Genomic DNA, 107,692 nt, shown 5'->3' with positions numbered 1-107,692 from the left:
ATTACATTTGGAAGGAGACCCAAGAAAGTGTTAACAGTGGTTACTTCTAGAGAGGACTGCGGGACTGGGGGTTAGGGATAAGTTCACTTTTCTCTGTAGCTTTACGAATTTTTAAAACACGCATGCTCAACCTTTAAAAAAGATTAGAGTCTAGGAGAATCCCTTCTCCCCATCCTCCAGGTGTTGCTTCCTACCTCCCAACACACTTCACAGTCAACACCTGTATTACTCCCAATCGACGCCCCCGAGGGAACAGGTCCCCACTCCCCATGATCGGGACCACCCGTCCACAACACGGACCCTGGAAAGGTGGTCAGGCGCTTAGAGTCAGCTGGAAGGAGGGAGGGGGCTCGAACGCTGCCCCGCAGGCCACCGTGACGCCAAAAATCTCTAGTTAGCGGCCTCAGGTGTGAGGCTGTCCAGCATCGGAGACACGGGAATCTTCCTATTATTATTATCGTAGTCCTCTTTCCTTAGCGCAGAAAGCATCCAAGGAAAGCAGGGTCGCCCCCGCAGGGCACTTTAGGACCTGCAACTTCTGCGACGCGGCAGCCTGCGCCCACATCCTCGGAACTGCGGCATCGAGGCCCGACTCGCATTCTTGGTTGGCGGATTCGCCACGTTTTGGTGTCAGAATTTAAAATGAAAATTCGAATTCCCCTGCTTCGGAAGCCCTTTCCGTCCAAGAAAACAGAAGCAGGAGAGATGCGAGGCCGTTGAATATTTTTTCTCTTCTGGCTTCCACAGTATCTACCCGCAGCGCGCCGGTGACCTGTGTCGAAAGCGACGACGCGGACGCTCAGGCCGCCGTTGCCGGCGCGCAGTCGCGGCAGCCCCTCGGTCCCGCCCCCGCCGGGAGTCCGACGTGGAAGTTGCTGGCGGACCAGGCTTCCAAGGTAACCGCCTCAGAGCTGGAGCCGCGGCGAGCTGAGGTGGCGGCGCCGAGACTCGAACAGGAGTCGCTCCCGAGGCCGGGGCCTGTCTTTGACGATCGACGAAGGCAGACAGGCGTTTCATCATGGGTGAGGGCTCTGAGAGGGGCGCCCGGGCGCGCGCGGGGGCTGCGGCCGAGGGCTGGGGTCGGGAGGGGTAGAGGGGCGCGCCTGGGGAGCCAGAGTGGCCAGCTTCTCAGGTGGCGGGTCGCTGAGGACTTCACTCACCTGGGCTCTTCACCTGTGGGGCGGACCCCGCCTCGAGCGTCCGCCCCCGCGCGTTTGCCCTTCATCCCGGCGGGGTCAAGGGGTCGGAGCGGCGGCCTGGGAGTCCTTTCCGCTGACCGTGAACTTTCCCCTCAGCCCCCCAGACGCAGCTCGACTGGTTGGATAGAGTTGGTCTTGCAAAGCCTGGCAAAGTGTCAGTCGCAGGTTCGCCGAGGTTTCTTGGGTGAAAAATAAGAGCTGACCCCATAATGGAAGCTTGATTCTTTCTCCCTGGTCGCTGGGACTGCGTCAGTTTCAAAAAAAAAAAAAAAATCCAAAGAGAGGTGCTGCTCATGGTGGTGTTTTATAGCCAACTTGGCATTTGTGTGCTTCTCTGTAGCTTTTCACGTAGGTAATAGAGTAAGATGGAGAAGGAAATGGGGAGACTATTACGGTCAGTGCATAAAATTTTAATCTCAGGTTTTGGTGTGCTAATTGAGGACTACCTTGTCATCACAAGCATCAGGTAAAGCCTCCCTCCCGACTGGAGCCCAAATGAAGGTGCAGATTCTTTCATCTGTTTACAACCCTCCAAATGAAGGTGCAGCGTCTTTAATCTGTTTACAGCCCTCCGAATGAAGGTGCAAATTCTTTGGCTTACTTAAATACTTCCACGGTTTTCTGGAGAGTTTACTTCCTGCTCTGGAACATCATGAGAGCTTTCCTGTCTTTTTTATAACCCCCTTCAGTTTTGTTGTTCCTCCTGTTTTCTACCTGTGAACGGTAGGCAGGCTGTCAAGTCAGCCTTTTCTAGTATACTTTTCCCGAGGTTCTCTAGCCCATGTTTGTTGTGTTCATTTATCCAGACTTGCCGCTCTTAATTAGGTCATTTCGTTGTCAGATAACCATGTATTGCGAGCGGCATCACTTCTGCTGTCAAATGCTTTGTACACTGTTAATGTAACTTTCTATTTTAATCTTTTCTAATGGCTTTTGGTGGGAAAGGGCGAAAATGCTTTTTTCCCCATAATTGTAAAAGATAAAACTTATTTTAAAAAAGCTGCTTTCTTCTGTTGTAAAAAGAATAATAAAGATTCTAAATTTCCACCTCTCTTACTCTTAGGAGTTATTTCACTTAAACACAATCCAAATGAATCAACACCTTAACCTGTTACCAGGAGGCTCTCCTGAGATACGGGATAATTTCTTAATTTTAACTTTAGTTTTTTTCCAGCTTTATTGAGATAATGTTTGACAGATAAAAATTGTATATATGTAAGGTGTGCCCTGTGATGTTTTGATATCTGTATACATTGTGAAATGATTACCACAATCAAGCTAATTAACACACCCATCCCCTCACAGTTATCTTTTTTGTGTGTACTGTGAGAACACTTCATGATCTCTCAGCAAATTTTGTATGTGCAATACATTATTATTAACTAAGTCACCATGCTGTTCTTTAGGTTTCCAGAATTAATTCCTTTTATAAGGAAGTTTCTACCCTTTAAGTAGCATCTTTCGCATTCCCCTCACTACCCCGGCATCTGGTAACCACCATTTTACCCTCTGTTTGCAAGTGCTTTTATATTACATAATACCTTGCATATTAGGAAGCTTTCTAGAAATATTTCATATGCTTTGAATGTAGCTTATTTTTTAAAGTGAGTTTTCTATCAAGAATAGTTTTTGTTATTTTTGGCTTCTGTGTCTCAATTCCTTAGGCTAGTTGTATTGCTTAATAGAGAAATCTCAGTGATTGAAGGTAGTTATGATGGTACTGCTGCTATAGAGTGATGATAACTGCTTTTCAGCAGCGAGGACCTCATGGTCTCACTGTCATTCTGATTCACCCTTTGGTTTTTAGGGGTGGTGAAGAGATGATGCTGAGGTATGCCTATGCTCTTAATTAGAAAGTGAGCTGCCTGAGGGCAGGGGTCATATTTCTCTTCTTCTTTAGTGTATCTTCTGTGCCTGCCTGACACAGTATCTAGGACATGGTAACAATCAGTAACTACTTGTTTGATGTTAAGTAATATATTTCATTGGGAGCAAAAATGTGCACCTATGAATCAAGGAAAATATTGTAATGTTATTTAATGTGATATAGTTTTCAAAGGGCAAGATTAAATGTTTTGTGGACCTAGTTCACAAAATGATTATTGAATACGTTTTTGCTTTTATTATTTTTTTAGGTGGCTTTTTCTCAAGTATTTTTTCCAGTCTGTTTGGAACCCGGGAAATGAGGATTTTAATTTTGGGATTAGATGGAGCAGGAAAAACTACAATTTTATACAGATTACAGGTTGGAGAAGTCGTTACTACTATTCCTAGTAAGTGTTGGTATGATAAACTGAGTACAGGAGCTTTCTGGTTTTTTCCATCTAACATAACTTTATTTCTGAATAAATCATTCATGAAGTAATTGATAAGGTTTTTAAACTTCTAGTATGAGCATAATATTAATACCACTTTTTTTCATAAGCTGACAGGCAGTTTGGTGTAATTTAAGGACCCCTGTACACAGCTGGTTTTTGCTGTTTAGAGTTGTTTTAAAAGTTGGCTTGAGTTAAGCCACTTAATCTCATTGAGAGCTAGTATCTTTTATTGATAAAATGAAGGTAATAAATACCACTGGCTTTGAGGGGAAAATAGAGGAAGTATATAAAATACTTTGTAAATCTCTGTAAAGAATTATGTAGATGTTAAGTAATATTACATGTGAAGTGTTTTTTCCCCTGTGTTTGCTACTGTTGTAATTGATTAGTTTCTCTTAAGTAATTCTGTTGATTACTTGTAAAGATCTGAGTTGAAGAGACTGAGGGTAGTTAGTTTTTACCTAAAAGTATCAAGAGAAGAGACACTTCGCCTTTAAACCAGTTGTTAATATCTTAGAGAAATAGTCTCGAACAGTCCTGTTTGACTGCGTAAGAATACTTTTCAGTTATGTCTACTTTTTTTCATTTGTTGACCTGAATTTACTAAGATCAGAATGCTATCTTTAAACTAAGTTTGAGTTCATAGAATTAAGAGTATTTGAATTATGCTTCTAAAGTTACTCTGTCACTCAAGGTATTTCTATGTTTAGTAGTATTTAAATTTCCAGATTAAAAAAAAGTCTAGCTTTTATGAAAGAACTTTTTAAACCCTATGGCATCTGTTATTTCTTTTTGCCACCTTCAATAAATTTCAGTTCCCTTGGTTTTTGCTTCTCAGAATCGCCTATCTCTGCTACAGTTAAGTCTTGGGGGCCCCTGCAGTGCACAGAGCCCAGTGGATTGCATTTCAGTGAATTCCACTTTACACCACACTCTTGTCCTTTGCATATAAACAATGTTCCTAATCGTGGTGAAGATGGTGATCACGCTCCTACCTAATATTCTAAGGGAGACATCATGAACTTGCTTTATAGTTTTTCACTCAGGTTTGTGATAGTATAGTTATGTTTTAGTTGTAATAGGCACGCTTAGCATATATTCATAAGCATCATTTACCAATATAAACAAGTCTATAACAAAAATTAATTGTCCAGTTTCAGCTATAAATCATATTTTACTTTGGTTTTTTTAAGCTTGTAAAATCTCAGTAATCTCTGCGTATATAACACCTAAGCTTTTTTTTTTTAGCATCCTCTTCACTCTCCCTTAGATTCCTTTCAATGCCTCAGCTGTGTGGTGCCAGAGCTCCACCCAAGAAGAATGGCAGGGAAAAGGGATGGGACACCTCGTCTTTGGCCGTCCAGCTGTGACCTTATTACAAATGAGCTCTAGAGGAAGTCTGCAGAGACACCATGAGATTGGCTAGAGAGAACCCAGGCTTAGAGAACCCAGCTTTCATAAAGCAGTATACAGCCATTGCTGTTTTCTGACCCACTGAAATTTGGAATCTAGGCTTTTTTGTTTTTATTCCATGTTTATTTCCTACCCACCAAAATTACATTGTTTTGTAATACATCTACAACTGTCCTTTCTAAATATAACTTTATGAACACTTTAGTATGCCAGTACTGTATTATGAGGGGAGTTTAACAGGATTTCCAGTGAGCTGAGAATTATATATTTGCAGAGATGATTGGGGATTCTTAGATAACCTGAAGAGGGTGCTGATCTTGCTAATTGATGTTTTTTGTGTGGTTGTGTATATAGCAGAGCATATTGTCCTAAATGGAGTAATTTCTCAACCAATAGTGTGATTCAACAATTACCATTAATTGCTTAAATTCGATTAGATTGGATACTTTGAAGGTAGAATGCATTAGTCTACATACACTACTGATTTGATTTCTCTTCCAGCCATTGGATTTAATGTTGAGACAGTGACATACAAGAACCTTAAATTCCAAGTCTGGGATTTAGGAGGACAGACAAGTATCAGGTATGGTACAGAGACCAGATTACTTTGTGGTATTTAACACTTGTTAGTTCTTTTAGGGATAACAGCAGTAAATCAAAATATATCTTCTTCTGTAATTTAAATGGGAGCCACCTAGTTTAAAATGAGGTAAAAACTGCCTATTCTCTCAAATGAATTAAAATCTCAGGAAGCCAGTTTTTCAGATCTCACTTAAATGAAAAATCTTTTCATGAAAATCTCAAGACCTAATTACTTTCAGTAGTTTTTAACTAAAAAGCGTCCTCCATTTAGTCTTGTCAGCCCCTTGCTTTGTGAGACAGACTCTTTTGGTTGCCATAAAACTACCTTTCAGGGACACTGTTTAGGGCTAATGTGAACATAGATGCCCTCTGGAACTCAGGTCTCCTGCCTGGCTTTCTGTGCTTGAATGGTACCTGTGAATGTTTGGTGACTGTCAGTGGTTGCTCAGGATGGTGTCATCTTAAAAGATTAGTAGTGCATTGCCCAAACATCTTGCCGCCTTTTAACACCTTTCTTGAACCACTTTTGAGTCTATTTCTTATTTTAGCCATTGCTACTTCTTGGTGGCTTCAGTGATCAATTTAATGCTTATTATATAAAATCATATTAAAAACTTTTTTAAGAACCCATTCCTCTTAAGGAGTTCCCAGTTAAAGATTTATAAGATGTAACAATCAGGTCTGTGTACAATTTTTTTCAGTATATTTGGTGATTTTATAGATTACAAATATATTCTCTCAGTCTAAAGTCAGAACTCATTCTGAAACTCCTTGGTCCTGTAATTTAATGTTTATCAACATTCTTTCCATCTCATCACATCTGAGGGATATATATATTCATCAGAAACAATGCATCATTATGGCGTTGATTGTAACATGAGTTGGGCTGGATTGGCATGTAAATCCACACTACCCCGCATCATTGCCAAATCCTAGCATATAAATTAACATATCACTTTCTTCTTTCAAATAATAACATGTTCTCCATTTCTGAATTTTTTTTTTAGGCCATACTGGAGATGTTATTATTCAAACACAGATGCAGTCATTTATGTCGTAGACAGTTGTGACCGAGACCGAATTGGCATTTCCAAATCAGAGTTAGTTGCCATGTTGGAGGTAAGAAAACTTTATTAAAATGTGAGGAGATCATTTACATTTGCTTGCTGTTTCCATTGTTTATCATCATGTGCAGGAATAATTAAAAGGAAAGTAGGGATTTCTTTTCCCCATGCCTTTAGGATGATTTTCTTTTATGTAAATTACTTCCTATTCCAGAAATACTGTTGGAGACCAAAAAAAGAAAAAAACAATCCAGACTTGTAACTTCCTTTAAACTAGATTCCTTGATTTCCAGGAAGTTCAGAGCTGAAGTCTTTCCAAACTGAAGTAACTTTTCTGTCACTTCTATGAAGTGATTTTTTTAAAAATGTCTTTATTTCTAGATGTATAAATTTGCTTGTGAAAGCAGATAAGGGTATAAATAAGAAGAAAGCATATTTGTTTGTTTTAGAAGCATTAATGTTCAGAGAAATGTATATTTTTGGGTCTTTGGCCTAATTCTGGCCCCTACTTCCTCTCCCTGCTTTTTCATCCTTTACACTTCCCTGTGTTTACAGTGCCTCAGCCACACTGACCTTTCTGTTCCTTGAACACACCAAGCATGCACACCTGACACCTGGCTTAGGGCGTTTGGCACTTGCTCTTCCTTCTGCTTGGAATGCTCTTCCCCACATCTTTGCAGGGCTCCCTTGACATCTTTCATCTCACATGTTTCTTTCCCAGAGAGGAGTCTCAGTTATTTCCTAACCCTTTTTCCTACTTTATTCTTTGTACCACTTATTGTTTCTTTCCATTATTTTAAAATATATTGGTTTACTTATGTCTCTTACCCTAGAATGTAAGTTCTTCAAGTTTACCCTAAAATCCCTGATGTGTGGAACAGTGTATAGCATTTAATTAAGAACTCAATATATTGTATTCGCTGAAGTTCGTAAGATTATATATTGGCTAACTGACTGAATTTAGAGGATGCATTAAATAATCAAAGTTTTTAAAATCTCCATTTGTTAAATAAGCTTTTCGAATGTATAAATGATTAATAATTAAATTGCCTTTCCTTGAGAAAATTAGATGAGTAAGTTTCCTTTTCCCACCAAAATATGATTCTGAATTATCCAATCATTGAATGTTTAAATAGAAGTTCTAGGCCACTAGATTACTTAGGTAGAGGCATTCTTAGAATACTTTGGACTTCTGATTTCTTGGGCTACTGACTACTTAATGGCTTCCAAGTTATAAATTGCAGACCTAATAGTTTTAAACTTTTGCTTAGTTTTTTTTTTTAAATTTTTTTGAGTTCATAATAGTTTACATCATTGTGAAATTTCAATTGTACATTATTTCTTGTCTGTCACCACATAGGTGCTCCCCTTCACCCCCTGTGCTTACCCCCCAACCCCCTTCCCCTGGTAACCACTGAACTATTTTCTTTGTCCATGTGTTTTTTTCACAACGTAGCATCATATTTATCATTAGAGTTTCTTAGACCAAAATCAAGTATGAGAAATTTCAAGGGACTGTTTAATTGTCAGAGGTGTAATAGATTTTTAAAATGAAAACTTTATTTAGATGTAATTTACATGGTCTAATAGATTTTTATCATATAAAGTACTGCATAAAAGAAATGGATTATTTTCAGTTTACAATTCTCGAGTTGTGCTGGATTGTTGTTAGGTTATTTGTGGTATTATGATTTGACTTGTATAATCTTCTGTAGAAAGAACTGATATTTCATTCTTTAGGAAGTGTTTTTTAATTGATTCAATAAATATTTATCATGTGATATAAAGTACAGGTAGGGTATGGGTAAGGACTATTATATTAAAACTTAGAGACACAAAATCAGTTTAAGTTTTATCATCTTTGTACATAAAAATAAATTCTAAATGGAGTAAAGAATTAAATGTAAAAAAAAGGAAATCAGTAACTATAAGAATATGTAAGTGAATATGTTTAAAATTTCTGGATAGGGAAGGTCTTTCTAAATCAGAGGATTGGAAGGAATTACAAAAGACAAGATAGATTTAATTATATTAATACAGACAAAAAAATTGCAAAAGCTCAGATGCCAAATAATACATATTAGGGTGAAACAGGGAACCAGGACACAGTTTTACAACCAGTAAAAACCAGGTCTTTACTGGTTGTAAAGACCTTTTGCACATCTGCAGAAAAATGAGCAAGAGGCATGAACTTAAAATTCTCAGGAGAAAAATATATTGCTAATAATATTTGGTATTTCCTAGTAACCTCATAATAAATAAGCATATAGTGAGATGCTATTTTGGAAGAATATATAATTTTCAATTCTGCCAAGGCTGCATTGAAGATGGGCACTGTCATACGCTGTTAGTGGGTTGAAATTGTTACAGTCTCTCTGGAAAGCAGTATATTGATATATGTAACAAGAGCCTGAAAAAAAGTTCACTTTGATTCCATTTTTAGAGAATTGTATTAAGGAAATAGAGATTCACGCAAAGATTCTGTATAATGACTCTGTCACTTGGGTGTCTCTAATAGTCAAGTGAAAAGAATCTATTAAGAGTCTAATACTGGAAAAGTTATATCCTTTATGGCACATGTATTCATAGTATAGAGTATATTTAACCTTTAATTAAAAAAAACTTTTTCGATGGTTTGGAGAAACAACTATGATTAATAGTTTATTTTTTAAAGCAGGGTATGGAACTGTATGTAAATGTGATCTTAAAGATATAAATGTATTTACTACATAAACTATAAGTATCTGAACTACAAAGCAGTAGAAAATATACCCAGAATGTTGACAGTGATCATGTTTGGGAGGTAGGATTGTAGTGAAGCTTCTTTATACTTCTCTGTAATTTCAAATAATTTATAATGAACATTATATAGTAATTAATTATACAATTAATTAATTAGGAAATATGCTTTTAAAATAATGTATTTTTTGGCTTTCTTCCTAAACTCAAGGGAACAAATTGATTAGAGGAAATTAAATATCTTCTACTTTATTTAGGAAGAAGAGCTGAGAAAAGCCATTTTAGTGGTATTTGCAAATAAGCAAGACATGGAACAGGCCATGACTCCTTCCGAGATGGCAAATTCACTTGGGTTACCTGCCTTGAAGGACCGAAAATGGCAAATATTCAAAACTTCAGCAACCAAAGGCACTGGTCTCGATGAGGCAATGGAGTGGTAAGTATCGTGTTTCCAGAAGCCATCTGTGCGTTTGTATGTGCATGCAACTGTTTACACACCTGTGTGATTTCCCTTTAGTTTTAAGGATGAAACTCAGGTTACTTTGCAGCTTATCATATTAAGATCCTCCAGCCTTTTCTCCCACTGGTCATCATGTGCATCTGCTTTTATTTCAACCACACCTACCCAGTTATAGATAGATATACCAGCTGTCTGACATTTTTCTAGCTTTTTCCCTGTCTCACCTCACCCTCCAATCCCATATTCTTCAGGACTTAGGTTAAGGCTCTCTTCTTCCCTGACATATCTCCATGCTTACTGCCTACCATACACACTTAGTCCTTGTCACAGAGTAGTGATATAGTACTTGTTACACTCTCTTATCATTGATTTGTGCATCTACTCATAGATTATCAGCTCCTTGAGGACTGAGACTAGTTTTCACCTCTGAATTATCCACATCTGGCCTGGCTGTGGTAGTAGCAGCCTGGAAAGTAGAGAGTTGGTCTTTTTTTCATTATTCATTTAAAGTATAGACAAAGTGAAAGCTAGAAGACCCTCATGGAAATTGAGTCCATAACCTTATTCTTATTCTTCTAATGTAACTGTCTTAGCTTGTGTCATTTAAAGTGCTTTGGAATCTACCTTCAGTATAAAATTGATATTATAAATGATCATGCTCTATACCTGAAAGGTTGAAATTAATTTTATGAAACTTAATTTTCTCTTCACAGGTTAGTTGAAACATTAAAGAGCAGACAGTAATTCAATCACTTCTCTGAAATGAAGACCACATCACATAGTCCTTTGGAAACAGTTAAGTGTGCTTCACACTACTAAATGTTAAAACTGTGTGATTATTGGCATATACTGAACTGACTGCAATGTTTGTAATAAATATAGAAAATAAGTATTTGGTTGGAAGGGTAACTCATCGTGATTGAACCAGCTGAATGTCCTGTGTAATGTAAAATATTCCTTCCTTGCTTTCTTGTGTTAAGGTACATATTCTCTTTGTATGGAATTCTTTTTCAAATATAGTCCTATTAAAGAATGTACTCTTATTGAGGAAAAAACCCTCCTATTTTTGAATTAGTGGTTGCACCTTGTTTGTATAAACATTAATAAATATCTTAACTCAGACTTTTCCCCCCTTAAATGAAAATAAAGTTTTTCCAAAGATTAGACTCAGTAGAGTTGGCTAGGACATAGTGTGGGTAATACAGTTTTCATTTGCTTAATGACCACTTTATTTAAGCTGTTTAGTTTAAAAGCTTTTGGTTATAGGCATGAAGTAGAAATAATTATTTTGGTGGTTAACTTCACTGACTTATCTGTAATTGTTATTTTACAGTACTTTATAGTTGTGAAAACAGTTTTATGTATATTGACCTAGTTGATTTATATAGGAACCCTGTGATGTAGGTAGGACAGGTTGTAATGTGTTCATTTTATGGATGTGGACCCAAGGTTCTGATAGGTTGGCTTGCCCAAGGTCACTTGCTAGTGAGGTAGGAACAGGGCTCACCTGCTAGTGAGGTGGGAACAGAGCTCAAAGTAAGACTTCAAGGTCAGAAGCTTGTCCCATCATAAGCTACACCATAAATACCTGAAAATGCCAACATTGGCAACACTGACAACCCAACTCCTTAAATAAAATTATGCTTAATCGAAGTAGACAGTATTCAAAATAATGTTTATAAATTTATTTGTCCATACTAGTAGAGGTAGTATAAACAATCCTACATGATCCTATTTGATGGAATTCACAATACATTGAAGAAAAAATTCACATTAAAGGAAATAAAAAAATCTATTTTAAGAAGCATTGAAAAAGATGTCTTTATTGTCTTTCATTCCTTTTTTATCTACCTGTAATTAGACATGTAAATTTGATTGTGAGAAGTCCAAATCTTACTGGTTCTACAGAGAGAAATTAAGCACTCTTGGTTTTAAAAATTAGGCCACTGCTAGGCTGTTAAAATCAATTATGTTCAAAGGAACTTTTCAAACTACCTAGTGCACCACAGGATGGGCTACAGTGTGAGAGAAGTAAATACAGTCCATAGTAATTACTAAAATTGGAGGGAATTTTTTCCATTTTTTAAGTTGGACAACCAGCATTTAAAAACTTAGATGCTGGTAAAGAAAGCTTAATACCATTGTGCCCCTCAGGTCTCAGGAACACTAGTGTTCACTTCCTGTCCCCACCACTATCCTTCCAGATGTTGGCCTCTGGCCTTTCTCTCATACTTTTGGTCATCCTCTCAGCTCAAGTGAATGTGGCTTTCTCTTTGCACCTCTGGGAATTTTACTCTTCTTACTCATGCCCCAGCACCCATTCCTAATTTGGTCTCTGTGTCAAGTGGCTAAGTACCCCCAGCAATTCAGGAACACTGCGTGCGAAGTATGGGGAAGTGAGGTCCTGGAGGGTAGATGATGCCTGGCGTGTAGCTCTTGCCATCTTGAATATTGAAGGCACATGAAGCTGTAGCAAACGTCAGCACTTGGATTATCCTCATGCCTCTGGCTTATAAAGAATAGGATGGGATAAATTGAGCACACACTTATTTTAATATGGTGTAAATCATAAGGTCCTTGTCTAGCAGGAAACAACTGTACAGGTATGTTACAGGAGTTTGAATGTTGATATTTGTAAAAATCTACTGAATATTGTTTTATGAGAAGCCTGAAAATGGGAAAAGCACCAAACTTGAAATCAGAACACGAGTTCCAGGCACAAATGGCCACTCCTTCAGTTTTTTTTCTATAACAAGAGACTTGGACAAATAGTATCAAAGGTTTCTTTTTAGGTCTAACACTTCTGTTTTATCTGGTTGGTAGTTGTGATGTGTCATGTGGTCACAGTGGAAAAAATAAGAAATAGAGTGGTAGAATTCTGTTATCACAATACCTGAGATGCACTTTAAATTGTGGAAATGTAAGCTCCTTGAGGGCAGGGACCAGTTTATTTACTGTTAGTATCTCTTGCATCTAGTGTGGTGCACCTGGCACTTAGTAGGCACTCAATAAATATTTACTGATTAAAACAAAGCTGTGTTCAATATCCCTGAGATATTTTTACTATCTGATATTTGCCTTAGTATTAACTTTCTCTCTCTCTCTTTTTTAAAGATTTTATTTTTCCTTTTTTTCCCCAAGACCCCGGGTACATAGTTGTGTACTTTTAGTTGTGAGTCCTTCTAGTTGTGGCATGTGGGACGCCACCTCAGCATGGCCTGATGTCCGTGCCCAGGATTCAAACTGACAAAACCCTGGGACGCCGAAGCAGAGTGCGTGAACTTAACCACTCAGCCACAGGGCTGGCCCCGTAACTTTTGTTTTTTGATCTTTAAAATTTTTATTAAAGCAATACATGTACTTTAAATCACTTAGAATTAAAATAGGCCTTCTAAGATGCCCCAAGTTTATTCTTTTGGTACATTACAAACCCCCTGGAAGTGTGAGAACTCCTGTTTGAGACATAAACTACATCAAAACACAGATGCTGAAGTTTGTGAATGTTTGAACATTTGATTCCTATGCCGTTCTCCTTTTTTAAAAGCATCATAGTTATTCTTGGCTTGTTATCTTCCATATAAATTTTAGAATCAGCCTGTTAGGATAATGTGAACAGCTCTTTTGGGATTTTGCTTAGATACACATTTAACCAATGGCCCAACCTGGGAAGACTCTTACCCTATCCATGAACATAGTTATGTTTCTCCATTTGTGCAGATCTTTCTTAATGCATTTTGATAAAGTTTCATAATTCCATAAAAGTATTGCAAATCATGTGTTCCTAACTTCTTCTACATTGTCTTGCTATTTTAAAGTGTACCTTTTTTTAAAAAAAATTACATTTTAAACTCTTTATCACTAATGTCACATGCTTTTAAGACAGTGAAGATACAGTAATATTATGAAATGTTTTAATTCAAAAAATATGAGCATGATTATATTAAACTGTATAATATACAATCTATGCCAAAGTTTAATAATAAAATCTGCTGTGATTTCAGACTAGCAGAGACACTGGGAAGTTCACGCTTTGTAAGCTGAGATACTGAATGAACACAGGGAGCACTTTACTCCACCATTGCTAAATCTTTCAGGCTGTGGCTCTTTTGTCTCTTGGCCTTATAGCCAGGACGCAGGAACTCTATCTTTCTCTTCTTTGCTTCACTTTTATTTTTGTGTTTCTTCAGCTTTTTCTTGGCAGCAATATCAGGATTAGTTACAAACTTGAAAAAAGAACAGAAATTTAAAGTAAATGTTAAACCAATAGAAATCAATTGCAGAAATGGACCGTTTTGTTCACATTTAAACATCATGAATGCAACACATGCCCATTAAAGAAAGTCTGGAGCCCCAGCTATAAAGTTCCTCTCAAACACAGCCAGTTCCTCTTTCCTCCCTGGGTAAGTGCGACACACACAGGTACACACCCCTGGGTAAGAAGAGTTATTAAGCCTAATGAACACGCCATATTGTCAAACAGCAAGCTTACCTCCAAAGCCTTTCTCTTTTTCCGGAGTGCCCTTTTCTCATTAGCCTGTTTCTGTACAGTGGCAAAGGCCAGTGAGAAGCTTTCAAGCCCAACCAGTTTTTTGAGTAATTCTATGATTTCCTGGGACAGATTCTTCAGCAAAGGATCTAATCACATACAGAGTGTAACAATCAGAGACAGTCACATAGGGAAAGGACACGTTTGAACATCTACCATATCAACAACATGCAAAATTTAAACTTCTACAGCATTATCACTTTTATTACTTCAACATTAAACACTGATCTAAAACTAGCCTCTGCATTTCTGAGATGGGAGAACAAGCAGAAAGAAGTGTTGGACACAGCACTCCCAGCCACCACCTTATCCAGGATGCAATAAGAGATCAGAGACCAGGAAGCCCACTTTCCAGGGGAATCCTGGCTCAGGAGACATTAATTTGAGAACCTGATGGAAACGTTCTGGGCTAGCTTTATTAACCTGCTTAGCTCTCTGCAGATGGGGGAAAGGTAAGTGTGTTTCTCTGGGCCCTCTCTAATTCATGGGTCACAGAGAATCACTTTTGGCCATAACCTTTCTTTTTTTTGGGGGGGGGAGGGTTAGGGTTAGACTCACACTCCCTTGAGAAGCTAAAGAAAAGCTATGCTCTCCCACCATTCCCTGCCTTCTCTCTCCGAAATGCAAATAACCCACAGATTTTTGCAGTCACTTTCAGGAGAGCTCAGGACACCTCCTCTAGATTGCAAGCTTCTTGAAGATAGGGACTAGGCCCTTTCTCCTGTTGAACCCTCAGTGCCTGGCAAATATTGTGTTCAATAAATGCTGGCTGAGGAGAACCAAAGCAGACCCGACCTTCCCCATTGCTTTTCCTCTCTAAGAACAAGGAAACTCTCTCAAGGTTGCAGGACTACCGTAGCTCCTGCTTTCACATTGACTTCATTAGTTTTATTTTAGAACTCTTAACATCCACTTTACCTCCTCTCTTCCCAACCCCCAATTCTCTTTTCCTATTAAAAGAGACAATTTAGGATCAGTGAGGGAAATGTACCTAAAAAGAAAAAAGAATGTACCAGGCAAGAAAAATTTAAATTTAAAACAATTTCATATAAAATAATACATACACTCTTACCTTATAATTCTTGAGAATGTAATGACATTTTATTGTTCATTATTGTTCATAACACTATAAGGTTTAGAACCACCCCAAATTATAGTTTTCTTTGAATATTTAATCTACGCTTGGGAGTAAAACATCTTTTAGGAGAGAAACATTCACTCTTAAGAGAAAGCATATAGAAGAAGGCAATCAAATATAACACAAATATGCCTTCTTGCTTGCTATTAATTGCCTTGATGCCTAGTAAATTTTCTTCCTTAAACTCTGTCAGGGAGGGAGGACAGAAAGGAAGAAGGAAGCTTCAGAAGAGAAGTGAGAAGTCCTAATGTGCAAGTATTCAGAAGAATTACCTTGGTCCGAATAGGTGCTGTTCAGTTCTCGGAACAAAGGAGCTATGATTACTGAGAGATATGGCTTCACCTTGTCTTTTCCAAGATCCATTGCTACAGCTCCAAGAAACTTAAAGATGCACGTTCTCTGAAAGTACAGATCATTTTTCATTTGAAGTGTTTTCTCTTACATTTGCGGTCATACATAGTTAATCTAGAAAACAAGGTCTACTGTGGGGCAGGTATTGCTGCAGTTTTGGGTTTAAAAGTTCCTAGGAACTTAGGAGGATCACTAATACCACTAAAATACTTTTAAAAAAAATGACTACTTTCAGTCATTCTGCACATTTGTCACACCTTTAAGAGGTTTCTAGGTGAATAGGCAGCTTCCAGTTTTGCGATCCGGGACAACTTCTGGATCAACCACAGCAGCGTGGCTGGCTTGCTGTTCTCTTCCTTTGCCTCTTCATTCTCTTCTCGGTCAGATTCTGCCTTCTCATGTGCGTGGGCCTGGTGTCCGACTTCCTCTCTGGCCACACCATCTCCTAAGGCTTCTTGTTCTTCCATGTCCTCTTTTATCTCACCTTGCTTATCCTCAGAATCAGGTTCCAGTAAATATAAGACTTTGGCTACGAATAACAAATTCTTAACAACCTTAAAAAAAAAATGGGAAAGGGGCGGAATTGGACTTTGATTTTGAAATAAATATGGCTTAATAAAGCAGAAGCTAAAATAGGTATTCTACAATTAGAAAATAAAAACAAGTGGGTATTGCACTATTAAATTTATTGCTCCAATTTTTGATAACTCTTCAGTTTTTCCTTATCGTGTGTCCAAACCCATTTCCATGTAACTTTCATTCATTTGGCCTAGTTCTACCCTTTAAGGCCACACAGCATAAACGATTTTATTCTGGGCCATCCATTTACATGTTTAAGAGAGCTTTCATCCTCCCTCATTAAATTCCTTCACAGACATAACTGTTTCCATCTTTGAGCACTTACTTTATATATGGCATTCTAATTCAACTTTAAAATACCCTCAGGTACTATTATCAGAAGAGAAAACCAAGGCTCAGAGTCACTAAATGACTCTCTCAAAACTAAATGACTCTCTCAAAGACAAAGTGAGTGGTCAGCCAGGAATCAAAGGTCTTTAGAATTCCAGCCCAAGTTCTTAAACCCTGAGCTCCTCCCTCCTCAAATCCCATCTGATTCAGTTAAATAGCCCAGGGACCAATTTTAGTCTTACAATAATGGATGCATTTATTGGGTCCCTAACTCTGACATCCACGAAACCTCTGATGTAGGTATTTCACACCCATTACATGAAGGAGAAAACCAAGTCGGTTTTGAGTTCTTTCACCATCCTGGCTGCTCTGCTAGAGGTGCTGTGTGCCAAAAGTTCCCCCAGATGTAGTACTCAGAACCCCAGACACTGACCAAGGCTGGCCTGGCCATCAGCAGTTCATGCCAAGATTATAATTTCCTCCTCCTGGAAGCTTGGCCTCCATGAAGACAGTCCCAGTTTTGGAGGCCTTTTTCCCCTGTGGCAGCCACTTCACATTGTTAACGCACCCTAAGATTACAGTGAACTCAATTCCATAATTTCTTTCATTCTGGGTCAGTACTAGTAAATCTCTTCCTCCCTGACCCAAGTTTGGTCTGTCAAGCCTCTATTTAAAATCATATTTGTGTGAGACTGCAGCCACTGTTTACCCTGGCAGGATTTCTTTGGCCTCTCTTTGCTATCCATTGAATAGCTATCCATTCCTTCCCCGACCCTGCCATATAATGAAGCATGTTATATATTCATTTAAAAAAGTGATGCAGGTATTAGTATTCATGGCATGCCACTTGAGATCACTCTTCGGATGTAGCATTCACCTAGTTTCTAGTGCCCCATCACTCGATCTCCATCACTTCATCTTGTCCATAATGACAAGAGTTGTGGTCAAGTGCCTTGCTCATATCCAGACACCACATCTGTGTCACCTCATCATCTACCAGCCCTACTGCTCTATCAAAAGAGGGAAAAATAAAAGGGAGCAGTAGACCAACTATGCAGAAGTAATTTACATTTACTGCACGTTTATAAATGCTTCTCCATATTTACATTTTACTTATAGTTACATTTTTATAATCTGAAAATATATAAAATTTCTTAGTGATTTATCTGCCTTCTGTTAAGGACAGACAATTCTCGGACCACTGTAGCATGAACATTATTACTTTCTCTTCAACTTCCAGGGATAAACGAAGGAAATTCAGTACTACAGATTAATATAAGAACAATCATAATCAATCAGTCAGTGCCCTTCAAAGCTTCAGTCACAATGTGGAGTAGATGTTAAAACTGAACATGAAAAGATGAATAGCCAGCCTCCTGCTGCATCATCTTTACCAGGAATTTTAAATGGAGCCAAGAGTAATCCCAGCATGGACCCAAGAGTTGATTAGATATATGTCTATAACTGAACATGTATTTGAGTGTATATTTCATTTAATTCCCCAAACATTAAAATAGGAAAACAAACAAAAAATACAAATACCAAAGGTGAACCTGTTTCTAGACTGTTGGTAGAATAACTCCCTTGTGTTAAACTGGGAGGATTACAATACTTACCTGCTCTCCTAGAGACTGATCCAAGAATTTGGAATGCAACTGATGGCAAGAGGCTAGGGAGATACTTTTCATCTGTGAAAAGAAAATGGACATTGGCAGACACAATGCCGGATATTTCTAACTGTTTTTAACAATTCCAAATAACCATGCTAATACACCTCAGGGACTAGACTTTGCTCTGAATGATCACTTGTATAGTCTGGAGAGGGAAGGTTCATGACCACAAACTGTAATTGCTCCCTTCTACCTGCCCCAAGCACTTCAGCCCAAAGACCTGGGATACTTCTAAGCTCTGGGCAGACAGAGATAATAATCCCTTAGGTTATTAGTAGAGAACTTTGCAACATCTCAGTATATTTTTTTCTTTTTTTCCCTTCCATCCTCCACTCATTCAATATTTATGAAGTTCTCACTACATGCCAGCTGTTGTTCTGGGTCCTAGGAAATCAGAGATGGATATAACATGGTCCCTGCCAAACATTATCATGAATGTGATAACATTTAGTCATCAACAAGGTTATGAAGGAGGCAGGACAGACTGAATTAATCTTATTTTAAAAAAAATAAATCTTATTTTCCAATGTTGATAGGGAACTTAAACATATAATGGAAGATGAACATCTTGAATAAGCAAAAGTCTGACTAGACTGATGGTCTAAAAATTATCTGAAAAACCTTGGCCTTGATGGTGACCCTTCTCTGGTTCCTGACACTCCTGTGGATTCACATGTGCAATAAGTTGTCGGCTAGAAGGGCTTCTCCTAAGGGCCATCCCCAAGACAGTTACACGAACATCTCACAAAGATCACGAGGGAAGGAAAAAGTTTAAGAGAAACCTTACCTTTTGCTCAAGGTTACTTGTTAGGAACCTGACTGCTACAGGTTCTGAGAGTTTCTTTTTAGTCTTTCTGGCATTCCATTTTCTAATAAGTTCCTCTGGTTGGCAAGAGGCAAAGAGCAATCCAAATATTTGGGCTGCAGTGAGCCACACCCAGTTGTGCGGATGTCTCAGGTGAGAGTGCACGTGACCTAAGGGAACCAAAATGCATTCTCAGATGTCTCACAGCTTTTCTGACTCTTTGGTGGTAAACATGACTAATTTAGGCATTTACTGAGTATCTATTATGTGCCTGGATTTGGGAACCAAAGATGAACAAAATAGTCTTTCAAGAAGCTTTTAAGGAACTAGGGAGGAGTGAGGTGGTGAGACACTGGAAACAACTAGAAAACCACCTCCTAACATAGTAAATGACAGACGTAGGAGTAAGCCTCAAACCAGACCTGTTCCATAAGAATTAGTTTCAAATTCAAGGGAGATCAGGTGGCAATAACAATTTCTAAATTAAGTAATGTAAGTTTATATATAGGTACATGTTTACTTCTACTAACTATTGAAATTGGGGGCTCCAAGTACCTGACTGGAATTCATTTATTGAGGATTTCTAAATGTGCCAGGCACAGGGCTAACTGTGTTCCATACATTATCTTATTTAGACCTCACAACAGTTTTGTGAGATTAGAATTCTCATTTCCATTTTACAGATGAGGAAACAGATGTTCCAGAGGGGCTAAGTGAGACGCCAGGTTGTAACAGGCAGAACCAGGCCTGGGCCCCAGCTTGATCTGGCCCCAAAGCTCACTTGTATGCTACATGGCCACTCTCCATAAACCACACTTGGAAAGTACAGTGGAAAAGCCTGGTGGGTGCTGGGGAACAGGATTAAAATTCTAGATGAACTGTGTCATATCTGAGTTTTAGTCTCTGCTCTTCTATTTCATGAACATGGTTTTACTTCTGTTCTATATGAACCTTTGTAATAAGCTGGCCACGTCTCAGTGGAGCCATACCAGAGTAGGCCAAATAGCAATGTAGTAATTATATTATTTTTCATATGATCACCAGTTTTCTTAAAACAGGTGGGTACTCGAGGCATTTATTCTAATGTTTGTTTTCTACTGACTAATCAAAATTGAATGTTAAATTAAAAATTCTAGGATTTTATCCTTTATTTAAAGAGTAATATACAATAACTTAAATGTCCCATGGAAGTGAAATGGTTTAGTAAATTATGGCACATTTGCATGATGAACTATTTATAGCTATTTAAAAGAATATCTACTGTGTTACAGTATAGTAATATGCTCATTTAGGTACAAACAAGATATAAAAGTTTATATGGAATTATGCAACTTCTCTAAAAAAACCTATGGCTATTTCACAAAAAGAAAGACTGGATGGAAAAATATACCAAATTATCATCAAGCAGCAAGGAGGACTTTGGGAAGATTTTTTCCTTTCTTTTACTCCCCCATAATTAATATTCTTTCTTTTATAAATGAAATTTATGAAGTCATAAATATATATTATTTTTCTCAGACAGAAAAAGTTTCACTGTAATCAATTTGAAAGGGCCTTTTAAATCTTTTTCTCCTAGACTTTTTTCCTGACCTTATATACTTTCTAAAGTATTCATATTCTAATTTCCCAAATGTGTTTTTAGTAATTCTATCACAACTAATGTTTATTTTTAGATTTAAATAAAAAGGAAATACTTACTCCAGATTTTACTCAGAGTCTCAGAGGGCTTGGTAAACTGAACAATATTACATTCCTTGATGAGTTTACTTATCAGTGTAAGAAAACTAAACAAAAGGCGATCTGCAGCTTTTTCTTCAGTCTCTTCCATGATCTAAAAACCAGATGGATGGAATTCAATGAGGACAACATGAAATTTCAGAGTATTTTAAGGACATTTTTACTCTAGCATGTAAATCTACACCAGGGTTTCTCACCTCAACACTACTGACATTTTGGGTTAGATAATTCTTGCTATGGGGGCTACCTTGTGCACTACAGGATGATTAGGAGCAGCCCTGGCCTCTGCTCACTAGATGCCAGTAGCGCCCCCACATCTTCCAGCTGTGACAACCAAAAAACGTCTCCAGATGTTGCTAGGTGTCCCCTGGTGGGGGTGGGAATTGCCCTACTTAAGAACCTTTGAAGTTCATACATTATAGAAGATCATTTACTTTAACACCATTTTGAAAAGATCCAATTGCACAGAATTCTTGCTTTCACTAATAAAAAACCATTTTTTTAAACATGAATAATATGTAATGTATTACCTATATCCCAAGTAAAATTACAAAAATTAGCAAAAGTTTTACTCTCTAGCAAATAACTTACATCTTTAAAGTTTTCAGGATCAATTTCCTTTTCAATCACAGGAAGAACAGTTCCAAGTCTTCTCTCAAAAGTGACTCCTTCACTTTCCACAAACAAGCCACAGATCAGGGCAGCTAGTTGTCTATTTAAGCTCTACCAAAATAAACCACCACAAGACAATGTCAACACAACTTGGGACGCTCTTTCCAAAATTGTAAAATGAAGGTGGGCATGACTCTGTTCTCAATATTTCTTTACAATGCCAGCAACCAACAGAATGTGGATCTTTGGTGGCTAACAAGAAAAACACAGAGAAATCTTCATACCCAAGAATAACATGTAAAACAGAAAGTGGCACTCATCGTCTTCTACTGAATACTTTAATACATTTTTTTTCCCATTTTAAATTAAAAAAAAAAAAAGAATGGAAACAAGTTTCATACAGCACCCCGTGCCCCCAATTCTGACTTTAATACCTGAAGCCAGTACTAAGATATGACATGTGTTGTTTATGATCCACAAAAATGGGCCACTCATGATGGTGGGAGAACTGGCAAGTGGATGCAATCATTGACAAAAATTACATTCCATTAACTGAATAAGCAAAACTGGAAACAAAGGTATTCGTCAATGGGGACTGGTTAAGAAAATTACAATGCATTCATGTAGTGGAGTAATTGGCTGACATTAATCATGTTGTGGGAATACAGGTGATTTTCATGTTACTCTCCATAACTTATTATATTTCCTGAAATTTCCCTATAAGAATATATTATTAACATAATCAAATAAAAATAATAAAACTATTTGAGAAAAATTAATTCACCAATGTAGCATATGTAATCTTATTTAAAGTCTGAACACCAAAAGGTAAGACTTTTCACTGAAATATGACAAAAAGCAACCCTAACCTTTTTTGCTCCAAACCAGGTGGTCACGAGATCAAAGAGCCAATCTTTTTTCTCAAGGTTGATTTTACTGAGTAAGGATTTGATTGTTACAGACGCCATCTTTTTACACATGGCAGAGTCATCATTCACCATCATTAGACAAAGAGGAATAAAGAACATCCCGCAGTTCTCATGGAGCAGTCCCTAAAAGAAAACAGGCATTTATGAGCACACTCGGACTGGAATTCTCAGATGCTCTAACCAGGAGGACTGTGGTCTCCCAGGGCTCAAGGGAAGCACAGCCAACAGTGTGTCTTTGTGACTCTCAGTACCTGAGGGAATGTGTCAAAGAGATAGGCGATCATCTCCAAGGTGGACTCTCTCCCAGTCTCATGTTCATAACTAGGGCAAGAACATCAGATGGACTTGTTAGTATCTTTTAAGTTTACCAATAAATATTTTTAAAAATTTAAAATATTGTATCAAGGTGTCTGTTAGTCTATTTCTTAAAAAGCGGAAAAAACTCCATTTTTCCAATTTTAATGCCTGTATATATCCATCATGCTACTGTGTAGTTTTAAATGTAATTTTCTTAGATTTTTACCATTCTCTTAAGTGGACTCTAATGACAATTAATGGTCAGACTGAATTGAAAAGCAACTTACAGAACTGCCATATGAAGCCACACACAATGATAATCAGGTCAATGATCCAGATGATAACCTCAGAGAATGTGCCATTATGTTTAGGCTTTGTCATTTTCAAGACAGCTACCACATTAAAAGGAGAGAAGAAACTACCCCTCTGCCCCTGCGTAATTTATGACTTAAACTTACTTCAGTTGAGCGAGCATAAATTCCAAGTTTGGTCTCAATTTTTCGCCCAGGGGATAGTCAAGAATATATTTCAGAAAAACCTAGGAACAAAAGTTACACAGATGATTTTTTGGATCCTGTCTCTCCAGGATTCCTGTTTCCTAAACTGCTTTCTGGGACACACTGGTAGGTTACAAAGACCTTCCAGAAGGGTGATCAGTCATGCAAAGTCTGCCTCCTGAGTCAACAACTGTAGCCCTTCCTTCCTGCTTCCACTTCACTTACCCAGGTTCCGCACTAGGCGCCTAAGAGTCAAGTCCTGGCATGCTTGTTTAGGGCGACAAATCTCAACTCACATGGAGGAAGCTCCCTCCTTGCTAGTGGGGTGATGGACTGAGTATGGACTGTGGTTCAACCCCATATTTCCCCTTGAATAAGAATAATAGTGGCGATAATATTAATACTGATAATAACTATTACCTTTACTAAATACTTTCCGTGTGTCATGCACTGTGTTAAGTGTTTCTTGGTTAATACTCATTGCTCCCTTAGGAAGTAGGTGATATTACCCCACTTTACAGATGGATAGAATGAAGTTGGCACAGAGACGTAAGTGACTTGCTCAGGTGACGATGCCAGAATTCCACGTCTAGTCTATCTGCATCCAAAGGCCCTGCTTTCAAACGACTATACCATTCAGCCTCCTTTATTAATGAACTGTGAGAACCAAGCGACATCATTAAACTTTCTAAGGCCTGTTTTTTTCCCTTGGCCATAAAATGGGAGTGCTGTTTCTTCTGAAGGGTAGTTACAAACAGAAGTCAGGTACGAAAGTACTGGGCCTCTGGCTAGTGCTCAGTTACTAGCAGCTGGCCCTCCTTTATAACAGTAGTCGGGGAAACTTTTTCTAAAGACATGCTTCCTCGCTTTCCACCCTGGCCTCTTCCTCCTTCCTCCCCGAGTTCATGTTTCCAGTTCAGACCCTTCTGCCTCCTGGGTGTTGATATGTGCTCATATGATCAGGGATGGACAAATGAATAAATACAAATCTGCTCATGTCATTCCCCTGCCTCATGATTTCAACAGCTTTTTGCTCTTCTTAGAACAAAGCCCTAAATCTTTAACAAGACCACAAGGCCTGACCTGGCTCCCTTCCCCCGCTCACTCACCTTCATTTAGCTCCTCCAACAAGCTAAGCTCTCACCCACCTCAAGGCTTACCTTCTTCAGGCACTGGCTGTTCCCTTCACCTGGAACGCAAAGCCTTATTCTCCCTTCACATTTTGGCTAACATGCCAATCTTCAGGAAGGACTTCCCTGACTCTCACACTAGGGTGGCCTGCCACCTGACCATGTGCTCTATCATATGCCCTTCCATATTTCATCCAATTCATAGAAGCAGTTTTTCACATTTAACATATCTGAAATTGGGATGTGTCTTGTAATTGATGGCATCTTACCCTTGCATCAAGAAATTTTTTTCTTTCTATGAGGTATACAAATAATGGTGTGTCTTACAAGTGATGAAATATGACAGCACTTTTTCCCTCCTGGCACTTAGGACGTCTGTAATTAAGTAACCATTTGTGGAATTTTTGCTTTGTGCCTGTCTCCTGCAGGATAGGGACTATAAAAATTTTATTGCCTGCTCCTCCAGCAGCACCTGTTAGACACTGATATGCACAGGTAGTCGATGACTGGACAACGGGATGGAAACTTTTGCTGCAGGCCGTCATGCTGGAGAAGGAAAAGGTACTTCTTCATACATCTGAAATATGCCACAGGTGCTGGGCTACACTCAAAATGCTCCTTGTTAACTGAAAAATACCCTTAAAACAAAGCAGAGACTCTTCTCACATTTGATGTGTCAATGGATTCCTGAGTCTCAGAATAAAGCAAGAATATGACAGAAAGGTGTCTTCAGAATTCAGTCTGTGCTGACATATCGTTCTATCTTAAAACCAAACAGAGAAGGCAGGGCCCTACCCTTGCAACGAGAGGAAGCTCCCTCTACAAACCTGTCTGCACTGGACTCTGACTGGTTCGCTTTGCGCAGAAATTGCCAACTTGGATACTTTCCTCATGACATCATCAATTTCTGGAACCAATAACTTCCTTGATAAAATGGCCTAAAACACAAAAGGAAAAGACAGACTCATTTCATGTTTTACTGCAGATGGGTGTAAGCTGACCTGACGTTAAAGCAGTCACAGGCAGTTTTCAAACATAATTAAAGTATCTCCAAAAGAAAAAGGACACACTTTAAAATGTTGAAATGTCAATTTTATGTTATGTATATTTTATCACAATTAAAAAAAGGAAAAAACAATGTCCAATATGATAAATACAAGAAGAGGACTTGTATTTGTACAGAATTCCCTGGAAGTGTTAATATAGAGCTCACATTCAAACTTTTTAATAAGTAGATATTAGCTTATAATTAATCCACCAAAATCACCATAATCTTTATACAGCACTTAATTTTGGACGTCTACAACTAGTCAAAACTCTATGTTCCAGGTTATTTTAACTATCTGACATGCGGCTCATAAACTGCACAATCCGACCTGCTGGTGACACCATACCTTCAGAAGACCAAATGCGGTGGCTTGTCTTGAAGTATCATAAATGTCCTCCTCAGCATATGCTAGGAGAACTTGAAGCTGCTTTTCAGTTATCTGGTAAGACTTCACTTTCTTCACGAGTATGGTCACACACTGCAAGTTACAACAGCAAGGTTAATAGCCAGGACGTCCCACAAACCAGGATCTAGTGAAATAACAGACTTAATGTCACATCAGTAGTTTTGCACACAGGATACCAGCCCTCTGACCTCAGCAAATTAATCTGGAAAAATTTCTGACCAAGACCACAAAAGACAAGGGGCAAAACTAACTTTGATGTTAACGCTGGTCGTGGCCTTTTCTAAGAGCAAGTGAAAACGCCTCACCTTGAAACAATTTACTACCAGGTGAAAGTTCTGGCCCCTGGCAGCCCCGAGTTTTGCATAGTCCTTCAGCAAAAGGAAAAGGTGTTTTGTCAGCTGTTCCGCTTTTGTGTCTATGGAAGGGAGAGGGAACCTCAAGACCCAGATCAGGCACTGTAAAGCACTCGTGATCACCTGAAAAGCAAAAACAAAAGCAATCAACTTACCAAGTGACCAAACCCAATCACCCAGCACCTGAGGCTGTGTAGACTCTCTAAGCAATCGAGTTGAAGGAATGAAAGGCTCTACCAGCCCACTCTGGAAGAACTGTGCCAAAGGCTAAGAAGATGAGGAAGTTTCCCACTCCCCATTGTAGAAGAACCTACTGCTTCTCCAAGGCAAGTAAGACTAGATCACAAGCAAATAAGAAAAGGTGCTGACTTACTGTATTCCCAACCTACAAGGGTAAATGATCAGACGGGTTGGCCAATTTTAGCAATTTGTTATTTTAGGGGAGGAATACCTCATAAACGACTTTTCTATTTTCTAGAATGGTACTTCGATTTAATCCATTCTTACTAAGCTTGTATTATGTATACAAGGCATTCTACTGAGTATTAGAAATATAAAGATAAGAAGGATGCCATCCCTCATTTAAGGAGCAGATAGCTCAGAAATTAAGCATGAGAACAATGAACTATAATTTAATATATTTAAATGCTGTGCAAAAGGTATGAAAAAAGTGTGTTGAGACCAAGTGATTACACAGGGATCCCTGAATCCTCCTCCAGGCCAACCTTTAGAGGTCATCTGGATCAGCTAGTTCAGTTCCACCTACCAGACCCCTCTGCTCTGGATGCTGTGACGGCCTTACTGGGTGGATTAGGTGAAGGCAGAGAGGAAGGAGCTTGGGAATCAGAAAGACCAGGGTTAAAGCCCAGCTCTGCTGCTTTTACCTGTTCAACTAAGGAGATGTTACCTGACCTGACAGCACCTTCACTGTGAAACAGGCAATCTGAGGCGGCGGGAGAGGCGTAGGCTTTGGAGTCTGACAGATTGAGGCTCATAGCCTAGCTCTGTGATCTGGGGCAAGTCCCTTAGCCTAAGGCCTAGCTTTCTCATCTAGGAAACAGAACCGTTAATGATATATGCCTCATGGGTTGTTATGAGGATCCAGAGCAGTGAGTAGCAGTAGTGATGATGATGACCACTGACAATGAGGACACCACCACCCACTCTCATGAAGTTGCTGTGAGGATCTAAAGAAATAATTAATGTACCTACAAGGGCTTTTAAAACTGTTAAGGGCTATCCAAACATATGGGATTATTAAATTAGGGAGCAATTTAGTGCAGGGAATAGGGATGGTTCATGATGTCATAAATCCCTTTAAAAACTTAACCATTTTGTGAAGCAAGCCTAGTTCTAGATATTTTGCACAACACACCTCTTGTGAAGGAACAGATGCTCACCTTCACATCCATGGAACCCAGGCAGTCTATGAGGAGAGACACAAAAGGATCCAACATTTCCAGAACATGTTCACTTGAAGACTTGATCTTAGAAGCCTTCAGACTTAGATGCAGAAGCTAAAAGATTTAAAAAGATATTTCACATCAGTTGTTCATAAGACCAAATACGTTAGGTAAAGGTGAAATGATTTTAAGAGAGAAACATGAAATGTTAAGATGCTTCTATTTGAAGTGACAAAAATTTTGAAGAAATGAGAAACTGCCTGGGAGAGTCTCAGAAAGTAAAGAAGGTGCGAGCTGACTGTGCGGCTGAGATGCTACGTTCATTTCCCAAATGGTTACTCAGGATCTACCTTGATTCTAAGCACTGGCTCAACATGCAGGACACAGCAGGGATCAAGACTGACACGGTCCCTGCCCTGAGGGATCTTGGCCAGGAAGACAGACTCGAGGAAACAGTTAACTATAAATGCAGGGTGTTTTGAGAGTTCTGTAGGGATCCGAGCAGATGGAGGAGTAGGTGGTGAGGTTCTGGGGCAGGAAGAGTGTGCTGACTTTACAGAAGAATGAAGCCAGTGTGGCTGGAACGTGTGCTGGAGCAGTACAATATGGGGCTGGGCCCTTGCAGCCCAAATGAAGGACTGGGCTCTCTCCTAGGAAAAACGGGAGCCAATGAAGGGTTTTAAAATGAAATCAAACGATCAGATTTGTGTTTTTAAAAGCTTACCATCTTTAAAAAAAATCCAAAGTAATTCAAAGGTGCTCAAGGGCAAAGCAGCAGTGAAGCCACAATAAATATTAGGTCAGAATCATGAATTCTGAGACAGTTATATCATCAAATAAGTACTAGAAGAGATGAATAGTCACTGGAATAATGCACTTTGAAAAAAAAATCCATCAATTTATTTACAGTAAGGCACTTACAGTGGAAATGAGCAATAGTGGAAATTCAGCTGAAGATTAAAAGACACAGACTCAATGTGGGCAGCAAGTGTCACTTTAAGGCTAATTCTTACCCGAAGCCCAGACTCAATAAATATGTGCATATTGGTTTTCCTGCTCACAACAGCTTTTTGCCCGCCTCGAACTGGAGTTGGGGGCAGCAGAAGACAGCTCTGTGGTGGCAGACGGGGATCCGGTGCAGGGGCTACTGGATTCCTGTCAATCACAACAGAATGAAAAATGGGCAGAACAATGTATGCTGCATTTCCAGAAATTACTGTGGCCCTCTCTGGGGATGGGAGTCCAGCACTAAATAACGTGCTGTGTGCTGTGGGTGACTTCCTGCCTGAATCACAAGACACAGAGAGATTATCAGGTTGTTGATCAAGGATACTAGGACAACCCTAGAAACAGAAGCAGGCTTGACAAACACACACACATTTAAATGAAGATGAACAGCAAGCGGATATGCTCCCTTTCTTGGATTTCTGAAAATAAATGCCCAGGAGTCTCTTTTAGAACACAGAAGCAAAATCTAAAGGAAGTTTACTAGTAAGGTATTTTAAAATCTTTTAAGGTCTAAATCTCTGTTTGATCAGAACAAGTGACATATATTTAAAATCTATCCTAACTTTGATTCAGTAAATATCTAAAACAAAAACAGTGTCAGAGAAACGTCAAGATAATTGGCTGCTGTCATAGCTACCTCACTCTTAGGAAAATACTCTCATGTTGAGACATATCACTTGGAAGGACTTCAGCCCAAATGCCACAAAGTAGTACCCTCTTATAATTCAGATAAATATAAGTTTTTTTTTACTAAAGCAAATTATTAAATGATTAATACTTAAGAGTAATTGAGAAATGAACGGCTTATTAGAAGCAAGCACATAAAGGATAATGTTTTTTCGAACTTACTTTTCTTTCTCTGTTAACAGGGGGAGATTCTCACTGACCAAACCATAACTGAGCAATAGAATGGACTCTGCTGTCATTTCCTGGTTTACAATTAATCCTGCTATGATTCGGCGTAAGGTTTCATGAACTTTCCGGGCCAGTTTTAAACTCGTGGTATTTTGTAAGATCTAAAGGCAAACATAAATGCATGCTGGGGTAACACAGAACTGCATTTTGAGTTGTTGTAATCGTAGTTTTCTTTTATATAGTTGTTTTTCAATATGCTTTTTTTCCTAATTAAAAAACAGACACACTCTTAATAAAATTTCAAACATAACATATGAAGTAAAATTTACCTATAACCTCAACCCCAGAGATAACCACTGTCAGCAATGTGTGTGCCTCTGGATCTCTTGCACTCCCCCCATGCGCTCTTTGTTGGTGAGGCCTCAGGGCACGTCGCTGGAGATAGGATGTGACACTTGGAAGATGTCAACTCTCCAAGTGCATTAAAGGGGGTGGTTTTTAGGCAATCATACACACACACACACACACACACACACACACATAATATCAACAAAATGCAGTGTCACTACTCAGAGGAAACCATGCTAATGAAGTGGTGTGATGATTAAGCCTCAGGGTTTGGTATTAGTTACTGCATCAAATCAGAGGAACTTAATGGGAACCCAAGGACCATCAAGTCCAGCAAAACCTTCAGCACTTCATAGCTCTTCCCTTCCATAGGACATGGTATTAATAACTTTCATTAACTTAGAGGGACTTATTGACATACATGAAAAATACATGTGCTCTGTTGACTCTCTCTCCTCAGAGCATATCTACCATTCTTCCATCAGGCTCGGAGAAGACTAAATGCATTCTAGGAACAATTATTGAGTTAATCTAGCACCAAAACATTTGGGATTATAGTTATTTCATGTCTTAGATAGTGTTTTTCACTCTAGTTTTAGTACATAAAACTGTAATAAAATGAATTGATATTGTTCATGGAATGTTCACCCCTGCAACAGGCACAGAGAACATTTGGAAGGTAGTAAATTACAGTCCCTGCCCAATAGAAGGCAGAATGAAACAGTGGAAAATGTGAGCCTTGGATCAGAAAGATCTGGAACTAAATCCAGACTTTCCTCCTAAACCATGTTCCTTTCTACCTTTCTGAGCCTGAATTTTCTTCTCCGTTTAAGATGGAAGTACCATCAACCTCAAGGGTGGTTGCATAGATGAGAAGAGAGAATTTAGTACAATGCTTAGAACGTGCAGCAGTCTGACTCTAAAGGCTGTGTTCTTAGCAGCTGTAACTGGACCCAGCTGTTAAATTCCCCTGCACTTAATTCTTATTGCCTTTCCTTCTACAACTCATGGTTTACATCAGGGACCCTGATTCTAGGATTAGAATGCCCAACTCAGGGCTGCCAGCTAGTGGCCATATGGTACTGGCGTCCTTAGCACCAAAGGAAATTGTGACGATCAACTGCCGTGTTATGGTTTGCCCTGCAAGGTTCTTTTCAAGAACTTACAATGTTGTAACCTGGGGATCTGCTTATGGCATTCAAGTCCTTACCTCTTTTAACGGAAGGATAAGTTTTGTAACCTGATTTTTTCCTACAAACTTGCCCAGGATTTCATAAGAATCATAACTCTTGCTTCTTCGTGCCTCCATGACTTTGGAGAGGATCTGCTTTACTTCCTTCTCTTCGGCAATGGCACCAAACAACTCATGGTTAAAAATCTTTGAAAGAAAAAGGCCAAATGGCAATTATGTGCACTCAGCAAGCTATAAGCAGTCTTTGAAAAGAGCACTGGTATGTCCAAATGAAGGAAAGCAAGTTGGATTGGACTGAAATTAGATGGTTGGACTTTCTAATAGATTTCACTTCTTTCAATGTAGTTACGGTACTAATTACCAAAAAACAAACAAATACAGAAACTTTATAATAATGGCAAATAAAAGAATACTGTATAAATTTACACATACAATTGTATAATATACAGATAGGTACTTCTTCTTTGATATTACTAAAGAGTAGCTTAGTTTCTCTCTAAGAAATTCTCATATTTGCAACTTAATTGTTAAAATTAATGTATTTGGGGCTGGCCCTGTGGCTCAGTGGTTAGGTTCACGCACTCTGCTTTGGCGGCCCGGGGTTTCGCCAGTTTGGATCCTGGGCGTGGACATGGCACCGCTCACTGTGCCATGCTGAGGTGGCGTCCCACATGCCACAACCAGAAGGACCCACAACTAAAAATACACAACTATGTACTGGGGGAATTTGGGGAGAAAAAGCAAACAAAAAATTAATGTATTTAATTCACAATGTTAGTGTCTGCATTTTTCAGGAATGAACAAAAGGGTGTATGGCAAAATTAGACTCTTCCTAATTTTACCCACCCAAATTATCACATTATCCAATTTTAACAGATGATTGCTATTAATTTTTCATCATTATTAAATAAATCTCTTACATATTTTTATATACCTCTTATATACTTTTATATAAACTCTAGACATAATCTCTGATTATTCCTTTAAAATAATTCCTAATTCCTTGGAAGTGGTTGAAAGTTGTGCTCATTTCAAAAGCCCCTGATTCCAGAAAGGTATACCAACTTATTACATACTAGCAACGGCAGAGCACCCATCTCACTTCACTGAGTCAGCTTTTTAAACCTCTGCTAATCTAAGAGATGAGACTTTGCTTCATTGTTTTCACTTTTATAAGCTATCATTATTTCTTATTTTGTGAAATGATTTTTTGTGTCCTTTGCCCATTTAAAAAAAATCAGAATTCTTTTCTCTAAATCTTACCTCGATCATTATATCTAAACAGGAGTCCAAATCCCCGACTTTTAGCTTGTTGGTGAGGCCTTGCAGCAACATGTAAACAGTGAAAGTCAGCACATGGACCTAAAATGAAATGCATAATAAAAATATGAGTGGTTAAGAATACCACACTAGAAAAAAACAGATCTTATAAGTACTGCAAAGAGAGCACTCAGAGTGTGTATCTGTCATTACTGAAGGGGGAACCTTTGACAAATGACACATACTTATATCACTATCCAAAATCCTCTAACCAAAGGGTCACTCAGAGCAAAAGATGCTCAGAAACACACGACCGGGATTAGGATCTATTATTGTGACTAAACCAGGCCGGTCATTTGTAAAGAAAGGACAAGAGTCTTGAACTTTAAAGACCTAGCTGTGAATTAAGGAGCTTGACAATACTGAATATAATCAAAGTTTACAACGGAAACAAATAAGTTTTTGCCCTCAATAATGATGACACCTACCACTCCTAAGAACTTAACATGGGCTGGGTCCTATGTTAACACCTCACATGTATTGAATCATTTAATCCTCACCTACTCTATGGTGTAGGTACTACATTATCAGTGTTTTTCAGATGAGGAAGCTGAGGCACAGAGAGGTCAAGTAACTTGCTCAAGGCTACATGGGTAAGATGTGGTGGAGGCAAGATTGGAAACCAGACGGGCTGGTGCCAGAGCCCCAGCTCTGTGTCACTACGCTACGCAGCCTCTGAAGCTTTGTGCATTCTATATACTGGTTCCAGTGCTGCCAAATTATCAAGGCAAACACCAAATGATGATCAGAGGCTAAGGAAACACCTTTGGTTGTCACTGCATAGACTGATTTTGAAGGCAGAGTGTCATCCATATCTACCTGTGATCTTTCAGTACTTTGGAGAGGATCTGCTTTTATATATTTAAAATGTTTGCTGAGGGCTTTATCTAATTTAAAGAAATTCTTTTGGGGGATGAAGAATGACAGTTGAAGAGTACAATTTTGGTTGTATTTACATAATTAAAACTAAAACCCAAACCAGTTGTTCCCTTATCCCTATTTTAATAAATAATGGGACAGACTTAAAGAACAGCTGATTAGAGAAAAAAGGGCTACTTATTTTAATACCTCAAGTGCTCCATTAAAATGTGAATAAATCCTCAAAGACAGAGTGGTATTGTATCCATCCTGGTATGCTCAGTGCCCAACACAGCACCTCATACAAAGTGGTCACGAGATAAATGCTGGTTGAAAGAACAGAATACAAATGGACACCAGCAAGGGTTCTGCTTCCAGGTAAGGTGGATAAAGCACACTCTATCCTTCTCTCCCACGGAATGCAGCTATAAAACTGGACAGGATGCCTGGAGCAGCTTTTGGGGAAGGATACCAGAATGCACATACCACCAAACTTCTAGTGAGGTCAGCACTATTTTCTGTTTGGCATCCCCCAGTGAACACGCGAGTGGGTGTCAGGATGCACAGAGCTCTGGCGAAGCCCCGGGCTTGAAGAGTAGAAGAGGGAACTCATAATGCTCCAAGAGAGGGAGGAAATTCCTTGTTTTTTTTCCTCTTTCTTTTTTCCATTCTCCCACACCCCATCCCTCCAATGACCCTGTGGTGGTGGTGGTGGCAGTGGCCTAGAAATGGGGACTGCAGGAGCCACAACTCCATGGGAGGGGAACCTTCCTCTCCTTCAGTGGAACTGCAGCTCTGAGAGGGTGGCCAACCCTAGTTGCTCTTCTTCTTTCTCTGTCTTGCCACCTCTTGGCCTCTGACATGGGCATAGCTGCAGGAAGTGCATGGGAAAGTGGGAGAAATAAAGCACCAGCTATCTAGCTGGAGGACTGAAACAAACGGAAAAATAAAGTGTTAAGGAAGGAACAGAAGACGCAAAGAAGAACTAACTGGAAATTTTGAACTGAAAAGCCCAATAACTGAAATAAGAAACTCAGTGGATGGGCCCAATAGCAGGATGGAGATGAAAGAGGAAGAAGTAGGTGAGCTTGAAGATAGATCAACAGATATTATTCAATCTAAACAACAGAGAGGAAGAAGATTGAAAAAAATATGAACAGACAGAGCCTCAGGGACTGGTGGGACAAAAATGAAAAAGTCTAACACTTGCTCCACAAGATTACTCAAGGAAGTTCTTTAGACCAAACGGAAATGATACCAGACAGAAATGTAGAAATTCAGAAATGAAGGAAGGACAGAAGAAATGATAAATATCCGGGCAAAATAATAGACTACTCTTCTGCTCTTGAATTCTTTAAAATACTTCTGATGATTAAAAGCAAAAACTCTTAACACTGCCTGATGAAGTCTTCAACATACGGAGATGGAATACACAAAGAACTATAAAAAAAAGGAGAAAAGCAAAGGGACCAACGTGACTATAAGGTATCTATGTTCCACTTGAGGTGGTAAAATATTCTTCTCAGCAGATTATTAGAAGCAAGTATGTACACAGGAATCCCTAGAGCAACTACTGAAAACTACACACAGGGAGGGAGTCAAAATAAATACTGGTATTTTTAGTGTGTCAGACTTACAGCCTACAGAATAGGGAAAAATTAGGACACAGAAGGTAAAGCTAACTTCCAGGAGTCTAGGCCGGGGACTTGAAAGGGACAAACTGTTTCTCAAACTTCAGATCACCAGGGATCTTATTAAAATACAGGTTCTGTAGGTCAGGTGGAGGGTCCTAAATTCCGCATCTCTAATAAGCTCCTGGGTGCTGCGGATGCCCCTTCTCCAGGCCCCACACTGGGAGGAGCGAGGAGTTACACAGCTGTGTAACTCAAGAGCCTTGTATTCCATCTGGTGATCTTACTATTTTTATGACTTATGTCATATGTTCCAACTTTTAAACATATGTGTATATTCCTTATTGTTCACATTTGTGGCAATACATTCAATATACATTCAACAAGAATTTTATTAAGAATTCAGAGGATACAAAACTTGCTATCAAGTGATTTGAGAGAAAAAGACAGGTTATGAAACCCAGGCCTGTAAGGATCTTTAAAAAAAAAAATCAAATACAGGGGCTTTCTGAAAAACAGATTTTTAAAATACTGATTAGAAACTTTTGAATATTCTTGCTTGCTATCTCAGCGGATCAACATTACTGAAGACAGACCCAACGTACCATGAATTGTTCAAATTACAAATATTTGAATTCCAACCCAACCTGAATATAAAGCAAAAGATGCAATTTACCTGATATCCACGGACAAGAGTAGTCTGTAATTCTTTTAAAATATATTGTAAGTAGTGCACACCCAAATCTTCTATTATTTTTGCGAGAGTGCTACGTGCAATGTCTCTGACTTCCTGTGCTCTGTTCTTGAGGAGGGCACATACTTTCAGCAAAATACTAGAAAATGAGAAATTGAAAAATGACTAACCAAATAAACCAAAGCAAATAAAAATATAAATATCCTTTTGTCTCTTAATTGCTTGTAACCCAAATTTCCCAATTAGGATTCTAAACCACAGCAAATTTTTTTTTACTTTTTATTAAGATTATGATAGTTTACAACCTTGTGAAATTTCAGTTGTACATTATTGTCAGTCATGTTGTAGGTGCACCACTTCACCCTTTGTGCCCAACTCCCCCACCCCCCCTTTCCCCTGGTAACCACCAATCTGTTCTCTTTGTCTACATGTTTAACTTCCACCTATAAGTGGAGTCATACAGAGTTTGTCTTTCTCTATGTGGCTTATTTCACTTAACATAATACCCTCAAGGTCCATCCATGTTGTTGTGAATGGGACTATTTTATCCTTTTTTATGGTTGAGTAGTATTCCATTGTGTGTGTGTGTGTGTGTGTGTGTGTGTGTGTGTGTGTGCACACTATATATATATATATATATATATATACACCATATCTTCTTTATCCAATCATCGGTTGATGGGCACTTAGGTTGCTTCCACGTCTTAGCTATTGTAAATAATGCTGCAATGAACACAGGGGTGCATGGGACTTTTGGAATTGCTGATTTCAAGTTCTTTGGATAGATACCCAGCAGTGGGATGGCTGGGTCATATGGTATTTCTATTTTTAATTTTTTGAGAAATCTCCATACTGTTTTCCATAGTGGCTGCACCAGTTTGCATTCCCACCAACAGTGTACAAGGGTTCCTTTTTCTCCACAACCTCTCCAACATTTGCCACTTTTTGTTTTGGTTATTTTTGCCATTCTAACAGGTGTAAGGTGATATCTTAGTGTAGTTTTGATTTGCATTTCCCTGATGATTAGTGATGATGAGCATCTTTTCATGTGTCTATTGGCCATCTGTTCATCTTCTTTGAAGAAATGGCTATTCATGTCCCCTGCCCATTTTTTGATTGGGTTGTTTGATTTTTTGTTGTTGAGTTGTGTGAGTTCTTTATATATTATGGAGATTAACCCTTTGTCAGATAAATAACTTTTAGGTATTTTTTCCCAATTAGTGGGTTGTTTTTTTGTTTCAATCCTGTTTTCCCTTGCCTTGAAGAAGCTCTTTAGGCTGATGACGTCCTATTTGTCGATTCTTTCTACTGTTTCCCTTATCTGAGAAGACATGGTGTCTGAAAAGATCCTTTTAATACTGATATCAAAGAGTGTATTGCCTATGTTTTCTTCTAGAAGCTTTATGGTTTCAGGTCTAATCCTTAGGTCTTTGATCCATTTTGAGTTTATTTTTGTGAATGGTGAAAAAGAATGGTCAATTTTCATTCTTTTACACGTGGCTGTCCAGTTTTCCAAGCACCACTTGTTGAAGAGACTTTCTTTTCTCCATTGTAGGCCCTCAGCTCCTTTGTCGAAGATTAGCTGTCCAAAGATGTGTGGTTTTATTTCTGGGCTTTCAATTCTGTTCCGTTGATCTGTGCACCTGTTTTTGTACCAGTACCATGCTGTTTTGATTACTGTAGCTTTGTAGTATGTTTTGAAGTCAGGGATTGTGATGCTTCCAGCTGTGTTATTTTTTCTCAGGATTATTTTAGCAATTCAGGGTCTTTTGTTGCCCCATACGAATTTTAGGATTCTTTGTTCTATTTCTGTAAAGAATGTCATTGTGATTCTGAACCACAGCAAATTTTGACAGTACTTCTACTCTTTCTGACAAGAGATTCAAAAGTCAGGAAGAAAGAACCAATTTGAGATTCACTGAACTTTCTAATTTGTCACACAACATACCTTGGCAGATTAGCTTCCAGAACTTCTTGTGGAAGGGACTGCATTAGTTTAACCATCGCGAAAGCTAAAGGAACTCGAACCACCTCCTCATCATTCACAACTTTGGATTTTATGAGCTTGTGCTCTTCTTCCCTCTTAGTCTGTAAGAAAAATTTAGGTTATACTAAAACAAAAATAAATGGATCAGGGACCTACCAACACTGCAACCTTACATTTGAAAGATAAACTATTTTAACATATCTTATGTCCATTTCTAAGTTTAGTCTTCAAAAACAAACTAAATTATGCAATTTGAGAACAACCCTCTAAAATTATAAAAATAACATGACTAAGAATGTTTTCAAAGGAGCAACCAGAGAAAAAATAAAGCCAGGTTTTCACTGATGTGGGTTATGACTGCTTGAGATATAGAAAAATCACATAAAATTTGTGTCAAAAGGGACTTCCAAGTGTTTGAGTGACATTGTTGGTACATAAGAAACACAGTGCCTCAAAAAGGTTTATTTACAAATATACAAAATGACCAAGTCAATATTTACATCAGGGCTTGGCAAACTTTTTCCATAAAGGGCCAGATAGTAAGTAAGTATTTTTGGCTCCATGGCCTCTGTTGAAGCTACTCAACTTTGCTGTTATAACGTAAAAGCACAATTTGATAATGTGAATGAATCAGCGTAACTGCTCCAATAAAACTTTATTTACAAAAATAGGCTGCAGGCTAAATTTAGCCCATGGGACCCAGTTTGCTGACTTACGTTTTATGCTAAATATTAGGGAAGGCTCTGGCTTCATGAGAATGAACTCCTAAACGTTACCCCTATTAACAAAGGGAAAGATGTATTTTTGACTAGTAGAGAAGTTGCCAAGAAGTAGAAAAGGGAAACATACTCTATTTTTTAATAACCTTTTTTGGGAAATGAGAGTCATCTTAATGTCTACTTTGGAGATAGAAAAGTATACTATATCTACCATATCAAAATCACAATGAAGAAGGAATATTATTGCCCAAGCTGTAGCAGGACAGGAACTTGAAGACAAGATAAGAGAAGGGAGGTGAACTGTGAAATGCTGAGATAAAAGGAAACCCAGAAGCTGAAGTTAACTGATAACAGTTAGGAGCCTCAGTCTGACTTGGCCCCACAAACACACGCATTCACAAAGTCCTGCTGGGCCCCAGATACAATGATTACCGTAGATGCCAGGCATTTATGTAGCCTGGGTAGGATGTCCCCAGTTATGGTGCCTTGGATATTTTTAATTGTTTTCTCCAATTCTTCCTTATTCCGAGGAAGGAAGGAGATGGACTTCGCGATACACTCGGCTTCCTTAACTGATGTCCCTTCACAATCCGCTGGATCAGGGTTTCCCAGTTCTTCATCATTGTCTGACAAACTCTTACATCTATTTTCCTTCTCTTCCTCATCCGCATGCTCTACTTCCATGGCTTCCTGCTTTGGAAACTCAATCACTTCTATTGTGTCTGTGTTTAGCAAACAACAAAAGTCACCTTAAATCAAATAAGCAAACAACACAGTTGTGTTAAGTACTCTTTTCTACCAACATCCAATAAAAAAATATCTAATCACCAACTATGGGCAGGCAAGATAAGTGCTAAAGAAACAGCAGTAAAGAAAGGGTAATGATCTTTTGCTTTCTCACGATTTAGAGTCTAATGAGGGATAGAGATAGGTAAACTGGCAATTTTAAGAGTGCAGAATAGCAAGGACAGGGTACTTTGGGAGCATTGGGAGGCAGGAGGGTCTTAATCAAAAAGAAAGCTTCCAAAGTACTGTGGTTAGAGGTTTCCAAAAGCAAAAACCTATATTCATGAGCATGAAAACCATAATGGCAGCCAACAGTTCTCATGCAGAAATGTCCATTATTATAGAATTCAGCTTATTAAAGAAAATTAGGCAGTACAGTATTAGGCAAGTCTAGACTCAGCTCTGCTAACAAGCCATGTGACCACAGTCAATTAACTTAAGCCTAGTGGGCTTTGGCTTCTTCACCAGCAAAATGGAGAAGGCACCTACTTTGCAAGGCTATTGTGAGGATTAAAAGAGACAGTCTATAATGCACATAAAATATGTGTTTGACACTTTGTTGACTTTCAAAAAATGGTAGCTATTAGGGTTTATTTCGTTTATGGGCTGTGTAGCTTTGGGAAAGTTACTTTATTCACATCTCTGAATCTCAATTTCTCATAAAAATATGGAGTAACTAATAAGTAAGGTTCTTATGAGGACAAATGAGATACTGTCTACAAAAGCCCAGCTCACAGTAGGCGATCAATAAATGTTTCAAACTTCATTCATATCTAAGAAGAAAAGAGACAGTTAAGCAAATTAGGCATTTTAATTTTTTAATGTTTCTGTTTATGCAAAATTGCAAAATGTAGATTCAACTGACTGAAGATAAACTGTTAAGGGGCTTTAGTACATTAATTGTTTAAAATACAAATGGTTCCTACAAATTCTAACAAGTCTTTTCTATTCATTAAGTGTGGCTGGAGAGTGATTTTACCATGAATTGAGGAATTAGAAAATTTCAAGTAGGAAGGAACATTGGAATAGTGCAAACTGAGGGCCAGAATATTTCAATGTCTTTAGTCAAAACAATCAGGATAAATACTTTGACCCATTTAAGTGTTCATTCTTTTCCTTATTTTTCTGTGCTGGCCAGAACCTCTAGTTTGACGTTTAATATAAGTAGTAGCAGACTGATTCTGGTTTTAAAGCAAAGGCTTTTAATTCTTTACCATTTGAGTATGATGTTGTTTTAGGTTTTTCTTTTCTTTTTTTTTTTAATGAGGTAACACTGGTTTATAACATATAAATTTCAGATGTACATCATTATATTTTGACTTCTGTATAGACTACATCATGTTCATATCTTTTAACAGGTTAAAGAAATTTCTCTCTATTCCTTGTTTTATAATTGTTTTTATCATGAATGGATATTGAATTTAATCAACTGTTTACCGTGTGTCTATCTGCATGTTTTTCATATGCTAATGTTAAATTCCATTAACCATTTATTCCAACTTCATGAGTTACTGGGGGCTTCCTCTTTTTCTATCATCTGACATAGCTGGTATAAGGTTGAAATTATCCATTCCTTGAATGTTTATAGAACTTGCCTATAAAACAGTCTGCACCTGGCATTGTCATCAGGGGAAAATTTTAAACTTCATTTTCTTTAATGGTTAGAGATCCATTTAGATTTTCTATCTTTCAAAATCAGTTTTGGTATTTTATTTTTCCAAGAATTTGTACATTTCACCCCAGTATTCAAATTTACAAGTACAAAGGTCATATTATTTTATCTTTTTCACTTAATTGTGACCTTTCAATATTTGTAATTTTGTTTATTATGCTTTCTGTTTTCATTGATCAATCTTGTCAGAGGTTTGCCAATTTCTAATAATTTCAAATATCTACTTTTAGCTTTGATGATTCTTTCTATTGTGTATACTTTAAATTTCATTAATTGTTGCTCTAATTTGTAATTCATTTCTCATACTTTCCTTACGTAATGCTCTTTCCACACATGAAGGTGATAAAATTGGATTTCTATGTGAATAATTTTCATCTATACAATTTAGACTGGTCTTTTCTATTGCTAAATAAGTTTCTATAGGAACACTGAAACCATTCATTTTAACTGCCTCTTGACTCATCCATTGGTCACTACTCTAAGAGCAGAAAGAGGGAATAAGTTGAATTTTTCCTTCTTTAATTCATGATTATAAATTATCCAAGAATGAGATGGAAATTTAGCTTAAGAAAGTTTTAAAAACTTACTTTCTTCATTCTGAATTTTTCTCATTTGTTCTTCAAGAGTTTTGTGGTCAAAGTGGAATGCTTCTAACACTATGACGAGCAAACTATTAAAAAAAAAGTACACAGAAATGTTCATTTGATTAATAATATCATTTGACTATTAAAATAGGAGAGCAAATTTAAAGACTTATAAACATTAAAATTATTTTTACCAGTTTTAAGTATTTTTGACTTTAACAAATATTAGCATAATCTCATTAACACAAGGTAAAAGTAAATTGAGATTACAGAAAGACTATTTCAGGAAATAATCCAAAATTTACATTTAAAAAAAAACAAAAAATAAGAAGCTTGACCATACCTGACACCTAGCTTTTGATTGATCTGTCCTGTCTGTAAGACATGAATGAAATGTTTCAAGTAATATATATATGCTGACCAAGAGAGATGTTTACAAATAGCTCCAATAACCTCTGTGGCAGCAACAGTTATATTTTCATGCTGTAAAACAAATCAAGAGCATTAATATAAAACAAATATTTGCTAATAAAATATAGAGCTAACTCAGTACATTAAAAAACTTGGATAGTAGATGATCAGCAATTATTGAAAGGAAAGAAGGCCCAAACTATACTTTATTTTTTCCCCTGGCTCTAGGCAAACTTGTTGGCAATTAAAGGAAAGACATCTTCCTTTAATTAAAGGATATTAACACATTTTGGACTGTTTTCTACTCAAACATCCCTGAGGGGTTTAAACCTATAGACTGTGAATGAAATAAATTCAATGTGTAAAAGCTGATAAACACCAAAGTTAGCTACAGATTGCACTGCTCAGCATTCAGAGTACACTGTCATGGAGACTTCTCTTTCAGACCATGATGGAGAATTGGGAGGGATTGGATTTACCCTCTAACCTTAAACTAGAAACATAGACAAAAATATATGAAACAACAGTTTTTGATTTTGGACATCAAATAGTACAGGACAGTGCTCCGCGAGAGAGGAAACAAATGACATGTGCCTTATAACTACCCCAGTTCACTATGTGGAGAGAAATGTCAGGTCATCGCACAGGAGCGGAATCCCAAAAAGGGCCCTGTGGTGTCCCTGAGTTAAGGAGGCAGAGCTGTAGCTATGGTGGAGAGAGTCCACAGGGCAGAGTACCAGAGAAAAGAGAGCACCTCAGAGAGGAAAGCTGCCTGAGAAAGAACCCCTTGAGTCTTCAGCTGCATCCTGATCAGTATACGTGAGTAAGAAAAAGATGGGAAAAGAACCACCAAAAAGCAACAGGTGAAACAATCATCAAAGATGACACAGGGATAAGAAGAGTTCATGTTCCTATCAGCCAGAGTGAAAAACCTCATATCACATGAGGCATTTGGTGTTCAGGTACTCAGAAAGATACAGGCTCAGTTGTAGGGCCAAATTAGCTCTAGACTAAAGGCTGTTCCTGCCTAACAAAGCTTAAAAGCAAGCCTCAAAAGGACCAGACTACTCACAAGTAAACTAACCGCACTCCAGAACAATTCTCAGGAATACTTAAATACAAATATACTTAGCACCCAACAAGGTAAAAAATCACAATGTCTGGCATCTAGTAAATAATTACCAGGCATACAAAGAAGCAGAAAAATATCTCTAAGGAGAAGAAAAATCAACCAGCAGAAACAGATCCAAAAATGACATGGACGATAGATTTAGTAGACAAAGACACCGAGACAATTGATATAACTATATTCTATATGATCAAGAAGGGAGAGGAAAGAATGTGCATGTTAAGGAGACATGTAAGACACAAAAAAGGCCCAAACTGAACTTCCAGAGATAGAAAAGACAATTCTGAGAGGGAACATACACTTGATGAGATTAACAGCAGATCAGAAATTGCAGAAGAAAAGATTAAGTGAACTTGAAGACATAACAGAAAAATAAAACAAAATGAAACTCAGAAAAAAATAACTCATAAAAAAAAAAAGAGAAAAGAAAAAGGGCTTCAGTGAGTTATGGGACAACTTTGAGAGGCCTAATATACACTTGAGTCTCCAAAGGCAAGAAGGGGACCCAAAAATATCTTTGAAGAAATAATGGCCAAAAGTCTCCACATTTGACGAAAATTACAAATCTACAGATCCAAGAACCAGAATGAACTCCACGCACAAGAAACACGAAGGAAACTACATTAAGGCACTTCATAATCAAATGGCTTAAAACCAGTGATATAAAAGGACGTGGTTTTCTTTCCATCTGGAAAATTTTTAAGGTAGGCAGAAAAACAAAGAAAGACATATTACACTCAGAGGAACAAATGTAAATAAGAATGATAATGATTTCTTATTGGAAATTATATAAGCCAAAAGACAGTAGAGCAATATTTTAAAGTACTAAAAGAAAAAAGCCTGTTAAACTAGAATTCTATACTCAAAGACAGTATCTTTCAAAAACAAAGATGAGAAAAGACAAACAGAAGCTGAAAGAATTCATCACCAGTAGACCTGCACTATAAAAAATTTAAAGGAAGTCTTCCTGTCAGGAGGAAAATGACATAGGATGAATATCTGGATCTACACAAAGAATGAAGACCCCTGGAAATTATAATATGTAAGCAAATATAAAAGATCTTTTCCTTATTTTTAAAGATCTCTTTAAAAGACAATTGATAGTTTAGAGCAAAAATAACAACAATGTATTGTGTGGTTTAAAACTAATGTAGAGGCAAAACCTTTGGAAAAGAATAGCACAATGATAACTAACAAGCCAACAGACATAAAATAAAATCATTAAAAAATATCCAATTAATCCAATAGAAGAAAGAGAAAAAAATGAGACAAACAGAAAATAAATAACAAGACTGCTTTAGACCCAACTATATTAATAATCATATTGAATGTAAATGGTCTAAAACCAATGAAAAGGCAAAGACTGTCAGACTGGATAAAAAAGCAAGACCCAGCTATATGCTACCCACAAAAAAACAATTTAAAGTCACAAATATGTTAAAAAAATAAAAGACTATCAAAAGATATACCATACAAACACCAACCAAAGTTAAGTATAATTTATTTTTTCCACCCATACCTCTTCCCCATTTTACTGCCATTAAATTCTGAGTTGGTAGTGCTTACAGGCTCTTTAAACTGGAATTCAGGGAGTATTCTTTTACTTATTTAGGTAATTATTTAAAAATTTTTGAATATCCTGAAACAACAGAGGAAACCTATCCTTGCACAAGACCATATAATCAACACAGTATAAATTCAACTCACAAATCTTGACATTACCTCAATTAGACTTGAATTTCTGGGTACCATCTTTCATTAGTCTATTTAATCAGTAAATATTTACCAAGTCCTTACCATGTGCCAGGCACTGTTCTAGGCACTGTATAGTATAATGGTGAAGACAGCCCCAAGTTCAAATACCAGTTCAGACTGCGTGTTTTTGAGAACGTTACATAACCTCACTTATTCTCAGTTTATTCTCCTGTAAAATAGTGATAACAGTCCCTGTCCCACAGGGTTGAGCTGTGGTGAGGATGAAGTAAGATTACTCAAAGTACTTAGAATAGTGCCTGTAACTGGTATGGTGCTAAAGAAAAGGCAGCTATGTATTTCATTTCTTATGAGGCATTTGGGAAAATGATGACTCTGCTGATTAGCAGAGTTTACCAGAATTAAGTCCTATGATACAAAAATAAAAGTATGCCATCTTGGTAATGTGATCATTTCTAAAAGGCGAAAATATTTGTGGTTGGCCTTTGTGAACTAATAATAGTGAAAATATGAATAACAGCCACCATTTATAGAGCATTTACTATGTGACAGGCACAATTCTAAGGGCTTTAGAAGTTTTCTAACCCTCTAATTATGGTGACATCATCAACATGGATGCTATCAACCCCAGCTGCATTTTGCAAAAGTGTGTCATGGTATGGGCAGAGGTTTACTGGTTTTTAGATCTAATGCCCTACCTTGAGCATTTTCTCATCAAAAATTGGAGTCATGGCATAAGGCATGATGTAGTTCTGAAGAGATTTAGAAGATAGCATGATTTTGCCTTCCATTAGTTGTTTTGCCAGTTTCTTCAAGGCTCTTGCTCTCCTGTGGATCTATGAGTTATATAAAATATGAATTAGTTACAGAAGAATCTCTCCTACAACTAGCTCCACTTTAGTATCAAGTTCCTTTTCTATGAAAGGATTAAAGGAGTGAAATACAGTCCATGTGTTACATGAGCAAACACCTGTGCCTTGCTTTGCTTCCAGAGACATAATCCATAGCATTTGTTTAACAATAGATCCGAAAGCATTTAAACTTCCTAGCAAATGGCAGAGAAAAGTGACAGTATTATTGTGCTTTGGGATGACACAAAGGAAATCAGACTCCAGGAAATGATCATCTCTTATGCAAATTCGACTCCTACATCACGAAGATCAAGAAATGAGAAACTCAAAACTTCTTGGAAAATTAAAATATATCTTTTTAAATAAGACAGAACTGTTTGAAATGTTTGTTTATAGGTAAGAAAAAAATAGCAGAATTGTCTTCTACCTGAATGTGCTTCATATTCTCAAAGAAGTCCATTTCTGGATCGTGGCAATCAGTAAGCTGTACCAAGTCTTTAAATTCTGGTTGATCTGGGAAGGTCTGAATTAAACAGGAAAGCAGTGTGGTATAATCCTGTTGAATACTCTGCAAACACCAAGTTGAGAAAAAATTTTGTTTTTATTTTAAAAAGAATGTGCTTCCTAGGTAATATGAAGAAACACAAAAAAAGACACTGAAATTTGTTTAAAAGCAAAACATTCCCCTGGGGACAGCCTTGGCCTGATGGTTAAGTTAGGTACGCTCTGCTTTTGTGGCCTGGGTTCACTTCACAGGTGCAGACCCACACCACTTGGCAGCAGCCATACTATGGCAGTGACCTACATACAAAATAGAGAAAGACTGGCACAGATGTTAGCTCAGGCGAATCCTTCTCAAGCGAAAAGAGGAAGATTGGCAACAGACACCAGCTCAGGGAGAATCTTCCTCAGAGAAAAAAAAAAGCAAAGCAGAACATTCCCACTGTAAAAACAAATAAGCTAAATAAAATCAGAAGTGACTGCTCTTCTTTCCACTCTGACTTGCCTGTTAAAAGTTTGGTGAATATTTACACAATCAAGCATTTTAATTAAATGTACTAAACCTTACTGTTTTTCTACACAACAGAAGCAGATGTTAAGGAAAAACAAAAACAAAACCCAAAACCACAGATAGCAGTACTTAAAAGAAAAAGTTACAACTGCAAATCCTCATACCTCTGTCTGGCTCTTCAATCCTTTCCTCAGTTTCTCCAGGAGTGAACGATGAATGACTTCTCTGTAGTCTTTCTCTGTGACATTCAAGGCAGCCAGCTTTTTGATGATACTCATCAAGCACATGCTGGCGTTATCACTCAAAGACATGTCTCCTAACTGCGAACAGGGAAAAAACCCAAATTATTCTGTGTAATAACTATAATATGGAATATTATTTCCCAATGAAAGAGTTTACAAAATGTACCACCGCTCTGTCTAAAAACGTCTAAGAAATGTCCCACGAGAACTTCCTAAGGAAGAACCAAATGTAGGCTTGTGAGGAACGTAGCAAATGACTTGGAAAAATCACGCTTACTGAGAAGAGCCACTCAACTTCAGTAAATACTGTGAAATAGACTTTTCATTAGTTTTGCTTCTCAAAGCAAAGAGAATAAAAGGTTCCCCAAAGCCAGTTTTCAGTATTCAATACCAGGTGATCACTGAAAATGACAGAGTCGGCTGGTATAATTCTGGTCACTTGCACTATAGCTCCTGGTTTGAGGAATGTAGGTATTGAGTGTAGAGAAAGTATTCCCAACTCAGCCAACCAGGCAGAGACTCAGTTCCCTGCGTTACAATTTGACGTGGTATATGAAGAAAGAGCCCCCAACAGGGAGATTACTTTTCCATATGTTACATAATCCTTAATGTCAGATGACTAACCATAAAATGCCACAGAGATTATTGATGCCACTACACGGTTAACTGTTAATCAAGGGTTTCATTTTCCTCATTTTTGGGTTTTAATTCAGTTCAGTAACATATTACTTAATACAGTCCAAACCCCTTTTATTTCCACTCTATCAATAAAAGAGAGCAAACTGTCAAATAATATAGTTACATAACTGAAAAACTGAGATATAATTGATGTACCATAAAATTCACCCTTTGAAAGTGTACAATTCAATGGTTTTGGTATATTCATAAGGGTGTGCGATCACCATGCTAAATTCAGAAGATTTTCATCACCCCCAAAAGAAAGCCTATGCCAATGAGAAGTCACTCCTCATTTGTCCCTCCCTCCGTAGCCCTTGGTAACCACTAATTTACTTTCTATCTCTATGGATTTCCCTTTCTAATACACAGCTTTTTGACTATTCAGAGTACTTCCACATATATTATTTTATTCAAGATATTTGTCTTTCAAATCATGAGACTAAAATATGGTCTTTGCCAAACAAAATACTGTGCAACTAAAAGAAATTTTATACTAAAAACCCTTGTTCTCCTCAAAACACAAATTAAGAAATCAGGTCATAGAGCTGTATTATCAAAACAACAACAAAAAAATTCCTAAATTTTTGCTTATAAAAACCTACCTCCAGATTATAGAAACAATTATGCATAACTGGAATTAGGTAGTTAACATCCACGGTTTGCATCTCTTTAACGTAAGAGGTGATGGTCTGGAACATCGAGAAGCGAACGTCAAAGTTGATATCATCAAGATGTCTTTGATCAAAGGCGTTAAGCTACAAGAAACGCCAATGAAACCACGTAAATGAGGGTATGCAAATCTTAAATAAACAAAAACGATAATATTTTTGAAGCAAAAGAGAAATAAGATTTTCCTTCTTACCTTGACAACATCAGTAATATACTTTAGTCCACTCTCAAAATCGGAAAGAGTCTAAAAGGAATGAAAACAGTATATTATTAGTGAATAAAGCCTTAACTTTCCTGCCCTCCTCCCTTCAACTCCCTGCCCGTAATCAAATTTATATAGAAACACCACACTGACACCAAGAAAGCTGCTAATATGCTTTACATATCATAGTTGTCTTTTTACAAAAGGGGTGATTTGGGGTAAAAATGAGCATTACAGACCTGGAACACTGTACAAAGCAATTGTCTTGACAACTTGTTCTTAACAACAGAGAAGAGTTTTGCTAGAGGTCTGAGGAAGTTTGTAGGCTCTAGACAGTGTTTTAACAGGTTTTGTACTGTCACCAGAATATCAACCTCTGTATCCTTAAGAAAAATTAAGAGAAATCACATTTCAGTAATTTATAAAACTGATCAACTTGGCTTTAATATATTACAGTACATTAGACAAATAGTTATGATCAAGAAGTAGTGATTGGAAAAGTTATTTCCATAGTCTTTTAAAAGTTCTTAGCATTTTAACTTAACATAAAACCCACAATAACGTCCATTAACAGTTTTTTCTTTTAATTCTAATAGAAAATACGCATAGCTTTGAAACATAATTTTTTCTATTTTCTAGCCAAAAAACAGCCAAGAAAAATAAGCTTGCTGAAGAAAAATACACACTTCTGGTTGTCTGCAGATCTGTGGTCTTCTAAACTGAATTACAATGTGGTAAGAGATGTTCAGTACACCTCCTAAGGCCTTATCAATAAGTGTGAGCCATGGGAAGACACTTTTAATCAAGACTGAGCTATGGTTTGGAAATCATATCAGAAGCTCTTAGCTGTGTCTGAATATTTAAATAGTCTGACTTTTCATTCAGTTTTGCCACTATGATCCATATTTAAGATTATACAATGCACTTCTTGGGTTCCAGATTTGTTATTGATTAAAGTCAATCAGGAAAAAAAAAATCCTGAAATGGATTAGAAGCCAAACAAACAAAAACAAAGGGGCTACTATTTTTATTGTTAGAGGATAGATTTTTACTGTTTTGGTAGATGATGACGTCTCCCCCTTCTTGCCTGCCCCCATCCCTATTTCTGTCCCAATTCGTCTCCTTCATTTTCAGTTTTATATTTCTACATAAAATCTTTACTCAAATACTTTGGGACAAATACCTCACAGAATCTAACCAAGAAAATTATTGTTCACAAATAAACCTACTAATAAAGTGCCACTTCAAAGACAAAGTAAATGTCCTTTGAATTTATACCTGAGCAATATTGCCACGGTGCAGGAAAGGAAGGAGAAGTGTAATGAGTAGAGAACTTTGATCTTTGTCTTTCATAAACTTGCTGATCCTAGAGGAGGAAAAAAACTGATATGTAAGGAAGATATACAAGTTAAGAGTATTCCTCTAAGAAGTTAAACTTTTGTAGAAAAACATCAGTGACAAAGGACAAAGGTGGCTTTTAAGTATGTGTGCGTGTATAAAAAGTTTAACTCAGTTATTTAGCAGTGCTCACTCTTATTTCTCTCCAGCTTTAGGCTCATGGCTACTATTCTATTTCTTTTGTAACATCTGATGTGTAGCTGGGTTATAGTCAACTCCAATGCTATAATCTAGCAATTAGTAATTTATTATTTTGCAGAAATAACATTTTTAAGGGTAAAGACTTTATGTACACTATTTCAATTTAACTCCCACAATAGCCCTACAATGGAGGAATAAATAGCCCCATTTTGCTCAGAGAAAATTGAGACTCAGAGAAGTTGATGTCACACAGCTAGGAAGTGGTAGGTCTTTCAAACCCTGGTCTTTCTGGTGCCTAATCTCTCATCATCTTTTCATTACCACACAGCCTGTGATAAAATTTAACGAGTGTATTTAGTGTGGTTTCTCATTCTGCACAACTTAGAAATACAATAGTATATATAAAATATTTTTTAAAAGTTCCTGGAAGATTCTAATATGTCACTTTTTGTTGTTGTTTCTGAAAGTAACAGAAAAAATAAGCTTTCAACAACTAAGTCCTGTAACAATTTAGAGTTTCACATAGAATGTTTTTTTTGGTGAGGAAGAGTGGCCCCGAGCTAACAGCCATTGCCAATCTTCCTCTTCTTGCTTGAGGAAGATTGTCCCTGAGCTAACACCTCTGCCAATCTTCCTCTATTTTGTATGTGGGATGCCTCCACACCATGGCTTGATGAGTGGTGTATAGGTCCATGCCCAGGATCCAAACCTGCAAACCCTGGCCCACCGAAGCAGAGAGTATGAACTTATCCACTATGCCACCAGGCCAGCCCCAGACAATCATTTTTTTGCTAAGGTTTACCAACCTTGCACATTATAGAAATCACAATTACATACTGCTAGGTCTACTGCCAAAGAGAATCTTTAAAAACCCTTGCAAGATTTTCTTGACTCTTAAAAACAAACAAAAACAACCTGTTCTTTTAAGTTAATTATTTTTATCACTTAAACTAAAAAAAATCTGCACTATGTAATCTCACGTAATTCAAAGTTTTAACTGAACAAAATATGCAAAGGCTCATAAACAAGCAAATCTATCAGTTTACTTTAGAAGTTTGCAAAGTCCATTCTCTTTAATAATTAAATGAAGGCAGAGGCCATAGGTTTCTAACGAATACTCCAGCAGAGAAACAATTCTACACTAACTTAAAAAGGGAGGGCGTTTCAAATACTGAAAACCCGCTACCATTTTAAAACAACAGAAAACCTAACGTAGTTTAAAAAAGGACATCAAAACCACGATGGCATTGTTAGCTTTGAAGGACCAATATATCACTTACTTTGAAAGAATGCCAAGTTCCTTACTGACTTGTGCCCTATTCTTTTGCTTTTTCACCTTTTCTGCACTTATTGTGGTTTTGCTCAGATACTGGAGAATTGCAGGTACATGAGGTAGAATTAATCGTCCTCCTGTCGTGATAGACTCTGAAATAAATAGGGATAAATGTTTTGATTTTAATTAACTACTCTCTTAAAGTATAATTGTACAATATCTTTATAATGACAGACAAGGAAAGCACTCAATTACCATGAAAATTAAATTTCAACTCTAAAGATTAAATAACTTTCTTCTTAGTCAAAACAGCTACATCATTAGCTAAATTAAAAATTTATATACCAGAGCCCTGAGGTTTTATTTAAACCATTTTTGTTAACAGTAAAAGAACTGTTAGGATAATATGGTAGGAAGAATTCAGAAGACACGACAGTGGGAACCATTTGATAATTTCCCGGAGGACGGCTGAACTTTCTGGAGAGTAAATAATCTGAATTTCTACCACTGCAGAGAAAATTCAGTTTATATAAATTGGTATTAATTCCTAGAGAAAAGAAATTCTTTTAATTGCATAAGTTACTATGAGTCAAATTCTACTTTCTTTTTCCTTTCTGAGGGAACAAATGCCACCTCAGAAGTCTAAGCATCATTTGCTTTGTATAGCATACATACCATCTGTACTTTCTGTGTACACACATCCAGTTACTGGCAAGCTCAAAACTGTTTCTGTGGGCTCAAAATCTGGAAGGTTAAGAAGGTCATCGGCTATATCCATCACAACACTGGCTGTGGCTTCAGAGAGATTCTTTGCTGAGAGAATTGCAAAAACATTGGTCAGGATATCACATTCTGGGTGCCCAGGTTTCTGTTTAGCCAGGAAAGGGAAATATCTGCAAGAAAAAAACATTGAAATAGTCATCACATTTCTCAATATGTTTATTTCTAAAAACATGTTCCAGATGAATTTTTATACTGAGTTTAACAAATATATATGTATATGTGTATGAACGTTAATAAGATTACTCAGAAGGGAAATTACTTTAAAATCTAAAATTTGATGGATAATAATTCTAGGCACCTTACAAACAGCTATTGAGCTAATAAGTGATAGAGCTGAGATTTGAAACAGTCTAACTCCAAAGACTAAGCCCTTTCTAAAAGAAATGTATTGAAGACAGGCTGTTTTTCATGTATAAGCCTTCTAGAATGTGAATGTTTACACACTCACATAAAAACCAATGTACTACAACATGGGAATTAAGAGTACAGACCAAAGAAACATTTGCTGTATCAGGATATGCAACGTTCAGAGATTGGGATCATCTCTCAGGGGAGGTAAATGAACCCATCCCCAGTAAGAAAGCCTCACACAAATGATATGAGCACGCCCCTGAGGGCCCCTGAGCACCCCCCCAGGGGAAACACACGGACAAGGGTAGAGAGCACAAAGGTTTTCCAGCCAAGGGCAAACCAGCAGGTATTTTACAGTCAGAGATGCAATCCTAACAGTTAGTAGGAAGGTCAAACTGAAAAAATTCAGATAGTTTGGCTTTACCAATTCATCATCACTGGAAAAAGGGTTCAAGCACTTTAACATACTCAGTACTGACAAACTGATAGGAAAGTTGTAAGAGCTTATGTTCATACATCTTTGTCCAACAGATATTGGGCACAGTATGCACAGGCAGCAAGCAGGATACTTGATATATTATCATCTCTATTATCAACGAGGTTGGTACTCTTACTCTTTATTTTACAGGTGGCAAAACTGAGGCTCAAAGAGGCCAACTTTGCCAAAGGACACACTGTGGTGCTAGGATTTGAAGTCAGGTTTGTGTGCCTTCAGAGACTGTACTCTTAACCAGTATGCTGTATGTTGTAAAATTTTTCAAGCAGAAAAAGTGAGGGCACTGCTTTCAACTGCTGGCAAGGTCCTGGTAAGAGCCCATTCAAATCCAATGCAACTTCTAAGTGACCAAACTGTGTTTCTTGAACAGCAATATAACTTGATGCCACACTGGGCATGCTCCATGCTTAAGTATATGGCTCAATCAAACATTTCAATGACTTGTTCAACATGCAATGAATAACAACTAACCATGGATAAAGAGGGGTAACCCTCTGTGGAGGAAGATACAATAAATGCAAAATGGTCTTTGCCCTCAAGGAGCTTTAGGCAGGTAAGCTATGAAGAGGGATGAGTGCAATAAAGGCAGGATGTGATCACAGGGCCTTCCAGGAGTGGAGAGAACACAGAGGAGGAAGATACTGAGCCACACAGAGGTTATGGTGGTCAGAACCAGAGCCGATATTAAGCAAGTGGCCAGGGACAGTCCCAGTTTATGGTGGTTGTTTTGGCTTACTTATTTATAGTATCTCTTTCAACCCTCAGGAAAGTTTCAGCTTGGACAATAGACTATATGGTCACTCTAGTTAGTAAGCAAGTTTTTGTTGTCTTGAGTTCACCTAATTTCTGAGCAATTTAACCTTAGTTATAATCTTAAAGATATTGGCTATAGTTCAGATCTACCTGCATTTATCCAAATCCGAAGTAAAACGCTAGATTTCTCTGTAGATGAAAACCTGTTTAAATGTCTGATTGACATTACGTAAACCGTAAACATACTTCAAAATAAAAATTTATTTTTTTATTGGAGAGTAACATTCCCATCAAGTGGTTCCAAAATTTTCATTCATTAATTCTTTCACACACAACTACAAAATGCACAGCTGTTGCTATGGAGATTTCAAGGGAAGTTAACCCTTCTGAAGATTTCCTTCAGGTTAAGTGTTAAATAGAAAAGAAAATAAAGCTCTGCTGCCTACCTCTTCTATTGCTATGTGACTTCTATTTTTCTCCAACCAAAAATGAAAGAGGAACTGCAGAAGAGAACGAAGTGGCATCCAATGATGTGGATCTATACCTAGAGTAAGGACCCAACTAACACAAAACTGAGCCACTACTGTAAAGTCTTCTTGGATGAAAGTCCTTCATGGCTTATTTGCATAAAAATTACACAACTATAAAACATTTCTCAAATACGCCTAAAGTGCTGCTTATAAATGTCCAGTGATAAAACGAGATATGTAACTGCTTTCTCAAATTGGGAAATAAATGAAAAGAACCCTTCCTCCCAGTAAAAATAAAACAAGCTTTGCTGTGGAAGAATGTCAAGGTCTTTGGTTTGTTTTTGAAGACTATTTAAGGACATGGGAAAATGTTCATGACATAATGGTACGTGAAAAAAACAAAACCAAAAGCTGTTTATACAGCATGCTCCCAATTTTGTAAAAACCAATGCCAAGATTTTAATATTACTGAATCAACAGTAAAATGTTTTCTTTTAGTGTCTCTCTCATTCTTCAAAACAGATCAGGGCAAACTTAAGTTTGTTTCCATCACTGAGATAAACAACATAGGTAAAGTTTCCACACTCCTCAGTAAATATGCATTTGGTCTGTAACACAGTATCTCTGAACCATCGGTAGATGAAGGTCCTATTAACAGTTCATAACGTCCTCAAAAGGATATTGATTTATGACTATGAGAGCTGTATGCATATTTAGATGGAGTTTTACAAAGAATATAAGATGTCTAAAAAATCTAAAAAGTCTATGAAATTTTTCTGATTTTAAGTGGGAACTGGGAAAAAGACAGCATGCCACTTGCAATTAGTTTTTATTTTCAAGCAAGCATGCAAAAAATCATATTTATGTCCTGATATTACTATCTGGTGTGTTTCACAGTCTGTTTTCCCCTTTGCCAGGCCAAATCAAACTGCTGACAGAATTATTACACATTCGAAGAACATCCCTGTCAATTCCAAAACTTCTAATTTTTAAGTTTTAATGAAGGAGTAAAACACAAAAATGTGTACGTTTTGATATAACATACACGCTACAATTCTTACTTACATTAAACTGCAAAATGTTATTTTATCTACTTTTTCTTTTTTCTAATTATAAATAATTCAAACACTTCAAAGATGTATCGCAAAGAGTCTCCCTTCCCGCCCTGGCCCACCCAAACCTCCACATGCTATGGTAACATTAACAGTTTCTCAGGTATCTTTCTAGATATTTTCTATTTACACACACGCACAGCATTTCTCCTGCATCACACTATACATATTTTAGTTTAGCAACCTGTATTTTTCTTTAAATTGTCTATTTTTAAGTTCAGCTGCCTTACTCTCTTTATTTGGACCTATAGTAGTTCACTATAGGGAAACATCATAAATGATATTATTAGTTGTCTTGACTAGTTTTGACTAGATTTGTCTAAAACACTTTTTAAAAAAAGGGAAACAGAAAGGTTATACCTTGCATTTCTGCTCCAGATGCTAATTAGTTTCAGCAGAGGAGTAGGAGAATACTGGCTCTCAGACCCAAGCCTGCTGATCTGGGACACAAAACAAAAACAGAATACAGCATAAAATCCTATACAGACTTGTAGGAAAAAAACAACTAAAAGCAGAATAAGCATAGAAACCACACAAGAGGGTAAAAGAGCCAAAGGACAGAGATGAACATTTTAAAGGACAGCTGAGGAAAAAATAAGGGAATCCAAAATAACATCTACTGAGGAAAAACTGCAAAGATGGCGCATGGAAGTGCTAGACACTTGAAAGGAACAAGGCACTTTAGGTTGCAGTTCGCCAGAAGTGACAGAGCTCAAGCAGTAAGAAATTTTTCCTAAAATGAAGTCTCTCCTACAGTCTTCCTAGCTATAACTATACCAGTTATCATCAAGTGATTACAACCAGAGAAATCAAACAAGGAAATATGTAACAAAAATACCTGTGTATTTCCCTCATGCTTGTCAAAATCCAGAGGCACATCATGTGAGGTGCTACAAAAGTTATGTTACATTTGCTTAAGAGACACAATCACAGTCAAATTAGCCTTAGGTATAAATGCCATGGCACTGCAGAAACTAGCTCTTGAGCTTTAGGTGGTAGTGGAGGCAAAGAGAAGTGTTCTAAAACTGCTAGAAATAAAGGCTTGATGTAGAAGAAAAGACTAAGATGGATATTCAACAAAGGAAGCAGCAGCAGGTATCTGGGCCAAATAAAGAAATCCAGGTTTACCTGGGGCCAAACTGCACCATGAAACACAGCGTCAATTTCTTCTGTTCTGAACTGATAGGACTCCCAATCCAAAAAGACATCAGTGACCATTTTGATTCCAAGACGTCTTAAATTTTTCAGTGGGTTAATAAACCTCAGCTGTATCTGTAAAACAAAGATCTCCTATTGAAAAAAATATATCATTTTTACCCTTGACTCCTCAGGGAGGCACTCTGGCTCAGATGGCTAAGAATCAAACTGGAAATCCTGTTATTAAGTCTGTTGGCTTTGGCCCTGATTCACGTGGAAATGTCCAACTGAGGAAGTCATAATGCTTTTCTCATTGAACAAGATGGGGAAAGCAGAGAGACAAAAAATCAGATGGTGAGATGTGTTCCATTATCACTGCCCAGTAAAACCACACTAGAATGTCCTTATGGGGAAAAAAATCACAACCAGGACAGCTGTTTTGTGTTCTACATTGTGTTACTTTTTTATTCAAGTCATTGTCTCGAATAAAAGCCTGATTTCTTCCTATGAACAGAACACATTCTAAACAAAACTTCTTTTTTTGCCATCAGGATACCTTAGATTAGAAAAAAAATATAGAAAACCTTCATTTCAAACGAAAGTCACTTTCCTTTTTTGTTGTCATACTTGTATCATTTTTTGCCTTTTCTAAAACTAGTTTTCAATTATTCTTGTTATAATTAGTCTAGGGGATTAGTTAAAGAACTTACAGTCTCTCCCTACAGTGGAATACTTCATGCAGTAAAAGAGAATGAAGCAACTGAATTAAGGCATTAGAAGATGTCAAAATACACAGTTCAAAGAAAAATACAATTTGGAAACAAACAAGATTTGTCTATTGAGAGGCACAGAGGCTGGAGTGGGTGGATGTCTGAATTAACAGCAAACTTCTTTTATAAGAGATACTGCTACTTCTACTGGCATCTCCTTCTCTACGAGTTATAAAATCACAAACACGCAGCCACTTTGTTCAGATTCAGAGTAGAACAATTTAGTGACCTCCCACCAACGGGTCCAATGGCATGACAGCCATAGTCCTGACCTCAACTTAAAATTTTTGTTGCTGTTATTACTGTTGAGTCAATCTGAATCTTAGCAACGCTGTATACAGCAGAGGGGAACCCTGTTCAGTCTTTTTGCGCCATCATCTCACCTTCTGATGCCACATCAGACAATGCTCTGCTGAAACCTGTCCACCGTTGGTGACCCTGCTGGTATTTGAAATACTAGTGGCATAGCTTTCAGCAACACACAGCAGCCACAGTATGACAACCAACAGACAGGTGGTGTGGCTCCCTTACTAGGAAACCAACCCGGGCCATGGTGGTGAGAGTGCTGGATCTTAACCACTAGACCACCAACCTAAAATCTTACTGAACAGAATTTATTAAATTATGTGGGAGACTGAAAATGCAGAAGATACCTGGTAAGGGGGGATTATAAATTTGAGAAGAGATTTCTCCCAAGCACAGAATGTTATAAAAACCAAACAAATGGGGGAAGACTCAAACCCTAAATGCTTTTCCACTTGATTAATATATTGTGAGCTCTTGAGACATAAGTGGCAACTTTTTTTACATATGACCTTAATTACCTACATCAAAATCTAAAAACTACTCTGAAATTTATAAAGACAACACAAATGCTCTAATACAATGAATATCAAGTCACATGGCCAAGATATTGTGAAGAAAACTAATAGGGAAGTTATTTGTCACAAAAACCTGATACTCTGATCAACAGAAGTATTTGAATCTGAAACAGCACATTTTAAATTCAAGTGAATAGGAACAAGGATACTGTTAATTTGCTGTGCAAGTCTGAGGAATCATATTTCACATACCCATCAAGTTTCTAGCATCTACTTTTCGTAGGATCTACATGTTCTATTCACCTCCCTAACTACAGGGCCAGCTGCCCAGTTTACTCAGTAACTTTGGGAATAACCTGGAGAAAAACTCTGAAAGTAGGCATTTGTAGAGTTTAGTTGCTACAGGAATAGTCAATATGACTGAGTTTATATACATTCACAAGTTACTATGCTGTTGATATGTACGAAAAAAGTAAAATCAACCAAAACAACCCTCACTATATACTTTTCAGTGTCAGTCAATGTCTTGGAGGATCTGAAAGATACAAAAAAGTAAATGTATAATTTAGCTCAAACACACAAATGTAGAACTTTAACTCACTTAAGCAATATTACTGTGCAATAATTCAGTACAGCATTTCAAAGAATTCTTTGGACTCATTCAAGAATCAAAAAAAAAAAAAAAAAAAAAAGGAAAGCCCCTATCTGTCAGGAACCTTGGGTACTTCACTAACTAATGAACTGTGAAATTGCATAAATGGTCCTTTGAGTTACTGATTGTTGATTCGGGAGTAAGGATGCGTTACTGAATAACTTCTAAGTTAACCAAAGTCAGAGGACTTACACAGGGTTTATAAAACCTCTAACTTTTCATGATTTAATATATCCATGTATAGATAAAGTTACTATCACTTGCCATGAAGCAAAAGTGAAAATTCTCACATAATTCTCCCTATGGGCCTGAAACTCACGTACCACAGACAAAAAATTGTTCAAGACTTCTTTTCAGCTTCCACTTTTGGCCCCCCACAGCCTCTTTTCCACAAAGCAAAGTGACGTTTTTAAAACATCAAACAGACCTTATCACTCCCCTGCTTCAAACCTCTCAGAGGTTTCCCAGAACCCTTAGAAGTAAACCCAGCTCCTCCTCATAGCCCACGAGGCCCTACCTACCTCTTCACCTCATCTTATATGATTCCTCGCACTCCTTGTGTGCTAGCCATCTCAGCCTTCTGCCTGTTCTTAGAACACGCCAAGACTGTTCCACCTCAGGAACTTTGCGCTACTAGGCATTTTCTCCGCCTGAAATATTCTTCCCATGAGTGGGCAGGTATAAGCTCAAATATCACCTCCTTAGAGAGGACCCTGACCACCCTAGGAAAAGCAGCACCCATCCACCCCAAGTTTGGTCACCTCTTATCACATTCCCTCATTTTAAGTTCTTCACATCTATCTGTCTCTCCTCAACATGCTCATGCTTTCTTTTACTTTCGTGAATATATGGAGTGTATTTCCAAGAGCTGTTTTAAGTCATTGACTAATTCTATCATCTCTGTCATTTCTGGATCTGCTTTTATTGATTGTTTTTTCTCCGCATTATCAGCAACATTTTCTTCCTTCTTGGCATGCCTGGTAAAACTTGACTGGATGTCAGACACCGTGAATTTTATTTTCATTTAAATTTTTCAAGTTTTTGAGTTTTGTTCTGGGACGCAGTTAATTTACTCGGAAAAAGTGTGATCTTTTTAAGCTTTGTTAGGTGATGCCAAAGCAGCCTTTATTACAGGACTAATCTGCTCCACCACTGAGGCAGGCTCCTGCCAAGGACTCTTCCTGACACCCTGGGTATTACAAAGTTTCTGCTCTGGCTGTTTGGGAACATGAGCTGTTCCCAGCCCTGTGTTAGCTGGAGGATTATTCTGGCTGTTCCTTTCTGGAGCAACAGGGACCAGATTTAGCCTCCCTGCCAAGCAACTAAAAGACTGAACAGAATATATGCCACACTGATTTTCAGACACTGGACAGCAGGCAGCAGAGGACAGTTAAGTGCCAAGAGAGGGAAACAGATGAGGTGAGTCCCAGACATCCCCAGCTTCCCGCCTGGAGGGTTTCAGGCATTAGTGTGGGAAGGAAGAGCCCAGGCAGAATCCAGCCATCTTCCTAAGATGAGAAGACAGAGTTGTGTGGCTTGGGGAGGCCAAAGTGGCTAGAATTCACAGGGCAGAGTACTGGAGAGGGAAGAGCTACACAGAGAATGATTTTCAGAGATCTGTAGTTGGGTGTCATTTTATTTTCCTCTCAGAACATCTGACATAATTCTAAGTATTTGTGTATTTATTTATTATTTTTCTCCTCATGATCCTGAGTCCTCACCTCATTCCCCACCCGGACAGTGTCTGGTAGGTAATAGGCATGCAGTGAGTATTTACTGAATAAATAAATGGACAGGAATTTCCGTTTCCTTTATTTCCTGCCACATCCCCAGTGCCTAGAACAGTGCCTGACATTGGTAGGGGCTCAATTAATATTTGTTGAAGGCACAAAAGAAAGAATGAGGAAAATAAAATGGTGCCTACCAAAATGGAAGGTGTGTTCTAAATCTCCAGATCTTGGTAATCAGAGAATATTATTTCATTACTAAAGCAGATTTATATCCATGCACAGCCCCAAAAAGCAGCATAAAATTTTGGCTGTGAATTTTCCATTATCATGGCCATATTTGAGGCAATTTACCAGGCATATCCATAAATCAAATGAAATGAATTTTAGCCAAATTAAAACTGTGCCTATTTATCATTAACTGAGGATCAACAGCAGAAGTCTGAGTCTGGATCTTCACTTCAAGTTCCATTTTCTCCAAGAAGCCTTCAGTCCATAAGACATTAAGTTTCCCTAAACTCCACAGAGTACACCTATGTCCACATACCTGCTTCAACAGAACACAAATATACTGTCTTGAATACAATTCAGAAGAGAACTTGCTGAGCACCATCTTGTGAAGCCTCCTGGCAGTTAGCAGGCTGGCTTGTCTTGTCTGATCGTGCTGCTTACCTTCATTCAAACACTATACCTATAGTAAGCAAGCATTTACTTTTAAAAGAGCTTTGAGGAACTCTGTCTCAAAATAACAAGGACGATGCTAACAGTATTCTATTCATTCTCCAACCATCCAGAATAAATGAGACTTGGAAGATGTCTACAACTCTAGACTCCTGAAATTAAAATCTAAGAAACATCAACCATCGCTGACTTTGGTTTCTGAGACATATACAGAACTAACTCACTCCCTACTATTTCACCCCTTTTTAAAATATACACTTGATATCATTTGCATTTTCTAGCAATACATAAATATTTATAACAACGAAGATTCCCAATATATGGAAGAAGATTGTTTTAAAGAGATACTTTCAAAGAGTTACATAAGAAAGATTTAGGATGGATGTTAGGAAGGATGTTGGATACTCGGGCCCCCACCCACTTCTGAAGTAAGACACAGACTCATATCAGCCCAAGAAGACAGTCTCTACAGTGAGTCTCTCTCACCTTTTCTCGTTGGTCGAGGATGTGTGATACAGTTGCTGTCATACAGAGCAGTATCTGCAAAATCTTTGGTAAGTACCCACTGATCAGATGACTAATGTTCTTCAATACTATTTCAAGGCTATTTAAGATACCATGCTGACGACCCAAAGGAAGAACTTTAGACAAATCCAAATCTTCTACTGCTTGAATGACTGCAGAATGGCATTCTCCTAGTGAAAACAGAGGAACAGAGATATCATGCAAAGGGAAATATTCATTTGTTATTACTTATAATTATAGCTTCTTTTCAATTTTCCTCAATAGTACAGTATTTTCTGTTGTTATAATGATTTATAAATGATAACGTACTTTCCTCATGTACTATCCCCTTTTGATTCTTACTAAATATTCAGAGCTAGGTATGATAGGTTTTACTATTATTACTTTAGAGATGAAGAAACTGAGGAATAAAGCAGAATAAGAAACATGTGACACAACTAAGTCTCTAAACCCAACTGTCACCCTATTTATCCTATTCCTCAAAACCTGAGTTACTAACAGTCTTTTATTCTAACTAGCAACGTTCCATACAGCTTTCACTAACTACGCTGACTTCAGCAGTTTCGTAGAGAATGCCTTGTTACATTACAAACTCCCTGAAGGCTGAGAACCAAACGTTTTATTTGTCTTGTAGCCCCTGGTGAATAAATAAAACAAGAGCCCTTTCTAACAGCCGTCATACTGATTTCACACTTTAAAGACTTGAATTGTACGTTTGAGCTTGACTTCAAACCAACCGGTATGAGATCATGAGCTTACTGATTCATACACCTAAGTAGTCCATCCACAAGAGCATCATTTATAGCTGCCCTCCTACAATGAAGGCCATTACACTGAACAAAAACTTTTGTATTCATTAGAGCCAATTTCCTTCACAGGGCAATACTATAATAAATGAAAACCTTTTAAACAGCTGGATCCATTATCATAAAAAAAAATACGAAACATATGCAACACACCACCTTACAAATAAATATCTATGTTTGCCTAAAGCAAAGCAATTATGAGACTGGAGCAGAAGTTTTGTAGTCAGAAAGATCTGGGTTCAAATCCCAACTCCATCATTTTCTAGCTGAGTGGCCATAAGCAAAATACCTACTTCTCTTAGCCTCACTTTCCTCATTTGTAAAATGGGGACAATCAAGTAATGATACCTCAATATGGTGGTTTTAAGGAACAACTGAGTCGTATGTAAAGGGGTCCATTATAATGTCTGGCATGAAGTAAGCACTCAATAAATTTTAGCGACTATTATTATTAATTACTAACATTGCATACCAGAGAACATACCACAGAGTCTTACAGCTCATTGTATACACTTATTACATCCACTTTGTTTAGACTGTGAGGTTGAGGGCACAGATTATAAATAGTCACTTTTCTATTTTCAACAGAGTGTCCAGGGCACAAAAGGTATTCAACAAATCATTACTCAATTATGAATGACCCAATCAATGAGTCAACACCAAGACAATGGAGATTAATTTAGCAGCATGCTTTATATTTCTTAGAGGAAACCTACTCCTTGTATAGGGATAAGTATTTACCATTTTTCAAATAGCCTAAATGCACAACAAAAAAGATATACATTTTCTAATCAGGGGCTTACAAACACATGGATGCTGATAATCCCCAGGATCAATCGTGAGCTCCACGTAATTCAAAGTTAAAATGAATTGCATTTCAGCAAAAAGACCAGCATTGAGACTGGGAGGAGCAACTCCATTAGAAAGATGCTAAGCATGGGAAACCTAGTCATTAGAAGTCCACAGCGGACAACATGCATTCAGAGTGAGAAGCAGTTGAGAGCTACCATTCTTGAAGTGCTTCACAGGTTCAAACAGCAGGTCTAAGAAGATCTGGATCTCCTCAGGTTGGGTCCCAGCGAGGAACCTCAGAACAATGGACATCCGGGTGCCTGAAGCCGATTTCCCCTGGGTTTTACTCCCAGTCTTATTCTTCATTCGGCCATACAAAATTCTAACAAGTTAAAAGAACATGATTTGTTTGCATGTTAATCCTAAAACATAATACTAGCTGTTTTGTTTTTCTAAAAGACTAGAATAGCAACGCAACAGACTTAAATGGATATATTATGAAACAAGGAAGAATGAAAATAGAAATTAGATACTTAGCATACAAATTTAGAAAAACCATAAAAAAACAAGGCTAAGGTTAACAGGAAGAAGGAAATAGTAAAGACAAAGGCCAGAAGGTAGTTCTTTGTGGGAGAAAAAAGCAGGGGGCCAGCCCGGTGGCACAGTGGTTAAGTTCGCATGTTCCACTTCTTGGTAGCCCGGGGTTCGCCGGTTTGGATCCCGGGTGTGGACATGGCACTGCTTGGCAAAAGCCATGCTGTGGTAGGCGTCCCACGTATAAAATGGAGGATGATGGACATGGATCTTAGCTCAGGGCCAGTCTTCCTCAGCAAAAAGAGGAAGATTGGCAGTAGTTAGCTCAGGGCTAATCTTCCTCAAAAAAAAAAAAAGCAATAAAATAGGTAAGCCACAGGTAAGTCTAATCAAGGCAAAGCAAAAACAAGACTATACAACTAAAAGGAAACAAAATTAGAGAATATAACTGTAAGTAAAATAAGGAAACTGAAAAGATTTCAATTTAATGAAAATATAGAGCTCATACAGTTTTACAGGTGAATTTTTTAAACTTTCAAGGAAAAATAATTTCTATATTATATAGTTTCATAGCAGAGAGAAAGAAAACAGCCCTTTTTCATTTATGATAGTGGTATAACTGTGATATTGAGACTGGTTAAGGAACAAAAATAAAACTATATACCAATCTTGCTTATAAACAGAAAAAACAGCATTTTTAAATATAGTATCCAGTGCTGCAGTAAAACTATACCAAAGCCAAATGAGGATTATCCCAGGAATGGAAGGAAGAGTCATTAGTAAAATCTATTAGATTGATACAGAACGATAGCTCACAGGAAAAAGTTAATATGACCATTTTAATACATGCTCAGTAGGCGTTCTAATAAAATTCAACATCCACTCCTGATAAAATTCTAAATAACCCAGTAACAAAAGCTACTTTCTTTCCTTTTTTTTTTTTTTTTTTAAAGATTGGCACCTGAGCTAATATACATTGCCAATCTTCTCCTCCCCAAAGCCCCCCAGTACATAGTTATATATTCTAGTTGTAGGTCCTTCTGGTTGTGCTGTACGGGATGCTGCCTCAGCATGGCTTGATGAGCAGTGCCATGTCCGTGCCCAGGATCCAAACTGGTGAAACCCCAGGCCGCTGAAGCAGAGTGTGCGAACTTAACCACTAAGCCACAGGGTGGGCCTCCTACTTTCTTAACATGATAAAACTTATTGACCTAACATTCAAAATTCAAAGACAGTGGTTTAGACCTTTTTGATATTAGGACCCCTTTACACTCTTAAAAATTATTGACGTCCCCAAAGACTTTTTAAGTACGTAAGTTTTATCTATTGATATTTATGATATAGAAATTAAAACAAGTTAACATAAATAACATTTCTAATAAAAAATTATATTTTCCAAACCACTCCCTTCCAAAAATTAGTGAGACTAGAGGCATTGTTTTACTTTTGTTTTTTTCAAATTTCTTTATTATCTGGTTTATTAGAAGATAACTGAATCCTCATCATCTACTTCTGCATTCAATCTGTTGCAAGATATTGCAGTTGAAGAAAATCTAGACTTCTACAGATATATAGTTGGAGAAGGAAAAAATATTTTTTTAACTTTCAGATAATTCTTTTCCGATAATTGTGGATATTCTACTTTGACACTACTTTGAACTTCCACAAGTGGTAGTTTCTTAAGGCTAGTTTCAATGTAGAATCTGAAACTATATCAACATACTTTGTGAACTCTGTTACATTAAAATCTATCTTGCACTTTGAAGGGATCTTTTATCCACGCATGGTTCTATAACATGCATCAGTTATTTGGAAAACATGCGATTCTGGAGACAACAAGTGTGCAGAATAAGTATTTTATGCATATTTTCCACTTCGCCATACAGAATGGTAACAGATACGTACTCTAGGGTTGAGACTCATGAGGGACATTAAGTGAAACTAGATCTTTTTATAAACTCCAGGTGTGTGGCAATGAAGAATGAGTAGCACAGTTTGGAGCCCCTGTCCTGATTCATGCTAAGGCACCAGGAGTTTTACCCTACACTCTTTTTGCCTGCAGCACAAGCGTTAGCACAATGAAAAAAGATAATGTCTTAGTAGTATTATGAAAAAAGTTATAACCTTGGTGACCTGCTGAAAGTGCCTTAGGGACAGCCCCCTGACACGAACGAGCAGACTACACTTTAAGAACGGCTGCTCTGGAGGAAAATAACCCAACCACTACCATCACAGTTAATTCTTCTTGGCTATGGAGGTAATACATAGATTAAAATATGGAAACAAAGACAATAAAAAATTAATTTGACCAATATTTACTAGGGGCCATGGAGTTTCCCTTCTGCAGGGGAGATAAACAATAAGAAAGAGGCTATGCTGGATGATTAAGTACAGTCACGTGCCGCATAGTGACCTTTCAGCCAACGACTGACCACATATACAACACTGGTTACAGAGGTTAGTACTATATGGCTTAGGCGTGTAGTAGGCTATACCATCGAGGTTTGTGTAACTACACTCTATGATGTTTGCACAATTATAAAATAGCCTAATGACACATTTCTCAGAACGTATCACCATTGTTAAGTGACACCTGACTATATTGTGAGGACAAATAAAGGGAGGTAAGGGACTAGAGAGTGATTAGGGGAACGAGTGATTTTATATAAAGAGGTCAAGGAAGGCATCTCTGATAATAGGATGTTTGAAATGAGACTGAGTAAAGAAGAGGAGTTAGCTGTCATGTGTTCCAAACAGAAGGATGAACAAGTCCAAAAGACTCTGAACTGGGCTCTGAGGCGGGTGGGAAATGAAATGAACGTGGTTAGAGAGGCAGTCTGGGGCTAGGTTATACCAGGCCCTCTAGAGACTAGTAAGGACTTTCTATTTTATTCTTGTAGAATAGGACCTCAAAGGGTTTTTAAACAGGGGACTAACAATCTGACAACGGTTATTTACTATTATTTTTCAACCAAGAAAATCCAAGGAAAACTATTAAAAATAATAACAAAGTTTTGTAATGTGGATAGTTAAATAATTAACACAAAAAATCAACAGCTTTTATATCTCATAGTTAGTTACCTACTAAATGAATGAACTATTTTTAGTATTTCTCAAAAATGAAACAGAGAAATATTGGAATTAATTTCAAGACTATTATTATTTTTTATTTTTTTCCTCCCCAAAGCCACAGTACATGGTTGTACATCCTACTTGTAAGTTGTTCTAGTTCTTCTATGTGAGCTGCTGCCACAGCATGGCAACTGACAGACGGGTGGTGTGGTTCCGTGACAGGGAAGCAAACCCAGGCCACTGAAGTGGTGAGTGCTGAACTTTAACCACTAGCCCACCAGGGCTGGCTCTTAACATTATTACTAAAATAATGCCACAGTAAGATCTTTCCTCATGTTAGGGACAAAATATTCTAAAGTAAGTCTCTCTAACGATTTGACTATCCCAAAAGGTCCAATTAAAAAAAAAAAATCAAAAGACAATACAAAATGAAATATTCCATTACAACTGGAGAAAAAAATTATAATACTAATATTCACAATTGTTTCTGTGATCAACTTTTTAAAAAATCAGTTTTCAGACAGTGTAAATACCTCATCAGAATAGGAAACAGATCTGCTCGGTGGGTTGTTTTCACTACTGTATTATCTTCAGAAATGCTAAAATGCACTATCTCTTCCTTAAAGCTTCTGTCTTCAAGCAATCTTTGTAAGTTTTCCCTTTAAAAATAGAATACAACACAAATCGTCACTTAACGGTACTTTTAAAAAATGCAATACGTAGAATAATACGTATAATTGAAATAGGTATTAAAGAATAGTCTCTATTGTGGTTGACATCCATAAAGGAAAATCTTTACAAAAATACTTTCCAAAATGGCAGTTTTTCAAATTTTAAAAGGTAAAAGGAATGGTAAGGAGTTAGACTTAGTCAATAATTCAGCAGTCTAAAAGAGCATAATACAAAAGCTTTCTTCAGTTCTTAGAAAGTGATTATTGTGATTCCCAAAGTAATCACTAAGATTTTACGACATTATATAAGCAAGGAGAAATATCACCTTCTTCAACACATACTTTTCAATTAATATTCTCTTTCCTATCTGATTATTATCCATGGAGAAGCACTCTTAACAAACAAATATACCTCCAATTTTCATTTCTTACCTGAAAATAGCACTATGATTGCCTTAGAAAAGAAGGAAATTTCCCAGGCCTTCATGAAATTATTTTAGAAGAGGCTGTCAGGTAGAAAGACAAATATCAGCCAAAGAATAGCATTTCTTTAGCTTCAAATAACTTACCTGTAAGGAAGGATATGTGGATGTTTATACGTCATTATGCAATCCAGCGTTATTTTTTGCACCGTTTGATCTTGGTGTAGCAACAACTAAGAATGATATTTTGTAGAATAAATTAATGAAGTCACATACACATGTACCACACGATAGCAATTTACTTGCGTTAATTTGCTAAATTAGATCTCTTAGAATCTAAATCTTTAGAGGTAGGTTAAAGCTGATGCCTGACAACAGCCTTACATTTTCCTGGAGGTAAAGGAGGATGAATAGAATATATGCACAGAACAAAACAGAAACAAAACTCTTGAGGTCTGCATCCCACATGCCAGACACTCGGCTCTATCAGTTTCTGCCAAGACCAATTCTCTACGTGAATCTGGATTTACATCAGGTGGGCTGGTCCTGTGACAAGGAAAAGCTCATATAATACCAGGAAGGTATTGGCAGGCAGTACGATGCCAGGAAAGAAGACCCAGCTCTGAGGCCTTTCTGATGTCAGCTCAGAATTCTGCTTCCTGTGGATAACTGAGACTATTGAGCTCTAGCTTTATAAACAAGTTATATCCAAATTATGCGCAGAACATGGATAAATTCTGCTGAAATTATGTAAGTTTCATCTAAAAAACATCCAAATGAAAAAGAAAATTTAGTTTCCCCAGATGGCTCAGAATGGCATCCAATGCTTTTTCTGCTTCTGACATTAAATTTTTTCTGCAACCTTCTCTGGAATTCAGGGTCATATATTGTGACTGCAACAGACTATTTCAACTATCAGCTTGAACTCAATCTGACAGATCCTGAAATCCTAGAGCTCCATAAGGTTAACCTACCTGGATGTGAAAAGTAGCCAACTGCTCTCGGCACGTCCCCTCCTCCCTTCCAAAAGCTAATTCTCATCATGTAATTCATGTTTTGCTACACTCACTGTTAATACAGCCAATGTTTAGTCACCAAAGATGCCTTTAAAATCAACTGAATTAGCGCTGTCTAAAATTATTTCTCAAAGTACAAAAAAAAGTCTATTAATTTAAAAACAAATTATACTTAAAATGTAGACATGGGCCCTATTCAACAATTATTGAAAACCTAAAAGTTACTTTGGCAAAGGAAATGGTAGAGAAAAGTTCAAAGAATTGTAGTGGCAGGAATTTAATTTACTTACCTGAAGATACAGTTCATATAATTTGGATTCCAGATATAAGGCCCGTGGATTCGAAAACTTAGAGAAAACTTGCAAATGGGCGATTAACTGCCTAAGAAAAGGAAAAATAAAAGGAGAAAGTGGGTACTACAGATAAAAAACAGAGATTATTTTCTTAAGATGATAGTATTCACTAGGTTTAGTCTCTCTGACAAGTGTTCAAAAACACCTTGACTAGAGTTTCATTGTTAATTGCACAAACAAGTTTTAATTATTGAGAAAATTATTCTCCAGAAATTCCAAATCTCAGGCAGGCCATCCCCTGAAATCCAGGTTCCCTACCCCAGAAAATCATTCAGAATGTGCTTAGAATAGCTTAAATTAAACCAAACATAGAAAGAAATCAAAACAATAATACATTCCAAAATAGAACACAGATGATTTTTGGAATGATTCGATTCCTTGTCTAGTTTCTATGCAGTAAACAGGGAAGTGTTAAAATATATTCTTCCTTATTTTCATTTAAGATAAATACGGCTGTCAGGCAACAGAGGGCCGAGTTTAGGTGACCATGCCTCTTGCTTACCCAGAAGGAGGAAGAGCGAGCAATGTTCTGTGGTCAAAAGTTACACTTGAAGATGGGACTGCCTCAGAGCAAATTATATCATCTACTAAAACAGACTGAGAGGAGAGCTTCTACTTCATTTCTTCAACTTCCTAATCCATAGGCTCTAGGAGGCTTTAAAAATACTTGAGAAAACTGTTTTCTCTCTGTGTACAATCCATACGATATATTAGAACTTTAAAAAAACTCTGAACGAATAAATTGTCAAGGTTCGAAGAGATTTTATTTGCTTATTTCAAGAACAAAAGCAGGGAGAAGCAAAGAAGGTGGAAAGCACACTGCGTGTGTGATTCTGCCATCCTGAGCTATGTGACTTTGGCAGAAGTTATTTAATTCATGTCTCTGAGTCTCAGTTCCTCATCTTGATGAAGGCAAGACCTCCCCGGTTTTCCACAAGGATTAAATGAAAGAATACTAGTTGTGGGGCCTCTGCTCCTAAGAATTTAGCAAACAATGCATTCCTCTGCTCCTGGGCAAAAGAAAGCCAAACTGTGGAAGTCCTACTACTTAATATAGAGAAAATAAGCTGGAAATTATGACCTCTTTAGATATTACAGAGAAATAAGAGTAAGGGTAGCACTATTGTTTATACTTAGTTTCAATCTCTGTGATGATTAGCCTTATGTGACACTGGGCTAGGTTACAGTACTGAGTTATGTAATGAAACACTAATCTAGGTGTTACGATGAAAGTTTATTTCGTAGATGTTGTTAACATCTAGAGTTGGTGGACTTTAAATAAAGATTACCCTCAACCATGTGGATGGGCCTCATCCAATCAGTTGAAGGCCTTAAGAGCAAAAACTGACGCTTCCCAAATAAGGAATTCTGCCACAAGACTATAACATAGACATCGTACCTATGAATTTCAGACTCAAGCCTACAGCATCAAATCCTGTCTGAGTTTCCAGCCTGCTGTCAAGCCCTACAAATTCTGGACTTGTTGGCTCCCATAATCACGGGAGCTAATTTCTTAAAGTAAGTCTCTTCATATATACATACATCTCCATTTCTTTGGTTCTGTTTCTCTGGAGAGCCCTGACTGATGTAATGTCCCTGTAATAACTTAGCGCTGAGCTCTTGCAGTTTTACAAATAAACTTTTAAAATTTTCTATTGAAACATCAACTCCTATCCCCAACATTTATTAAGTACCTTTTTCATGTGCCATGTAGCCTCAAAGAGCCAAAGAGAACAGGAGCTAATTTACACGTTCTCAATAAATACTTGCCAATGAGGAGATGTTCCATGAAAGATTATGAACTTGGACTATGAATACACTGAGATGGCACCAAGAATGTGATAATCACTATGCTCACATTTTCTATGATGGTTTATGCTATCAATAGTCTAGGTTTGGCTACAGGGGGTAGAAAAATTAGTTAAGACACAGACCTTAAAGACTTTCTCATTTACATGGCAGATCTATAAAAAATTAATATCCAAGGCAAGGAGTAACACTATAATAGAGGTATGAATGCTGTTTTAACAGTTTAGAGTCAGGTAAGACAACTTTCAGTTTAAAAACAGGAAAAGCTTCAGTGAAGCAGGAGCATGGGAACTGTGCCTTGAAGCCTGAACAGAATTTCAACTGGTAGAAACGAGGCAAGGACACAGCAAAGGTCAAAGGTCAAGGAGTGAGAAAGGAAGAGGTGTGAATGGATAAATAGCTTATTCAATTATTCAACAAACAAATATGAGAACTAATCTTTTGCTAGCTCTTATGCTGAAGGATATAAAGAAGAAAACAGCAATCTTTGTCTTAGAGGAAGTAAGTAGTAGGGGATAGGATGCTGAGAGTTGTGAGAAGGCAGAAGCAGAGAAGGAACTGCAGTTCCATAGAGCTTGGCCACAATCTTTCCTGCCCCTGAGCTTTACACACTACTTCCATTAGCTGGCAAGTGCTGCGCTGCCCTAGCTGCCTGGCCTACTTCCATCTTTCAGCTTCAAAGGTGCCCTCTCCTTTGTGAGTCTTCCCTGTGTGGCACAATTGAGTCATTCCTTACTGTGCTCCTGTAACTCCTTTAAAAACATTTCTCCTTTGAGAATATTTCACCAGGCATTAGAGTGTGCTCCCTGCATTGCAGAGGCAGTGTAGCATTCATCTTTGTAGCCCAGCACTTAGTAAAAGGCACTCAACACAGTGGCCGCATGGATGAACTACGAAATGGCTCATGGGAAAGACTCAACGGGCATACCAGATTGAGATCTAAAGTCTTAAAATAACACAGAGGCACCAATCCAGTTTTTGACGCCCCAATTCAGACAATCATCAAGTAAGCTGGAGTAACTTCTGAAAGCGTGATCACTTCTTTTCCTAAGGTTTCCAACAATTTAGGTTAAATGAATAATCCAGAGAATAAGGAGGAGAATGTAACAGCATGAAAAAAAAAAAGTAACCAGAAGGAGGTAAGTCAAAAAGCAAAGTAAAAGTGCTGACATGCTTATTTACAAGAGAAAAGATGTTCCATTACGTGTTCCCTTCGCACACAAACACAATGACCTGGTGCTGGGAAAGCAAATGACAAAGGTCAAGGAGCATTTAACAGCTCCAGGCCCCAACACTCTTATCTACAAAAAGGAGCTATGATAAGATGACCTCAAAAGTCACCCCAACACTAACATCCTGTGGCTGAACAAGAAAAAATAAATAATAATAAGCAAGCAAATAAAAAACTCAGAATACTGGTGGTTTTCTTTGGGCTATAAAAGAAAATCCCAGGAAGATGCAGCACTTATATAAATAATTATCTGAGTAGTTCATTTTGTCCAGGGCTATTTCACATTAGAGATCTCTTCCCGTTCCTCCTAGAACCAGGCACCCGTGATCTATCAGCAATGTTGAACTTACTTTGCCGCAGCTCTTCTTGTCTTTTTTTTCTGTGAGGGTTCATCTTGGGGCACCACCTCCTCCTCCAACTCTTCATCATCTCCAGCAGCAGCTTCTTCTTCTATTTCCTCTGCTGCCACTCCTTTGCTTTTTCTTCGCAGATCCTGGGTTGGAGCAACCTGCAGATCTGCTGGGTAATACTCATTGCTGCAGTGGAAAGAGAGTGACATAAGACAGATGAAGCTGAAATGTTCTAATTGTTTACGAAAGAGGTATGTCCACAGTTCACAGAATCACACACTGAAGAGACCTCTGAGACACCTCATGCCTCTTCTACAACATTATTCTTTTTTATTCAGCCCTTCTTAAGCACCCTATTTGACAAGTCAATCATGAACTGAAGAAGACAGCCCGTTCCATTGTTACACTGTTGAAAATACTTGGAATGTCTATTTTGGACAGAGCTGAAATCAGTCTCCCTGTCTCTGGAACCACAACTAGGGGAGGCAGGTGTAGGGGTGGATTCTATTAAAGTATAGCATGAAGACCATGCTGGCCACTTTCTACCAGATATACTCTACTTTGCCAATGTCCATTAAAAAATGTCCAGGTATGGTCTGATAAGACAAATGGAACTATCAACTCTGCTGCTTTTGGGGGTAGTCACAACACGACACAGACTCAAACTGAATGTCGTGGCAATGAAAATTAGAAGGTCTTTAAGTTTTGTCTCTTCTAAACTAAGTTGGTGCATTTGGTATTCACATTGGTTTTTACTGAATTCCATCCCTTCAATTTTGGTCCACTGTTGTAGGTAGCTAATATTCTCAAGAAGACCGTCATTGAGTGCATTAGTTTTGTGTCACTTTAATTCATTCATCCGGCAATAATTTGTTTGTTGTCTGTTTTGTGCATGGCACTGGGCTATATATAAGGAAAGTGATCAGACCGACTTTAAAGTCCGCACTCAAAAATACACTATAAATAACATGAGAATGTTGAGGATAACATCCTACCAACACACCTGGAAGAAACTCCAGGTTAATATACAACTGGAAGGCTGGAACACTACCATATTCAATTTTGTATTCTCACTAAGCAGGATCTAGCACTGAATAAAAAATGGATGAATGAATGAAACGAGCAAAGTTGCTCTGTCAATTACAAATTGTACCATCATCCACTTAATAACATTCCTATTACACTCTTAACATTTGATTAACCACACAGTATATTTTTAAATTTTATCTCCATGCACAGCATGTTCACTCCTTCATTTATTAATTAAGATAATTCACACAAGGCACTTATGAGAGCGTCTAGCACACAGCAAGTGTTCATTAAATGTCACCTATTATTGGGATATTTTCACCATTGTTAGTCATTCATTCCTGCTTCTGGTTTGGTTCTTCTCAAAGAATGTTTAGATTCACAAATTAGTTCTAATATCAAAATGTTTGAAACATATTTAGAAATATAAATTTCTAGCTAACAAAATAAAAATAAAAAGCCCATAATATATTTCAAAGTCAGAATTAAAGGTGACCTTCGGGTTTTCCATTAGTTTGAATCATCTACAAAAGTACGTATATAGGTAATCATTACCAACTAATCTTAAATATTTTAAAAAACTGTGTATTTTTAGTCTCTAAATCTTAAACTCAGAGACCCACTTTCTGTTACAGCCTCTTCTCTCTTCTAGGATACTGAGTGGTCTTGGTTCTTCTTCGATCACTCTTGCTTGGTTTCCTTTGCTGGTTCCTTGTCTCCCAACCTCTAAACATTGGTATCAGTCTCTCCCTACATTCACACTCTAGGTGTGGCTTCATTCATTGTCTTATAAGTTTAAGAGCCATCCATATACTGACAATTCTCAAATTTATTATCTTAAGACCAAACCTTTCCCTTGAACTTTAAATTCCAAATTCAACTGTGTACTCAACACATCTACTTAGATGTCTATCTAGTATCCCAAGCTTAAGATGTCTAAAAATGAACTCTTAATCTCCCCACAAACCTGAAAACTTCTGCATTCCTCTCAACCTCAGTAAATGGTAACTCTGCTGCCAGCTGTTCAGGTCAAAACCTTAGAGACATCCTCAATTCGTCCCCCCGCTGCCCTTCCTGCACTCCCCTCCACCAACACATCCATACCACATCTGATCTGTTGGCTGATCAAATCCCGCAGGCTGATCTAGCTGCAATCCTTCAAAAATATATCTTATTGAATTTAAATCCTTCCCAGAATACCGAGAATTCAACCACCTCTCATCATTTGCATTACTACCACCTTGATCTAGTCACCATCATTTCTTACCTGGACTTTTACAATATGTTTAACTGGTCTCTGTGCTCTGACCACTGCCCCCTACAGTCTATTCTCAACACAGCAGCCATAAAAATCCTTAAGAAAATTTAAGTCATGTCATCTGTTAAACCTTCTACTGGCTTTCCATTTCATTGACAGAGAAAAACAAAGTCCTTTTTACCACTTAAAGGCCCTACACAATTTGGTCTCCTGTTAACTTTTTGCCCTCATCTTCAGCTACTTTCTTTCTGGATCACTCTGCTGTATCCACTCAGACTTCTTTGCTGTTCCTTAAACAAGCCAGGTGTGCTATGGTTTGCACTGGTTAAGGTAAACAACCCTAACCTACGGTATTTTCCCATGTAATGAAATACTACTGGAAAACATACTTTCTATTGATTGATTAGTACTGTTTTGTGTACCACATCCCTTATCTTTAGAGTTTTAAAGCAATCTGATTCTCACATAGCATATCTAGTCAAAACAAAACAATGCTCCAGAAAGTTCTTGTGATACTTTGAGAGTACATTCCTCAGCATCATGGGAAACAATCAAGAGGTTCAAAACAGAGTGGCTGGGGTTGGGTTACTGCAAAATACTTTTAAGCCCTAGGCAGGCAAGAAAACAATGAACAAGAGAGTAAGAAATAACAAGGCCTTTGTACACTGATCTAAGTCAATATGGCCTTCCTTATTTTGTAAACTGGAAGTTTTTATTAATACCATTTGTGGGCAGGCTAAATTTTGATTCATGTAAAATTCAGTGGTGAACAAAACTAGTTTAGTTGTTATCTGATAGAACCAGTGCTTCAGAGATGCGCCAATGATACAAAAACACGACAAATGTAGAAAGAACTCAGCCAATCTGGGAGCCTAATATTTTGTACCATCTCTTCCTCATACCCTACCAAGGACATATTCCTAGAAGGGAACACTTACTTGATAAATCTCAAGAAAAGTGGGGAAAGCTCCCTGGACCGTGGCTCTACCCTCTCTGGGAATTTTGCTAGAGCTCGCCAGAGCAAAAATCGAAAATTGGTATGGTCCAGTCTGTCCTGACAGTTGGTTTTCAATGCCAATTGCTCAAGATAAAGAGTTCCAACATCTCCTTCCTGAGTCTGCTCCCAACTTTCATTTCCAGTGGGCTTCTCCTCATCTCTTATATAACTTTGCAGTTCTTGCTCTGAAAGAAAAAAAGTCATCATAACCACTAGATAAATGTTAACATTTGTCCTATTAGTTTCCTCACATAAGGGAATTTCTTTCTCTAGCAATATAAGGAAACAATCAACCATATCCAAAGGTTATCAAAGATAATACATTTCTCATTTATATTCCCCAATTTCATGTGTAATCAAGCAGCCAAAATTAAACAGTTAAACTGACACTTTTGCTCTCAGCCCTGATTCACATCCCCTTACATACCAGCATGTGTAGCTGCTTTTTCTAGATGTTCATAGTAGACTTTCCAAAATTGCTTATTTTCCATTTCATGTGCATGAGAACTAAGAGAAAAGATCATAAAACAAAAAATGTGGAATGGTCCTTATAGGGAAAAAAAAAGAGTGAAAAGATATAACTAAAATGTTAATTTAAATTATCCTGAATGTGGGGTTGTAAACAACTTTTGTACTTTCTACATTTTTCAAAATGCCTGCACTGAGCACAAAGAATTCTTACAGTCATAAAGTACTACAGGGTATTTTTAAAAACCTAAGCAGATCTATATAAGAAGACTATTTTTAAGGCATGGTAACAGGAACAGAGTATGGGGTATGAGGTATGGCCCATCAAGGGAAAGAGAGGCCTCTGTTTAGACAGAAAACTCAATTTGTTCAAAGTTAATTTTAAAATGTTGGTTTTTCCTCCACCAAATTCAAATATACTTATCATTAACACAAAGGCAAAATAAATATTCACTAATTACATGAAACATTAACTTTCAGAACTTAAGAAGGAGAAATTAGATGAATCATATGTGTTTACATAATTTGATATCCTCGCAAGAATATTCTCAAAATGTTTATATTCTTTCTGTCATTAATTTTCTGAGAATATGCATAAACTTTACATGAGAAATGAATTATATATGTTGTTGACTACTGTAAAAAATTAACCGATTTTTAGACAGAAAGATGTACCCAACAGGAAGACAGCCCAGCCAGCTATGAAGAACCATTAAAGGCATTCAGTAACTGAAGAGCTAACATTTTTGATAGTGCCTATTGGTAGCACACGTCAGATTCCTCCTTAAGTGCAATAAACAAAATCCGGAAGTTGATGTTAGAAGGCCTTGCTTTCAGCATAATGGTTTGACAGCTTTAAGGGCAGTAAAAGGCAGACAAATTGGTTCCAAATTGGAAAGGGATTTGTTTCCTCTGCTTCTGTCAAATAAGAACTAATACTTAGGTTTTGAGAGGCCACATATGACATATTTCCAATTTGACAAAAAGCCAGAGTAGACCATCTGAAGAGAATGTTTCCAAATGGACAGGTTTCTACATATGAGGCAGAACATATGTATTTTCTATGTGATTATTAAGATCCTTTTTAGAGCTAACGGGATTTTGGAAACTTGACAGCAAGAGTTTTAAAAAGTTCTTATTTTTAAAGTTTGGCTCAATGACTCAATACATATAAATAAAATTATGTAATTATTATACAATACTTTGTTATTGCAAAAAAAATTAAACAATACAGACATAGCATATAAAGTAAAAAAAAAAAAAGTCCTCCACAGTTACTTCAATGTACAAAGAAACTAGACATAACATTTAAACTGTTGAAAAACTTGGCCTCAGAGACAGTAATTAATGTTTATTTTTTCTTCACTTTGTCCCACAAAGGATTTAAGGTAGCTATAAATACTATACACACCTATTCATTTAAATCACACCTAGGAGGATAATACTGGCCTTATTACTCTGTAGTAGTTAAAGCATAACAGCTTCATTCATTTAATCCATGCTTACCTTATGAGCTCAATAACAGGATCCCAGAGAGCACTGAAGTTAACATATAACATGCCTAATAAATAACGAAGTGGCACCTGCAATTGTAAGAGACTAGTTTAGTAAATGGGTAATAAACTATAACAGAATGGCCCCCAAAATGCAAATATCCTGACTCAGACAACCTGAGGTCTGGAAGGAAGTTTGTGTTTTAAGAAAAAAGTTGTAGGTACCAATCCAAAATTCAGTGTATAATTTTCCTCCTCTCCCCAAAATGCCACTTGCTATTTAACACAGAGGAATCACTAAAGACAGTATTCAAACTCACCCCAATGTCCACGCTTAAAGAACAGATATGAGTAAACAGATTTGACTCATGATTAAATTCCCTTCTAACAAATACTGCTGTTACAGTACTCAATAAAGCACAGAGGGCAAAGAACCCAAGAACGTATGCTGTGAATGGCAGCAGAGACTTCACAAGCAGATGTCTGAGTTCTCAAAACTAAGCATTAAATAAAGAATTCAGTTCAGAGGGTCTAAAGTTTTCTCAGTTGCCTTTTGAAACGACAGTCACGGTTACTGACGTCCCCATGTGCTAGGGAGGCACCACGTAGAATGGTAGTTCTATTATTATTTGGGAGGGGGGTGTTTGTATGTACTTTAGCAGCAGAACCATTTTTCCAAATGAAATGTAACAAAGGACACTAACATATAACACAGGTTAAGAACAGAACTGCTCTCATTGAGGGGGAATGCCTCCACTTGGCCTTATTCCCAAGGAGTCTGTGATGTATCTTCAAGAGTCATGGACAGAAAATCCCTGCACAAAAGGTATAGGGCTGATGTCCCACAGCAGTGAACAAATCTGGAGAAGAAAGTCAGGCTTCAAACTTGATGTTGAATCCTCCTGTTGCCACTTCCTACCTACCTTCACATACTACACAAATACTCAGGGAAAGGGAGGACAGTAAATTATTTCTACTGTTGAAAAGGCTGGCAGAGCCATTTAACTCAAAGCATGTAAGAAAACTGGGGATTTATCAGTTTTAAAAATTTCTTTTTTTTTGTGACTACTTGGTATGCTCCTCTTTTCAAAAGCCAGCTAAACATATACTAAAGCATAAATTAAGTGAAAAAGAAAAAAAGAACACTGTTTTTTTTGTTTGTTTTTGAGGAAGATTTGCCCTGAGCTAACATCTTTGCCAATCTTCCTCTACTTTGTATGTGGGTCGTCACCACAGCATGGCTGATGAGTGGTGTAGGTCTATGCTTGGAATCTGAACCCGCAAACCTGGGCTGCCGAAGTGCAGCATGCTGAACTCAACCACTACATTAAGGGGCTGGCCCTGAATTTTTGTTGTTGTAGTTGTTAAGGAAGATTTGCCCTGGGCTAACATCTGTTGCCAATCTTCCTTTTTTTTTGGCTTGAAGAAGATTCATCCTGAGCTAATATCTGTGCCAATCTTCCTTCATTTTGTATGTGGGTCACCGCCACAGCACAGCTGATAAGTGGTGTAGGTCTGTCCCCAGGATCCAAAGCCATGAATCCAGGCCGTGGAAGCAGAGCACATTGAACTTAACCACCAGGCCATGGGGCTGGCCCCTGACCACTGTTTTATACCTCCTGTAACGGCCCATCAGGGACTGCAGTCTGCACCACATCATGTCTTAGTTTTCTTAAATGAAGAAGCTTCTCTCTGTAATCGTTCACAGTTGCTGGAACAAGTTCTGCCTGGCGTAATATAGCAAAGGCAGACTGACGCTCTGAGAGCCCATCATCCTGAACAACCAGAGAAAACCAAGGAGGCAGATCAGTATTCTGATTTTCCAGAAAGAACAACGATGTGACCAAAGGTCTAAAAAAGAAAAACTGGCATATGTTAGTGTTTTAAATTAAATAAGCAAAATCTTTTCTTTCTTTTTTTTTTGGTCAGGAAGATTGGCCCTGAGCTAACATCTTCCTCTTTTTGCTTGAGGACTGTTGGGGGGCTAACATCTGTGCCAATCTTCCTCTATTTTGTATGTGGGATGCCGCCACAGCATGGCTTGACAAGCAGTATCTAGGTCTGCACCCAGGATCTGAACCAGTGAACCCTAGGCCACCGAAGTGGAGCACGCAAATTTAACCACTAAGCCACTGGGTCAGCCCCAACAATTTTTGGGTAAATGATTCATTTTTCCTCATACCATTTACTTTTTGGTAGATAGTTTAGGTTTAGTGTCTAGCATAGTAATGACAAGTAAAAAACAGGAAAGTAAATCTCAAAATGACTCAAATTGATTGGTAACATTTGTTGAAATAAAGAAAACATATATATACTTTCACCATACAACTCTATTTCTAGTAGAAGTAATTTCTACTTGAAGTAGTAATTTGCATTTCTAAATATTTCCCCCCACAAATATACCTGTGTAAGGATGTTGTTCACTGCAGCATTATTGGAAATGATGGAAAACTACAAACAACCCATCTAAGCATCCATCAACAGGGAACTAGTTAAATAAGATATTTCAAACTGTGGAGTACTACTCAAACTTCAAAAGAAATGAGGTAGGACTAGAGGTACTGATACGGAAAAACCTCCATGATATCATTTTTTTAAAGTGTGTGTGTATACAAAACGTCTGCAAGAATATTCACCAATTAACTGGATTTGCAGTGGTGTCCTTGTTGGGGCCTGGGGAGGGGGGGACAGGAGTAAGAATTACAAAAAAAATTTCACTTTTTATGATAGATATTTAAATAATGTTTGAATTTTCTACAAAATTATCATTTTGGAAACAAAAATATATCTGAAACTACATTTTTAAAAAGTTATCCAAATTGAACTGTTAAAATACCTCTATCAATTCTGGAAGTCGAACCTCAAAGTGGTTTAGGATCCTTATTGTCAAAAGTCGAACCTAGAGAAAGTCAAAGGCATGTTTCAAATTCCGAAGTTTAAACATAAGAAGAAATTGATTATCAGTCAGTGAGATCTAAGTCTTATAGAATTATGAAAAATATACCACTTGTCAGAGTAATACATATTTATTCTATCCCTTATTTCATGTTCAATACTAAGCAATATCTTATTCAAATGGCACATGGAACAATTAATGACCAGACTAGATGAAGACAAGGTTGCCCATAAAAGCATATTGTTTCTCTGAACTGTGACACTATGAGCATCTTTGTAAATAAGTACAAAGAATCTGATTAAGCTTCCAATTCCACTGAAATTCATGATTTTCATTTGTAAATAACATATTCAGGGTATTTCTATACTCCTGCGCGAGCAGCAGAATCACCTCGAGGGCTTTCAAAAAACATGCAGATTTTTCAGTTCTACCTCAACCCTACTGAATCAGAATTATTGGGTGTGGGAACCCAAATTTTTATTTTCATTAAGCTCCCCAATTAATCCTGTTGCAATCCGTTTAGGTCAGTGTTTAGGAATCACTGCTTTAAACAGAAATCACCCCACAGCAGCATTTTCTGATTAAGGAGCTCTGACACCCACTGTCAATACATATAGAAATAAAAGATGAGAGATGAAGCACACAGCACAGAACAGTATTACCTTGGATATACCAGTTGAAATGTTTGCTTGTAACTTGGGAAATAATTCCATTAAAGCTTCCTCAGAAAGTGGCCCCCTGCAGCCACATAAGGACAATCTCTGATAATAGAGATCAGCCAACAGCAACACAGATGGCTCCAAAGGAAACATTCTGCAATGAGATATTTATTGGATCCAAATCGTACCAGACACCCGAATATTTAGGCTACACTAGAAACTGCAGAACGTTATCCCTGATGAAGGAAACGTAAAAGGGAACAGCTAAGAGTTTGATGTAGACATTTAGCATCACTTTAGAGACAAAGAATCTGAGGACTAGCAACAGTGAGTGATGTGCTCAAGGACACAAAGCCAGCTGGAGGAAGAGGCAGGAGGAGGAGATGGTATTCTGACTAAAATCCAATGCTGTCTTTTCCATTCACATGCTTGTAAATGAAAATGACATAAAGGGGGATATATACTATGTACTAAGTGTTTTCCATGTGTTGGGCACTGAGCTAAGGAGGGAAGCAGTACAGAGGAGGGGTCCAGCACAGGGGCTCTGGCCTTGGGCAGCCGAGGCTTGAAGCCAGCCTCATCATCTAACAGCAGTGTAACCCTGGGCAAGCCGCTTACCCTCTGTGTGCCATCTTACTTCAGCAAATGTTTATTGTGTGTCTACTATGTGCCACTGACTTTTCTAGACACTGGATGTAGCAGTAAACAGAAGACAAAGTCCCTATCCTCCTGGAGCTTATATTCTAATAGAGGAAGGTAGCCAATAAATAAATAAATTAATAAATAGTCAGTATGACAGTGATGAGTTTGGTGGAGAAAAGTAAACTGAGGAAGGGAGGCTAGATGGAGAGACTGGGGTGGGGGGTAGCAGGGTGAAGAGGAGTGCTATTTGATATGGGGGTGGTCGTGGAGGCAGAGAGCAAAGGAAGTGCAGAAGTGATCCACCAGATACCTGGAAGAAAAGCCTTCCAGGCAGGTGGAACAGTGATGCCAAGTCCCAGACAGGTGTGCCCGTCTATTTGAGGACAGTCAAGGAGACCAGTCTAGCAGGAACCGAGTTAACGAGGAAGAGGCTGGAGATGAGGTCAGAAGTACCAGGGGTTGATTACACAGAGCCCTGAGGAACATAAGGACTTTGGATTTCATACTGAGTCAGAGGGGATACCACCAGAGCCAGGTTTCTCAACAGCGGTGCTACTGACATTTTAGGCCACGTAACGCTTTGTTGTGGGGAGCTACCCTGTGCAGGTTGCTTAGCAGCATCCTGAGCCTCTACCCATTAGATGCCAGTAGCAGCCCCCATTTGTGATAACCAAAAACATCTCCAGAATTGCCCCTGCTTAAGAATCAGTCTTGGAGCTATTGGCGCAAGAGGGACAAGATCTGTCTTTCATTTAAAAGAATCATCCCAACAAGGTTGTTGGGTATAAAACAGAGAGCAGCAGGGCAAAGACGGAAGCAAGGGAACTGGTTAGGAGGCTGATGCCATCACCCAGATAAGAGACAGTGGTAGACTAGGTGGCAGCCGGTACTGAGTAGTTGGATTCCGGATTTATTTTAGAAATGTAGTCCCCCCCATCTACAATGATAATAGCGCCTACACCTCACGGAGTCGTCGTGAGGATTAAATTAAATATGTAGGTAAAGTACTCAGAACACAATAAATGCAGTTTGTATATTGCTATTACTGCATGCACTGTCTAACTTAATCTCCATGAGAGAAGTATTGCTACTTCCTTTCAAGAGATACTGAAGTTGAGGTTAACCTACCCAAACCTACAGAGCTAGTAAGTGGTGGAGATTCAAATCCAGGTTGAATCTTCTGGATTCAATCCAGGTTGTCTTGGCTGTGAAGCCTATGAACTTAGCCAGTAACTAGCACAGCACCGAGCACAGAAGCCCACATCTACAACTTTCACAACTGGAAGCTTACGCCTCCGTCCTCAGAGCCAGATTCACTCCGGTTAGAGGATTCCGGGCCTCCGAGGCTAAGAGCCAACTGGATGGGAGGCCAGTTGGCCTTCCACAGGGGACATACTAATCTCACTCTGTGAGATGTGTGCCTTTCTGTTTCAAAACCTCCACAGATGCCTTAAATTGTTTATACCAAAGAATATAGTATAAGTTGAAACAGAACGATCAAGAAAAAAAGGGAATACATAATACGATATGTAGGGAGATATCAAAGGAAAACCCTCCTTAAAGGAATTTAAAGCAATTCAACAAACCATGGAGAAATGCCAGCTTTGCCCAGATTTGGAAATGTAAAGAGATTCTGGATTATTGCAGCAAGTCTCCTAACTGGAGATGTCTCCTTTTTTCCCCTTGAGTCTTTTCTCAACACAGCAGCCAGAGTGATCCTGTTTAGGCCTAAGTCACTCCCCTGCCAAATACCCTACCGCGGCTTCTTCCCCTTTCACTCAGAGTAAAAGCTAAGGTCCCACAGTGGCCAAACGTCACACACTGTCTGCTACCACCAACTCTATGTCCTCTTCGCCTACTACCCACCCCTCGCTCTGCTCAGTCACAGTAGTTCCTTGCTGCTCAAGCCAGGCACCCCCCTGCTATTGTCCCCAACCTCCAGACTCTCCCTATCCCCTGACTCTGCCTCAATTTTCTTACCACCATCTAACATGCCATATATTTCACTTGTTTGTTTAGTGTCTCTTCTTGCTAGGATGTCAGCTCCAAGAAGGCAAGGGATTTTGTCTGTTTCACTCACTGACTATGTCTCCCAGTGCCTAGAATAGGGCCGGGTGCACGAGAAAAGCAAATAAATATTTACTGAAAGAAGTAAGCGAGTAAATCTGTTTTAAAAAGCTTGGGAACAAAATGGACTAGACTCCCAAAAAAGAAGTCAAGTAATTTACCAGGTCTTCAAAAGCCCTGACCTTTAGAAAGGGTGCTCAGTAGTGAATGGCTTCCGGTAAGCCCTGTGCTACTACCCAAGTCAGGAGCTAGCTAACATAAACTTAAAAAACAAAAAAACTGGACTGTTTTAGCATTTAGTATAAGGACCACAGAAAGTCTTCTAAAATGCTGATTATGTTAAGCTGAGATAGAATACGAAAGCAGTGGGGATGTATACGCTGGAACCACTCACAAAGTTACCAAAGGTCAACGTTGCAATGTTATGGTTGGGAGGAATCAGCGTTACGCTCTTTACACCCTACAACATGAGTAAAATACCCCTTTACAAAAATGAATCGGCATTTAAAGACTGGGTCAAAAAATGCACTTATATTAACTGGAGGATTTAAATCAAAACTGAATTTCCTATGTGAATATTGCTCAGGTACAAAACAAGGACTTTTACTATGTCCAGGATAAAAAGAAGCTTTTGCATTTTATTCATTATTAAGCTGAATGGAGGAAGATATGTTTACTCACAACACTAAATTCTTCACGCGTTCCACAGGAACCAAATGAAGAAGTTCAGAAGATTCTTCCAAACTTAGCAGAGTATTTACAGCTTGACAAAGAACAAATAAATTTCCTAAGGGCAGAAAAACAGAAGACACCACATTACTTATTTCTTTGACACAATAACTATGAGACATCTCATTATCTAACACTTGCTATTTATACAAAGTTTTTAAAGTGAATTTGTGCCTTCTAAAGAATTATCTGTCAAGTGTCAGAAAATAACAGAAAGGAACTGGAAAGAGAAGGTTCCAAATCTTATATTTTAACTTTTTTAGGAGAAAAATACACTCAAACATAGAGAATAAAAACCTATGTTCCATTAACTGAGATGAAGAGTGAGTTCAGGGATTCCACTGACTGCCATTATCAAAATTAGAACTTTTGAGAAGAGTAGACTTGGACTTTTCATAAACTAAGAAATTATCTTTGCGTAAAACTCATGTTGATCTTATGTCTCCAATTTTTAACGAGTCACAAACCCGATGGCTCCTGCCCACAATCCACTCAATAAACATTAGTTAGACATTCATTTAACCTTAGACCAGAATTGGCAAACTATGGCCCATAAGTCACAATATTATAGGTCATCTGTTTTTATAGGGCTGGCAAGCTAAGAATGCTTTTTAATTTTTAAAGGGTTATTTAAAACAAACAAACAAAAAGAATATGCCACAAAGACTGAATGTGGCCCACTAAACCTAAAATATTTACAGTCTGGTCCTGTATATAAAAATTTTGCAGACCCCTGCTCCAGATTTTAGAAGAGTGCTATCCAAGAGAACTTTCTGCAATGGTGGAAATGTTCTATACTTGTGACAATACGTAGCCACAATCCAATATGGTAGCCACTAGCCACATGTGGCTACTGAGCACTAGAAATGTGGCAAATCTACTTTATTCTCTAATATGTCTACTTAGCATCTAACACAGAATCTAGCACATTAATATTTAGATGAATAAACAATTACTACACACGTTAGGAAAAATAATACCAAGCCAGAATAAAACAAAATACCTACTTTTAAATTGCTCTTCTCAGGCTAGCAGGAAGAGATGTACAAGTATGCAATAGGAAATAGTGTTCTGGGTAGGGCGGCCTAATTCTGCCTGGAAGAATCACGAAGCCCTTTCTAGAGGTATTGTGTTTGAGCTGAATTTTGAAAGAAAAGTACGAGTTCAGCAAATGACAAAGACCTAGAAAGGACTCTAGGCAGAAGGAATGCATCTGAAGGGCAGCCAGAGGGTTGTCAAATAAAGTGTGTTGCTCAGGGTAAGCAAATGCCTCCAGCGTAAGTTGTATGCAGGTGTAGAGTGGGTGTGGGAGATGGGAACAAGACACAAACTGGGGCCCGAAATGAGGGGTCTTATATGCCATGGCATCCTTCTGATACTTCACCTTTTAGATTCAGCTTATGTTCAAGCCGTCCTGACTCAGTCATCACGTTATGAGGTACAAGTGCAACATGTCCACCTTATCCTCTTTTCTCTGCATTTATCATATGGGGGTTATGCCAGAACACAATGCTAGTGTTATTCTCTGGTATTCCATGTGTATACAGTTACTTTTGGTGTGCCAGAAAAGAGACGAGAACAAATGGTGATTGTTAACTGACCTTTTCCAGAGCTCCCTCTGTCAACAGTCATGAAGAGTGACTCTATGAAACATGTGACTAGGGGTATCACCTTCTCTTTCTCAAGAGGTCTGTCCAAGAAGTGGGGAGAAAAAGAAAAAAGTTCAAACCAGCATTTAATGGCTTTTTCATGGACTAGCAAGAAATGGCTACAAAACTTTAATCAGCATGTCATGTATCTCCTTCAAAATCAGACATAGTTTATTTTCTCACCTAATATGAGGTAACACGACAAGGGCTGCCCAAGAATGTGAAAGGTAAGTAGCATCTTTACTTGGGGGTAACTGAATTATAGATAAAAGATGGTCCAATACTGGAATCTGTTCCTTTCCTCCCTTGGATCTAGTCTTCTTTTGCCTTACATAAGATCTGAAGGAAGAAAAGATAAACAAATGTTTAGGATAGGAGAGAATATATTGCCCTCTGAAGTTTGAAATAAAACTGGTTCCTTTCCATGTGTGGAGCACTGCAGGGGAGGAGGGGACTAGTGGGGTTGAAGATAAATAACTAATCAAATGTGAGTTATTTACTGATTTTCAGTGAGAGGCTTTTTCAATCCCCATTAGTTCTATTTTCTATTTTAATTTGCTTCATAACTTAACCAAGTCTCTTCTCTTCTAATTTTAGCTATTATTTCTGAATTTCGTGCTGATGGACATGTTTTTAAGAACTGGAGAGGTAATTTATTGCAATGAACTGACTTCTTCCATCTCCCTTTCCTTTTTGACATGAATTTTACTACTTCACAAATAGAGAATGATGCTGCAAAGTTATCATGGTAAATTTGACAAACGTCACTAAACTGATTATGATTTAGAAGTAACTTTCTCTGCTGCTTTAATCTGATAAATGGTTACTCAATGATGTTTTCTGCATGACACTCAGCTTTAGGTATGTTACTTTGGCACTATTTTTGTTTGCCTCTTAATTTTTGCCAATGAACCATACCTCAGTCTTATTTGAAAGAGATCTAATTGAAAAAAAGGTTACAGAAACAATAAGTAAAATGATTTCTTTTATAATTTACCTTCCATGTCCAGTTTGGTTAGTTTGTTATGCAACAGAAGTAGAATATCAGGTTTTTATTCCTGTGCGCTTTTTGTCATTAAAATTAACCAAAAAGTTGCATTCTCTTTTGTTTCATACTTACCAGGATATTGAATTCTTGGAAATTACAATAATTAATTTAGTCAACAATTTCTACAAGTTGCTACATCTTGATATGCAGTCTTTCTAGTAGTAATCATGTAGCAGTAACCAACAAATGGCAAAAAACTTACAAATATTGAGATACTTTTAAAAAAGTGAGTTATTAGTTATAATGTCATTCACTGCTTCATCACATCTGCAAATGAGCTCCTCCAATAAAATCTACACTCTTTTCCTCCTCCTGAAGGCCCATGGTGATCTGAGCCTCACCTACTTTCATTTCTCACTTCCTCTCATTCCACTCTCCTTGTTCAATGCTCTTTACTCACAGAGTTTCTTTTTGTTCCTCAAACATACTGGGCTTATTCCTGTCCCAGAGCCTTTGAGTAACTCTTCCCTCTGCTTGGAAAGCCTTTCACTTTGGTCTTTGCAAGGCTGGACCCTTTCATCATTACAATTGGTCCAAAGGTCTCCTCTCCAGAGAGGGATAGTGCTGTCTCTGAATTTACTCTACCCTCTCAACAACCTGTTTTATTTTTCTTTTTATCACTATCTAAAATTATCTTGTTTGTTTATCTGCCTCATATCTGTCTCCTCCAAGAACGTAGCTCCCCAAAAGAAGGAACCTTTTTCTTATTCATTATTATATCCTAGAACCTAGAACAGTGCCTATACAATAAATATTGGTCAAATGACAGAATAAATTTATCTTCTAAAGAGTGTTTTCACAGCTATTATATTTTTTTATTCTCATGACAAATCTGTGAGATGAATCGGTGGAGTGTTACTAAGAATATGCAGACAAAGGTGACCATTCACTACAGCCTATCTCTGTGGGGGTGGCAGAGGGATGTTTTCTCAGAGAAAGACACAGAAGCTGTGGCACTTGCCTTAAGTTAATATGACTACATGTATTTATTTATTCTTATCGTGCCACATTCCAAGGAGGATTTGAGACGGCTGAGATGGCAGTGTAAGGTCTGACCCGCAGCCTCAGCCAGGACCTTGGCTTCACCTCATGGAAGCCAACAAAGCAGCTTCACTCTCACAGCCCAGAACCCAGAGTTCTGGCCATTCACAAGGAATCTGCCTGTTGGAGATTGGCTTGGTGTTGTAAAATCAAGAGAAAAGTTCCAAGGGAGTAAGTCTACAGGAGTTACTCATTACCCATTCCTCAGGAATCAGGGCTCAGCGAAGTAAGAAACCAACAAGACTATGCTGGCATGTTTTGATAGAGAAGCTACTTTTAAGATCAGCAGAAGAGCAAAGTTTGAAGAAGATGGGTTCCTCCAGAATCTCATGCTGATCAGATTCACAAACTAACTTTGCTGTGTGACTGTGGGGACAATGACGCCCACCTCAAAGGATGTAGCAACAGGTCTAACTAATCCAATAGAAATAAGAAATTTATTTATTCCTATATATTCTTATGTATAAATAATAGGAATGAGAAGGGAACTAACTGGTTTCCTAATCTACAATTTCTAGAATCATATCCACTCAACTATTTGAAAAATGACCTGAATCCTCTCACACACTTACGTAAACTTTGTTTTCAACTTCCAAAGGGTATGCGATGTTTTTAATGAAATTAAGAAAGTAATCCACAGTGCTTTTAACAATTCAAAGGTATATAATCTAAAAGTTAATAGTGACTTCTTTCTTCCCCTTACCATCCTCCTGACATAAACAAAGTTAACGGTTTTGTGTATCCTTAGGGAGATGTTAATTCTCCCCAAATTCATCTATAGATTTAATACAATCCCAAACAAAATCTCAGTAAGGTTTTTTTGTAGACATAGCTAAGTTTCTTCCAAAATTTAAACAGAAAGGCAAAGGACCAAGAATAGCTGAAACAATTTTGAAAAAGAAGAATAAAGTGAGAGGATTTCTTTTTTTCAAAATTTCAAGACTCATTTTATAGCTATAGTAATAAGACAGTGTGGTCTTAGAGAAGGAGAGATACACAGATCAATGGAACAGAATAGAGAACCCAGAATTAGACCCACACACATATGCCCAACTGATTTTTGACACAGGTGCAAAAGTAATGAGGAAGAGTTGGCTTTTCAACAAATGTTGCCAAAGAAGTGGCCATCCATAGGCAAAAAAATAAACTTGACCTAAACCTCACACCTCACATAAAAATTAACTCAAAATAGATCACAGATAAGTTTAAATAACTATGAAACTTTTAGAAAAATAGGAGAAAATATTTGGGAGCTCCAGCTAGGCAAACAGTTCTTAGACTTGACTTGATCAAAAACATTATCCATAAAAGAAAAGTTGATAAATTGGATCTCATCAAAATCTAAAACTTTGCCCTGTGAAAAATCTTTTTAAGCAAATAAAGACAAGCTATCCACTGGGAGAAAATATTTGCAAAGCACATATCTGACAAAAGGACTAGTACCTAGAATATATAAAGCATTCTTTTAAAACTCAACAGTAAAGACACAGGTCATCAGTTAGAAAATGGGCCATGGAAATGAACAGATATTTCACTAAAGAAGATATACGGAAAGCAAATAAGCACATTAAAAGATGTTCAACATCATTAGCCACTGGGGAAATGCAAATTGAAATCACAACCCTATCAGATTGGCAAAAATAAAAAACAGTGATAATACCAAATGCTGGTGAAGATGCAGAGAAATTGGATCACTCATACGGCTAGCTGAAATGTAAAATGGCAAAACCATTCTGGAAAACCGTTTGGTAGTTTTTCATAAAACTAAACATTCACTTATGATATAACTCAACAATTCCACTTCTGGGCATTTATCTCAAAGAAACAAAGTGATGTACATGAATGCTCATAACAGCTTTATTCAAAATAGTCAAAAACTAGAAATGACCTAAATGTCTTTCAACAAGGGAATGATTAAACAAACTGCTACATCCATACCATGGAATACTACTCAGCAACAAGCACATGAAAAGATGTTAAACAGAAAAAGGAAGGGACTCCTGATACAACTTGGATGGGTCTCAAGGGAATTAACGTTGAGTGAGAAAAAGCCAACCTCAAAAGTTGGACTGTATAATTCCATTTAGATAATATTCTTGAAATGACAAAATCATAAAAATGGAGAAGAGATCAGTGGTAGCCACGGGTTAGGGATGGAGTGGGAAGCATCAGGGTGAATGAGCCTATTAAAAGGTGGACTGAGGGGCTGGCCTGGTGGTGCAGTGGTTAAGTTCACACATTCCACTTCAGCGGCCCGAGGTTCACCGGTTTGGATCCTGGGTGTGGACCTATGGACCTCTTGTCAGGCCATGCTGTGGCAGGCATCCCACATAAAACAGAGAAAGATGGGCACAGATGTTAGCTCAGGGCCAGTCTTCCTCAGCAAAAAGAGGTGGATTGGCGGCAGACGTTAGCTCAGGGGTAATCTTCCTCAAAAAAATAAAAGGTAGCAGGAGCCAAACGGGCAAAACCGTGGGCCGCTCACTGAAGCGGAGGGCACAAGCGTAACCACTCAGCCATGGGGCCGGCACCAGTTCTGTATCTTTACTCTGGTGGTGGTTACAAATCTACACATGTGATATAACTGCACAGAACTTTATATCCATGTACATACACACACAGAGATAAGTGCACGTAAAACTGGTGAAATCTGAATAAGGACAGCAGATTGTACATTGTACCAATGTCAATTTTCTGTTGTGATATTGCAGTAAACTTATGCAAGACGTTACCATCGGAGGAAACTGAGTGAAGGCTCACAGAACTTCTCTGTACTATTCCTTGCAACTGCACATGAAGGTACAATTATTTTAGAATAAAAAGTTAAAGAAAATTAATAGTTACCTCTTTCTTTCACTTGCCATCCTCCTGACGTTAACCAAGTTAACCTGTTTGTGTATCCTTTCATATGTTTTCCTATGATTATGTATACTTTTTATTTTAACTTTGCAAAAATCATACTACATGTACTATTCTACAATTTGCTTTTCACATAATAATATATCATGCACATCTTTCCAGTTAATACACACAGATCTTCATTTTGGGGAGTATTCTTGATGCATTATTTTTAAACAGGTAATCCTACCAACATTATAGGGAATAAAGACTTAGAACTTACCCCACCGTCTGTTGTGAGAAAGCCAGAGGGTACTTCTCAATGGCCATCAAGCCAGCATTGGGAGGTGCTGCTTTGTTCAGAATGAGCTTGGCCAAAACAGCCAGAGCTTCATCTTTGGCCACAGCATCATCAATCAAGAAGCAATTCTCAATATATAAGAGAAAGCTTGGTAGAAAAAGCTAAAAATAAGAAAGGAAATCACATTGGTTAACAGATACACATTTCAGAACACCTAATGAAGAGAAGACTGTAACACTTCCACAGAGAAAAAATAAATCATAAACAAAGGATCAGGAATCATAACGGCATTAGAGCTCTCCACAGGAACAATGGAAGCTAGAAGACAGTGGAGCAATGCCCGGAAAACTCCGAGGGAAGATGACAGAATCTAGAATTATATACCCAACCTATTAGCAATATTAGCGTGAGAGAAGAATAAAGACATTTTCAGATGTACTGAATCTCAAAAGTTTACTCCCATTCAGCCTTTCTCAGGAAAATCTGGGGAATGTGTTCCATCAAAATGAGAGAGTAAACTATGACAAGAGGAAGACATGGGACCCAAGAAACAGGAGGAAAACAAAAGGAAGTCCTAGTACGACATCTGTGCAGTGGGCTGAGAAAGCAATCCATTCAGACTTGAATTGCTCCAGGAGGAATGTCTCCAAAATACGGAGAAAAAAAAAAAATTGAGCTGCTAAATTATCTGATAGTTTGCCATGTGAAAGACATTCTACTATGCTGTTGGAAGACAGACTCACAGACCAGCTATTTAAAGAAAACAATTTCTAGTTTTCAAAGAATGAGGCAATTATTAACTTCAGGAAGAATTAAAAGGTATAAAAAAAGGGAAATATAACTATAAAATACTCCTTGTTTATAAGGATTAAGTATACGGTGAATATGAATTCAACCAAAATTTGTGATGTAACTCTCTTGAGAAGATGAGAGGTAAAAGAACCAGAATCCATCTATCATAGGCGGAAGTCTACAGATGAGAACTAAAACTAATGATCAGGGAAAATCAGTTATTCAGAGGATTCAAATATACAAAGTAAATACTAAAAAATAAAAAAAAAAAATGCTAAAACTCATTAGATGTGCTTGCTTCTGGTGAGTTAAGATGGAAGTAGAAATCAAGTGACTGTCTTCTAGCCCTGTTTGACTTTTAAACTATAGACATAGAGTACTCTGATAAAAATAAGATTTTTTAAAAGACCAAAGGGAACAAGGAAGAAGAAAAATAAGCAGTTGCTAAGAAAACCAGAGTGAGATAAAGGGCCCTCACTGGGCAGGAAGGAACAGGGCTAGGACACATACAAAGAAGCTTTTCTTGAGACAAATGAGAATATATATTATTAAAGACTAAAGCGAAAAATAAGAGAACAGAGAGAAAGGTTTCCATGACGTATTCTGTAGGGTTACTGAGTTATAAGGAGCAGCAAACAGTTGACAGAGGTGAGAGGAAAGGGATAAAGTAAACTCAGGTTTTGATGAGAAAGATTTCTATCTCCTTCCATCTGGTATCTATTTGGAAGCAATGAAATGAATTTGCAACATTCCTCCAATGCCAACCATTTCAGAAACTATTTTCTATGCTTCAAATTCACACAAAAGTTCCTTAAACTGTTGTTTCAATTTTACCACATGGTTCTGTAACTCTTAAAGGATTATTAAAAAACAAGTTGGTTACTTAATATCATTTTAAATGCCTTAGCATATGGAATAAAGTTTCACTTACGATCTAGAATTAGAATATAGTTACTTTAAAAAATATGGACTGAAATATCAAATACTTATTCTGTTTCTTTCAAAAAAACAAACAAAAAAATCATAGGATTTTAAATCTGATTATTTTATCATGACAGATTAAGAACATAACAAAATAAACCGAAAACTTACTATCTCACTCACCTGCTCAAACTGCTGCATAGCAAACATGACTTCAGAAAAATCCAAAAGTAAATGTCTTTCAAATCTGCTCTCAAAAGTCTGTGGACCACAGGTAAAAAGTATTAATGTAAGTACACCGAGAGTACTTTCCCTGTTCCTGAAAATAAAAAACATCCCAAACTTTCCAGGTCCTCTAACTTGCAAGCAGGAAGTAGTGGGATGCTCGATATCAGTTAACACAGTCAAAGGAGGCAAAAAGAACTTGCTGGCTGAATTTGCCACTGTGTAGAGGGACACACCCGGGTGTGAGACACAGGCATTGAGCCCTCCCTGGGAAAGCAGCTAGAGTACGGCAACAGTAGGCACACTTCAACAAGTATTCTGTCCACATGCTTGGCCTTCTCCAAAGGAACTTACACAGATGCAAAGGGCACTGCGATTCTAGGGATCACACAGGGCTCTGCCTGACAGCTGCTCAGTTCTTTCCCAGCTACAGAGAACTATGAAAGGGCAAGCAGCATGGTTTTATACCATCCTCTATACTTCATGCTGCATTAAATGAAGCTAGGAAGAACCTAACTGATCTTTCTGCAATCCCACTTCCCTCCAATCCATCTTCTCAACTCACTAAAATGCAAGTCTCATCAAACCATTTCCCCTACTTAAAATTTTTCCAGAGCCCTCCACTACTTGCAGGATAAAATCCAACCTAACGTTTCAAAGCCAAGCAGAACCTTCCTGATGTGCACCACATTTCCCCACGTCTCTATGTGCCCAGATGGCACACTTTTGAAGGCGTCTTTGCTGCTCCCTTTCCTAGCATTTCTAACCCCTTCTCTGACTGGCAGACTGCTATTTAATCTTCAAGGACTATCCCAGATACAAGTCCTTTGAAAAACATTCTCTGTTCCTCAATCCCAAGCAAAATTAATCGTTGTGTTTCAACATGACATGAATAGATTCGTTCAATGGACTGCAACTACTCACTCCCAGGGCTCACCTCCTTAACAATTAAAAATCACAGGCACCAGCATTCACCCTGGGATACCTGGTCCATACCCAACACACGGCAAGCTAGACATGTTTGGTGAATATTTGCTGAGCAGACTTAGCTTTTACCACACTTTGTTTTGCTTATTTCTATTACAGCATGCAATTCACATCTCTTTAACAAGATTATAAACTCCCTGAGGACAGAGCCTTTGCCACTCTTCATCTGTACTCCCCAGGAGACCCACTCAATGTTAAACATCTTATTAACTACTCAATTAACATTTGTTGAAATAAATTACTTTTTCTACGGTTTCTTTGACGAGGGTCTCTGGCAAGCAAACATTTTCACCTAGGATCAAAGCAGAAATTACATCCAAGAGGGTCTCCTGACAAGATGTGGAGAGATGGGCTATCTGTAATGTTTGAGACAACACCTGTAAAAGAAAAGAAAGACAACACATACTTAGCAATCAGCTTTTAACGAACAGACTCTAAGCAAATTAAGTTGGGAACTCACCTTACAAATATCAACAGGTTTGGTTATCTTTGATCCATTTCCATGTTTCACGAGTATCAGATATGTTTCTAGCAACCTTTTTATCTGTTCAGAACATTCACCACAGTTGCTTTTGGTTACTTTCGTATGTAGATCCAGAAGTGATTCCTGCAAACAAAGAATTTACCAGAGAGAATAACTGTATCAAACTCAACTATTAATTCAATAATGAAACTATTATGTGAAGCAGTTCAAATTTTCACATCCCTTTGCTCTCAAAGAAAAAGACACATTTACCAGGTGTCACTAATGATAATAACAATGAACACTTTTGAGTGCACTGTTCTAAGTTCTTTAAAAGTATTTCCTCACAACCCTCGCAACAACCCCGAGGTAGGGAATATTATCACCCCCATTTACGAGATGAAAAGACTGAGAAATAGAGCAGTAAGTGACAAAGCCAAGATCCAAACAGAGGCAGTGTGCTCCAAAGCCTGTGCTCTTAACCACTAGGCTCTACTGTGTCTCAAGATATCAAGCCAAATGAAAGTAGTACAGGGGGTGGAGGGAAGGAAAATCCTAAGAAGACAACAATTATAAAATACAATCTCCAGGGGTGGTCTGTTAAACTAAGAGCAACAACAATCAACTCTTGGACTCCTTATTACATACAAATTCTTAAAAATTAGAACTCACTTGCAAACATTCAAAAAATGTACCAAAATGTTCCTTGTAGATGTAAGACGCAGTGGACTTGACCATGCTTTTGAGTGTTTCTCCAACTAAAATCCATGGTAGTTGCGTTTCTGTTTCAGTAACTGGTCCTAGCTTTTGGAAAATTAGCTTCACTGCCTGTGAGAATCCAAGAATCATTAAAATGAACATGTACACTCTTATTTTTAAGTATTACACTATTTCCCTCTCTGATTAAGCTACCTTAAAATGTGATCTGGAATAATTAAAGATCTGGCAGCTTTCATGGTGAACTATGTATCCCAAAAGGAATTTCCAAACTAGGATGGGGAATTTTATCATACAACTACCCCCTCCCCACCACTCCCGCTCCTTAATCAACTTATGTTACCTTCTAGGATCCAGAATAAAGAAGACAGCACTGATTTTATAAGTAAAAATACCTAATGACCCAGGGCCTACATTAGGTAAGCATTGCTATTAAAGCCCTAATGCTCCCCATTTAGTGCTTTCTATCTATTCTAGGCAATCCTCTCTCCACATCATTTGTGTAAATCTTACCTATTTTTTCTTTAATATCTTTCACATAAACTCAAAGTATTCCTCCCAGCTATTTACCTTCTCTGTACAGGAGTGAAACATATTTCTAACACCTTTGCACATTTCAAAGAGCAACTGTCCGACTCCTTCTACTTTTTCTGGATGTTTATCAAGATCAAGAAACATTAAATTGAAAAGTGCATTTTTATCAGAAACCTAAAACACAAAATACAAATGGAAAATTGTATTTACAACATAAACATATCCAAACAAAGAATTATTATTTGCTATTCCACAAATTCATATTTAAATGTAATTAGCACGAAATTCTAAAAGGAATAGACACTTGCAATGATTTCAAATTACTATAACAGTATACTATCACTTGTAATGTCACAAAAAAGAATAATTAATTCATAGGTATGATATGAAGGTATGTACCAAGAAAAACTACATAAGGCAACATTCTGTCTTTTAAAGTAAATCATATAACTTATATTTTACGAGTATAAAAGAAATTTAATACCAATGTCTTTGTTTTATTACAATAACTCTCTAAAATTTACTAAGGAAACAAACACAAACGACACCATGACACAATGAGTTCCTTTCAGGAAATTATTACAAAAATTCCTGTTAATGTATTCCTGTTCATGTATTTTCTGATTTGAATTAGAGGCTATATATACACTGAAAAGTTTTGATGTATGTACACTGAAAGCTACCAAAAAACCCCTAAATAACAATAAAAGTGACCCAAATTATTTCATATTAGTGAGCAAAGACAACCTTACAGTGAGATAAACTCAAAATAGTAATACGTTTCTGTTTATATAAAAAAATTATTAGTCCATGATAACCACATTATAAAAAAATACATGCTTCTGTCCATCAGATTCTTGAGGATTAATGAGCAATAAACATATAAATTATTAAACTAACCTTTCTCATCAAAAAAGTAAAGCTTTCAGCAGCAAAATTTCTTATGTGTAGTTTTTTATGAGCCAGGAGTGTACTATACATGCTATAAATGAGAAAATAAAATGTTTAGTTAAGCATAATTTTAATAAAGATGTACTACATGTCAACTATATGTCCAACACTGTGCTAATTATGCAAGGAATACGTAGCAGGTATGAAATAAGTAGTTTAAAATCTCATTTGGTTACCAAGACACCCCATGTTGAACAGAAGAGTGAAGGTCACGGACATTAAGAATCCTAGGATTGGTGGTGCTGGTGTTATAGGAAAGACTCCATAAAAAGCTGCAACTTGTAGTGAGCCCTGAATGACAGGAAGAACTTAGGTAGGTACTGGAATGCATATTATTAGAGATACAAATGAGATCAAAAATGGGGTGGGCAGAAGACGTCATGGTCAAGAGATAACAAGGAGGCCAACTAGTCTAAAAGAAGGAGGATGATATGGTTGAGGAGGGCAGCTGCAGATAAAGCTGCCCAGGTAAACAGGTGGCTCCAACACCAAGCAGAGGAATTTGGACCCTAGCTTACATTTATGTTACTTCATCTAATCAGCACAACTCTATGGAGTAGGTACTATTATTATCCTTATTCTACAGAAAATGAAATTGAGGCAAAAAGGTAAGCAACCAACCCAAGGTCATACAGCCATGTAGCTGTAACTAAATAATTACTTGTCTAATCAGTGTTTAAACTGGTCTTCCTAACAACAAAAGAATACAGAATATCTCTCTCCTATTTTTGCCATATCCCCAGTATCTAACAGTGCCCTTGCACATAGCAGGTACTAATAAATCCTGGCTGAGTAAGAAATGAGTATTTTCAGAAGGATTAATTGGGTAGCAATATATAGTATGAAATACAAGAAGAAGAGGCTAGCAGTCCAACTAGAAACCTGCTCAAGTCACAAGCTTGGGCAACAAGGGCACAAAAGAGGCTGGTGGTAGAGGAAAATGGCAAAGGATGGACCAAAGAGACATTTCAAGAGTCCCTGCAATGGAACTGAAGACCTTACTGTATCCACAAGGCCCTTTATGATAGGCCCCCCTACTACCATGTCTGTGATATCATCTAATTACTCTCCCCTTATCCATGTTGCTCTACCACCGCGCCTTCCTTCTTCCCTGCACGTGCCTGGCGTGCACGATGTCCTCCCCCTGCTAAAATGTAAACTTTGCAAAAGAGGAGTTTTTATCTGTTTTATTTGTGACTATATCTCAAGTACCTGACGGACAGCATTCAAGAAATATTCACAGAACTGAATGAGCGTGTGAATCAAGAGGATTTGGAGTCCCTGAAGACAACTGGGTCAAAGACACCTCTAAGGTGCCAAGTCTCGGTGCTGGGAAGAATGATGGTATCACTGTTAGAAACTGGGAAACTGAACAGTGCCTGGCATAGAGTACATATTTGCTGAAGACATGAATGAATGAAGAGTTGGCTTGAATGGGATGTGCTGACTTTGGTTTCAGTAACACTCAACGAAAATATCCAGACTGCTGAAGATGTCACACTGAAAGTAAATAAATTTAGAACTAGAGAACCTGACTTTGGAGATATAAAATAAGAGCAGAAGTCATGAAACCAAATAAACTATATATCCCCCTAAGATCTTGCTGGTTTTTAATGCAGTAATCTTGGTTTCCAATACATTTTACCAAAAACTTCATAGAGAAGGCTGGAAAAATATTCCTCTTTCATTGTTTGTTCAAAGGAGAGTAGGGTGAAGGGGGGTGGTACAAAAACAAAATCTAGTCTTATCCATACCCACACCTATACTGGGAGTAGGGGAGAAAGGTTAATCTTATGTTTTCCTGTAGCAATTAAAGTATGTAGAAATAATCAGGACATAAACTGGAAACTTCCACCAAATCTCAGATTGAAACAGATTATAAACAATCTTTCCCTTACTTTAAACAAAAAGCTACTACGGAATTCATTCTCTTTCTCTGTCCACATTTGCTCAAAAACGCTGAGCATCTCTTTTGGCGTAATAAGTATGTCAGGGGCTGGGGAAATGCAGATATTTAAGACGGGGTTCTTGAAGAGTTTCCAGGTTTGTAGCGGACATTATTACACTATGAACAAACAAGTATAACAGGAGTTGTGAAGTATAAGTAGTATAGAAGGCCACAGGCATTCAGAGTACAAAGCTTTCACTTGGGCCAAGGAGCCTGGAAATGTTTGTGGAGGTTATAGAAGCCAAGCCAGGCTTTGATGGTGGTGGTATGATTTCTATAGCTTGAGTTAAGACAAGGTCAGGTCAACACAGAGTGGCAGAACAGACTGTGGGCTGCTTTGGCTGGAGAACCAACTTTGTATACGGAAGTAGAGTTTGAGCTGGAAAGGTAGTTTGGTGTCACAAGCCAGGGAAAAGGCAATTAGAGAACACGTGAGAGTCAGGCAGCCACATCAGGAGGTACATATCACAGGTATAATGCATGTCTTAACTAAATGCAAGGTGAGAGTCAGAAATCTTGGTTGTCAGGATCAATAAAGACAACCCTTGACAAAAAAATAGAACTTTACAAAACTTAAATGCTGAAAAAATCTCACTATTGAGGAGGATCATTCTTCTTAGGGGCCTCAAGCACACAGTTGTTTTCACAGAGGCAATCTTGAATAGTCAACATACATATATTTCTTTCACTCTAAAATCTGAAGCAGATAGGGAGCAGGACTGACTGTAAACAGGCATGAGAAATCTTTTGAGGATAATGGAAATGTTCTCAATTGTGGTGATGGTTGCACAACTTTATAAATTTACTAAAGAGCACTGAATTATAAATAAAATTTAAAAGCAAAAAAAACCCAACCCCGTATTAGAGAGAGAAAGGGGTCACCTGTATATACTGGACATGTCCTTCACCATCAGTCTCCACAGGTACTTGTAAAGATATGATAGCGAGGTGAAAGCCCATTCTAATAACTCGGTGTCCTGAGTCTCCAGGATCGAGGTGATAGTCAGGAAAAAATCCTGAAAATGTGGATAGAAGTCTGTCTGCAGATCTCGTGCCAACTGTACAACCAAACTGGATTAAAAATAAGTAGAAGTAACTGATTTGGAGACATATAGATCAAAAAACAAAGACTGCAAATCTATTTCACAAATGATGTCTATGATGACAGGATTAATTAAATCTTCCAAAACAAGTCTCAAGAGATCTATAAATTTTTTCACATTTTAAGAGTTCAGCAAAAGGGCTGGCCCAATGGTGTAGTGGTTACGTTCATGTACTCCACTTTGGCGACCCAGGTTATGCAAGTTTGGATCTCAGGTGTGGACCTATACACCATTCATCAAGCCATGCTGTGGCGGTGCCCCACATACAAAATTGAGGAAGACTGGCACAGATGTTAGCTGAGAGACAATTTTCCTCACCAAAAAAAAAAAAAAAAAGAGTTGGGGCCAGCCCAATATGTAGCTTAACCGGTTAACTTTGCCAGCTCTGCTTCAGCAGCCCAGGGGCTTGCTGGTTTGGATCCTGGGCACAGACCTAAGCACCACTTATCAGGCCATGCTGCGGCAGGCGTCTCACAGGTAAAGTGGAGGAAGATGGGCACAGATGTTAGTTTAGGGCCAAGTTTCCTCAGCAAAATAAAAGAGTTCAGCAAAGAAATCAGGCCATGGCAAGAAGCTGCATTCCATCACAAGTTATGGTCAATCATTCCTATAGTGTCAAAGAAAAATGGGGTGCTCTTAAAAGTATGAAACAAAAACAAAAACAAAAAAGTATACCCCTAAAATTCTGCTTTATGGTAATGTACTAATATTTTGATCTAACAGAAAAGGTAAATTCTTGTTTCTAAATTACAAATACCAGATCACAAATACATATAATGTATATAACATTATATGTATATAAGGCATAACCTTTCCTAAAATTCAGATAAATGTCATCGAGCTTTCTCTCAACATGTTACTTACTCCAAAAGCGGCTGATAGGCATAACTGTTCTTGATTTGCAGGTGAGTCTTCAAACTCTGAACTATCTCGTTCTGATGATAAACCAGCTGATTGAATGACTGGCATTTGTCAATAACTTCTTTGTAAAATTTCCCTGGGTGGAAAAAAAAAAGAGTATGTTCTGCTTTTCTATCACACCACTGTTTAGTTGTTTTGACCATATATAATGCAAATGATGGGTGAATAAAATAGAAACAAAACAGAAAATACCAAAGTGTTCCGTAAGGTTTAATTCTCTCCATTTCAGCAGACTCTCAAAAAAGTAGGTTTCAACTTCCTGCCAAGATTAAAGCAGTCCATTAATCAGACAACACAACTATGATCAAAGTAAACAAGAATAATGACATATTAATATCTTAAGATAATAATGATAGTCAAGAGTTTAAAAACTTAGAACATTTTTATTTTTAAAAAGGGCATTAACTAACTTAAAAAAGCAATCAGGTACAATATGGGCAGACAATTTATAAAAATGATATTTTGTTGATTTGGTTGTAGCAAATACTTCTCTAAAACCTATGCAATAGTCACAATAAGGAAAATATTTTTTTCTGTTTTTTACAATTTTAGGCCCAGAAAAATGTGCTGACTCTTACAGTTCTTTCATTCTGCTTTTTGGAAATAAGAATGGCTACAACTTTGCGGGGAAGTAATCTGGCATTTCTATTAAAATTAAAAACAGGCATGCCCTTTGACCTAGCAATTCCCTTTTTGGAGATATTTCTTATAAAATTTGCACACACGACATAAAGATGTTTATTCAGCTGTACTGTAGTGGAAGGAAAATATAAAACAGCCTAAATAGCCAACAATAGGAAAATGGTTGGTGTAACTCATGTCTCTATACATTAAAGTACATTATACGGCTATTAAAAAGAGCTATATCTACACTGAATTAGAAGGATGTTGATGATATACCCCCAAAGTCATAAAAGCAAGTTACATTGTGAAGTACATGGTAGAAACCAATTTTTCTTTTAAAAAAAGACTTCTATAAATGTTAGTACATATTAGAGAGAAAGTACAGAAGAATACATATATACTAACTGTCAGCATTAGTTTCCTTGGCCATGAGGGGTGGGAAGGGTGAGATAACAGGTTCGTCTAAGTTCACCATTATGTTGTTTGGCTTGTTAACACAGTATATATTACTTTGTACTTTGAAAGGTAAGATCAATAAATTATTACTACACATGTATATATGTATGTATGCATGTGTATTTCTATACATATATGGAGAGAGAGGGTAAAAATACATAGGCACATACAAACAGCACACCAAATCTACAATCTCAAAAAAAGGTAAACCTTAAATTGTGCTTTGGAAATCTTCAACAAATAAAAATGAAATAAAATCAACAGGCAGAATAGAGAGAAGGAAACAGAATCTCATTAAGCGTTTTTCAGTGTCTCTTAAGGCAGATGGGAAATACACCCAACAGTTTAAAACCTAAATGTAGAAGGCTTTCCTAGCCCAGCACAGTGAGTGGTACACGTCAGCCATTTGTGATAGACTAGGTCCCTGCCCCTTTGCAATGTGACTTGCAGTCCCTACCACAAAGAGACGGAGTCTATTTCCTCACGCCTTGAATCTGGCCTGGCCTTGTGACTTGCTTTGACCAATAACGTGCAATGGAAGTGATCCGGCAACTGCCAAAGTGAGGCTTTAAGAGGCTTTGTACCTTCTGCTTTTGCTCTCTTGGAAAGATTCTGCCATCATGAAACGAAGTCTAGTCTAGTTTATTGAAGAATAAGAGGCCATTAGGACAACTAAGACCAATAAGCCCCGGTCAATAGACATGGCATTGAGGCCTTTCTAGAGTATCCAGCCCCAGATCCCATCCTAAGCTCTCTTCTCTACTAACTTAACATTCTACCTCTTAGTACTTTCAACCTCTCCTGTGGCTTAAACTATAAACCACATACTGAATGCTAAATCAGTAATTCCACCTCCAAAGTCACTTGTACTCCTCCAGATCCATATGTCCAAATGTCTTTTGGACACCAGCATTTGGATAGCCACAGGTATATCAAAAACTCAATGAGCTCCAAACGGAACCAACCTTGTGCTCTCCTTCTATAAATCTATACTGATTAAATGATGTCCTCAACCACCCAGTTGTTGGGACCAAAAGCTTAACTCCATTCCCTTCCTCCTTGCATTTCCAGCAGGTCACAAGTCCTATTCACTCTACTTCTTTAATATCTCTGGAATCCTTCCCTTCTTTCCATCTTGACTGTGGCTACCATAATCATTTCGTACTTAGATGACTACTAAATCCTCACAACTGGTTGCCTTGACTCCAGCCCAGCTCTTTGCTCCACACTAAAGCCAGAGAGATCTAAACTTAAACCTGATCATGTCACTCGTTCCCCTGCCTTACAATCCTAGAATGAGATCCCATAGTTTCAGGATAAAATCCAAACTTAGCTTCACATATGAAGCCCTTTATGATCCTTGACTATCTCTTCAGCTTTATTTCTCACCAGCTACCCCCTTCCCCCATCCCAGTCACCATCAACACACACAGTCTACACACAGTTATAACCACACTGAACTGCTTTGCAGATTCTTGAATGTGACATGCATTCCCTAGCCTCTGTCCCTTTATACAGGCTTCTCCCTCAACCTTCCCTGTCCTCTTTGCCATGCTAAAACCTATACAAACAACAAGACTCATTTCAGGTATCACTTTGTCTACATTACCTTTTTTGATAAACCACCTTATACCCCTACAGAATTTAGGTTAGGCTCCCTTCACTATGAGTTCCCAAAGCATTACGTGCTTATCTGGACAACATCACTTAACACGCTGAACTCACACATTGGAGACAAGGCATTCAAACAGACAGTGAGCAGAGTCTGACTAGAGCCAAGTAAAGAACAATAAGAACCGACATTGAATCTCTAAGTTAAAGGCATACTATACAGGACCTTAAAAGGATAGCAGAAAAATAATGACTTGACAAAGAAAAAGCAAGAGTTTTGACTGGAGGTGTGACTGAGTTAAAGGGTGGTTAGAACTGGAAGAAATTATGTAGTCTGCCCCCTTTCTTTTTATACTGGAGGAAACTAAGCCCCAAGAAAGTGACTTGCTCAAAATCTCTTTAAAATTGTAGCTTCAGGAATATGGATCTGTAGCAGTGCTTGGAATGCACACAGAAAAGGGAGAGGCTGGAATCAGAGAAGTTACCTGAGTATCAAGTCAACTGTCTAACACATCATCACCCAACAGAACTTCCTGCGATGATGGAAATGTTCCATATCTGCACTTGGCCAATATGGCAGCAACGGCCACATATGGCTACTGAGCACTGGAATTTTTAATTTACTTTCATTTAAATCTAATTTGCCATGTATGGCTACTGTATTAGACAGCACAGGTCTAATGCATTTCATGTTCATAAAGGAATGGCTTGAAAAACAATTCACTTCTACTAAGAGGAGAGACTAAAAACCAACTACGAATACTCGAAGACTGGCTAATACAACATTCTCTTACCTCTTCATAGCTTGCAGTTCTATCAATCCGGTGAATAATATCAATATTCACATTCCCCAGTCGTTCAGCAAACGTAAGAAACTGTGCGGGGCAGGGAGAGCATATTTAAGATACATCATCACTTAATACTTATCACATCTTGAATATCTGTTTGAATGCTAATTTCCTTGTGAAGTAGAAAGTTAAAAGCTTCAATAAGCCTCCTCATGTACTATCAGTACAAATAATAGCATGTTTTGCTAGCAATTTCAGACTTGTATTTTCAATCAATCATAAAATGTATAATTGTGTTTTGAAACTAAAAGTAGACATCACGGATGAATCACAAAAGTGTAAAAAAAACTGAAAGATATAGTCTTAAATGCACCGCACTATCATAGAAAGATATCAAATACTTCTATGAATATATTTGCATAAGTTCTTTCAGTTATGTCACTTCCAATAAAAGTTACATACTAGACTGTGGTGGCCAAAGGTGAAAGCTGGCATTGAACCTCCATAGATCTACTGTTAGGTTTCACAACCCGCTACAAGCATAGGGATCTGGTTAAGTCGCTGCAACAACAGTTTTTGAAAATATATACAGACCTACGGTGGTAGAGTAACAAAGAATCCTTCAATGGGCAAACAGAGAATATGGTGTCTTAGCCAGTAGCTGGAAATCACTTACCTCCTCCGGCAGGCCCGCCCCCAATTCGGTCTTTAAGGATAAAAGAGCGGGTAAGAACAGCTCCTAAGCAATCAGTCTGTGATAATGAATTTAACTCTGTACTAAAGAGAATTCCCAGGCAGGCCAGACCCCATAAAGCATGGGCGAAATCTGCTGTCCAGCCTTCTTTCCCCACCCCGTGTTTACTATACCAGGAGGGTCTCCCTCGTTTGTCAGAGCCTCCAGGCAAGTGACTCACGCTCGGCCCGGAACACTGTAGCGCCAGGAGTCCCGCTCAGAGCAGGTCCCATGGGCGAGGCAGCAGGGACCCACGGTTCCCGGCCCAAGTGCCCTCGCTCACCCGGTACGTGTTCTCAGTCTTGTGGGAAACAGGCTTTGTCTTCATGGCTGCAGACAGGCAGCGGACGCGAGGACCTAGGGAAGGGTCGAAGGGATGTAACCGACGGTAGAGAGAAGAAACTGGCTCACACTCTTGCACTTTCTGATTCCCGGGTCCCCAGACTCTTTCTCACGTGCAGCCGGACGCCCTGGGCGCCGCCATCTTGAAGACCGGGAGGAGCCTAAGCTGGTCACGTGGGCGGAAGAGGCGGACGGAGCAGGCGCACTCGCCGGGGAGCCGGCTGGAGACGTGTAGCCCCTGGCCGGGCGAGTCTGTTGTGTTTACTCCCGTCAGTAAAGATTTGTGAAAAATGTGTACATTTTTATTCTAAAAGAAAAAAATACCTGTAATCATTGTCAGCTAACAATCGCTGCCCTTCGCTGTGTACCCTCCACCATGCAAAGCTCTTTACATCCGTAATTTCACAGTAAAGCACGTTTTGAATGCTAAACAAATATAAATGACGTACATATTTTAAAGCCCCTTTAACACAGGAAGAAAGCAAGGATGTTTAGCTGGTAAGTGGCAGCCTGACAGGGTCACTCAACTCCGAATTCTGATTCTTAACCACTAGGTTCTAACTAAAATTGAGAAATAGAAAAGGAATTTTAAAGAAAAATCTTATAATTTCATGCATAACCACTGTTAACATTTTGTTTTCCCTACCACTCTAATGTCATGTTGGTAAGCATAATTGCGCAAACAATTGTGTGTATTTCACTTATTCATTCACCAAATATTTCTTGAGAGTCTACTATGGGCTAAGCACTGTGAGCTAAAGAAGACCCTAATAATGTTAATAATAATTCTCTTTGGGAATATTTAGTCTGAGGTACTTACATCTTAGATAGCCAAGGAGAGATGTTAAGTAGACAATTAAATACACTCCTGCCTAGAGCACAGCATAGAGGTCAGGGCTGGAAGTGTGACTTAAATACCTTAAAAACACAACTGCTGAAAGTGTGAAGTATTTAAAGCCATGGAACTGGACGAGACTGTTTAGGGAGAGAGTGAAGAAAAGGATGAAGAAGAGAAGAGGACCCAATTTGAAACTTGGAGTTCTCCAACATTTAGCAGTGGCCAGGAAGGTGACTGGGAGAGAGCCAGTGAGGTAGAAACAGACTAGTCTTGACACAGATGAGGAGCCTGTGGCCAACTATACTGAAAGCTAGGGATAGAGAAGTGTTGGATCTAGCAAGATGAAGGACACTGGTGACCCTGACAAGTACTGTCTATTGTGGAGGAAAGAAGGTGAAATATGCATGGATTGAGGAGGAAACCAGGTGAAGAAGTGAAGTAGATGTAACACTTTTGTATTGTAACTAACATTACAACATCAACATTTTTCTATGTCATCATGCGGTTGTTGCAAATATTTTTAATGGCTCCATAGCACTTATGGATTTTATTCTTTAATAATAAAATGTAGACGTGTCCAATGTTTGGCTGGCTTCCAGTAGGCTAATTGGCTTTTGGGTTTTTTTTTTCTTTAGGTGGTTCTTTGCCTTGATGGATCACACATCCCTTAAAGAAGTCTAGGAAAACCGCAGACCTTCTCCTCAGAAAAATGCAAATAAGCTCATTCACACTAAAATGTGTAGATGATTTCAGAGAGTTAGAAGTCTGCATCTATCTGAAGGTAAGAGCCCCGACGCTAAGCAATGTTCCCAATCTACTGCTACAATCACCCCCGGATGACTGTGTTCTTTTCCTTCTCTGTTATTTATTTTTGGTGATGGAGTTAATGGGACAGTAAAGAGTGGAGAGAAAAATGAAAATCAAGGACACCAAGAGAACTGACACTTTCAAGTTACAAATTGCATTGTTACTCATTATATGATTCTCATATATTGACAACTCTGCTTAACAATTTATCAATATAACATGGTGGTTAAAAGCATGGATGCTGGAACCAGATTGCCCAGGTTTGAATTCTAGCTGTGCCATTTATTAGTGTTTGACTTGGGGAAGTTCCTTAACCTCTATGAGCATCATTTCCTTGTATGTAAAATGGAGGTAACAAAAGTATGTGTACCAAAGGAGGCTGTTGAGCTGAGTAAATAAGCTAATGGATGAAAGGTTCTTAGAATGGTTCCAGGTACCATAACTGCATGACCTTTGACTATTATTTAACCTTTTTGAGACCCAGCTTCCTGATTTATTAAATG

At 37.9% G+C, this 107,692-nt stretch overlaps 2 protein-coding genes across 4 annotated transcripts; one reads left to right on the top strand and one right to left on the bottom strand.

Annotated features, from left to right (window-relative positions):
• Window positions 1–758: 758 nt before the first annotated feature.
• Window positions 759–12,808, top strand: ARL1 (ARF like GTPase 1). Of its 2 annotated transcripts, XM_014835014.3 has the most exons (6): window positions 759–1,022; window positions 3,335–3,472; window positions 5,432–5,513; window positions 6,520–6,631; window positions 9,573–9,751; window positions 10,489–12,808. In XM_014835014.3, exons 1-6 carry the CDS (start codon window positions 1,019–1,021, stop codon window positions 10,517–10,519), a joined length of 546 nt encoding a protein of 181 aa, XP_014690500.1. In that variant the 5' UTR covers window positions 759–1,018; the 3' UTR covers window positions 10,520–12,808. The 2 variants fall into 2 exon arrangements, with proteins under 2 accessions (XP_014690500.1, XP_014690501.1); XM_014835015.3 differs by lacking the exon at window positions 3,335–3,472 and having other exon boundaries at window positions 794–1,022.
• An 864-nt stretch (window positions 12,809–13,672) lies between these two features.
• On the bottom strand, window positions 13,673–105,703 carry UTP20 (UTP20 small subunit processome component). Of its 2 annotated transcripts, none has more exons than XM_070507142.1 (62): window positions 105,486–105,703; window positions 104,476–104,556; window positions 101,183–101,249; window positions 100,934–101,066; window positions 99,849–100,037; window positions 96,968–97,049; window positions 96,104–96,241; window positions 95,489–95,644; window positions 94,814–94,960; window positions 94,596–94,730; window positions 93,325–93,402; window positions 91,411–91,589; window positions 86,384–86,539; window positions 86,153–86,241; window positions 84,504–84,609; window positions 81,117–81,267; window positions 80,395–80,457; window positions 79,175–79,333; window positions 77,572–77,648; window positions 76,025–76,104; window positions 75,539–75,782; window positions 72,314–72,499; window positions 68,861–68,951; window positions 67,702–67,787; window positions 66,995–67,120; window positions 63,071–63,237; window positions 61,219–61,427; window positions 56,073–56,216; window positions 55,305–55,384; window positions 51,655–51,872; window positions 50,987–51,131; window positions 49,446–49,533; window positions 48,407–48,550; window positions 48,159–48,209; window positions 47,899–48,051; window positions 46,541–46,696; window positions 45,792–45,932; window positions 45,212–45,349; window positions 41,604–41,743; window positions 41,264–41,346; window positions 38,651–38,967; window positions 37,461–37,600; window positions 35,495–35,651; window positions 32,273–32,371; window positions 31,028–31,195; window positions 29,464–29,630; window positions 28,620–28,761; window positions 27,604–27,720; window positions 26,156–26,326; window positions 25,791–25,922; window positions 25,224–25,334; window positions 23,228–23,307; window positions 22,724–22,793; window positions 22,413–22,595; window positions 21,523–21,654; window positions 20,893–21,025; window positions 19,177–19,364; window positions 18,336–18,407; window positions 16,068–16,364; window positions 15,732–15,858; window positions 14,265–14,410; window positions 13,673–13,998 (listed from the first exon to the last, which is right to left on the bottom strand). In XM_070507142.1, exons 1-62 carry the CDS (start codon window positions 105,528–105,530, stop codon window positions 13,843–13,845), a joined length of 8,406 nt encoding a protein of 2,801 aa, XP_070363243.1. In that variant the 5' UTR covers window positions 105,531–105,703; the 3' UTR covers window positions 13,673–13,842. The 2 variants fall into 2 exon arrangements, with proteins under 2 accessions (XP_070363243.1, XP_014690499.3); XM_014835013.3 differs by having other exon boundaries at window positions 38,651–38,940.
• Window positions 105,704–107,692: the final 1,989 nt, after the last annotated feature.

The sequence above is a fragment of the Equus asinus genome, chromosome 4 (genome assembly GCF_041296235.1).
Source record: "Equus asinus isolate D_3611 breed Donkey chromosome 4, EquAss-T2T_v2, whole genome shotgun sequence".
In the NCBI taxonomy this organism is placed as follows: Eukaryota; Metazoa; Chordata; class Mammalia; order Perissodactyla; family Equidae; genus Equus; species Equus asinus.
Note: the sequence above shows the minus strand (reverse complement) of the source record. Positions and strands in the feature narration are given on the sequence as shown.

Excerpts from the sequence above, each read along its gene's own strand:
- ARL1 (XM_014835014.3), top strand. Across the intron at positions 3,473-5,431 it reads AGTCGTTACTACTATTCCTA|CCATTGGATTTAATGTTGAG; the intron begins GTAAGTGTTGGT and ends TTTCTCTTCCAG. Across the intron at positions 6,632-9,572 it reads AGTTAGTTGCCATGTTGGAG|GAAGAAGAGCTGAGAAAAGC; the intron begins GTAAGAAAACTT and ends TACTTTATTTAG.
- UTP20 (XM_070507142.1), bottom strand. The coding sequence starts at position 105,530 with ATGAAGACAAAGCCTGTTTCCCACAAGACTGAGAACACGTACCGG. Across the intron at positions 48,052-48,158 it reads ATATTACTGATGTTGTCAAG|CTTAACGCCTTTGATCAAAG; the intron begins GTAAGAAGGAAA and ends CGTTTCTTGTAG. Across the intron at positions 23,308-25,223 it reads TCAGAGTCCAGTGCAGACAG|GTTTTTCTGAAATATATTCT; the intron begins GTTTGTAGAGGG and ends TTTTGTTCCTAG.